The sequence below is a fragment of the Gigantopelta aegis genome, chromosome 9, assembly GCF_016097555.1.
Source record: "Gigantopelta aegis isolate Gae_Host chromosome 9, Gae_host_genome, whole genome shotgun sequence".
In the NCBI taxonomy this organism is placed as follows: domain Eukaryota; kingdom Metazoa; phylum Mollusca; class Gastropoda; order Neomphalida; family Peltospiridae; genus Gigantopelta; species Gigantopelta aegis.
In genome coordinates, this window is record NC_054707.1 from 52907953 (window position 1) to 53052131 (window position 144179).

Genomic DNA, 144179 nt, shown 5'->3' on the forward strand with positions numbered 1-144179 from the left:
ATACTATATGTACAAATCGGAAGTTTCTTTTTTTTGTTCAGTATATATATATATATATATATATATATATATATATATATATATATATATATACACACACACACACACACACACATACATACATATATATATATATATATATATATATATATATATATATATATATATATATATATATATATATGTATATACTGAAACAAAGGCACACACACATTATTTACCCTCTGCACCAAAGTAAATACTAAACGCACGAAGAGAGGGGGGGGGGGGGGATGACCTATATTTTCTTACTGCAGGCCTGCTACAGACACATTTGCAAAAAAAAATAAAAAAATAATTAAAGTTTAAAACAAGAATTTAGGCCTATATTATAATTATTATATGTGTGTAATTTAGCAGTATAAACTATTATTTTAAAATTAAAAAAATAAATAAGATGTAGTAGCTGTGGTATGGCAAACTAAATACAAGTATAAATAATATCCAAGCAACTAAGATTAAATGAAAAATAAAGACCACACAAATTTAATGATAAAGGAATATACTCTTTATTCAAGAACTGGATGCATCGTTTTGTTGGGGGGGGGGGGGGGGGGGTCATGGAAGACGATGGAATTGTGTATTTTATTTACAGTATAATGTGGGATTTTTATTACTGCACATGCTTTAACCATTTTGTTTGCTAAATTAATCTCTGTTGGTGTCAACAAGCAACAAAATTAAGTCAACGTAGTCACATTCTGTGAGGGAAGCCATGGAATTCCATCAGGTTTGTCGTTTTAATGATCCTACCCACAAGCGGCGCCTAGTCTCTTCTTTTGGAAATTTGTAAAACGATATTTTTTTTAACATCATGTTATGGTTTATGCAGCCAACTGCACAACGTGTTAGGCATCGTGACCGTTAACTGTTGTAAATGATCGACCAAAGTTGCCTCATTTCACTATCAAACCATACGTAACTAAGGAGAAGCTTCACCGCGTCACGTGATAAACAATGGCGGCCAGGGGTCGAAGTACCCGTATGTTCGGTTCTGAGAATTATATTCATAACTAGCTTCAATATGTTTGTACAAAAAAACATAAACGTAATATATAAGTTAAGACAATGAGGTTCTTCGGTCGAATTATTGAATCCGCTCGGTAGACCAAGTCTGATTGGACATTTCCCCGTTCTAACCAGTACCCCACGACTGGTATGCCAAAGGCTGTGGTATGTAGTGTCCTGTTTATGGGGGAAGTGCATATAAAAAAAAATCCCCTGCTATTAATGGAAAACTGTGGCAGGTTTCCTCTGACTATGTGTCAAAATGAACCAAATGTTTGACATCCAATAACCGATGATTAATACATCAATGTGCTCTAGTAGTTAAACAAAACAAACTTTTTTTACTATTAATAGCTTGATTATCATACTGTTTGGCTTGAGTAAACACACGGTATCACCGAACTGCGATGCAAGCGGCAACAATAGCCTACCACATGAAGATGTGATGTATACCATGGCCAGGCTTATGCACATACGTGAAATATTTTATGTTGCCAGTCATGGCAAGTTACAGCCAAACAAATACTCAAAATATTGCATTCATTTACACATTCATAACTTGCTGCTTTATGTTTTTGTACTAGAAACGTAAACATAATATATAACTTAAGACAACAATGTGTATAGGATATATTTATTTCCCATCAATCTAAACACAGGTCAGTGAACCATCCTGTATTCACCCTTACAAGAAGCAGTCCATAGCCTAGTCGTTCACTGTTTTAGTAAATGATGCATGGATCCAGGAGGCGTCAGCAGACTGTTCACACATCATACTACATGCGTACGATTTTTGAGGTGGTAACATATTGGATTCCTGCATTCTGATTAATGATGTGTTTTCTTTGTTCAGCGATAGCACGTTCTACTACACCTTGGGCGGACGACGTCACTTTTATTTTTGGAAACGATACACTCATTATTGGTTTAAATTTCCTCTTTAATTTTGACACCTGCTTGCTTATATCCCTTTCTGTTTTCAATTTCGTCTTCTTGGTGTGTTTATGGTTAACTTTACTGGTGTACCTAGATCGATTCAACGGGATACGAATATCAAAAGTGAAACCGCCTGGTGACGAGTTGTGTTTCGTCTTAACCATGGTGATGCTGGTTCTTTCAAGGTCTGTTTCTCTGTGATAACAACTCGATGACGCTATCCTTTTTATTCATAATGATGCTATTGTACTACAACTCTGGTAGTGGTAGTGTGGTGGTGGTGGTGGTGGTGTCTCCACCAGGTGTTTACCATCACCATCACCACCGCCGCCACCACCGCCACCACATAATTTACAAACCTGTAACAAATTTGGATACAACAGAGTGAAAAAAAAAAAGAAGTCCGTAATGTTGAAAAAAAAGAAAGAAATGTTTTATTTAACGACGCACTCAACACATTTTATTTACAGTTATATGGCGTCAGACATATGGTTAAGGACCACACAGATTTTGAGAGGAAACCCGCTGTCGCCACTACCTGGGCTACTCTTATTTGCGTTTCCCACAGGCAGGATAGCACAAACCATGGCCTTTGTTGAACCAGTTATGGATCACTGGTCGGTGCAAGTGGTTTACACCTACCCATTGAGCCTTGCGGAGCACTCACTCAGGGTTTGGAGTCGGTATCTGGATTAAAAATCCCATGCCTCGACTGGGATCCGAACCCAGTACCTACCAGCCTGTAATCATTTTGTTTAACAACTTACAATATACAGTCGCTCATTACAGTATAATGATATACCCGTTTTTATAACGCATGTATTGTACATAAAAGTATGTCTTTTTTGCATAGTCATAAAGTTGGTATTTAGATATGTTCGCTGCAACAAAGGATTTGGTTTGCGCAAGGATGCATATATTTGACCACGTATCTCATAATGATAAACAATATACGGTACCTAATTTATGAGACGTTGTGGTGCTTATAAAAACAATTAATGTCTATTGTCTGGCTTATAAGAACAGAACCAAGCGTTGTGCTTATAAAAGTTAGACTCGAGACTTTAATAAAGTCTTGCCATTTACTTTTCATGCAATTCAAGTCTAGAATCAAATTTGAAAGTGTTCTCTAGGTCACTGACAGCTATAGCTAGAGTCACCTCCAGCCCTCCCCTTATTGATATTAATATGTAGAAGGCTAGAGGAAACTCTATGTAATGTTTTGGCAATTGTCGACAACCAAATGTTCGCAAGCTACTGTCTAAAATACATATTTTTCCTAAATCTGATGCAACAGCTTTAGTTTGATTATTCTCGAGTCCAGTCATGACATTATAAACTTAAATGTTAACGCTACATGAAAAAAACCCAACGCCCCTATACGTCACTACAACGGAGGTTTGTTTTGCATAGGGGCATCTAGACTGGGGAGACCGATGTGGGGTCGAGTCATCCTCCCCGGAAAATATCGAGATTTTTGTTTTAATTTGCTTGGGCTAGGTAATTTACGGTTCCAATTACCGAAACCCTGTCCCTGTACACGCGCCTGTCTTCTCCATGTCGATTCGTTATAGTCGTATTCTTCTCCTTTCTTCAGACTGCCATAAAGGTTTACCCACTCAAACATAAATATCAAATGGGCATTAAAACTAGTTGCTTAGATGTCCTAATCAAAGCTGGCACCCTTCACACGTACAGAGGCATGCGCAAGAATTTCCCAAGGAGCGGAGACATTTTGGCGCATACAGTAAAGGCATGGCCAGACGGATGCAGATACGGTGGAAGCAAAGAGAACATTGGAGAGTCTGGCAGAGTTCGAGTGTGTGAAGTGCCTATACGTTCCTTGGGGGTTCGGGGGCATGCTTTCCCGACCCCCCCCCCCCCCCCCCCCAAAAAAAAAGCACACAAAAAAAACAAGATTTTATAAAGTGCAATGTCCTGGATTCTGCCATTTAAATTCATCTTTATAAACGCCGACAAATGCACCGTTTCACGATGTATATAATCTGTATGCATGTGTACATGCTAAATATATAGGCCTAAATGCACACTAGTTGATCTGTTTGCCAAAACATAATTTTGGGCTGAACCTTGCACTTTGAAACACAAATTGTTTTATTTATTTATTTTTTTTTTATTTTTTATTTTTTTTTTTTTTTTTGGGGGGGGGGTGTTGTATCTTTGGAAGGTGCTGACTGAGGATCCGAGGGGTGCAAACTTGGTATCCTTGAGCATTTTTAAATATTCAAGATGGCTGCCAAAACACATAACATGGCCTTTGATATACCAATCGTTGGGATAAGGGAAATCCAATCAGAAAATGGGTCCACCGAGTTCAACCCTAAGACGCAAGCACTTCAAGTATTGACTTTACTGACGGAGCCATGTCTCTCCCCATTGGCCTAATGGAAAGAACTATAATAATTACTTGACTTTACTGACGGAGCCATGTCTCTCCCCATTGGCCTAATGAAAAGAACTATAGTAATTACTTGACTTTACTGACGGAGCCATGTCTCTCCCCATTGGCCTAATGGAAAGAACTATAGTAATTACTTGACTTTACTGACGGAGCCATGTCTCTCCCCATTGGCCTAATGAAAAGAACTATAGTAATTACTTGACTTTACTGACGGAGCCATGTCTCTCCCCATTGGCCTAATGGAAAGAACTATAATAAGTACTTGACTTTACTGACGGAGCCATGTCTCTCCCCATTGGCCTAATGGAAAGAACTATAGTAATTACTTGACTTTACTGACGGAGCCATGTCTCTCCCCATTGGCCTAATGGAAAGAACTATAGTAATTACTTGACTTTACTGACGGAGCCATGTCTCTCCCCATTGGCCTAATGAAAAGAACTATAGTAATTACTTGACTTTACTGACGGAGCCATGTCTCTCCCCATTGGCCTAATGAAAAGAACTATAGTAATTACTTGACTTTACTGACGGAGCCATGTCTCTCCCCATTGGCCTAATGAAAAGAACTATAGTAATTACTAGACTTTACTGACGGAGCCATGTCTCTCCCCATTGGCCTAATGAAAAGAACTATAGTAATTACTTGACTTTACTGACGGAGCCATGTCTCTCCCCATTGGCCTAATGAAAAGAACTATAATAATTACTTGACTTAAACTACCAGCCAATTAAGGGTGAAAATAAAAAGAACACATTTCAAATTAAAAATTTTATTTACAGTAAAGTTAATAATGTATGTTAAAATGGAATAACAGTTTTCTAACAAATATTTTTGCCTCTGACTAGTGAAATGGATATGTATATATTTAAATATATTTTATAAAATGTGAAAAATAATACTACAATATAAATTCATATCTGAAATAATATTGGTTAAAATATATACTGATTTTTTTTTTATTAGTTGCCTATTTTTTAAAAGTAATCTTAAAAAGATTATGTTCTGATGAGTACAACCCTAAAAATAAATATTTGTATATTTACATAATATATAGTTTTAAATATATTTTACATTTTCACTGTACAAACACCAATCTCAGTTACAATCCTACCTGTAAAAAGCTACAGTCAAATATATAACAGTTCAAAAAGAGAAAGAAAAGGAAACAAAATTTGTTCTCAAAATGAAGAAGCTAAAGAAATGTTGAAAGACACCGGAGCACAATGTTATCAACAGTTATTACCCAAGAATACATAGATGTATAATCCATACACAGATTAAGCATGCAAGGTCTAGACTCCATATACACACTTGTATGAAAATGGAAAAGGCTTCAATCAAGAAAGTTATTTTTAAGGACTATATACTTATTTTGGACTGCATGTACATGTATTAATTAGTATATATATGTACATGTATTTAATTAATTAATATATATACATCTATGGAATTTCAGTTTATGGCAATAATAAACTACACCCTCAAGTTTCATCCCCTCCCACCCATAGGATAAAGGCCCACCCCTATCTCCATTTGTTTTATTGGCAAAAACAAAATAGCTTAATGTGCAATATTTCAAATGTGTAAAATAAAAAATAAAAATTCCACCCCCTACCCACATTCTGAAACAAAAGTAATTAAAAATCTACCATTAATTTTAAGTATCGATGGCCATCAACATGTTGGAATGGATATTATGTTCCTGTAATTAATTATACATGTAATCATGAAGTTCATTGGAATTACTGTTATACATAAAACATTTCTGAACAGCACATATATAATATAATATATAATTATGTCATAAATAATTAGCACTCCGGGTGTCATAAAAGTAAATGTCCACACCAATGTTTGCGTAAATTTCAGCACTATGACATCAAGAAATGATGAAAAATGTACCATTATTATATTCTACATGTATAACTAAATCTTAAATGGTCATTATGTTTTTCAGTCTTAAAGGTCCTATGTCAAAGTTGAAACTACAATATTTCATTATTTTCACATTTATATGTAATAAATAACTACAAAATTAATCGATCCCACACATAATCTTTCCATAATTAACTTAAGAATAATATTTTTTTTTATTAAAGTCTTGTACTGGATGACAAGAGAGGTTTTCCAAATAATTTGTGGCTAAATATTGTATGGTGTGTTGAATGTGTATGCATAAAGCAGTAACGTCACTAGTTAATGCATGTGATCAATATACTCTTAAGATTCCACTAGTAAATGGAAATATTTGCTTGTAATATTTATAGGCATATAGGTGAAGATATAAAGTTTCAAAGCAAAATTTACTAAATATTTTTGGCAGAAACCATCATTATTACAACTTTAACATAGCACCGTTATCCCTCCAAAATGTGAAAATAGTTTAATAGTACTGACTTCTTCCTTCGGTTCATTTGGAGCTATACATATAATTATACTCTTAAAAAAAAGTAGGGGAACCAGAAATATTAATATCAACTATTAGACCACAGACATCCTAGTAAAGAACATTCAGGTCTGTTTATCAACACACCGAAACACATTCCATAGTTTGCACATGCATCATGCAGTTGCCCCGTACACGTGTGTGGGGTGTCATTCTCGATTTTGACAATTTCCAGGAAGGTCCATTAATCACTGTGGAACATTATTTCTGTCAATCTTTTTCATTCTGTTGATCATACAGTTGTCATTGTTTTGTTTTTAGTCATTTTTATTGTTTGAATTTGCAATTTACTGATTAAAAAGCGTCAACTTTCAAATTTCACTTCTGACCCCAATCATCCTTCAAGATCTTTGGTGGTCATAAAACCTACTGTAATACTGAACTATTGGTTGTAATGTTTGCCCAATTAATTCACTATTATCATATAACCATTCCCCACAGCTAATATACCTTACAATTCTGGCAATTGTAAATTCTTATTAGAGTTCCTCTACTTTTTTTTGAAGATTATATAAAGAGCTAGAAAGTAAGAGAAAGAAAGAAATGTTTTATTTAACAACGCACTCAACACATTTTATTGACGGTTATATGGCGTCAGACATATGGTTAAGGACCACACAGATTTTGAGAGGAAACCCGCTTTCGCCAATTCATGGGCTATTCTTAGTAAGAGATATTGTTACTTCTAGTAAATGAGATGCTTGTCTGCATATATATATATACATGTATATATAAGTATGTAAATATATAAGTATGTAAATATTTAAAACTAAGGAAATGATGATGATGATGATGATGGTGATGATCAAGGTAGGCCTATTCATAAAAATACACCACAAGGCTAAAACTATCATTCTGTCATTGGGCACAGACTAAAAATACATCGAATATAATAATTTTGACACCTCTTTTTGGTCATTGTATTCTTAAAATAATAAAATTATATTACATTTTATAAAGAATAGTGAGCAAATTACGGATCTACTAGATCCAATTCAGTACTTTCGTCTCCAAACAATGTTGGTCATCTGAGGTTCATATTTTCCTCCTGCAGTGATGGCATTATTCTAACAACTTCATCTAACATCCACATCTCTGTACAGTCCTGGTCTTTCCAGCAACAATAGTTGTTTGTCTTTGATGCCTGTTCATGACAGACACCTGTTATTCTCTATCACTTGCAGGGTTCAACAAATCCACTAGCCCTTGGTCCCGGCTAGTGAATTGTTGGTCTGGGCTAGTAAAAATTCTCAACCAAATTACTATAATACATAGGACACGAGCCAAGGCTTCTGCGAGGGCTAGTGACTTTCTGAAACATTTGTCAAACACTGCAGTTGTACTAATGCCACAGTCTGGGCACTTTGTAGAATATTTGGTGCTTGCTTCTAGTATTTCTCTAACTATACACTACAAAACCTCTGGTTGAAATTTAGTTTATTACTTAGAATATTCATTTCTGTACTTCTTTAGAGTTCTTCATTGTCCTAATGTTAAAGGAACTTAAAACAAACATCTGAGGCCAAATTTACTAAGTCAGTTTTTTTGTTTAAACGCAGGTGTTTAAGCATTGTAAAACTACACACATGTAAGACATAAACAGGCTTTGTAAATGCAGCCCCTGATGCTGATGTGTCCATTTGGCCTGTAAAAGATTTAGATAATAGTCTTTTTGTAATTAATGATCATGACCACAATTATTTACTTGTTTCTGTATGTTTAAAAATTTTGACCTGGGGAATGGTCGATGAATCTGTATGCGATTATGCATTCAAAAATAAAGTTCAGATGTTAAGAAATTAATATTTACAGTAATAAACCATGTTTTAGCCAGAAATACCTTACAATGCTGTAAGAGGGTGTATACCTTTATAATAAACCATGTTTTAACCCAAAATACCCTACAATGCTGTATACCTTTAAGAATGTTTACAACTATTTACCCCTATTTACACTGACCGTTTGTTTTACCTTTATTATGGAAGGTTGTAGTGTGATAATCTATATTTTTAACCATATGTATCATAATAAATGCTTCTATTTTGTGTTTCCAAAACAGCTGACTAATCGTTTGAACAACTGGTCCCAAATATCAATATATTATTTATGGGCTTATGGCCGTACATACAATAATATAATTAAATATTAACAAGGACAAAAACCCAGATGCATCCAATTCAGCACTTGGTATTTCCTCTTCATCATGGTTGTTAGATGCAGCATTGTCGTTTGAAGCAGTTACCTTTCCAATATCTTCCCCGGGTTGGGTCCCTGGCTTTTCGGAGATCAAACTCCGGGGCAGACATGCTCGAAACCTCTGTGGTATATGAGCATGTTAAAAACTTACGCAACGCAACCTTTCCAATTTATTTTGTAAACACTAAATATATAGATTCATAATCTAGGATGTTAGATGATGAGCTGTAACTCCACAAACCCCACTCCATGAACACTTACACATCTTCAAGACAAAAAGACAGACAGTGAATGTTATGCCATCTTCACTGTAGTCAGACTCTAGGTTTTAACTGGAATTTGGTTTTTTAGTTTACCTTATTAGACCCAATATTACTGTGCCCTGGTTCATTTTTGACTGCCCTGCTAGGCTTGGCATTGCCCTGAGATTTTCACACTGATATGACCACATCTGTGAAAGAGAAATATATGGACATTATACTCTCAATAATTGTCCAAACATATTCAATAATTTTCACTCATTCGTATCTTTTCTTGCAGACATGGTCACATATATGTGATATTTTCAAAAAATTTCATGGTTGTCAAGTTGAGCTTTGTCATACATTCACATTGGAATCATACACATGAAGTTTTCCTGACAGATGTTCCAGCTCTTCGCGAAGAGACCGAATGAGAGGAGTTGGGGCAACCCCTGGCTTCAGGCTCTGCGTAACGACATCAATTTCATCATCCCTGCCCCAGTCCTTGGCCGGTGGCCGGTGAGGTTCCACAACACCACCATTAGATGATGCCAGCTTTTCATGGCCATCATCATCTCTGTGTGTACTCCGTGCAGATAGCGAGTTCAGTGGAATGTCTTCAAACTGCTGCATCCCAGGATAGACTGTCACATCACCATTAGGTAGTCCTGGTGATTTCAGAATGGATGATTTGCCAGAAGATCCTAGGCCACTGTACTGCGTGTGCTTGGAATGTGGTGGTGATTTGACATCTGGGCCGGACTCCAGGTCCGCTGTCCTGATAAAAATAGGCTTAGCAGGTTCGGTAGTGTAGTAGTTGTCACGGAGACTTGTGGGATATGACTCGTTGAATGTGGTAGTGGCTATGGGCTCCTGTGTAGGAGTTGTCTTTAAATCAGTCTGAAACAAAAAAGAAATAAATATACAGCTAAAGTGATGTTAAGCATATAGGGAGTTATATGAGTGAAACAGAAAAGAAATATATATATGAGTAAAAACATACAGCTTAACTGATGTTAAGCAGCCACAAAATTAATTATAGGAGTAAAAATATACAGCTAAAGTGATGTTAAGCAGCTGCTATAGTGAGTTATATGAGTGAAAACCAGAAACAAAATTATATATATTTTGTACTGTTAGGTGATTTAGAACAGTTTGTTAAAACAGGTGGCTGCTTAATACAATGTAAAAAAAAACCCATCGGCCTGTTTTACAAAGCGATCTTAACGCCAAGAATTTTTCACTCTGTCACATGTCACCCTGGAAGTAATTTTATTGTATGATGTAGTGAATATTTATAAGTTCATAAAAACAAGTTGTTGCAATTATGCTGTGAGCGAGTATAGCCTTTATCACAGTTATTGATTACTTGACAAGAGTTGCAGTTTTATTGTCCAGTAGTATTTATTGTGTAAATGAAAGCAAGCTATAGTCAGTCAACCGCGAAGTCTTGACCAAGGGAACAAAGTGAGTACTATAGCTATTAAGACCGCAGGAGTGTTTCATGATTGCCAGTGAGTAAAATGTTTACCTTGGTATTTGAGAAGCAGTTAATAAAAGAGAGAGGTGGAATTATTGAAGGTAGTACTAAACCAAATAACTTCCGGCTGGGTCTAAGTTCGAGGTGCACAGAACTTTTGATAGAGAAGTGAACACCACAAGTCCTGTGACTGGTTATAAATGTGAGTGTGTTGGTTGTAAAAAATAATAGTTTCATCTGAGTGAAAAAAAATTGCAATTTTATTTCATCTAGTACCAATGTGTCAAGTAGCCTTGTGCTTGAAACATGTATCGGGTACCTGTAAAAAAAAAGTACTCGAATTTTGTGCGAAACTAGGGTAGTCATAGACGCTACCCGTTATCTCAGAAACGAGCAGCTTGACCCCATTTTTTTCTGATTCACTTTAAGTGTAAGGGGTGGTAGTATTTATATCGCTGGCGTTTATGTCGGTTGATATGTTGCAGGTAGGAGTTTTAGCCACATATGTTACTATTGTCGTCTATGGGATTTGATTTGGTAGTATACACCCTATAGTACATATTCAGTGCATAATAAAAAATATTATGATTTTGTCATTTTATTTAATTAAACTACACTGGTTGATTAATTAGCCATCACTCGATCATGCAAGTTCACAATGACCTTGACCTTGACAATAATCTCTGCACATGGCTCTGAATGGAGTTTGAATCAAAGTTAGCACTGAAGAAAAGTTGGTTTTGGCCTATAATTCATACTGTAAAGATTTCAATAATTTCTTTTTACATGGTATTTGACTTGCCATATACAACTGCTCTTAAATATGGTTTTATATATAGGCAACCTGAACTAAGATTTTAATAGCAATTTATTAAATAGCAATTTATTAAAAATAGCATGTGCCAATAGTGGGTTAATGTCTTTAGTTTTCATTAACATTGTTAATTTTTTATGTATGAAATTCTGAAAACTCAAATTTGTAAAGAAGTTGATTTTTATTGTAATTTTGACATATTTATAGGGTGCTAAGTTATATTTTAGACAAATTCGTAGTTTTATGCAAAATTTAAAGTAAATTTGAAGAAAAACTTTACCAAAAACATAATTAAATTTGTTGTCACTATTGTGCCTTCTTTTCTTATTTGTACATAACAATAAGGTTGTTAAACATATATTTAGATCTCCAGATCATTTTTTTTTCTTAATAATCACTTAGTTAGCTCTCATGAAAAGCATTTTGAGTTTATACTAGATTCAGAACCATTTTTTTCAGATTTGATTATCTGCCTTGGATTAAGTAATGTTACTAGCTAAATAAAATGCTGGATTACAGATTGTAGGAATACATCTAATGTACATATTGTATTCATCCGGATTAGAAAATAATGCAAGAAAATAGATGTTCGGGTAATTTTATCATTTAAAAATAGTTTTTTTCAGTAATTAATCAAAAATAAATGTGTTAAAGCTGCATGATTATTCCAGATATCACAACTATTAAAACCTCCAACTACAGTAGGCTATAAATAAAACATAGTCAGGAATATTGGTGGCTGCCAATAGTTTTGATGGTTCATTATGAAAATCAGCATGGCCGATGGATTTGAAATTCCCACATCTGGTAACTTGAAGACACCCACACCCAGCATACAGGATTTCCTCCCAACACTAATGTTCAGGACATTAAGTCATTACTTCATACAGGTACAGTCATGTTTGTGTTTCCTTCCTTAGACAGTGTATTTTTTTAATACTGATATTTCTTTGATGTGCCTGTTAAGGTCTTCATAATCTAGGGGTCAATCAAGTGCATGTGTTTTAATGGAATTCTTTAAAGGGGTAGAGGTACTCTGACTATCTTTGTTGTCTCTACATATATACCTGAGTACACACACCCAACTGAAAGTAAATATCTTCAGGAGTTTTATTTTAAAACATTTTGTTTAATATGACATATTGCATTTGTACAAAACTATATGCAATATATATGCTTTTTGAGGTGTACATTATATTAGGTGCACTGTAGAAACAACAGTTTCAGTGAGGTTGTCAGTTTATGTCAGAATACACCAGATCCTGGTTGTCATAAATACACATAGCTGGACACTTTTTGAAAAATGTATGTTATCAGTATAGGTAGTACTAAACCAAATAACTTCCGGCTGGGTCAAAGTTCGAGGTGCACCGAACTTTTGATAGAGAAGTGAACACCACAAGTCTTGCAATTGGTTATAAATGTGAGTGTTGGTTGTAAAAAATAATAGTTTCATCTGGGTAAAAAAAAGTGCAATTTTATTTCATCTAGTACCAATGTGTCAAGTAGCCTTGTGCTTGAAACATGTATGGGGTACCTGTAAAAAAAAGTACTCGAATTTTGTGCGAAACTAGGGTAGTCATAGACGCTACCCGTTATCTCAGAAACGAGCAGCTTGACCCCCATTTTTTTCTGATTCACTTTAAGTGTAAGGGGTGGTAGTATTTATATCCCTGGCGTTTATGTCGGTTGATACGTTGCAGGTAGGAATTTTAGCCACATATGTTACTATTGTCATCTATGGGATTTGATTTGGTAGTATACACCCTGATGGGACATTTTCACATTTAGACCAGAGAGAGCAAGACGTTATTTATTGTGTATAAAGATTAATTTGTCATGTAAAGGTGCGTCCACCTAATGCAGGCAGGAATGGTCTTGTGAATGTCACTGTGATGTCTGATGTTGTATCTTTATTTATCTTATATTGTATCATTGTATCTTTATAGTATTATATGTTATATCCTTATATGCTCTACCACATAGTGTATCTCGTATGTATATTGTATTATGTAGCATGAGAAGTATATTGTTGTAGGGGGTTATTGAAATAATGTTAGGAGTTTGGGAATTAATAAAAAAAATTAAACAAGAGTTATTTATATTGGATTGTAGCACGGGCAGAGGGTGAGTGATGGAGAGCGGCCGTTAGCATCGGGTACCAAGGGGTGGAGAAACAAGGGCAGACACTCTGGCAGAGAGTAACTGGTGTCTTTACAGCCAAGCCTAGGGGACCGATGACTTTATGATGAATTACCCTTACGACTGATGACCCGGCGTGGCGGTGGTGGTGAAGTGGCGGACTGTTCCTGAGCTTGGCCTTGTGGTGTATTGGTTAACGTGGTGGATGGAGCCGGGTGGCGGGCTGTTCCTGGGCAGAATCAGGCGGTTTCTTGCCTGGCTTGGAGATTGTGTGTGTGAGTGTGTGTGGGGTGTGTGGGTATTCGTACTAGAGACACTAGAGGAAGTATTAGAGATACAGATGAAGAACAGCGAAGGACATTATATTTAGTTGGGAAAGGGTGGGGATTTAGTAATATTGAATTTATGTATGTATTATTTATGTTATTAAATTTGGTTAAAGTTTAAACATCTTATTAAATCCTTTACAAAATTACTGACTCGTGACACGCTCAGTAGATGCTATGGGAGAATAGGAAGGTAACCTGTTAACAAAGGTGACTACCTAAGCAAGAGGCCAGTGTACTAATGTGAAAAAGACATTTCCAATTCCATGTATATGTATCTGACTGGACATAATTATAATAATCAATAGAAGTGAGTCTAGTAAGAACCTGTTTTGATGGTAATGATATTAGTGCCACTTCATCAGAAGCCCTGTATGGACTCCATGCTTCCAAGATTGGTTGAGATGAATGACTGGTAGAATAGGTGGGGTTCAGAAATATCGGAGTATGCCTCTTTTCTGGAAAACAAACAAATAATTGTTATCACCACTGACTGACAACAACTGCAGAAAAGCAATAATGTGTACTGCCTATATAACCGTAAATAAAATGTGTTGAGTGCGTCGTTAAATAAAACATTTCTTTCTTTCTTCTTTGCCTATATCATGTGGCACCCTAAAACCCTGTTGAATATGCAAGTATTTAAAAAGTATGAAGACTGTAACTTTGATATCTCACACTCATTACTATATGGATGTTTGCCACCTTCAGTAAACATTTGATATCTCACACTCATTACTATATGGATGTTTGCCACCTTCAGTAAACATTTGAGGCCCATGGGTCAAATATTGTTAAACTAGCAACAAATTCAAAATTGTAATTTTAAAAAATGCAACGCCAAACAGTCAAATAAAAATAAGCATTGCATCCTTTTACTTACAATTTTGAATCTGTTGCTAGTTTAACAAAATTTCACCTATAGGCCTAAATTTTTCACTTTTTCACTGAAGGTGGCAAATAATGGGTGTGAAATCAAAATTACAGTCCACACATTATTTATACAGTTGAATATTCAAAAGGTATATTTTTTTGGGGGGCCACTTGATATATGATGCAAATACAGTGGTCGTAATACTGCCATCAGGGCTCACCCTGGATCCAAAATACATGTAGCCAAAATATTAGCCAAATGGAATTTTTATTAGCCATATTGAAAATGCTTTAGCCAAATTTGTTTTACGCAGTACTGTATAGAGTATTTATATATGATTATGAAAATGTATCTTTTTCAGCTAATTGTGTACAAACTGGAATAAATAGGAATAACAAAACCTCAATGGGGGTAGGGGCAGTTACTATATTACTTCGAGTTTTTCAGCGGGGGTGGGGCTGGGATGGGGTTATGCAATATCTTCAGAGTTTGAAGCCAGTACCCTATACACCCACCCCCACTTCTAAGGCCTATGACATTAAATTAACAAACATACAGAAATATGGGGGTGGGTGGATGTTTATGGATGGTGGTGTTTTTTCTTTCTTCCTTTTTTCCCAAATAAAATTTTGAGAGCTTTTTTTCTTTTCTTTTTTATAGAGCTCATTATTTCTTTAAATAGCAATCTTTATGTTAGTTTGAATAACTTTTTTTTTCTTTTCTGTTTAAGTGACCCATCAATTCCCCACCCCAAACAATTTCATAATTTGTGCCATGTTGTTGCTGTTGATTTCAGCGTCGTGTTAAATGCTTGTTGTGATTTCTGCTTACAAAATACCTAGGCTAAGAATGCCAACTTCACAGTATACTCCCATTTATTTATAAAAAAAAAAAAATTTAAACAAAAAATCCTTTAATAAAATTAAAATTTACGGTCTTTTTAAAATCCAGCTAACTTATTAAATGTCACCTCACAGTCTTACAAATTTATATCTAAAATTATCTAACAAATATGATTATTGTAAACTAATTTTATTCAGTGTACATTTAACTGCAATTTGTATAATTTAAATACTGCATGTTCATTTCCGGCGATCGCAATCTGCATGCGTGCTCTCGACCATGGGTATGAAATTAACAAAGACAAAAGAATAAACAAAAACTGCAGTTAGGTATTCATTGATGCGAATAACTATTTTTTTTCTACAAATTTACATCAAGATTTACTTTTGCGTAATCGTGTTGTTTAATGTCTGCAACGATGTCTCTTGACACGCGGGTGTCAGCTGACTCTGAAGCGTGACGTATATTCGTGCCAAGAGCTGTCCTCAGTTCAGCCAAAGAACGTTCTTCCTAACGTTCGCGAACTATTTGATTGGTGTTCGTTGTGTCCATTTGGTTTAACGTGAAGTGCACAAACCAGTCTAACGAACGTTTTGTTTTCGCTTGGTCTGGCTGAACTCAGCCCTTGAGATGGCCTACATGTCTTTCGGCCCTGAACTGGCATGTGTATTCAAATTGACACGCATTGTCGGTCTGTTTTTATTACTTTGGTTCAAAGATTTTACAAAGTAAAAATAACAAGTTACAGATCTTCCAGACATTGCTGTCATACATGTTGAATGCATGCCGTTAAACATGTTAATACTTCAAACAGTTTATATATTAAAAATGACACTTTAATTTTCTTAGACATGTTATTGTGATTACAAGTTTGTATTCCAGCAGCTAACAATCTATGAGTTCTAATACATGTATTGCATAATAAAGATAAAACGTACCTTCAATGTGTGGTTCAGCAGCAGGAACTGGGCTAGTTGTTCTGAAAATTACAAGCCAAATATTTCTCATTATTCTGTTGCACACAAACAGAATACCTAGCCACCATAAGATGCACCATTAATTTTAAGTATTAAATATATTTATAACAAATGTGTTGAACAATGTATTGAAGCACAAAAAGCCAAATTAGTTATTCATTTAAAGAAATGTAAATTTAGTATACTACATTTTGTATTGGTTCATGAATAACAGACTAAACAGAATTAAACTGTTTCTGCTCTCAATAATGATATACTGCGTCTCTTGCAGTTTACCTAAGGAGCAGTGGGTCGTAGGATCAATCACCCTTGGTGCACTCATTCCCTCCCTCCTTTCCCAACCAATTGTTATGTTTAACACAACCAAAACACATATCCATTAGTTTCCAAAACATTTACTAATTACTTCCAAAAATGGCTACCAACAAACTTTTCAAGCACATGCTCTGATATCACATATACAGAGGTCATACTAAACATTGCTACTGGTACATGCTGAACTGTAAATAACCGTCTAATGTAAAAACTACTAATCTTAGATCACAATATAGTACATCAGAGGCCTAATTCTCTACTCTCTCGCCACATTGTGATCTTGTAGTACAATGCTAAAAGACTTGCAAAGAGAATGCTTTGTTGTCTAACAGAGCCTAAGATAGCTTTGTGAATTGGGCCTCAGGCCTCTTAATAAATGCGAGAGCGAAAGTTTCGTTCACATGTTGCTTGTGTACATGTAAGTATAGTTTGTGTGACCCATTTTTCATTCGGCATTGAATTTATGACATCATTTACATGATCATGATGGGTTACCTGAATTTGTTTTTGGATAACCCATAAATGGTTTATGCAAATTTTCAATTCTCAGAATCCTGTACATCAAATGTTGTGGTATGTGATAACTTGTCAGAGTGCATATTAAAGATCCATTGCTAAGTATTACACAAGACATAATGTGATAATAAAAATAAATTTGTTAATTAACAAACAAGCAAAATTGTTAATTAACAAAAAAAAACACCCAAAAAAGTTTAGTTTTTTTCATTCACACTGGAACGAAAACAATTAACATTGCTTTAATTTTGACTGTGACTAGTGCCAAATATCGGAATCTAGATGAGTAACAAAATCAAGAAAAACAATGATGAACAAAGTGATTATCAGCTACTTTAGTATTTAAATCTCACTGTAGTCCTTCCTCCATCTCAACATCTTTGGATCGTTTCCCCTTCTTCTTGTGAGGTGTCTCCCTTGGACTGGATGCTGGAGTTACCTTGTTTCTGAAAAATGGTATCACTAACAAAGTCAATACTAACATCCAACAGCCCATGAACAAGTAATAATACACTACATTAATTTAGTTTTAATATGTGAGATGGCTGATATATGGCAATCATGTTAGTAAATTAATAATCATATATGTAAATGTAACAGGAATTCAAATGCGAAAAGAATAACCATATAAAGTTTTGCAAAAAATAAAGTTTGTGGTGTAACCACAATTCTGGCTATACAATTTCTTACCAAAGTAATCAACTCATTTGTTTGTTAATATGTTTAATTTATATTACAAGCAAGTAGCCTCATCAGGAAAGAATCTTTTATACATACTTTTCAATACAAGACAGCACATATCACAGCATTTAGTATACCAGGCTTGGTGAACTGGGCAGGAACAGTGAAAACCCAAACACTTGGACTAGCTACTTCTGATAATGTTTCAAATCTGTACCTGGACTCAACTTGTATGTATGCTATGCTAATATTCGAGTCCACTTCGAGTCCTAAGTTTAGTAGTTGAGCTAATCTTACTGTCAGTAATTTCATGTAAGGGCAGAGGTGCATTTCTTCTATACTGTTTTCTAATGTGCACTATGAAAATTAATAAAATATTTTTCTCCTTATCACATGTCTGGAAAAGTACCGTAAATATATCACTAACATATGCTTCATTTAAATGACTGCCTAGTGGATTTTGTGAATAAATGATTGTGCATTTCTTGTGTTTAAATTAATATTGACAAAATCCAGTGATCTCTAATAACCTAAGTTTCAATCAACATACAGTGAATAAACTGATAGAATAAGAATGATTCCTCTGTCCAGACTTACATTAAAGTTTCACATGCCCATTATTATGGTGAAGTACCATGCAGATTATCAGATTAAGAAGAGCACCAAACTATTTACCGGGACTCTTCAAATATCCATAAATGTAATGTGTTCTTAAATTAAGTGCTGCTATTTGTGGATGAACACCTAAACACAACATGCAGGTGGGGGTTTTTAAAAGTATAAACAGCTTGTGAGTGTTCCCTGGTGACTAATACAGTTCTAACAAGAAGGTCATTTCTAAACTACACTGAATAGTAACATCTAGTATTTACTGCATTATCTGCGTAACAATGCTCAAGCAGCCACCTTTGTAAAAAAAGCCAAATTTTTATTCTCTCAAATCATCTAACCAACCTATATTAAGCAATCACCTGTCCTTATATCCACTTTTTTAATACTCTATTTGGTGGCTGTTTAACACTGGTTTGACTGTAATCAACTCTTTTCCAGCCACACTATATCAAACTGCTATACTACAGGAATCATGGGCAGGCCTCTAAAAATGTTTGTTGCCAACTCTCAGACTTGTTTCAACATTTTAAGCATTATTAGCGACCAATAATTTAAGAGTTCGCCTTTAAACCAAGACATTTGTTAATTCATTTCAGTTAACAAGTAAAACTCTTCAAAACATTAAAAGAATTAACATGTGACGGTTTGTGAATAAAGTCTATTTACAAAATTTAATGTGATCAAGACTAAAATTTCTAAATATAACAAAAACATGCAACAGTGTTTTTATACATTAAAATGTAATCAAATATAAGTATTATGTATCACCTCTTTCCATTGGACAAAACAGAGCTAAGACAAAATAGAAGATCGATAAAATTTTCTAATTCATATTAAACCCAAATGTATTTAAAATATGTATCAATAAAACTAAGTGATAAACAATTCCTTCGTAATAAACTTTTATACAATCCTAAATGTGTTAAGTGTAGAAGAATTTACCAAATATAAATAACGTGTATGTGGTAAAAAGAATTTTTGAATAAAAATAATAATTATACAGGCCTACCTGTCTTTAACATAAAGAGAAAGTAAATCAAAGGGTTTTGTGTGTGTGTGTCTGTGTTTGTGTGTCTGTGTGTGTGCATGCATGTGTCTGTCTGTCTGTCTGTCTGTGTGTGTGTGTGTGTGTGTGTGCATGTATGTGTCTGTCTGTGTGTGTGTGTGTGTGTGTGTGTGTGTGTGTGTGTTTGTGTGAAGGGGAAAATACATGTAACTTTGTAATTTTTCTTTGATGTAAATTTTCCATCAATCCCTCTAATCATTCACTCGTCTGTCACATCTCCAATGCATGCCAAAACCCACCAAAAAAAAATTCATACTAACATACTGTAATACAGAGTTCAACAAATCCACTAGCCCGATGCCCGTGGCTAGTGGTTTTTAAGTTCGGGCTAGTGAGAAATGCAAAACCACTAGCCCGCAGGGCTAGTGGTTTCCTCCACCTCCTTATCGCTCGATCGTGTGTTTTTTTCTTTTCTTTTTCTCTCGGCTGAAAGTTCGTTTAATAAATTTGATTGTGATTTTGTCATCGAATAATATCAACAACGCAATCAGTATATAATAATAATCCACTTGAACTAGGTCTGCAAACTGCAGTAACATGATATCTCTACATTGCCACAGTTACAGCATGCATTGTTTACTTTTCCCTTTCAAGTTTCTGGCACAGGAAATAATTCTAATGACATGCATGTTTTGATTGGTTGGACACGTCACGTGGTAGTTAATCTTGCACATATGTTTTAGGCTAAGAACTTTGAAATCACCAATCGCGACGACAGGTTAATCTCAATCAAGTAAACCCCAGTCATGCTTTGAATTTCAGTGTTTGTTTTATTTACCTATTGTTTTCTAATTTAACACTTCGCTGACATCTGCAATCAGGAAAACAATTTACTTTAATGGTAACCGCACATGCAATGACTCTTCTTGGCCTATTACGTGTAGCAGTCTGGATAATGCTCCACAGCTGCCGATACAAGATAATACCTTTTTTGTTCATCAATTAACAACGGATTAGATGTCGCTGTTATATTCTTTTGATATCGGTCTGACACGGGATAATGCCCTGTATTTGAGCAATTGGCATCACCGTTCCTGGCGATGTAAGTAGTAGGGCCCTAAATGTATAACCCACTACTAAATACACTGAACCATCGTGACATACTGTCGTACCCTCACTTAAATTTAATTATTTTGATAGTGTTGTTTAGATACCAACCATGAGTTTGCTCAATTATTTTTCCCCGAAAAAGCAAAAAGAGAACAATGACGATGGATCACACTTGACAAAAAAACAAACGTACAACATGTCAAAAAACTAAAAGTTACAACATGATTTAAGTGTTTGTTTTATTTTACTGTTATACTCGTAAATGTGTATTGTTACAAAAATGATATAAAAATCTAGTTTTAATTGATCAGGAATTTGGGCTAGTGCTTTATCTTGGTGGGCTAGTGTTTTTCACAAACCCACTAGCCCTGTGGCTAGTGACTTTTCAAAATATTTGTCATACTCTGTGTAATAAATAGTGTGTGGCTACAAAATTATATTTTTAAAAATGACACAGAAATATATTTAAATAAAACAATTTTATGTGACCAACAGAGTGTTGGCTCTCCGCCAACATATTGGTAATCCTGTTGCACTTTACTATTAATTACAGGACACTGATGTGATGATGATGATGACTTTAGCCAAGAGTTAGGGGGCGGGACATAGCCCAGTGGTAAAGTGTTTGCTTGATGCGCGGTCAGTCTGGGATCGATCCCCATTAGGCTATTTCTCGTTCCAGCCAGTGCTCCACAACTGGTGTAACAAAGGCTGTGGCATGTACTGTCCTGCCTGTGGGATGGTGCATATAAAAGTGTCGACAGTGGGTTTCCTCTCTCAATATCTGTGTGGTCCTTAACCATATGTCAGACGCCATATAACCGTAAATAAAATGTGTTGACTGCATTGTTAAATCAATCAATCAATCAATAAAATATTTACATGCTCCTATACCACGAAGGTTTCGAGCATGTCTATCCCAGGTTCGGCCACCGGATGCCAGTAGTCCAACCTGGGACAGAACAATTACTGGGGCAATTTTGATATTTAAACAAACAGGGAAAAAGGACTTTACAATAAATAATTTTGTGCATTATTTTCCCAAACAATATTTAATATACAGCAAACAACTAACAATTTGTAACGCAAATTTAGATCGGGCAGTCCTAAATATAAATATATTTTAAAATGTTTTTTAAATATATTAATTAGCCCTCAAAATAGGGGTGGCAGGTGACTAGGAGGTTAGGCTTCAGCCACAGGAGTTTTTTTTTTAATAGGGGGATATGTTTTACTTAGGGGCACCCATCGTATTGGGGACTTCGGTGTGGCCGAAACCGGGGAAGGCTCCGGGGGGGGGGGGGGGGGGGGGGGGGGGGGCGTGGCGCGGGCAGTCCCCCGGACAAACCTAACACCCCTTACGGCCAAAACCGCCTACGCCTACCGCATTGTTAAATGAAACATTTCTTTCTTTCTTTCTGATGTCATGATGATGATGATGACTTTAGCCAAGAGTTATCTCACCTGATGCTGGAGCGGCTGGAGGAGAGGAGAGAGAACGCGTCGTCAAGGAGACGGTGCATCTTCTGACGGGCCTCTTCCAGAGACTCAGTAGACTGAGGTGATTCACCCGTGTCTTCTTCAAACCCGTTGTTCTGAAAAAAGGTTGAAAGTTTGTTTTGTTTAACGACACCACTAGAGCACACTGATTTATTAATCACTGGCTATTGGATGTCAAACATTTGGTGATTTGACATATAGTGTTAGAGAGGAAACCCAAAATACATTTTGGAGTATAGAGAGTAGAGGAAAAGAGTTGATGCCCATGTAATAGGTGAATGAACTATTCCTACTGAAGAAACAAAAAGGGATCTTTAACAAGTATTTTCCCCATAAGCAGGACATCACATACCACAGCCTTTGATATATTAATCATGGAGTTGGATTGTAGACTGAAAACCAGTACAAAAGGCATGTGACTCCAGGCTCTATCTATGAACCTTCCACAAATCTAAGTTGGTTTACTTGAGAAAATGAAGGAAAACTAAATATTCATTACCTCAGCTGTGGGTGTGGTTGAAATAAAGAGTGAGGAAATTGAAATGATGTCAAGTAATACTTACTGATTGTCCTTCTGTAGCCTTATTCCTTCTTCTAGTATTTCTGTTCAAAAAAAAGAAAAAGAAAGTTATTTCAATTAGCCAGAAACCCAAACAAACAGTGTACTGGATCAGATATAAAAATCATGGCATAGATTTCTTTGATAATTCTTATCAAAGTATTGTGCTGAAAAAAGATGTTGTACTGAAAATTATGAACAGTCTGTGTTGTAATTGAAACTAAAAAAAAAGAGTTAGTTTTTGTTTGACGACACCATTAGTGCACATTGATTAATTAATCATCGACTACTGGACATCAAACATATGGTAATTCTGACACTCATAGTCAACAGAGGAAACCCGCTCCATTTTTCTTGATGCAGCAAGGGATCTTTTATATGCACTTTCCCACAGACAAGAAAACACATACCATAGCCTTTGACCAGTTGTGGTGCACTGGTTGGAATGAGAAAAAACCCTAATCAGTTGAACGGATCCACTGAGGTGGTTCAATCCTGCGACGCAACCACCTCAAGCAAGCACTCAACCGACTGAGCTACATCCTGCCCCCAAATACTGAAACTAATGAAACTGCTTAACTAACATTGCTGTGGTAGAAAACATTTACATTCATCTTCTATGAACAATCCTCACTATTGAACAGTTTTTAAGATTATTTTACCTCTTTTTATGAACAAACACTTCTGGTACAGGAGTATTCCCTGTATGATCTGGGGCACCAAGAACATCATCGATCTCTCTCTGGGAATCTTGACTCGCAGTGAACTTCTCTTTAGTGGGGCTGGATTCTAGAACATTAAAAAAACAACCTATCATTGATCTACTAGCAGACATAAAAGGAATAACAGACAGTCCTTAAAGGGAGAGTAAACTCAAACATGAGCCTTATGTGTTGGAAAGATGCATACTTGGGTACTAACACATACTGACACTTTAAGAAATGAAAAATGCGTAATTTTAGTGTTAATAAAAAAATTTGATTATTCCTGCTAAACAGAACTCACTGTGGCGATCTCTCTTCTTCTGTTCTCGCAGTCGCTGCTTATTTTGGATTCTCTCCATCTCAGCCTTCTCGAGTAGCTCCTCCTCCTCCTGGTAACAGACAAAGACATTTTAGAAACCTTTTAGAGACACCTTGCCAAAATGTACCATCTTAACTTAATGCAGAAGATGATATGTTTTATTTAACAATGCACTCAATACATTTTAATTATGGTTATATACCAATGGACATGTGGTTTAGGACAATATATTTTATAGATTGTTTTTAAAGGAAGACTAAACTCCAACAAGAGCCTTATGTGTTGGAAAGGTGCATACCCGGGCCACCAACACATACTGACACTTGAAAAATGCGTAATTTTAGAGTTGATAAAAAAAATCTGATTATTCCTGCTAACTGGGGGCAGCCATTTTGTTTCGTTTTCATGGCATCTGGTACTATAGCTTGGGGAAAAGTGACATCAGCTCTGACAAACTCCTGTATGCACAGTGTAAACAAAAGCAGTAATTTACGACAAGGCACTTCGCTTTAATCAACCAGACTTGTAAAACAACATAAATGACTTCATAGTATAATAAACTATTTAACTAAATATATTTTAATTTGCATCAATAGAATGAAATGGAGTTATATAGTATTTTTCTCTCTTAAAAATTCCAAAGAAAAAATGCATATTATTAGGCTTATATTGGTAGAGTACGTTGGAGCAAAAATGACCACTCAAGATACCAAAGTGATAATTTTCTTTTCTTTGGGACTACCATACATAATTGGGCAGCTTTGTTATTTTAGATGGGAAAGTCTACTTAATCAAGGGGTTTACAGAATTATTTACAGTAATAAAGCAGGATGGCTGATAATGTCCATTAACATTGTAGGGGCAGCAGGTTATCACACAATACTCTGTGATCTTAAAAAAACCTGGCAAGTATTTTTGTATGTGTGTCTAGACAGTGGTAATCACTTACCATGACTGGATACCATGCAATATACACCTGCCAACCAGGAATTATGTGTGCAGGCCACGGAAAGAACACTCTGATTATCATGTCAGTACGTGGGTTAATGTATGGACGGAACATAATACAGTTATTTTGACACTTTGACAGTGGTGGTTTATTTTGTATTTAAAAACAATATATACTTATTGCTGGCTTACTGGGATGGATATTATTACAGAACATTGCGATGCATCTGCAAAAATCAGGTACCTTTTGTTTCTTCAGTTCTAAGACTAATTCTTCACATGACACATTAAGTATTACATAACCACCGGCTCACCAGAGGGTGTTTTCACTGGGATAGTACAAAATGGCTGTGCCCGTAATATATAATAGCCGTCACATTTAACCATTTTATTAATTAACTATAAGATTATAAGATTAAGCAATAATGTGCATCATATATTGTTGAATATGCATACCAGTCCAAAAGCCTTGCTTTAGCATTCCTTTAATGTCCTAAGTAAATAATAATTTAGAATTTAATGAGATGCATAACAAGAAAGAGCATCCCAATATACATGTATACATGCAGGATATTAAAATAACTGGTTACTGTCTTAAGATATTGCTTTTATCCTGCTCAGGTCAAATGGCAATAAGCGAGAAAACCTGCTACCGCTATGCTATGGGCTACAGTGAAACCCCTCAAGACCGAAATTCTCTCAAAACTGGAAATTTCCAAAGTCCCATAATTTATGCATCTTTTAACACCAAAGTTTTCCTCTCTAAACCAAAATCCTCTCAAAACTGAACACAGGATAAATAATTCAGTCCAAAATTCTTTAGTTAGTGCAATTTGTACCTCTGAAAACCGGACAACCAGACCATTGTCAATCACTATGGAGTCACTAAATGTTTCGTTTATTGTCACTTAGCTATCTTCGGCCAGATTACCTGACTGCGAACATAGCTAGTGTAATATACACATTATCGGGTTAGCCATTAAATGTGTACTCACCATTACATATGACTGGGTACAGTTGGCAAATAACAATTAAGCAATTAAAGATCAAGTGACAGTTTTGATATCCATCACAAACATATTTATAGTTTGCTTTAAGGATCGACAAAACAACAATGAATTTAATCCAGTCTTTTTACTGTTTGAATTTGAATTTGTTTCAAAATCGTTATTTAGTTGAAAAGATGTCAGTAGCGTTTCATTGACATATTGAAAAATTTCCCATCTGGAATGTGCAACTTAACTTATTTTTTTCAAGTTTTAAAAATATATAAGCAAACGTTAAAATATCTTAATTAACTCAAAAGTTTGATTATTAAAAGTTGGATTTATCTTCAATACATATATAAAGCTGAATGTGAATAGGACACGACAGAGTACAACAAAAGGTTTTGTATCAATACAAACCCCTGAAAACCGGACACCTCTAATACTGGACAAAATTCTTGGTCCCATGCATGTCTGGTTTAAAGAAGTACCAGTAAGGGATCTTGTATATGCATTAACCCATAGACTGGATAGTACATACCACAGCCTTCATTACCCCAGATGTGGAGCACTGGCAGGAACAACTCTCAATGGGGATCAATCCTAGACAGACTGCGCATAAAGCGAATGCTTTACTACTGGGCTACGTCCCACCCCTTCAGTTAATGCAGAAGACTATTTACAGCTACAGTTTTAATGAAATCAGAAACTGTCACTGCCATTTTGAAACATAATTTTAATAAAGCATTTGTACACAAAAATAGCGGAAAGAAAGCAATACATTAAGAACAAAATCTAAGCTACATGTGTGTTATAAATCCATTTTCCTGAAATTTTGATCATGAAATTGTAGTCTGCCTTAACATTTGATTGACACATTGCACTGTTGAGTGTAAAGCAATATCAGAAATTCTATCACAAATGCTTCTATATTAAAAATGTAACTGACATGGTGCCTCAGCAACTGTGAAACATATTACAAACCATCAGTGACAATTCGCTGAGGTATTAGCCAACAGTTTGTAAACGTCACCTGTACCTTCATTACATTTCCAGACTGGTAACTGCCCAGTGAATACAAAACACGCCAATGGAACAACAATTGATAGCTACATTATGATTTATATTTAAATTTGCTCCCCGATACTTCATTACCAGTACCTGATAAAATATTAAACACATCATTGTATTCAGACATGACAGCTCAAGTAGCCTACTACACTGTCACTAAAACATGTTACATTATTGATCTTGTTCAACTGAGGAACACACGGCTCGTTTTTGTAACAAGAATCGGGGAATCCAGCTTCATTATTATTCCTGTACATGTAAACTATGCAAATCCAATTAAATTCCAAAAACCACAAATCTATTTTAAAATTGACAACAAAAAACAAGCATTTACTTTCACCTAACATACAGTACACTGACCACGAAAAAAATGATTCTCATGCATTGTTGTGAAGAATCTGTATGGTAACCCCCTCATACAAATGTTTTGCATGTGCCCCTGAATTGCTTTTAGTATCAGAAAGATCAGGAAGATGGTCTTACACCTACCCACTAAATTTCATATTAATTTATGATAAAGCCAATACCTGGATAGAAACCTAGCATGTACCAGCACTTAACACAGTGGCAAAAGTTAAAAATAATTTATTTCATTACACTTTCATTTTAACCCAATTTTTATGCAGGACAGAGGACAATGCAAACTCAGTATCTACCAACCACAAGTCCAATTTGTCACGGGGATCCTATAATACCCGTAACTGAATAAAACATGATTATCCAAATATCTCTCCTAACTGTATATCTATTAGATCGCTCTATATCGGGCAGGCTACTACCCGAGTGGCTCGGCTTTAGGTATAATCAGAGATAAGATCTTATATAAATATATATATATATAGCACGTTTAGTTCACTAGAAAACACAACAAAACACAATACACTTTGGAATCTGTATTAACACTACGCTGACAAATGTACTTGCCGCAGTAGTTAATTTGCAACAACAATATAATAACAACCCAGAGCTAATCACTTAATTAGTTAATCACTAGGTGTCTAGTTTACACAATATTCTAATCACTTCACCGTGATACAACACGCACACGTGTGATAATTGAGAAACGCTGCCAAGGGAACTTAATTAATAAAGGAATTACAACTCTATTCCTAACTGGTTAATTTCTAATTAACCCTTAACTACTCATTCAGTAACCTTGTAATACAGAATTAATACTGGTACATATCACAATAAAGACAATAACCTACAGTTTACCTAGGTCCTCTAGGATGACCGGCTAAGCTTTATCTTACCAAATACTCGTATAAAAATATTAGAACAGTGAAGCCTACAATTTACTTCGTCAGATTACCGGAGACACTGTCTAAAGAATATTGGTATAATACAGTATTAAAATAATTAAAGTCACATCAATCACATCAAGGTTATACAACAGAGCAGAAAAATATATTTACCAGTCCAGTCAGACTACGTTCCCCGGGAGCCTTCCAATGTTTCTCCCCGATATATCTTAAATCCTATCTATTCAAAAATCTCAGAGACAGCGAATATCGCCTGGGGGCACAATGCGGTACCTCACCTATCATGTGATATTTCCACAACTCCCAGAGTCGGTATATTTTCTTAGATAGCCAGACTTACTGTCGCCAGTTCGCCAGCAATACCCCGGTCATAAACCACACTACCGGAGTTATTACGTAACTACTGGCCACATGGCCTCCACACCTGGTCTGGGTGTGTATTAGGGAGCAGCTCTACCACCGCCGCGCAGGGGTATTATGTAACCAAGCTGCACACGGCCCTCTAAAACAATTAACATCGCCACAGGCGAAAAAGATAAGAGCATGTTCCGTCACACAATTGCTTACAAGGCCCGTAGGAACAATTTTTGGAGTGGCTGGTGGGTGGAGGGGCACTGTTTCTAGTGGGAGGGGGGTTGCATGAGCCATATTTCTATTTTTATTTATATAGATCAGGACAGAATAACCCAATACATTTTTGTCCTCAAGTTGGAGAAGGCAACCCCCCCTCCGAGTTCATACAGGGCCTGCTTACGCATATATACACAAGTACCTCGTAAGTTGTAGAGAGATCTGCTTGAGACAGAGGTGGGTTATGTCTAGGAGCAGGATGAGGTTTAGAGGTCAAGGCCATCTCCTCATGTGAAATCAGTTGTTGCTCTTGGACAGGTAACTGGACACCTGGAACATAAATCAGAACCTTTTACATCACATCAAACACACTAAACACAGTTGAATCCCAATGACTCGAACCCTGTCAGTGCTCAGTCAAACACTCTCTAAATACAGTTGAATCCCATTGGCTTGAACCCCGTCAGTGCTCAGTCAAACACACTCTAAATACAGTTGAATCCCATTGGCTCGAACCCTGTCAGTGCTCAGTCAAACACTCTCTAAATACAGTTGAATCCCAATGGCTCGAACCCCATCAGTGCTCAGTCAAACACTCTCTAAATACAGCTGAATCCCATTGGCTCGAACCCTGTCAGTGCTACATCAAACACTCTCTAAACACAGTTGAATCCCATTGGCTCAAACCCCATCAGTACTGGAGAAAGTGTTCGACCCATCAGGTAGGTCGACATAACCATTCAGTCAACATCGTGTATGTGTAACTCTGGACTTTGTAGTTGGTTCGAGCGTTGCGGTGTATTCAACCCTTCTGAGTTTGACTCAACGAGATTCTATTGTATGTTTAAAATAACAGTATGATTAAAAACTGCTATTTGTAAGCATTACAAACAAAAACATTGGAAGTGCAAAATGTTTCACATCATATGGACTACCAATAATTTTTTTATCGTAATCCATACACAAATGGTATTACCATCTCAATTTTGTATCTCACAAGTTCAAGGGCCATAACTCTTGTCAACAAGAGTACCGGTGAGGTACATGATACGCCTGTCAGGAGTTTGTTGGAAAACCATAGATATTAATGAATATGTTACGGGTATGATTCAATTCTAATTATGTGAATATAGACACATTATTTGATTTATTTGTATCAGTGACCTAGTTATTGTATGTGATACACCATCATCCCAAGTTGTTCCTACATGTGAGGTTTGATGGTCCTGTATGCATCTGTGTGCAAGATATGGTCTGGACAAGGATTTACTGTTATGTGCAGTAGACCGTGAAAAGTAGGTCACATTAACCTAGTGATAGTAAACAACACACCACCTTCCCACATTGTTCCTACATGTGAGGTTTGATGGTCCTGTATGCAAGATATGGTCCGGACAAGAAAACATTAACAGATGTACGGACAGGTGGACAACGCCATACCATAATACGACCCATCATAGATGGGCATATAAAAATGGGTAAATAAACTTGATCTGTGATTGTACATAATAAGGTTATAGATACACAAAACATTAGCTCAATATTTTGAGACACTGGCGAAGAAAACAGTTTGCAAATTATATGTGGAACAGATCAACAGACAGACAGACAAGACAGAAAGTCAAACAGACAGACAGAGACAGAAGGATGAAACCTATGGTCCCCTACCAGTAGAGGACTAATACTGTAGACTTGACAAATAATTTTACCATTAGCTCTTCTTGGTTTCTTTCTTCTGAGTTTTTTCACAGGAGTTATGCCGTCTGAATTCTGGGCATCCTCAGACACATACATCAGCTGGCCTGTCTCTGATCCAGACTCATTCGGAGGACCAGTATTCCTGAAAAAAAAGCCACTGCATTCATTGCACCATATTTTAATCTAAACTGTATTTTTATCCTAGATAAAAGTCCATGGAAAATGCCACATAAAATAATAAAATATTGTTAAAACTATCTACATGAAAACACATCAGTGTCCGTTTGTCTCTTTTGTGTCCCAGTGGTAAAGTGCTCGCCTGATAAACAATCAGTCTAGGATCAATCCCCATCGGTGGATCCATTGGGCTATTTTTTTTTCCAACCAGTGTACACTTCCACACCAAAGACAGTGGTATGTGCTATCCTGTCTGTAAGATGGTACATATAAAAGATCCCTTCATATTAATGGAAAAATGTAGCGGGTTTCCTCTCTAAGACTATATGTAAAAATTACCAAATGCTTCATCCAATAGCTGATGATTAATAAATCAATATGCTCTAGTAGTGTTGTTAAACAAAACAAACTTTAACTTTTGTGACTATATTTCTCACTCTCTCTTCATATGTTTTTGAATATTTCATGGTCACATTAAATAAATTTTCAAACTTTTGTCTCTTTGATCTCTAATTTGTAAGAATTTGAAGAATAATTTTAATATCTACCAATCCAGTAAGCTATTAATTACTTAAAGGTACAGACCCTAGTTTCAACCCATAAAAATGGACACTAAGTTTAGTTAAATCTACAAACCTGTAGCACATATGGATAGTTACAACAGAATGAAACAAGAGTCTTTGATGATGAAATGGAAAAACACCTTTACAAATAGACTAGAATTCGTTTCTGTTACTCCTCGGACGCATGTGCATTTAAAAAAATATGAAATATGCATTTTGTGATATTAAAAACACCAGGATGACCTAGACCACTCCAGATGTATGAAAATGGATAACCTAAACAATAAAATCTAAGTAATCATAATCAGTGATCATAAACGGCTCTAATAGTGATAAATATGACTTAGTCTTTAAAAACTAATATTTGTAATTTTAAAGTAAATTCAAATATTCTTCAAACTAAATTATGCAAGTACCGTTTATTGTTCGGTGTCTCCATGACAACATCAGGTGTTTTCTTATCCTCATCGTGGTCAGCCATGGACTGTTGGCCATGTTCAGGGTTGACCTCGTATGCCATTTTCTTGGGACTTGTTCTCATAAATCCCGACTCTTTGTTCGACTCTTCGGCACACTCTGGATGTGACGTCGGCTCCCCATAATGTTCCTGTGCAAGTGTACAACATACATAATTTATTTCTGTTGCTTCACAGTAATCAAACAAGTAGGATCAACTGTTAGCTAGAAGAACAAGTCAATTAATCGATGTTTAATGTTTAAACAGACTTCAACACGAACAAGAAACTCAGGATACTGGATTCTTGTGATTTATAAATATACAAGAGAATTATAGACTGCATAGCATGGCAAGAAGTGGTAAAGATGCAGTTACAAAGTTCATAGCAGGCACACAAATAAAAATGAATGAATGAATGAATGAATGAATGAATGAATGAATGAATGAATGAATGAATGAATGAATGGAGACCTCAACCAGAATGAATTAATAAACAAATGAATGAATGGCATCCCAAAGGTAAAACAATGATAAATTGTATCCCCAAAATGTGAGATTTCCCACCCCCTCCCTAAGTACATGTCATATATGTTGATTAATCCATATGTGTGATGTCACAATATTGTCAAAAATCAACACTTGTGAAACAATGCAATTTGAATATTTTATGTATTCAGGTCCGGGATTTGAACCCACTACTGACAAAACTTGTACATTGCAAACAAATACAAAGCATTAGCCCACGAGGCCAAACATCTGCAAAATGTAATAAACATGTAATTTAAGCCTTATAAACCTGATACTAGTGATAGCAATGTATTCTGATGGAATACAACAAAGATAGATGGAAACTAAATCAGAAATCAGAGATTACATGCACATGTTTAACACATGCACCATGCTGAATGCCAGCCATCCACTGCTGAGGATTTCCTGATCAAATCATTCAGGTTAGGTCCAAAAGGATCCTATCATTTGGGTTATCAGTTTTGTAAACATTCTTTGCCATTTTAACTTATATTTTCATACTAACATATAAAATAGAAGTTAATTTAGCAGTCACATAATTCTTTTAATGAATAACAGATTAAGTTGGAAGGAAGAAAGGAAATGTTTTATTTAACGACACACTCAACACATTTTATTTATGGATATATGGCATTGGACCACACAGATAGTGAGAGAGGAAACCTGCTGTCACCACTTCATGGGCTACTCTTTTCGATTAGCAGCAAGGGATCTTTTATATGCCCATCCCACAAACAGGATAGTACATACCACAGCCTTTGTTACACCAATTGTGGAGCACTGGCTTGAATGAGAAATAGCCCAATGGACCCACCGATGGGAATCGATCCCTTCAGGCGAGCGCTGTACCACTGATTATGTTGGAGAATGCACTCAGAAGTGTGAATTTATGAAAACTAATTAACTTGTCCCTCCAGGGCTCATGCATTATTTTTCACAAATCCACAAACTTCCTCAAACTCCTTGCCAAATGTACAACTGTACACTGATCCTCAACACTAAGAGTAAATTGGACACAAAACATTAGTAGATGGGACTGCATTTTTGTATTTTACACAACAAAATGTAACACATACATGAATTAACAAAATTTCAGTTTAAAACGTTTTTAAAAATTAAACTTCATTTTGAACATGTGGTTCAATGGGCCTTAATTTTATAACTTAGATAATGTTGACTAGTACAAAAGCTACAAGAAGAAATCCAAGGCTCCTATTTGAAAGAGTGCCCTGCTTTTGAATTGGGGTGTTGGGTGTCTTCTTCTAGCATCTGTACTAGACTCCGACACCATATAACCATAAATAAAATGTGTTGAGTGCATTGTTAAATAAAACATTTCCTTTCCTTTCCTGTACTAGTCATGCATTGACATGTAAGTTTAATATCATAAGTGAACTAAAACGTGACCAACTAAAGGTAAATGGCATCAGAGTTAGGATACAGTTTATATTTTAGACACAGTACTTACTAATTACATCATGGTGTATGCACATTATACTATCGGGGGTGTTCACGCAACAGACTGGGGCAGCTATAGTAGTTATAGTGATAGTGGCGTGCAGCACACCATCAAGTCCATAACATTATTTAATTAGTGGCGTGCTGCACACCGTCACATTACACAAGGGTTAATTGGAATATATCACTATTGAAACATACAAAGATATTAATTATGTACCCGTACATGTTTTGGCAAATATACACGTGACTGACACGTTTGTGAATGCCATAATATTATAATTTTACATGATTCACCAACTGCAGAGCAGTCGATTCTGAAGGGCAGTTTGGGAGGGAGGGGGAGGGATACAGCTCTCCCAAGCCCTGTAATTGCAAGTTACAACAAATATGGCCAGTTTAAAGAAAGCTGACAGCCAAGCAAGTGCACTTTTTGCATTGCATCACTTCCCAAGAAAATGCCTGGATCTACCCCTCTACAATACACACTAACCCTTCCTTTCGTGTGAACTCCCTAATTGTCTTGTGTATGTGTATCTCAGGTGCTGTTCAAATATTATGTAATGTTATTTTAGTCGAGATTAGATAACCCTCCCTCCCCGCTGTAATGCTCAGTAACGCTAGATCACACACACTCCAAAATATTACATAAAGCTTGGAGACACCCCTTACTATTCACAAAGAAGTCATGCAATGAGTGTAATACAATTTTAATGTACAGTTTACAAATTGGGAAAACACAGATACACATTTCAAATTGATTCATAATTCTTATTGTGTTTAGCTATAACTACCTATGTTAAACATTGTCACCGTGACAGATCGTTTATGAAAAAAGGGGAAAAAAGAAAAGATTTTAGTTATTTAAAAAAAGTGCATTACATAATGCTACATAACACTTGGACCTACATGTACAACCACCCACCCCTTCGGGCATTATGTAATGTTTGAATGGCCCCTCTCATACCTTGAACTAAAAATACCAATATTCCTGAATAAACATATACAATTACATGTACTAGTATGTATTGAAAGAACCATAGATAATTAATAAGTACTGTAAACACCAGCCATTTCTACCAACATCCAGAAATAACAAATCAATAACATTTTTTATGGTGATTAATTACATGCTATCACACCATATGGTTGTTGTGACATGTTTTGCCATGTTTCAGTACTGTTAAAATATCATTAATCTATAAAGAAAGAGCAATCCACACTTTTTGGCCCTGACTTCTAGCAGGGTAAAAATGACATGTCAACTTAATGTCTAAAGTTAAAATTAATTACCAACAACAGACTGCTGATTGCAGTACATGTATTTATTCATGCTGCCTAAAGCATGCAGTGCGGTCTGTTGTGTTACAGGTACATTCCCCACCTCACATACACACACACCCCAAATCAGTGTTATGACAATAAATATACAAAATGCAAGTAATCAACTCTTTACCAAATACAATATTATTGTGCCAATGTGGCACATGTAAAGGGTAACAAAAAGTTAGTTTATTTTGTTTAACGATACCAATAAAGCACACTGATTTATTAATCATCGACTACATTTCAGATATAATTCAGACACATATAGATTTAGAGAAGAAACCTGCTGCTTTCTCATTAGTAGCAAGGGATATTTTATATGCATCATTCCACAGAGAGGATAGTACATACCACAGCCTTTAAAACACCAGTTGTGGTGCACTGGCTGAAACAAGAAACAGCCAAATGGGTCCACTGATAAGGACTGATCCTAGACTATATCAGGTGAGTGCATTACCACTGGGCTATGTCCTGTCTGTATAGGGGACCAAGTAAATGCAGCGTATTAATTTCCATACATGTATTTAACATGTTCTCAATATAACAAAAACCTCTGTTTGTTTTCAATCAACAACTATGCAAAACTCACTATACGTTATATTACAACATGGAATAATCTGTTCACTAAATATAAGTTTGGTGCATGCTAATAAATACACTTAAAATGTTACCCATTTCTTAACTACTAGTATAAAAAGTGTTTACAATACATGAAAAAATATATATCATGATTTACCTTAACTTGACAAGTTGAACACAAAACCATTGTATGTTATATACGACAGCACGTTAGTAATCCACTGTTTACTACAACCAGTTGTGGTTCACGGTAATGAACACAGCTTATTATTCCGCTCCAATTAAATCATGTCCCAACATGTCATAATGGCTTGTATGAAGTGTTAACAACACACAGGAACTGTGTACAGGAGCCGAGATAAGTATTTAATCAATTGGGAGGTAGCGATATAGAAAGTATCGTGACAAGAAAATAAAAAACCCACACTGTCCAGTTAAAATATTTATTATGCAGTTCAAATATGCATTAGCTCACACCTAGTTGTTTGTGTTTCTGTAGCTACTGTTGTTCATAATATGTCAACAGGTTTTTATCTGGGGGCTTTTGTTTGGCATTTTATTCTGATAATTGATTTTATGCACACAGATCCATGGGTTTAATATGCTCTGGATTGCTGGGTAGTGTACAGTGGCAAGTTGATGACTGTTGTCTATGCACACAGATTCATGGGTTTAATATGCTCTGGATTGCTGGGTAGCGTATAGAGCTGAGTTAATGACTGTTGTTACCATGTACATGTATTTCTGTCACAAACATGTACATGCATGTGAATGGGCTTCCATGCAGTGTTGAAGAGCTCACCTGAGATGCAATGGGTATAGGGTTTGTCACCTAAGCAAAACAGTGTGGGGTATAGCTCTGTGGTTGAACGCTTGCCTGGAGTATGGTGGGTTGCAGATCACCCACCCTCTATAGACTCAGTTTTTGACTGTTTTAATCAGTGCCCCATGACTGGTACATCAGATGTGCTCTCTCTTACTGACAGTATGAGAAGGTTTCACGAAATGTGTGCTTTTCATCTGCTCACCACTCGATGGTCACCATGGCTGTAATGCACGAGTGTGGCTTCCAGCTTATAGATCACCCATCATATTCCCCTGATCTAGCACTGTCTGATTTCTATCTACATGTATTTCCTAATCTGAAAACCAGTTAGCTGGCAGGCATTAAACAATCCATCATGATGTCATTTCTGCTGTTGAGGATTTTTTCTTCCATCATCATCATCATCATCAGGATCCAGCCACTGCAGCATCCTTGAAATAAGTGTGGACCATCAAGGGGCTTCCCTTTACAAGTAACAGGTAGGCATGCCCATGGAGAAAGTGTGTTTTAAAATTTGTTTTGTATTTAACGAAACTATTAGAGCACATTGGATATCAAACATTTGGTAATTTTGACATACAGTCTTAGAAAGGAAGCCTGCTACATTCCTCCATTAGTAGGAAGGTATCTTTTATATGCACTCTCTCACTTACAGGACAGCACATACCATAGCCTTTGATATACCAGATGTGGTGCACTGGTTGGGATGAGGAAAACCCAATCAGAAAATAGGTCCACTGAGGTGGTTCGATTCTACAATGTAAGCAGATCAGGTGAATGCTCTACCGAGCTAGGTCCCGCCCCTAATGTTTGTTTAAACACACCTCAGCACATGTTAAAAGTAAAGCTACCATGAACCTAATAGTCAGACCTCGTCACAACGACCATGTTCGTCCCTGGTTCACTTTGTCGTGATATCGAAATTGCTGGTGTATCAAATTGTCATGAGTTATCGAAATTGCCAAAATAACGTAATACTAATTAATATTAACTGATGGCTGAATAGCATTTAAATATTTAATGCATTGTGCATCAAGAACAACAAATGCACGTACATATATTAAATATGTTTTTTAAAAACGTTATTAAATATATTAAACAAGGTGCATTCATCGTCAGTCTAATCAAGACACCTACGATTGGTACCTGTTTCATTTACAAAATATCATGGAAAGAGAAGATTTTATTTTATTGTTCGAAGTTAATCCTTTAATTGGTTTATTTGTAAAAGCAATACATGTCTACAGATTTCGCAGACATCGGTAGCTCGGACAGCATGTGACACAGTCAACTCACTACGAGATCAAAGATTCTAAGTGGCTGTGTGTGTACTGCCAATGTGCTACTGTATTGGATAATCTGTGATTGTGTAATGTCATTTTAAAGAGGTGATTTCAGATGTCAGATGCACGTTTGTTCCTAATTTGCTCTGTCGGTGTCAGAAGGTGTGAATTCTGGAGTAATGAACAGAATAACACTGATGTACATTTGTTCCAGACAATTTGTGGTCGGATGGTGTAAATGTCGTAGTAACAAGGTCTGACTGTATATAGTTATTTGCAACAATTGAGGAAATACTGCTATTTCTCCTTAATAGCAGAGATGGATCTTTTTAATTCACTCTTCTATAGAGAGCTCACACAACAACCCTTGATATACAAGTGGAGGGGAGAGGAACAGTTGGAATAGAGAAAAGTCAATAGGTACACCAAGGGTAATCAATATGACCGACTTACAACACATCAGATGGGTGCTTCAACACAAAGCTACATTACCCCTTTATACAAAGCTGAATGCTAGTTTGTAATGTACACCAAATTCTGTTTAGAGACAGGTTGGGTCATTCTTATGCAATTTCAATTATTTGTATTATCATGGGTGAACCAGTTTCGGTGAGCATAAGCATTCAGTTCTAAAGTATATCAATATTTATAAACAGACAGTTGTTATCCAAATAGCTACCAACTGGCCGCTATAAGTAACTAAGTTTACTGCACGTGTGTCAAAAACTGTAGCATGCATCAGCAGTAAATATTGTTAACTACATAACCTGTTTCGGTCAATGAAATGTTTAGCCGTATAGCTTACAGCAAAAACTTTCTAACACAAAACTTTTCAGAGTTTTATCAAAAATTGTAAATTGTTCAACAAAACATGTACATGTACTTACAATAATTTATAAAAATTATTTTAAATATTTTAAGGCAAATTACAAAATGATGTCCTCGAGAACCAATGTTAACAGACAACATTTTAGGAAAATTAATATAACAATTCTGATGTCTTGCAATCATGTTATAACTTGAACAAATGAATGGTTATAATGGTAAAATTGTTTGGTTAAAAAATTATAAGCTGCATTCTGAGTTTTAATAAATATATACTCACAGAAAAAAGTTCCTGTGCATCATTAAAATTTCAGTGAGACTTACATTTTTAAAATTTAAAAATATTGTGTTTTACACAGATGCTCTATTTATCTGTTAAAAGTACAGTGATTCACCTCCTGCATTTTGAACCTTACGTGCGGTTTACACAATGCTTGCTGCGCTGTTTACGACGATGTAACAGAACAACATATTGATGTAAAGTCGTGGTCGTACTTTGTGATCACCTAATCGGTTGCTTACAGTTCTTCCACTGATTGGCCTTAATTCAGGGATGTATTAGGATGTTAAACTTGTTATTTCCAAATGATTCCATATATGTACCTGCTTGATAGTCACAATTTTTTAACATGATGTTAGGTATTGACTCCCTAAACATGGAAGATCCCTAGTATCCCTAAGCTGTCAAGAACATTTCTGCAGACACTGCATAGTGTTCTGATGAACACTAATGAACACCAAAATTACTAAAAACAACATTTGTGCCATTCTAACATCAATCATACCCATCGTTCAAGGATGTTCATTTTCTTGGAGGCGTGGCACCACACTGACGATGATCAGATACCAACAAAAGTATTTTTCTGAGTGATGAGAATCCATACAATAGTTTTTGAGTCCAGTGATAAGAAAAATGACGTCAAACAGGAGCACATGACCAAGAATGCTAGTAATGCAACTTGTGATCACAAAGTATGAATAGCTCATGCAACTGACAGGACACCGCTGGAATATCGAAGGGAGTGGTTACACGTTTGTTTACTGAAATTTTTATGACCAGATTTTAAGTAAATTATATTCTGTATGCAATTATTTGATGCACAGGAACTTTTGTCCGCGAGTATATAAACAGATATCTAGAAAGATATTTATGTTAAAACATATAAGGACCATATATTTTTGGCAAGTATCTGTAAAGAGAGTTTTGCCAGCAGACGTCGTGACAATCATGTGACTTCAATAAATAGATAGCAGTATAGTTGAAAACAGACAAAAACTGTTTTTAAAATTAGGTTTTCTTTCAAACAACAGTCTTTGATAATCATACAAAAATAGTATTAAGAAATGTGTCATTTTTATGAGTGGGTCAAGTTTAATCTTTCTTGTTTTAACTTTATTTTTACGAATATTTCTGTTAATGTGACTGACATTTGTTACTTTCCCCATGCAAAAGTCAATGAGCATTGATGTCAAAAATCTTCAAATGTATGTACTGTTGCGCACAGACAACACAATCACTGAAACTGGTCCCTCACCAAAACAGGTCACAGACGATAATAACAATGGATGTGCCTTGTCATACTAATCAATATCTATAAAAAAAATCTACTGTAATAAACACTTTCATATGAAAATCTACTGCAACCAAGACTTTTATATGAAAATCTACTGTGACCAACACTTTCATATGAACATCTACTGTGACCAGCACTTTCATATGAAAATCTACTGTGACTAACACTTTCCTATGAAAATCTACTGTGGCCAACACTTTTATATGAAAATCTACTGTGACCCAACACTTTCATATGAAAATCTACTGTGACCAACATTTTCATATGAAAATCTACTGTGACCCAACACTTTCCTATGAAAATCTACTGTGACCCAACACTTTCCTATGAAAATCTACTGGGACCAACACTTTCCTATGAAAATCTACTGGGACCCAACACTTTCCTATGAAAATCTACTGGGACCAACACTTTCCTATGAAAATCTACTGGGGCCCAACACTTTCCTATGAAAATCTACTGCAACCAACACTTTCATATGAAAATCTACTGGGACCAACACTTTCATATGAAAATCTACTGGGACCCAACACTTTCCTATGAAAATCTACTGGGACCAACACTTTCCTATGAAAATCTACTGGGGCCCAACACTTTCATATGAAAATCTACTGCAACCAACACTTTCCTATGAAAATCTACTGGGACCAACACTTTCCTATGAAAATCTACTGGGACCAACACTTTCCTATGAAAATCTACTGGGACCCAACACGTTCCTATGAAAATCTACTGGGACCAACACATTCCTATGAAAATCTACTGGGGCCCAACACTTTCATATGAAAATCTACTGCAACCAACATTTTCATATGAAAATCTACTGCAACCAACACTTTCATATGAAAATCTACTGGGACCAACACTTTCATATGAAAATCTACCGTGACCAACACTTTCCTATGAAAATCTACTAGGACCAACACTTTCCTATGAAAATCTACCAGGACCAACACTTTCCTATGAAAATCTACTGGGACCAACATTTTCATATGAAAATCTACTGGGACCCAACACTTTCCTATGAAAATCTACTGTGACCAACACTTTCCTATGAAAATCTACTGCAACCAACACTTTCCTTTGAAAATCTACTGGGACCAACACTTTCATATGAAAATCTACTGGGACCAACAGTTTCCTGTAAAAATCTACTGGGATCAACACTTTCCTATGAAAATCTACCGGGACCAACACTTTTATATGAAAATCTACTGCAATGAACATTTCCATAATTGTGTGATGAAACATCATATTTAGAAAGTACAAATTGATGTAAAGACTGAGTCACTGTTGAATTTTTGCACATTAGGTATTGTGAAATTAACTACAAAGACTGAATTGACCGTTACTGATCAAATTTACATGTATTTTATGCAAGGCTTGAAACTGACAGGGAGCAGGAGCCAATTGCCACTTTAAATACACAAAATGCTTTAAAAAATCAGGTTCAAGAGCAACTTTTGCTTTCCATTTTATATTATACTGTTTTATAAAACTATAGAAGAAGAAGTTTGTTTTGTTTACAAGCACCACCAAAGCACATTGATTTGTTAATCATCGGCTGTTGGACGCCAAACATTTGCTAATTTTAACATACAGTCTTAGAGTGAAAACCTGCTACATTTTCCCATTAGTAGCAAGGGATATTTTATATGCACCATCCCGTAGACAGGATAGCACATACCACAACCTATGATATCCCACAGGCAGGACAGTACATGCCACAGCCTTTGTTACACCAGTTGTAGAGCACTGGCTGGAACGAGAAATAGCTCAATGGGCCCACCCAGCACACGGAATCGATCCCAGACTAACCGTGCATCAAGCAAGCACTTTACCACTGTGCCACGTCTGACCCCTATAGAACTATAGACTTTATATCAGAAGGAAATGGTTTATTTAATGATGCACTCAACACATTTTATTTACGGTTATATGGCGTCGGACATATGGTTAAGGACCACACAGATATTGAGATTTTTTATATGCACCATCCCACAGACAGAATGGCATATACCACAACCTATGATTAACCAGTCATGGTGCAGTGCCTGAAACGAGAAATAGCTCAATGGGCCCACCTAGCGCACAGGATCGATCCCAGACTAACCGTGCATCAAGCAAGTGCTTTACCACTGTGCTATATCTGACCCCTATAAAACTATAGACTTTATATCAATACTTGTGTTCTAGAGCTGCTACTCAATTTTTAAGGGTTGTTTCAAAGTTAAAATTTGAGAAGCAAAGATTGCTTCCCATTCCACAAAATTAATTTCAAGCCTTGTTAAGATATTTTTAAAACACCTCAACTGGTATAGTTTAAACTATAACAATATGGGAGTCTTGATATCTGGGTATTTTGACACTTGGTCTAGAGAATTAGGCAGTAAACCTGCTGCCACCACACAGGTAATACCTACAAAAACCCCAGCAAGGGGTTATTTATATGCACTTTCCCATAAACAGGACAGTACATACCACTGAAATACTACGGCATGCATTTATATCATTGATGTATATTTTATGGATAAATGGATTTTTGGACTGATGTCCACATGGAAACAATAAAATTGGTCTCGCTCTATGCATGTATACAATCCCAGCATCATGAGAGGTATAAATGAATTTTTGGACTGATGTATATACATGTATGGAATAAAAAAAATCTAAATATTTATTCAAATAAATGAATTGGATAAGTAAACAGTCAGTAAGCATATATAAATGCCTCTCCACGAGATGGTGTTACATACTGTATAAATCTGGATGAATGATAAGCAGAAAACATAACATTACAAAAATATAATTTCAGCCATTAAATACAAACTACAAATACTGGGTGGGTTTAAACACACAGTACACATGTTTGGACCAAGCCAAGAACTAATGCACATATACATGAGCTACATATATAAACTATACATGTTCATGTATTCAGTTCCTGCATCATGAAAGGGTGTAAAAAATATTCTAACCTCTTCTCCATCGCGGACTATTTTCACCAGATGAGGTTCGACAGACTTGCCCCGACCTTTCTGACAGCAACACCGACACAGGATGCAGACAAGGAGCCAGATGAGGAGGAGAAAGGCAATACTTCCCAGGACGGCCCCGATGATCCACAGCTTCTGGTCCACTGGGCCTGTATCAGCAGGCTTCACATACGCTTCAAGAAAAACAGTCTTTGTAACATTATTTAAGAGAATCGGTCTCAATTTAGTTATTTAAGAGAAACAGTCTCTATAAAGTTATTTAAGAGAAACAGTCTCTATAAAGTTATTTAAGATCAGGGCCCATATTTTCAAAGCTATCTTAACTGCAGGTGAGATATCTCGCCCGATGTCATGCCAGTCGACATACTGGACACTGTATACAGTGCATTCCCCAATTCATATTTCCCGCAGTGTTGCACATGACGCTCACTGGAAACATTTTTTCTTAACAGGAAACAGTTTAGTTTGTTTGTTTGTTGTTTTCCAGTGGAAAATAGCTTGGAATTTTGAGTTCAAAACGTTTTTGGTTTTCAGCAAGTATTTTTGCTTGACGACAATGGTGGCAGGTCGCTGATTGTGACAGCTAATTTGATAATAAATTTGATCATTTTACCAACAACGAAAATCACCAAATATTGCAATATGAATCGTAGTTTTTTTGTTTTTTTTAATTCTGGTCAGAAAACCACTGTTATTGGGAATAATGGACATAAATACTGGACAGCTAGCCACAAATGCCCATAAGCAAACAAGACTTTTTAGATTTTTTGCAAAATTTTAATCACCATTAACTGATCTAAAATATCATAAAAATTACAAAAACCCACAAAAATAATATTTATCAATTCATATATGAACTTTATTTTATGTATTTATAAAACATTTAAGGGAATATATGTCAGTAAAAATTATACTCTTGTACTCACTCAACGTGGTTTTTGTTAAAAATTAATCCAGTAGTCTAAAGGTTAAAAATATGATATTGTAAAACTGTTAGGGACTATGACGTGTGTCACAGTAATGTCATAGTCTCCAACAGCTTTACGATACCATAGTGTGAAAATATGGGGCCAGGTCTCCATAAAGTTTCCATAAAGTATCTAAAGAGACAACAATATCTATATTTGGATACTTAACATTTGGTATTTTTTTCTTCATACATGGTCTCAGAGAAAACCCCATACTTTTCCCACTAGCAACAAGGACCTTTTACATGCACCTTCCGACAGACATCATATGACAGCAAATACCACAGCCTCTGATATACCAGTTGTGGAGCACTGGTTAAGAAAACCCCATACTTTTCCCACTAGCAAACAAGGGCCTTTTACATGCACCTTCCGACAGACATCATATGACAGCAAATACCACAGCCTCTGATATACCAGTCGTGGAGCACTGGTTAAGATGGGGGGGGGGGGGGGGAGCCCAATCAGAGGGAATGGGTCCACTGAGGTGGTTGAATCCTACAATGCATTCACCTCAGGAGCCCCTGCATGTGCTGTAACCTCACCGTGGTGCAGGGGTGTAACATTCTCTTTGAGAATGGCCAATACAGCACAAAATTGAAGTTTTGAGTAAAATTCAGTATCCGTAAAATTCTGTGATATTTGTGTTTTTGTACAGTTCTTTACACTGTTTTTACACTGTTTTTGTTTAAGTCTTGAATTTTTATATTGATGTTGATCATCACTTTATTTATTTGCATTACCATAGTTTGACACCCAATAGCCGATGTATTTTTCGTGCTGGGGTGTCGTTAAACATTCATTCATTCATTCACCTCAGGAGAGTGCTTTACTGACAGAGTTAGATCCCCACCACTCAAATGGGTAGACAGTTAAAGTTTGTTTTGTTTAACAACACCACTGGAGCACATTTATTTATTAATCATCAGCTAATGGATGTCAAACATTTCGTAATTTTTTACATGTCTTAGAGAAGAAACCTGCTACATTTTTCCATTAGTAGCATGAGATCTTTTATATGCGCCATCCCACAGACAGGATAGCATATACCATTTCCTTTGATATACCAGTAGTGGAGCACTGTCTGGGATAAGGAAAAAAAAACCTAGTCCACTGAGGTAGTTCGATCTTACAGTGCAAGCACCTCAAGCTCTACCGACTGAGCTGGTTCCCGCCCACTCAAATGGGTAAAAGGGCAGAGAGACATTTATATATGCCTACCACCTGTTTGCTGATCAACTTCAATTATTTGAATAAATATTGTGTATAAAAAAAAAAAAGCAAAAGTGAAAAGAAAGGCAGGACATGAAAAGTGCCGTACGTTCAGCCTTGGTGAGAACCACATAGCCAAGTCCTAGAGCTGCCTCCTGGTCGTCGATGAGCTTCATTCTCTCCACAGCAGTGGCTGCCGGAACTAGACTCCCACTCTTCTCCATCAGGTACGTCAGGTGCACGTTGTTACTGTCAGCTTCTCGGCTCACATTCAGAACCTACAATTAGCACAGTGTCACATTCAGAACCTATAATTAACACACGTCACATTCAGAACCTAACATTAACATACATGTCACATTCAGAACCTACAATCAACACAGTGTCACATTCAGAACCTACAATTAACACAGTGTCACATTCAGAACCTACAATCAACACAGTGTCACATTCAGAACCTACCATTAACACAGTGTCGCATTCAGAACCTACAATCAACACAGTGTCACATTCAGAACCTACCATTAACACAGTGTCACATTCAGAACCTACAATCAACACAGTGTCATATTCAGAACCTACCATTAACACACGTCACATTCAGAACCTACAATTAACACACGTCACATTCAGAACATACAATTAACACACATGTCACATTCAGAACCTACAACTAACAGTGTCACATTCAGAACCTACCATTAACACAGTGCGACATTCAGAACCTACAAGTAACAGTGTCACATTCAGAACCTACGATTAACAGTGTCACATTCAGAACCTACAATTAACACAGTGTCACATTCAGAACCTACAATTAACACACACGTCACAAAACCGAACAAACACTGCTATGTATTAGAAGTCTATTGTTAGTGTCAGACTATGTTAAAACTCTCAAATTAATAAATACTTTTGATGGGAACACTAATTAATACTTTTGGTGGAAACACATTAATAAATACTTATAGCAGAAAGCCACAACAAGGAACCTTTGAGACAAGATATTTAAAACTTTCCAAAATCAGGACTCGAAATAGGAAATAAAATATGGCCTGTTATTTTTTGTTTTAATAGCCGACCGAAGGAAATATGACCTGCTAAAAAAAATATATGACCTGCTAAAAATAGCACAGTGTGGGATGGGAGGAGGATTTGAGATAGAGTGTGAAAAACCTCTGAGAAGTATTTTAGAGCATTATGAAATTAAAATATAACAGAATCCTGAGCTAAATAGAGATGAGATATTCATGCACACATTTTTCTCTTGAATAATGACCTGTCATTTTGGTGAGGCAGGTAGCAGGTGAAATTCTATTGCACAGGTCTGCTATGTCTAAAAAAAAAAGTACCACTTTTTACTTTTCACAGGCCACTCTTTCATGCACTTAAAAGTGTAGTTAAATGTAATTGTGCTTACCTGTAATTTAATATCACCTGATGGCGACACAGCATAGCGCTTTCGTCTTCGCAGCGGGTTGTACGTGCCATTGTTTATTTGTTCCTGTCGGCGGAAAGCCTCCTCATACACCAGTGATAGCTTGTATTCCAGTTCTTGACGAAATGTTTCCAGTGAGGTGTTAACATGCTGTCTCACTTTAATAACTGGATCAAAATAATAAACAATAAGGATCAGATGCCTGATTTATAAAAGGAAAATAAGTCTTATATTATTATTTCATTTACATATACTAAGTTAAGTATTTATGTAAATAATTTCATTTGTTCAATTTGTGTATGAAACAACAAGATAGAAATTATTTGTAATGATCATCATTCACAAAATTACAGCCATGGTCTTAGCTTCCTATTCCCAATATTCAAATATTCCATGAAGCCCACATGTACCCAGTTTTGGAAACATTCAGTTACTTCCTGATGACAATAATATTTTTGTTTTATATGTACCAAGGTCTTTATAAAATAAATAAGAATTGTGCAAAATTTGATGTCTCACCATGTACAATAACTTTGCTTGGTGTATAAAATATATTGCTGCTAAAAAAACTTGTGATGTAAAATTCATGATTAATCTAATTATGTTTTATTTCCTTAAAGAACAAAAATTAATTTAACATTTAATTTTTATTACTTTTAATGAACACACAAAAGTAAAACTATGGTCTAAGTTTCACTAGTCTAGAACTTATAATATGTAAGAACAGCTAAATGTGAAAAACATAATGCAGCTCTAGCCAACATAAAATATCAGTCACGGTCACCTATAGGCTATCTTACTTTCTAACTTCATCAATATAAAGACTAAAAACATATTACCAGAATATAAAATGACACACTACCTGTGATAACCCAGAATTCTGTGAGAGCTGTACTTGTGTTCAGTGTTGGAGTAGTCGACTCAGGAACGGTGGTTGGTGTTGAAGTGACATTCACATCAACCACAGCAGATGGTGTTGTACCTACAATTGTGGAGCTCGACAATATGACAGATGGTGACAATGATGGAGACTGAGAAGCTTCTGTAACTAGTAATGTCACTGTAGTGAGTACTGGAGTCACACTGGACACAAGGGGAGGTAACTCTAGCGATTGGCTTGAAGCCATTTCAGTGGTACTTTGAACAAATGAGGAAGATTCCCAAGACGAACTTGGCAAGACTGTGGATGATCCCAACCACAGATCTGATAACAAGGATGTTGTTGTTGGAACAAGGAGAGACAATTCCATTGACTGAGTAGATACAGTTGGAGTTATACTTTGACTAAATACAGACAATTCCAATGATTCACTTGACATTGGCAATTCTATACTTTCACTTCGAACAAAGGAAGACAACTCCACTGTTTGTGTAGATACAGTTGGAGTTATGTTTTGACTAAATACTGACAACGGACTTGGCAAGACTGTGGATGATCCCAACCACAGATCTGATAACAAGGATGTTGTTGTTGGAACAAGGAGAGACAATTCCATTGACTGAGTAGATACAGTTGGAGTTATACTTTGACTAAATACAGACAATTCCAATGATTCACTTGACATTGGCAATTCTATACTTTCACTTCGAACAAAGGAAGACAACTCCACTGTTTGTGTAGATACAGTTGGAGTTATGTTTTGACTAAATACTGACAACGGACTTGGCAAGACTGTGGATGATCCCAACCACAGATCTGATAACAAGGATGTTGTTGTTGGAACAAGGAGAGACAATTCCATTGACTGAGTAGATACAGTTGGAGTTATACTTTGACTAAATACAGACAATTCCAATGATTCACTTGACATTGGCAATTCTATACTTTCACTTCGAACAAAGGAAGACAACTCCACTGTTTGTGTAGATACAGTTGGAGTTATGTTTTGACTAAATACTGACAATTCTAATGTCTCACTAGAGATTGACAATGCTAAACTTTCACTTGGAACAAGGGGAGACAATTCCATTGACTGTGCAGATACAGTTGGTGTCACACTTGGAGTAAATATAGACAACTCCAATGATTCACTAGACATTGACAATGCTAAACTTCCACTTGAAACAAGGGGAGATAATACCATTGATTCAGTAGATATAATTGAAGTTATGCTTTGACTAAATACAGACAATTCTGGTGTCTCACTAGGCAATGTTAAAGTTTCACTTGGAACAAGGGGAGACAATTCTATTGTTTGAGTAGATACAGTTGGTGTTACATTTTGACTAAATACAGACAACTTCAGTGATTCACTGGACATTGACAATTCTAAACTTTCCGATGGAACAAGGGGAGACAACTCCATTGATTGAGTTGATATAACTGAGGTTATGCTTTGACTAAATACAGACAGCCCCAATGATTCACTATATACTGACAATGCTAAACTTTCAGTTGGAACAAGGGGAGACAATTCCATTGACTGTGTAGATATAGTTGGTGTCACACTTGGACTAAATATAGACAACTCCAATGATTCACTAGACATTGACAATGCTAAACTTCCACTTGAAACAAGGGGAGATAATACCATTGATTCAGTAGATATAATTGAAGTTATGCTTTGACTAAATACAGACAATTCTGGTGTCTCACTAGGCAATGTTAAAGTTTCACTTGGAACAAGGGGAGACAATTCTATTGTTTGAGTAGATACAGTTGGTGTTACATTTTGACTAAATACAGACAACTTCAGTGATTCACTGGACATTGACAATTCTAAACTTTCCGATGGAACAAGGGGAGACAACTCCATTGATTGAGTTGATATAACTGAGGTTATACTTTGACTAAATACAGACAGCCCCAATGATTCACTATATACTGACAATGCTAAACTTTCAGTTGGAACAAGGGGAGACAATTCCATTGACTGTGTAGATATAGTTGGTGTCACACTTGGACTAAATATAGACAACTCCAATGATTCACTAGACATTGACAATGCTAAACTTCCACTTGAAACAAGGGGAGATAATACCATTGATTCAGTAGATATAATTGAAGTTATGCTTTGACTAAATACAGACAATTCTGGTGTCTCACTAGGCAATGTTAAACTTTCACTTGGAACAAGGGGAGACAATTCTATTGTTTGAGTAGATACAGTTGGTGTTACATTTTGACTAAATACAGACAACTTCAGTGATTCACTGGACATTGACAATTCTAAACTTTCCGATGGAATAAGGGGAGACAACTCCATTGATTGAGTTGATATAACTGAGGTTATGCTTTGACTAAATACAGACAGCCCCAATGATTCACTATATACTGACAATGCTAAACTTTCAGTTGGAACAAGGGGAGACAATTCCATTGACTGTGTAGATACAGTTGGTGTCACACTTTGACTAAATACGGACAATTCCATTGTCTCACTAGGAAATATTAAACTTCCACTTGGAACATGGGGAGACAAGTCCATTGATTGACTAGATACAGTTGGAGTTATACTTTGGCTAAATACAGACAACTCCAATGATTCACTTGACAGTGCTAAACTTCCACTTGGAACAAGGGGAGACAAATCCATTGATTGTGCAGGTACAGTTGAAGTTATGCTTTGACTAAACACTTCCAATGTCTCACTAGACAATGCTAGACTTTCACTTGGAAAAAGAGGAGACAATTCTATTGACAGAGTTGTAATAATGCTATGACTAAATTCAGACATTCCCACCGAGTCACTAGACAAAGTTAAACTTCCATTTGGAACAATAAGGGATGATTCGAATGACTGGCTAGATAAAACTGGAATTATACTTTGAGTAATGACAGACATTTCGAATGACTGGCTAGATAAATCTAGAGACACACTCTGAACAAAGGGAGATGACTCTACTGTGCTTCTAGCTATTAGAGTAGTCTGTATAAACAGAGATGAGTTCATCAATTCACTTAATAAACTTTGACTAAATGATGATTCTGACATTGTACTGGATACTACTGGTGTGACACTTTGACTAGAGGGGGACAAGTCCATTGATAATACCGAGCTTAGACTTGTATAAGATGATTCCATGGACTGTGTAGGTAATATAGGAGTTATACTTCCAGTGTAAGAAGAGGAATCCATGCTCTGGCTAGGTGACACCGTTACACTATCAAATAAAACAAGGGAGTCACTTGACTGGCTAGGCAACATGGTTACACTTCCAGTAAACGGAGATGACTCCAGTGAACGACTAGACATTACAAATGTACCTGTCACTGATATGACATCACTAACTGTACTTGTTATACTACCTACTTCTGGAAAAACAGATGATGAGTTATAAGTTAGTAAGCTGGTGACATAGAAGTCAGGAACAAAAGAACTAGCTATGTCTATTTCTGTACTTGATAATTGTGTGAAATCTGAAAGTGTTAATCCCACAGCACTTGAAGTCAAGGCCGAATATGCAGACAGATCGGGTGATTGCCAAACACTACTAGCAGTAGTAGGTGAAAACTCTGCAAGACTATAAGAAGCTGTTAAAAGTGAAGACTTTGAGATTGTTGTTAATGTGCTTTCTAGAAAACTATTCACTGGAACGGATTCTGTTGTAAGACTAACATCAGACATCATAACAGACTTTGTTGCAATAGCAGACAACACAACAGACTGTGTTGTAAAACTATCAGATAATACAATAGATTGTGTTATTAAACTAACACCAGACACTGTTACTGATGAACTTCCAACCATGTCAGTAGTGGACAGATATTCTGATAAAGCGCTTGGTAATTCACTTGTAATTCCATACACTGGTGACTCAGTTACTAAAAACGAAGACAGAATATTAGAGCCACTTATCACTGGTGTTACTGCAGGAGATTCATATAATGAAATATAAGATGTTCCTGTGAAAGATGTATCAATCTCTGAAGCCACTGTTAACAGGAGTGATGTCAAAGATGCAGTAGATATGTCAGAAACATCTGCAAAAGTTGTGGTTCTTGGAAATTCAGAGGATTCTACAATGGTAGCTAACAAAGACTGTGACTCTTCAATTGTTGAGGTGACTTGTGTTGGCACAGCTACTGTAGATAGGATGTGCGATTCCAATGCTTGTGACCTTTCTGTCGTCAGTACAAAGTAAAGTGATGAAACTGACTTGGACACCTGTATTATTGGTGATGATATTGTCCTGTAACTAGGTGTCGGTTCCAAGATGGATGGAAATATAGATACTGTATCTGATACAGATTCATAAGTAGTTGTGATCATAAACTCAGACAAGCTGGAGATGTTTGTAGCTCCCACCATCAAAGACATAGATCCTGTTGAAGTAAAATAACTTTCTGAAACTGTTTCAACTAAAGTGGTAGACAACCTCCATGTTTTTATTTCAGAAGCTACTATCAAGTCTGATGATGTCACTGCTGCAGTTGTGTGTAGTTCTGGTGGCTCTGGTACCATCATGGATGATTCACTGGCAGATCTTGTAAAAGATGAATACATTTCTGAAGCTGTCAAATCAGTAAACAATAAGGTAGATGTTTCTGTCACAGAACTAAACATGTCTGAAGCTACTGAGATCACTGGAGGTGATAAAGCTGCTGTTTCTGTGGTGCCATCAATTACTGATTCTACTACTTCAGTTGAAAATAATAAACCTGCAAGTGAGGATGTCCCCTCCAATGACGTGTACATTTTGGAACCAGTAGGAAAGGTCACAAAAGGTGTCATGTCTATAGAATAGCTAGTACCTGAAGTTTCAGAAATAAAAAATGATGATGATCTTCCAATTAAAGGTAATGGGACCGTCAATGACTCCAATTCTGATTCCAAAGATTGTGTTACCATACTTTGTGTTAATAAAATTCCTGTTGATGATATAGCCGATTGTATAGATGAAGAATACACACCACTGTCTACACTAGCACTAATCTGAAAGGCACTGGATGTCTCAGCTGTAGTTATAGCTGGAGACACATCGCCGACACTGGTGAATGATGGTTCTATATTACTAACCACTGAAGAGCTGTACTGTATTGGCTGCATGGTTGACTGACTAGAATCTATTACACTTGTTCTAAAATCTGAAATTGTTATTAATGTTTTTCGTGGTAACAGTGATGCAGACAAGCTTTCAAATGTAACAGTTTCTGTTGCAAACCCACTATCAGGCACTACCACTGATGAAGTTTTGACAGAATGGATTTCAGTTGGCAAAACACCTCCTGATGAGCTTACAATATCACTTGTAATTCCAAAAAGTGGTGTTTCTGTTACTGAGACTGATGCTGTCCAAGAACTAGACACTGCTGTTGGTAATGCAGACATTGAAGGTTGCATCATTTGAGTGTAGGATGTTAATAAAATTTCAGACTCCAGTGTTTGTGATCTGTCTGACTCAATAGATGAAGATGAGTCAAGGACACTAGTCACAGATGAAACTGTGTCATATAGCTCTGTCACTGCTGTTAACATGGTCTTGTAAGTTGCTGTAGGTTCCAGCAATGATGGCAATATAGATGATCTCACATCTGATATTGTTTCATGACTTATTATGGATTCAGAGTAGCTATCCAAGGGTGTTGATGCTATTAAAGAAGAATATCTATCTGAAGGTGTTGTAGAAAGTATCGCTATTTCTGCAAAAGATGTTTCAATTTCAGACTTTACTATCAGGCTTGAAGATGTTACTGCAGTTACCGTGATATTTAAAGTTAGTTGGATTGATGTCTTTGCACTTCCTGTAATGGTTGTATATATTTCTGATGCAGCTGTATCCATAAATGATGACAAGGTAGGTGTTTCTGTTACAGAGCTAAACACATCTGGTACCACTGGGGTTGCTGTTTCCGTTACATAACTTCTTGAATCAATTTCTGCAGTGGATGGTGATGATAAAGTTTCAAATAATGTTGTTGCTGTAATTATAGGTGAAAGAGAAACATGTCCACTAACTGATCTTAGTGGTTGTGACACTTCCTGGGAGCTCTGCACTCCAGTTCCTCCAGCTGACTGAATACTGGCAAGAGACTCCTTCAATGAACCTGTGAAATCCATGTCACTTGAAGAGCTTTGTTGACTCACATCAGTATTAAATGACTCCAAAGATTTAGTTAGCATAGTTTCCATTAACAATGTTCCTGTTGATACTGGAATTGATTGCACAGTTGATGAATATGTAACACTGTCTATGCTAGTACTAATGTGAAAGGCATTTGAGTTATCAGACATAGTTACAAAAGGTAGCACATCACTAGAACTTGTGACAGATGGTTCAATATCACTAAGAACTGACGAGCTGTTAAAAAATGTTGGCTGCATAGTTGACCGACTCAGATCTATTGCACTCGTCCTTTCAGTAATTGGTGATATCGAACTCTGGGTATTTTCTACATAACCTGAATAGACCACAGTAAAGCTAGATTCCATATCTACACTAGACATTGATAACAGAAAAGACTTTTGTAAATCGATATTCTTGGAATGTAAACTCCTTGTGTTAGTAAGTGACATAGAAGACAATGTAGAAATTGAGCTGGTCTCAGAATAAACATGTGAGATGAAAGGCACAGTGGAGATCACAGAAGTAGGCACAAGGGATGAAAGTTGTTTTGATATGCTATATTCTAAATTACTGCTACTCAACAAGGCATCTATTTGATCACTTGCAGGCTTTGATTTCAAAGAAGTGGATGTAAAACGGTCCTCACTGACAACCAGTATCACATGTTCCGAAGAAGGCATCACCAAAGTGTCTGATTCAGTTGCCTCAGAAACATGTGATGATTGAGAATCATTAATAACAGGCTGTGTTGCATAGGAAGAGTACAACGGATTTTGTATCACAGATAAAGAGTCTGAAAATACACTCTCTTCTACACGTAATGTCGGTTCCTGTCTACTTATAAAAGCCAAACTAGAGGCACTAGGCAACACATTTGTAGATGTCTGCTTCATGTCGGTTGCATCCATCACAGGGACTGTTAGAAAACTAGTTTGTAATAGAGTTTGAGATTCTTTTGTCACAGAATAAGTTCTTTGTGGTGGTGACAATAAATTAGAAGACACAACCTGTTCAGAAGATATTTTTGAATTCATAACTCCTTTATCCACATCAGAAAGACTTGCTGTAAACTGGAAATATATTTTGTCTGACAATACAACACTATCACTACTTGATATCACTACAGTTAAAGAGGGTACTAATGAATATAAAGATTTCTCAGCTTTAGAGCTGTCTGTTTTAGTCACTGCAGACAAATTATCTAATTTTTCTGCAATAAATGTCATAGAGAAAGCATCTGTTGATGACAAAGATTGTGAGTTAATTAAAAGTGGTAAGTCTTTTGTGAGCAAGCTGGATGTGTGAATTAGATGCGGAGTGGAAGACAGAGAAGGCGTTTCCATGTTAACAAGTTGGCTGTCATGCGTTACGGAAGCATCAAGAGAAGACACAGATCCCAGTACAAAAGCAGCATCAAGAAAGCTGGTGAAGAGTTTACTTTCTACGGTGGTCACATCTGCCAAAGAGAAAACATTTCAATTAGATCTACAAACTCACACATAGATACAAGAAATGCAAAATCTATACCTAGTATTGACAAGCATTTATAATTAATAACTAAGCTGTAAATAATACATAAGTGTATGTTTTAAATTAATTTCCATTTCTACACTAATATAAAATAATGGCAAAATGTAAGATTTGATACTGGCGAGCCTGGAAAAATCAATTCATTATAAGACTAGGTTCCAATAAAAATTAATCCTACATAACAAGGAATCAGTGATGTTTAAATATCAATGAAAACATATCTGAGACATTTTTCAAACAAGATCTTTAAGGATTTGTGATCAATGGAATTTAAAAGACATGAAAACCTGAGATATGATATCATATTCTTTACACTTGAACCTCACAATATTCTTGTATTATGAAATGAGGGCTGCAATGAATATTTATATCATTATTATTCTACTAACAACAACTAACAATTCAACATTATAATCTACCTTGGATAAAATATTAGGCTTTATTTGGTGTACAGTGTGTGTGTGCAGGTGGGTGCCTACGTGCATGTGTGTGTGTATGTGTGTGTGTCTGTGCATGTGTGTATGCACGTGGGTGCCTGCATGTGTATGTGCATGTGTGTATGTGTGCATGTGTGTGTGTCTGTGTCTGTGCATGTGCGTGTGTGTGTGTTTGTGTATGTTTGTGTGTGTGTGTGCATGTGTGTGTGTGCATGTGTGTGTGTGTACACGTGTGTGTGTGTGTGTGTGCCTGTGTGTGTGTACACGTGTGTGTGTGTGTGTGTGTGTGGAGACATAAATTTATATTCCTAGTCAACTAGACACATGTTCACATTAAAATTTTATATTTTTGGGAACAACAAATATTGTATACTGGCACAAAATAATATTTCAAATGATAATTTTGGTTGTTCATAAGGATATTATTTTTATTACCTTTTAAATAATGTAACATTTTCAAATTTTATTATATTAAAGTGGGCAATGGGGAGCACAGACAAAATCACAAACAGTTACTATGGGCTTGAAAATAAGCCATGCTTTCCTACATATTTCAGAGAGATCTCAAAAGTTGCAATTTCAAAAATAAATGATCTATGTTTACCATGTGCTACTTATTTCACAAAGATCATATCACAAGTTGCTGGTTTTTCACATAAAGTCTATTCCAGAAAGGAGTAATCCATGTTTACATCACTTGCTACTAATTTCAGGAACACAGGGCTCAAACTTAATGATAGCACCGACGGCATTTGTCATAGCTATGATATGAATAGCCGAACGTCAGGGGCTTACCAATGACATATTTTTGTTGCCGGATAAAATTTATTGCCATTGCTGAAAGGATTATTTCTGGATTTTATATTTGTTGCAAATGTTACCAGTTTAAAATTGTCATAGATGGGCTCAAAGTTGACTTAGGTGAGCATCTTGCCTACAGCAAAAACATTTCAAAATTGTCTTAGTTTTAACAAATTCCTAAGTTTGAAAACCCTGAAAAGATGATATTATAAGTTGCTGGTTTTTCACATAAAGACTATTCCAGAAATTAGGGAACATTTTGTTCAGTATTGCATCATGATTTGCTATGCAAGTAACAGAGATCATTACACTATTTTGAAACATTAAACAGTAGCTGCTAATCAATTTTCAACTAACTAAAAATATCATCAATAAATATTTTGTAAACAAAATGTTCCCTGGAAAGGAATAATCCATGTTTACACCATTTGCTACTTATTTCACAAAGATCATATCACAAGTTGCTGGTTTTTCACATAAAGTCTATTCCAGAAAGGAGTAATCCATGTTTACATCACTTGCTACTAATTTCAGGAACACAGGGCTCAAACTTAATGATAGCACCGACGGCATTTGTCATAGCTATGATATGAATAGCCGAACGTCAGGGGCTTACCAATGGCATTTTTTGTTGTTGGATAAAATTTATTGCAGTGCTGAAAGGATTATTTCTGGATTTTATATTTGTTGCAAAAGTTACCGGTTTAAAATTGTTATAGGCAGGCTCAAAATTGACATAGGTGAGCATCTTGCCTACAGTAAAAACATTTCAAAGTTGTCTTATGTTTTTACAAATTCCCAAGTTTGAAAACCCTGAAAAGATGATATTATAAGTTGCTGGTTTTTCACATAAAGACTATTCCATAAATTAGGGAACATTTTGTTCAGTATTGCGTCATGATTTGCTATGCAAGTAACAGAGATCATTACACTATTTTAAAACATTAAACAGTAGCTGCTAATCAATTTTCAATTGACTAGAAATATCGCAAATAAACATTTTGAAAACAAAACGTTCCCTGGAAAGGAATAGTCCATGCTTACAACATTTGCTATAAATTTCATAAAGATGATGTCACAAGTTGCTTGAAAGGATATTATGGGGTAACAGCTGTCACTGAAATTATTGACCGGTATGTCTTCGCAAAAATGAAATTCAATGGAAATAAAAAGTTAAAATATATAATTTACTTAATGCATTCTCCTCTCACAAAACATTTCTGAAAGAGTCTTATCCTTAAACATGACAATGGATTTACACAAATTAGCATCTCATTGATATCAATAATTACCAACATACACAATGACAATGAACAAAGCAGCTTTTGTTTATCAATCTATATTTTATTTGTCTGATGGCAATAAATGGTAAGATGGCAAGTCTTCCATACATTGCAGAGCTATATAATTGTTACTAAGTATATAGTAAAATCCTACATTACTGTACTGTCATGTTAAACCTAGATGTCAAAGTTTATGTTTTTGATATGTGACTTGACACAGGGAAATTATAATAATTTCAAATAAAATTAAGAAGTTTTTGTTCAACTTCAAAATTAAAAAAATTATGCTTTATTAAGCTTTAAATACATGTATTAAACTGATATTGCATGATACAAATATGCATGTTGAAATTAAAACTTGTAATTTTGTGTGTGTGTGTGTGTGTGTGTGTGTGTGTGTGTGTGTGTGTGTGTGTGTGTGTGTGTGTGTGTATGTGTGTGCATGTAAATTTTTATAATAAAAACAAATTAACATGATATGTGGACTTTTGTTTACTTGGGAAATGGTGCTACAAAGTAGATTCCAGTGAAACTAAAAGAAAGATACAGCTTTGCAAGAAAACTAGTACCTGGTATATGGATTAAAACCGTTCATCCAAAACACAACCTTAATTCTTTTAAATGAAACACTTGCTAGATTCATATACATGTACATTTTGCCAGAGCATGCACTGATATCAGGGCTCCTAGATTATGGTAGCGCCACTCCCATGGCTAGTGATATTCAGTCTTGGGCTAGTAAATAACTACTATTGCCATGCCCCATGGCTAGTGATTGTTTCTTTGGGTCAAATGCTGGAGTTAAGTCTATTTGTAAATATGAATATCCTGACCCCCACCCCAACTCCCCATTGTTAGTGTTTTTAAGCTTTCTCTCTCTTTAGGTGACCTATCTGATTATTACTATCATTTAGTAAAATTGTATTAACTTAAAGTAAAGTAGGGCTAGTAGATTTTTAATAGTGGCAAGTAAAAAAATTTAATCACTTATTTAAAAAAAAATCTTGAAGCCCTGACTGATATGAATATTTGCATACACTTACATAGAAAAGAACAATTGGCTTTATTTCAACAGTCAATTCCTTGACAATACAACCATCACGCACACTTCACTACTCCAAATTGATTGATATGTTTGTCCTTAAAAAACATAGCCAGTTTGAAAAACTAATTGACACCACAATACCGAGTGTGTCTCCCACATCTTATTAACAAATGTCAAATTATTTCACTGACCCAGCCCTTTATTAAGCCCATTATTAGCGGAAATTGCAATGTTACATTTAAAGTTTCCTTGTGACATACTGCAAGACAACCATGCTGGCTTAAGCTGACAGAATAAACAGACGGAGAATGTATCACATTAAAGACAACTCATTGAAGATCGGTTCAGTTATTTGTATTCTTCAAATATTGGAGCTCAACAATTTAAAACATGATGTCTGTGTCTATTTGAATGAAGATTAATGATTGCAGCGTGTCAACAGAATGCTTTAACCGGGACCCAGCATCGATTTTGGTGGGAGGCTTGTATATTTGGATCGTACTTGCAGAGTTTGGCTTCTCCACATTTTGAAAGGCTTTGTCTTCTATTACTTTTAAATTAGAACAGCAATGGTGTGGACTGTTTTAAAAGCATACCAGAACTAATAATAAAACATTTCAATACAATAGAAAACAGAAAGGAATATGTTTGCATCAGTTTTGTAACCATATCATGGCTGTGCCAGGGGATATTTTCAAATCCTAGGTAACCGAAGTCTGTTCATATGACCAAGTTAGGTAACCGATTGTTTGGTAATGTGAATGAAATTTGCATTGAATTTACATTTAAATGCCAGTATTTCCAGTGGATACCACAAGTTTAAGCAAAATAAAATACAAAATACTTTTTTATTGGAAATCATTAAAGAACACACAGCTTGATTGATACAAAGTTTTGGTAAAGTGACTTTCTGAATGCATAATAGTTTACCACACAACTAAATGGCAGTTCACATGAATTTAAAGTTACATAACTGACACATCAACTGAACTGGCCTCGGTGGCGCAGTGGTTAAGCCATCGGACTACAGGCTGGTAGGTACAGGGTTCGCAGTCCGGTACCGGCTCCAACCCAGAGCGAGTTCTTAAGGGCTCAATGGGTAGGTGTAAGGCCACTACACCCTCTTCTCTCTCACTAACCACTAACAAACTAACAACTAACCCACTGTCCTGGACAGGCAGCCCAGATAGCTGAGGTGTGTGCCCAGGACAGCGTGCTTGAACCTTAATTGGATATAAGCACGAAAATAAGTTGAAATCAATCAATCATCAACTGAACGATGGTTCACATGAAATATTATACCCTGCTGTGTCTAAAACATCCCTTAAACTTGTTTTGTACAGATATACAGTTTTAGATCTTATATAATGACTTTGTACAATTTCTTTAATAATATATTTTTCCAAGTTTTAACAACAAACATTTTGTAACATAATATGAGAGACCTTTAAAGACTAGAAGAATGGCATTTTCATAATTAATGATTTCTTTCAGATTTTAAAACCAATCAATACACAGTATGAATTTACATGAATAAATAATATTACATGTCAGAGGATGGAACAGTTTGGCTAAGTGAATATTTCAAAATTTTATACAGATGCATTTCTGGCTGGCTGGCTGGCTGGCTGGCTGGCTGGCTGGCTGGCTGGTTGGGTTGATGGATGGATGGATGGATGGATGGATGGATGGATGGATAGATGGGTGGATAGATGGATGGATGGATGGATGGATGGATGGATGGATGGGTTTTGGGTGGGTGGATGGATGGATGGATGGATGGATGAATGGATGGATGGATGGATGGATAAATAGATGGGTAAAATGATGGATGGATGGGTGGGTGTAATGATAGATGGATAGATAGATAGATGGATGGATGAATAGATAGATAGATGGATGGATGGACAGATGGATAGGTGGGTGAAATGATGGATAGTTCGATAGATTGATGGATGGATGGATAGGTGGGTGAAAGGATTGATGTGTGGTTGAATGGATGGATAAATAGATAAACAAATGGATATATTATTATATAGAGAGATGAATGGACTAATTTTTTATGTTTCTTCTCTTGTTATCCAGAACAAGTGTACACTGTGTTATATACCAAACAGTGAATTTTAAAATGTGCTGAGGTATCACACATTCACTTCCCTGTCCACATAACCCTCTGTCATGCTATCCAAAACAAGCAGCATTATGCAATTATGATACAACATGGCAATATCTTCCAACATACATGTATGTTGTAGATCAGTTGAAAGACCATCTACTGAAATTAACACTACAGACACTGATTTTCATCAAACAATGCACATATTACTTGTACAAGCATAACTGGATCAGACTAATGTTTTTTAGTTAGTTTCGGCGGATACCCAACAAATGTAATAACATGCTTGAGTCAGTTAGATTACATTTATATCTAACAATGTATTCAACTAATTTTCACTCTTCTTCGACATATGTTTTAAAACATCTTTTTAAAATAAATGGTATGTAATGGCCACTCATGAGGTATTCTCGATATACCATATGACAACACAGGAATTCTTTTTTTCACACAGGATCATGAGTCATAATTACTATATATTTGACAGCCGCTGTTCAAACATCATGTTAAACAAACATTTCCTTCCCTGTCTAGTTTACACTGAAACAAACAAAACAGACATTTGTAGGTAATTACAGGTGTCATAAATTTTTCATCCTGAGTGTCGGGAGTGATTTACAAGTGTTGTGACATTACTTATTAACGTCCTGTGTTGTGAAATCAATACCTCTGCCAGTTGGGTGATCATTTGACCACCTGTTGCCTGTTCTCAACTTGAAGATATTGGATTCATATCCAACCTGTACTTTGTTCAACTGGTCTCTGTAAAATGATAAACAAAACACATGTACAGCCATACCTGCTAGAGAGGCCACCTTGCATAATGACCAACTGTCTTGTTTTGGACATATTATGTGCTGACGCAGACCAGATTTTTATTTCAACTTATTTTCATGCTTATATCCAATTAAGGTTCAAGCACACTGCCCTGGGCACACACCTCAGCTATTTGTCCAGGACAGTGGGTTAGTTGTTGGTTAATGGTTAGTGAGAGAGAAGAGGGTGTAGTACCCATTGAGCCCTTAAGAACGCGCTCTAGGTTGGAGCCGGTACCGGGCTGCGAACCTTGTACCTACCAGCCTGTAGTCCGATGGCTTAACCATTGTGCCACTGAGGCCGGTTGCAGACCAGAGCCCAATTACACAAAGATCTGTGACTAGCAGTTCGACCGGTCATACATGTTTGTTTACATGTCTTTCACATCTATTTCACACAAAAAATTACATCATTATGGAAGATGAAGCATTTTGAGGACAAAAGAAAATGAAAAATGTGTACTTCAAACTATATCTGTTGTACTGTTAATAGTAATAGGAACTGTGATTTAGTCCAGGCGCGTGTGCAGGGGGGGGGGGGGGGGGGGGTCGAAACACCCCCCCCCCCCCCCCCGCTCAAGGCAAAAACAAATTTCATATCCCAAATTTTTACATTCCTGTGAAAGCAGCTCGGCTAGCCAGCAGAAAACACCTCAGAATAGCCCTAGAAGGGGTCAATTTTTCAACATTTTCGGGGGGGAGGGCCCCCCAGACCCACCACTGCGGGCTTCGCCAGACACCTCGCCCCCCCCCCCCCCCTGCAAAATTTCCTTCGCACGCCCCTGTAATCATAGATTTATGTTTATGTACAAAACTAGGCTTACAATGTCAACTTTTCAACATAGGAGCCAGATGGCGCCTACTTGTATTTTTTATATAGATAATATGAAATATTTCAGCTGTCAAATGAAAAAAGTAGCTGCATATACAACCAAGTCAGTCTCAATGTAGAGGCCCAAATGTTTTTTTTTTAAAACTGGGCCCAGACCTGTGTCCATGGCAAATATGATTAAAAACAACTTTGACGTACAAATACAGATATATTTACCTCCATAAACATCACCTGGCTATGTTTATAGATTTCTGGGTGGTCTTTATAGACAGGACCAGCTGCACAATGTAGTAACCGAACCAAGCCAAGTCAAACATAGTAGTTTTATTATCATGTAGATAAACCACAATTAAGTTTATATATGAAACTACAAGTACATTGTACAATGTTTATTTGTACTTGATCATTAAAAAGATAATCAGCTTTTGTGTTTTGCGACTGTTTTTCAGACAGCTATCTGTGGAAGTGAACAAAACAAATTTACTGCTAGGCGAAATAAGAAGGTGAAAGCCACATATACCAAATGTCACCCACTCCACTAGTGTGATTATATTATGGATGTGTCTCCACAATGCATGACCTCAATTGAGGATGATTACCAGCAAGGCAAAACATGTTCTGTATACCCTATGCTTGAGTTATACCCAGATATCTCAACTAATAGCAAACATGGAACAGTCCTAGCTGTCAAAAGAGATATACTGCAGCTTCACCAATCATCTATTCACCATCAACTTTATGTTTGTGATATCCTAAACAAATGTCTTTGCTGCTGTGTACCGGCCTCGGTGGCGTCGTGGCAGGCCATCGGTCTACAGGCTGGTAGGTACTGGGTTCGGATCCCAGTCGAGGCATGGGCTTTTTAATCCAGATACCGACTCCAAACCCTGAGTGAGTGCTCCGCAAGGCTCAATGGTTAGGTGTAAACCACTTGCACTGACCAGTGATCCATAACTGGTTCAACAAAGGCCATGGTTTGTGCTATCCTGCCTGTGGGAAGCGCAAATAAAAGATCCCTTGCTGCCTGTCGTGAAAAAGAGTAGCCTATGTGGCGACAGCGGGTTTTCTCTAAAAACAGTGTCAGAATGACCATATGTTTGATGTCCAATAGCCGATGATAAGATTAAAAATCAATGTGCTCTAGTGGTGTCGTTAAATAAAACAAACTTTACTTTTTGCTGCTGTGTCTTGAAAAAAAAAATCTTTCCTTTACCTGTGTAAAAAAGAAAATGAAAGGAAGGTTTGTTTAATGACAAGTCGGCCCATAACATTTTAAACTATGTCCACTATGTGTCGAACATAGTATTTGTGAGATCTGGTCTGGAGAGTGACAACAAACCTGCTTCCACTTTGATTAGCAACAATGGGCTCTTTTATGTGGAAATTAAATATGCTCAACATTGCCACTGACAAGCATTTTCCCACCTAGAGAGCAACACTGTGTAATTGTTGACAAGCAGGAAAACCTTCCAGTGAGCCTACTGAGGAATTGATCCCATGATCTTCTACACCTCAGACAGCTACTCAACCACTAAGAGAAATTCAGTTCCAACAAACACACTGCGACATAGTTTTATTTAGACAAGCATGATCATACTGTAATATCAAATACATTCTGTGGTGGCATGAAGGCTGAATGCTGGTATGTTGCAGATACAAATGTATGAAACCTCAGGACTGCATAATGTAAACCAAGTGTGCACTCATTACAACAATACTGGGCAGGTCTTTTAACACTAAAACAATAACTTGCAGCCACAGCGCTTAAAATGTTTGATCTTTTAACCTTAAAAAAGCTCATGTTTTGTATTGATTTTGCAAGGTAAACATTGGCAAGATTTCAATGCATTTAATGATTTTTGTTCAACTCCATCATCTGTGAGCCAAGTTTGTACTTAGCGGTCAAACATTACCTTCATGTACATGCATATGTGTCACCAACAGCTGCCTTCCTGCACCCATGGTGACTGGGGGGCGGCATCTAACTCAGTTGGTAGAGAAGCCTCACCTGAGGTGCTTTCATTGCAGGACAGAACCCCGTCAGTGGACCCATTCTCCCAACCACTGCCCCATGACTGGTATATAGCAAAGGCCATGGTATGTGCTGTCCTGTCTGTGAGATAGGTACATATAAAAAGATTGCTTACTTCAAACAAAAAAATGTAACAACTTTGTTATAAACACTACAGGTCAGAAAACAGCTGATGATTAATACATGTATATCAATATGCTCTAGGTGTTGTTAACAGTTTTGTTTTGTTTAACAACACCACTAGAGCACATTGATTTTTTTATTAATCATCTGCTATTGGATGTCAAACATAATATTATGGTCATTTTGACACAGTCATAGAGAAGAAACCTTTTCAGCTAGTAGCAAGGGATATTTTATATGCACCATCCCACAGACAGGATAGGACATACCATGGCCTTTGATATACCAGTTGTGGTGCACTGGCTGGAATGAGAAATAGCCCAATGGGCCCACTGATAGGGATCAATCCTAGACCGACCGCGCATCAGGTGGACACTTTACCACTGGGTTACGTCCCACCCCTAAGTTGTTGTCAACAAGACAAACTTTAACCATGGAGATTACCCTCAGTAGACTCACTGAAACACAATGCTCAATGTTTGCTCAATACAGGGCACACTGCAGTAGGAACACATTGTAGCTCAATGGCAGACAACTCACCCGAGGTGTCAATGGTCATAGGATCAATCCTACATCGTGGACTCGTGTTACATACATTGCAAAATAGAAAATTATGGCTACACATATATTTAAATAAGTTAGCGAGTTAAGCAAACAATAAGGACCGATTTATGAAGCAGTTTTAAAGCTGGTGTTTAAGCATTGTAAATGTTTGTAGTTACATGTATATAAGACAAAAACAGGGCATTGTAAATTCAGCTCTATGTTTTTAAAATTGGCATAGCATTGCTTTATTTATAGCATCTAATAATAGCTGATAATGTACTTCAGTATTCTTTAAACAAACATTCCTTTCTTTTCAACAAGTTAAGTATACTGTAATATATATGCAGTGTGCAAAATGTAGGTCAAATTCAAAATATTTTATCAATGTTGTATAGTGACACAAAACTGTCATGGTACTTTCCAATAGCAACCACTGTGTACACTAAGACTGTATGATATGTCTAATCTTTTTTCATTTACTAATCAGTATGTAACTTGTTTATTGCATGTCAATACTTACTGACATTACTAAAGACCAATGACTCCCCATTATATTTATTATCTTTAACCAAGATAGAAAAGACTAAATTATATTGTTTTAATCTCTGTAAGTTGTCTAACATGGCTATTTTGATATGGTATAAATACAGAGGAAATCTTCTTCTAATGAATAGCAACAAGGGATCTTCCACTTGCAGTATCTCACCTACAGGGCAAAACATACATTGTACAACAACCTTTGGTATATCAGCTGTGTGGCACAGGAGGCAATGATCCACCAAGAGGTTTGATCCTATGGCATATTGAATTTGAGGTGAACATTCTAAAAGTGAGGGGCGGGATTTAGCTCAGTCGGTTGAGTGGGCTTGCATCGCAGGATTGAACCACTTTGGTGGATCCATTCAACTGATTGGTTTTTTTTCATTCAAACCAGTCCACCACAACTGGTCAAAAACTTTGGTATCTGCTATCCTGTCTGTGAGATGGTGCATATATCCATTAGCCGATGATTAATTTATCAATGTGCTCTACTGTTGTTAAACAAAATAAACCTTTTTTTCTACCAGTGAGCTATATGCCTCATTCTATTAATAAACACAATAAATGCAATTATACCCCTGAGTACACTGCTGAGAGTGGATATTGTGAATATCACGCCCACACAATACCCAGTTACACACAGCAGTGACTGGGTACAGAAGAATTATGCATCATGGGAAGAAAAAAAGAAAAGAAAAGAAGTTTGTTTTGTTTAGTGACACCATTAGAGCGCCATGGGAAGAAGACAACACGGATGGTGTAGTATTTTACTACTGATCTACATCCCCCCCCACCCACACACACACCCCGAGTTGAACAAAAAGTTAAAGATTGTTTTGTTTAATGATACTACCAGAGCATATTGGTTTATTAATAATTTGATAATTTTGACTTGTTTTAAGTGAAAACTTACTGCATTTTTTCATTAATAAGGGATCTTTTATATGCACTTTCCTACAGACTAATAGAATCTATCACCGATGTGAGGTATAGATAAGGCTATTCCAACCCAAGGGACAACATGTTTTTTATGAGGGCCGAGGTTTACCGAGGCCCTTACAAAAACATTTTGTTCCGAGTGTTGGAATTGCCTTATCTATACCTCACAACAGTGATTGATACTTTTTATTGCCCATTTAATTACAGTAACAAAACATTAATTTTGTAAGCTACGGTCTGTTTATTGTCGAACGATTCGTATACATTTCACCTGCAAACTCATTTAATCATACGTGGAAAAATATAGTCCACCTGATGAAACGACATAAATATGTAATGTTCAACTTACCAATAAATATAAAGTTGAAAATATTAATTTGTTTAAATATTTTTAAAACAATGATACAACGTGAAATGGCAAACAGAATTTTAAAAACCATGAGTTGTGATGTCAATCGTCGTAAAACATGAGTTATGATGTCACGCGTATGTAGAAATCGTCTAGCCCTTGGGTTCGGACAGATTTATCTAGCCCTAAGGTCAGACAGATTTTTCTTGCACCGTGCAAAAGCTGGATAACCCTGTCCAGTGGGCAAGAAAGTACAGTACCTACCATGACTTTTGATATACCAGTCATGGGGCAGTGGTTGGAATGGAGGAAAAACCTAATTAAAAAATGAATTCACCATGCAAATAGTTTAGATCTTTTGAACACAGCACCTCAGGTGAATGCTCTACTGACTTATCTAGTTCCCATCCCCCCTCAAGTTGAACAATGGTTGTACCTGTCCAGTATAAACATCTGCCCACCTGCAGCTAGAGGTGCCAGAATTGACTTTCCATCGAACAGTGGCCAAGAGATATTGGCAGGCACATTGTTGGCATTTTATCTCAAGACCCCCATCTATCCTTCAGCACACATTAAATGTGTACCTTGCTGAACAATGTACTCGGCATAGCAAGTCCTGTAAAAGACATTTCCAAAACTGTAAATATTCCATACCTGAAACACTTTACAACACTGTGATGGACATAGAATGTAATTTAAAATAATGGTGAAATACGGCATAGAATGTAACTTAGAATAATGGTGAAATACTATAAGGATGGATGGATGGATGGATGGATGGATGGATGGATGGATGAGTGGATAGATATTTTAATTGATGGATGGATGAATGGATGGATGGATATTTTAATTGATGGATGGATGGATGGATAGATATTTTAATTGATGGATGGATGGATGGATTCTTGAATGGATGAGTGGATGTATGGATGAAGGATAAATGGACCGATGGACAGATGGATGGAGTGACTGCCAGACAGACTACACCTGATAAATCACTAACATGCACACTTGCATGTATATTAATTATTATAACTGTATATTTGTGCCAAATCATCATCAAGGCTCAAAACTCGACTTAATTATGGTAGACCAAAAACAATATCTGGGCCACTAAATGTTTTTTTCAGTGGCCCAAACTTGTTCTAGGTAGCCCAAACACAACATATTTATATTTCAGGTTTTAAGCGAAATATTTAAGCAAGCATAAGAAATGTGCTTCATTAAAATAAGATTGATTTGAAGAACCACTTCTAGATAGCAAAAATACCAACATACATATTGAAATGAAAAATTTAAAGAAAACACTGACTTGAGCAAATTATTTACTTATTTTGTACAATTTTACAAAATGTCTGAACTTAATAATTCTTTGTTTACTATATCAACACCAAATACATTGCATGGCATGACTAGTCTCCCAGAAGTAGCTCACGTATAATGCAAAAAATAATGTACAACTGGGCTACATACTTGTTGTTCATGTTTTAGTGAAGTGTCGTTCATGTGTTCAGTGTTTAATATACATTTGTAAGTATCCTAACAGAACTTAACTTCATTTGTGCTAAACAGAATGGAAAAAACAAAGTAAACTTCCTTGTCATGCTTGCTTTTTTTCCTTTGCTTCTTGCTGTGCGTTTAAGAAATTTCAACCAAGCAGAGGACATCATGATCGTGATTTTACTCAGAAAATGGGAACAATTAATTTCATTAGTCAATTCAATAGGGACCAAATTAACTGGCCAATTAAAAAAACAACAATTAAAACGAAATTTAAAAAACCCATCCAGAATACAGAACACCATGAAGCAGATGACAAAAACTAAGATGGCATTCGGGAATGTTCGGTTTTGATCGCGCATTTAGTCGAGATGTTCAGAATGGTTATGAACTGGATCATAAGGTCTTTGTTTTATAAAGACTACAACTAACTGCATTCGGTATACAACATCAATGTTTATAATATAAATGAATGTTGACAAATTGCGGTAAACCGATACGTTCAGTTTTGCGCACCATGTCCAAGATTTTAATGTGGAATAAATATATGTCATACAATTAGTAATAGTGGCTTATATATTTCAGAAAGAAGAATGCTCAAATAATAATATCTGGTCGACTAACACCATTATTTTTTTGTATTTAAGTTGTCCAAACGGGGCTTACGTCGCATTTGGCAACCTGGCCACAGGCTGTTTTGAGCCCTGATCATCTGTCTAATAGTCGCAATGAAGAACCTTGTTTAAGGACTCATAAATAGATTGAAATAATGCTTTCTGNACCTTGGTTATGGACTCTTTCTAAATTTCAAAAATATAATTTTAAACTCATTTGGTTTTATGATCTACTGCTTATTTCATCAGTGTAATTGTGAGACAGGATTCGCAATGAAGAACCTTGGTTATGGACTCATAAATAGATTGAAATAATGCTTTCTGCTTTCTAAATTTCAAAAATATAATTTTAAACTCATTTGGTTTTATGATCTACTGCTTATTTCATCAGTGTAATTGTGAGACAGGATTCGCAATGAAGAACCTTGGTTATGGACTCATAAATAGATTGAAATAATGCTTTCTGCTTTCTAAATATCAAAAATATAATTTTTTAAAAATAGCACACCACTAAAAAATAATGGGATAGGATATTTTTAAAGGATGGTCTGGTACACTATTTCTAAACCAAAATATATCTAAATCATATGAAGATTTTTCAGCCTAAATTTTTTTTATAAGAAATAACCCTGCAAACTATTTGACATAGCTGACACTGACAAATCTGCTAAGCTGAATCATAAAACTTGTTTGTTTTGTGTAACGATACCACTAGAGCACACTGATTTATTAATCATCGGCTATTGGATATAAAACATTTGATAATTTTGACATATAGTCTTAGAGAGAATACCCACTACATTTTTCCATTTGTAGCAAAGGATCTTTTATATGTGCTATCTCACAGACAGGATTGCACATACCACAGTCTTTAATATACCAGTAGTGGTGCACTTGCTGGAATAAGAAATAAGCCAATGGGCCCACTGACGGAGATTGATTTCAAACTGGCCGTGCATCACTGAATTTACATAACTGCCATTACATAACTGCCAGCAAAACACATGTATGACATTATATACATGTATGTACATGTACTAACCACACCAAAACAAATTAAAACATCTGTAGCACGATTTGCACACCTGGCTTCAGCAAACACTATTATATTTACATAGCACTCTGAGAAAAAAACATGTAATAGTCAATCAAAAACAGGCAAGAACTCATCACAGAACAATTCTGTTTTCAAACAGTGTGTACATAGGGATCGAACTTAAAAAGGAACTGCCATGGGTGAAACGACCAACCGACTACAATTTTGAGCCTGGCTATGGCAATTTTTTTAAAGTGATATTTTCAGCCAATAAACATGACTAAAAGGTTACCGTTATTTTACTGTGTATAGACATATTTCAAATGTGCAAATGTTAAATACTGGCTGATAATGTACACCAGGTGTATACATTTTGCCAATGTTGAGGAGCTCTCTACCTACAGCAATTTATATTTCAATGACAGCAATTGCTGTCGGTGCAAATCATTAAGTCCGAGCCCTGTGTAGATTCTATATAGCATTCTGCCCCTGCGCGTGCTATAACCTCACCGTGGTGCAGGGGTGTAACATTCTCTTTGAGAATGGCCAATACAGCACAGATTGAAATTTTGAGTAAAAGTCCGTATCTATCTGTGATATTTGTATTTTTGAGTAAAAGTCCGTATCTATCTGTGATATTTGTAATTTTGAGTAAAAGTCCGTATCTATCTGTGATATTTGTAATTTTGAGTAAAAGGCCGTATCTATCTGTGATATTTGTAATTTTGAGTAAAAGTCCGTATCTATCTGTGATATTTGTAATTTTGAGTAAAAGTCCGTATCTATCTGTGATATTTGTATTTTTGTACAGTTCTTTACACTGCAGGGCTAGAAATGAAAACAAAAATCTACATGCACCAGGTGCATGCTGTAAAAAAAGTTACATGCACCAGGTGCATGCTGTAAAAAAAGTTACATGCACCAGGTGCATGCTGTAAAAAAATCTGCATGCACCAGGTGCATGCTGTAAAAAAAGTTACATGCACCAGGTGCATGCTGTAAAAAAGTTACATGCACCAGGTGCATGCTGAAAAAAAAGTTACATGCACCAGGTGCATGCTGTAAAAAACGTTACATGCACCAGGTGCATGCTGTAAAAAAAGTTACATGCACCAGGTGCATGCTGAAAAAAAAGTTACATGCACCAGGTGCATGCTGTAAAAAACGTTACATGCACCAGGTGCATGCTGTAAAAAAAAGTTACATGCACCAGGTGCATGCTGTAAAAATTTTTTACATGCACCATTAAAATTCTGCATGCACCAAAAATAAAGTAAATCCTGTTAACAATGAGGAAAATATTATTTTAATTACCTTGATTACAGTGTTGATTGTCATTTTCTTTTTAATTTAACTGTCACTATCAGTATCACTGTCTGACATCCATGCTGGATCACAGTCACTGTCAGGGGGGGGGGGGGGGGGGGTCTTTTTCCAAGGGGAACTGCGTTTATTACTGATTCTTGATCAAATTTGAAAATTTCACCCAACGTAAACGCCTTACAGAAATCTATAATAGGCCTATTACAAAAACGTACGAATATTTGTGTTTTGTATTAAGCAAGTTATCAAGTTTTTTAACTGGATAAGATCTGTTGGTATAATATAAATTAGCCTACAGAATTCGACGAGAAGTTGCGATTGAAATAATCACTGGTTGACTTTGAGTCAACTACACGAGTAACGCACCTGCACGTTCGCAATCATCTGATCAAGTGCCCATATTTGAGGTCGAAAATGTTCAAGGCAGTTACAGTACTTTGTATTGATCACAGATCTGGCGGAGTTCAATTTGTCAGTGACGACAACAACTGTGTTATGCGCGTCGATACCCCAAAGTCGGTCTCGACCACCTTCCCTAATACCATTCACGGATATAACCGAGATATTGCCGGCAATTTTCGCAAATATATTTTACGGAAATGACCGAAAGAGCGCCATTGTTGTAAGTAGGATTATGGGATACAAAATGAATGCGCCCATAAGATAAAAGTTATCGTTTTCATGTGGCGAACAGATTACGAAATGCATACGCAAAATTTAACAACTTGAGTCTGAATGTGGTAGACAACAGGATACTAGTATACGCAATACACAGTACTTGAAAAATATTAGCATGCACCACGTGCACCCAGTTTTAAAAGTTACATGCACACGCAAAAATCAGCATGCACCGGTGCATGTACTAACACTGCATTTCGAGCCCTGCACTGTTTTTATTTAAATCTTGAATTTTTATATTAATGTTGATTAACACCTTATTTGTTTGCATTACCATAGTTTGACACCCAATAGCCGATGTATTTTTCATGCTGGGGTGTCATTAAACATTCATTTATTCATTCATATAGCATTCTGAGAGAAAACATGTAACAGCCAATCAAGAATAGGCAAGAACCTGACACAGAACCATTCTGTTTTCAACCGCTGTGTTCATGACAACATGCAGTTCCAAGAGAACAGATAACAACTTTCATTCATAATTGATTATTCCTACAGATTACCGCCAATATAATGGTTTGTCGGATGACGGGCATTAAGTCATGTGTGTCAACTCATTTGGTTTTATGATCTACTGCTTGTTTCATCAGTGTAATTGTGCGACACGATCAGCAGTGTATACTGAGAGGCATAAATAATGCAATGGGTATTCACAGAATGTTTTCTTAAAGAAATGTTGTATCGTATATATATAAAGCATAAGGACAATTGACAAATTAGTAACAACTACAATTGAAAGTAAAGTTTAAAGTAAAGTTTGTTTTATTTAACGACGCCACTAGAGCACATTGATTTTTTTTATCTTATCATCGGCTATTGGACGTCAAACATATGGTCATTCTGACACTGTTTTTAGAGGAAACCCGCTGTCACCACATAGGCTACTCTTTTATGACAGACAGCAAGGAATCTTTTATTTGCGCTTCCCACAGGCAGGATAGGACAAACCATTGCCTTTGTTGAACCAGTTGTGGATCACTGGTCGGTGCAAGTGGTTTACACCTACCCATTGAGCCTTGTGAAGCACTCACTCAGGGTTTGGATTTGGTATCTGGATTAAAAATCACATGCCTCGACTGGGATCCGAACCCAGTACCTACCAGCCTGTAAACAGATGGCCTAACCACAACGCCACTAAGGCCGGTATACAATTGAAAGAGGAGTTTGTTCAAAATGAAAAATAATGAAATAAAATGCATTTGAAACACACAAAAAACACAACTCTGTGTTTACTGAATAGGTAACATTTGTTTCAGTATCACGTGACAATTCATTACATAAATTTCAGAGATCACGACACAATTTTAAAACATTAAATAGTAGTTGCTATAATCAATTTTTAATTGAGGAAAATTTTTAAAAACGAAATGTTCCCTGCTGCAACAGCCAACAACATAACATTTTCTCAGCATTTCTTGACATGGCATATTGAAGAAAGACAGAAAAACTAAACAAAATATGGTTACTTTTATAGGAAGACGAGTGCAAAAAAAAAAAAAAAAAGATTTTCATATGAAATGCTATGTACTGTAGTTGCAAGAAATACCAAGTTGTGTTTTGTTACTTCAAACACATTTTATTAAAATTTTCCTCCCCAATTTGAACAATATACTCTTTCAGCTACAATTGGTATGAATATGTAATTTTCCTGCATACTATAACATGGAACAGAATTTAGTTTAGCCCATTTTGAAATATGTAGAGTATTTCCTTGAAAACTAATAAAATGTGGTTAATTTAAAGGGACAGTCCTGAGTTTGCTGCACTTTTTAAGATGTTATCGACTAACAGAGACTTTTTAATGATTGTAATTACATATCAAATATATTTTTCGGCATAAAATATTAGTGGCTGTATATTAAACGTGTTTCTGATCATTCTAATATTTGTACTAGGTTAAATTTCATCTTATTTCCTGAAATATTGTTTTTTCATACGTACAAAATTATTTGAAGACAAAATAATTTGGACTTCTTGCAAATATTAAGACGACCAGAAACACATTGAATATACAGACACTGATATTCTAAACAAGAAAATATATTTAATATGTAAGTTTAGTCGTAGAAATATTTTATTAGTCGGAAACATCTTACAATGCAGCAAACTCGGGAATGTCCCTTTAAGGCAATTTTTGTGAGCCAAACACTAATTGTTTTGTAGCCAGTTTGTATAAAAATTAGTAATTGTCTAATTTGCAATGGACTGGGTGAGCCCTAAAATATATATGATATGACATTTCTATAAAAAAATATTCAGTGAAATACCCATTGCAGGGAACAATATTTCAAAATCTTAGGTAACCAGAAGTCAGTTCATATGAGTTTTACTTAGGTAACCAATTGTTTGGTTATGTAAATATAGTTCTCGTAACCGATGAGTTAGGCCTACCTAATCCTAAAACACTTGAACTATGGTTCTGTGCTACAATGGTGGTTCAAAAATATAAACTGATTTTCACTTTCATTACTGATATATGGTACTTTTAATGTTAGAATGTAATTGTTCACCACATAACCAATTGGCGGTTCTCGTGATTTTAAAGTTGCGTAACCAACACGCAAACAGAACAATAGTTCTCGTAAAAATATTGTACCCTACATTGCGTTATTTATGCCTCTCAGTATAGTATTCACTGCCATGTAGAAAATATTCCTGAATAGGTGTACTAAGCAGATATCAACCATAATGACAATGATTTCAATGGGTGTATAATATCGGGTGTTTGGATCAAATGATCCAGACCAGTGAATAGCCATTATATATATATTCTTTCGTAAAAGCCTGAGGGTAAATGTACATGTAATTTAATATTTTAGCAAACATTAAGGTGCCTCTGTGAACCTGACCCAATGTGACTGTTGGAATTAAACATCCTAGAACTGTTAATTAAGATCAGTTCAAAGTTGCATAATCGTTAAGTCGTTAGAGGGATACTATCTGATTTACTGCTCAACATAACGGTCTCAGGTGCTTCAATGTGTTTGTCATGAGTGTATGTTTGTCATTATTAAAGTTGTGCCATAACAATATAGTCTGAAATATATACATACATACATGTGTGTGTGTGTGTGTGCGCATGTGCATGTGTAATTGTGAGTGTACATACATGCTACATGTATGCAGTTTTTAATATTTAATTTACTTTTCTAAGCCAGTCTCACTTTATAACCAATGTTAGAAATATCATATTGATTTAAAAACCAATTACCCATACCCATATATGTGACTCATGTTATACCAGCCAAGTATCATTATGACATGTTGCTTGTAAAAATGGGATGGGAATGGACAATCCTTAGTTATTATAACATCTGATAGCAACAAGATCTACATCTGGGTGGTGTTGTTAAGATAATAATTAACACTTTATAAACCATTCCTAGTATTGTTATATACAATCATTTATATACTCCAGGTATATGTCGCCCAGTGGTAAAGAGCTCACCTCATGCACGGTCAGTCTAGGATTGATCCCTGTCAGTGACCATTAGGCTATTTCTCGTTCCAGCCAGTGCACCACAACTGGTATATCAAGGACTGTGGTATGTCCTATTCTGTCTGTGGGGTTTTGCACACAAACGATCCTTTGCTACTAATGGAAAAATGTTGCAGGTTTCCTCTCTAAGACTATGTCAGAATTACAAAATATTTGACATCCAATAGCTGATGATTAATAAATCAATGTGCTCTAGTGGTGTTATTAAAAAAAAAAAAAATTAACTTTATATACACCTGTTGTTTTACTGTTGTTTTACCCTGGGGGAAATACTGGTCTGTCTAATGAAGTACTCATTAACAAAATAACAGCATTATTGCTACACTTGTAAAAAAAAAAAAAAAAACCCAATTATTTGAATACTGTAAATATCACAAAACTGACTTCTGTTCATGACAATGTTTTCTTATGAAAACTGACAAATTATATGAATGAATATATACTTTTCAATCATACTCTCTTTTTTTGGTGTCAGTGTACACAGAGGAACAGAAATCTGCAGTTGTCATAACAACCTTAAATATGTTATTTAATAACCTATTTAAAAAGTACAAATATTCATTGCCTGTGATTTTCTTTTGAAGTATTTTTAGCTCAGACACATTAAATATTTAGTCATGATGGCAAAACATCTCCACTTCATCCAAACATATTTTTTGCCTTATTGTCTCCAAATGTGAGCATCACAGAACTCGGACAACATGTCTTTCACGGGAGTAAACAGAGGAATATTGATGATCATAGATTTTGGCACATCTTTCCTTTGATGAAGGAACGTTTACGGTATGTATACAGTGCACAGGATGATCTGGACATGTAGAGCTGTGTAATCCAGCATCAGTGGCATAGCATGGGTTGCCAGTGCCCAGGGCAAGGCAAGTATTGCACCCCCTAACCACCGGACCGTTAGCACTCCCAGAGTCCCTTCGACCAGTCCAGAATTTTGCGCCTGGGGCAACCACCCCAATGGCCCTGCCCACGCTACGCCACTGTCCAGCATGGGACAAAAATCAATCTCACATTAGATAGGTGTATGTCTCACTAAAGTTACAGACCCCATTTTTTGGGACACAACAATGTATTTTTCACTATTAGATCCATTTTTTGATAATTGAAATCAGACAATAATTATATTTTATTGTTTAGATTATCCATTGCCATACATCTGAAATGTGTCTGGTCATCCTGGTGTTTGTAATTAACATGAAATGTATTTTTCATGATTCTAAAAATACATGTACCTCTGAGAAGTAACAGTTATGGAGATGATGTGCTCTAGTCTATTTTTAGAGGATGTTTCCCCATTTCACTGTCACAGACTCTTGTTTCTGTTGTAATTCATACAGATACATGTATGTTACAGGTTTGTAAATTAACCAAACTTAACCGGCCTTGGTGGCATCATGGTTAGGCCATCGGTCTACAGGCTGGTAGGTAATGGGTTCGGATCCCAATCGAGGCATGGGATTTTTAATCCAGATACCAAATCCAAACCCTGAGTGAGTGCTCCGCAAGGCTCAATGGGTAGGTGTAAACTACTTGCACCAACCAGTGATCCATAACTGGTTCAACAAAGGCCATGGTTTGTGCTATCCTGCCTGTGGGAAGCACCAATAAAAGATCACCTTGCTGCTAATCGGAAAGAGTAGCCCATGTAGTGGCGACAGCGGGTTTCCTCTCAAAATCTGTGTGGTCCTTAACCATATGTCTGACGCCATATAACCGTAAATAAAATGTGTTGAGTGCGTCGTTAAATAAAACTTCTTTTTTTCTTTCTTTTTTTTAACCAAACTTAGTGTCCATGTTCACAGGCTGAAACCAGGATCTATGACTCTTGATAGGTGTCCTTGAAAAACAGACCTACGTTTTACAAGTCTCTGTACTAATGGAAAGGAAAGGAATGTTTGTTAATAACATCTTAGCAAATTATGAATTCTGACCACTTGGTATCTACATTTGTAACATATGTTTATTTCAACAATTGGTATAGAGTGTGAAGGAGGAAACCCACTGCTCTTGTACAAAAACAGGGTATCTTTAATGCAAATTAATATATCCATTTTCACATGAACAGCACAACACTTGGTCTTAAATCTTGTACCATGACCACTGCAACATCAAAGCTAGTTTCTAGACATCTAATTACGTTGAGGTTATCAGATCCAAATTGACCAGTTCATAGAAGGACATAATTACAGTCAAAAATCAATTCCACAAAAAATTAATCGAATGGCTTCCTTGTAATTGAAGCATTGACTATCAATGTCAAAACAATTTAATGAACAGTGCATGTCCAACACGATCAGATGTTATAACCATTTCATCTGACAAAATTACAATATTAATTTTTTTTGTTCTTCTAAATATCCACACAAAAAGGCAGTTTGTTTTAACCTAACTCATGATTTTAAGCTGTAAGTACGAATACAGGGTTTTATTTCTAAAATTTGACTAACACACATGGCTTTGATTTTGGGAATTATAGCATTGTTTTACAAAACTTAGGGAATTTTCATTTTCATTTAAAAAAACATCTTAGTAAGCCATGTTAGAATCGAAAAGACTAATACTATATATATACTTGTTTATTCAAATTAATATCTAGTCTTATGTATTGTTTTCAAAATATGCCTTTATATAATAATAAAAAATGAGAATTATTTACATAGATTGTGAATTTTTACCCCAAAATTGGGAATAAAAAATGACATAGCTTTTGAGGAATGGTGGTGAATGATGCCGATTATCGAAATCTAGAAACATAGGTGATAAATCCCTGAAATATTTATTTAATTTTGTCTTTAAAAATGGTAAAAGACTCAAACTAAGTGTTTACTCTGAAGAAACACCACATGTACCATACACTTCTGTAAACACAGAAAGGCACTTGTCCTACATATGTAAATCAAGTTGATGTAATTTATTTGGCCAGTCATAGGATTAGGTAAAATAGCCCATCAAGGAATACCTTTCCACCAAGTCCATCTGGCTAAATCTGTCAAACACGAAATTCTACCCATGATGTAGGGCCTATATATATACTCTTCAAAAAAAGTAGGAGAACCTGAAATATTAATGTTAATATAAACTATTAGACTGAACATACGTTTTGACCACAGACATCCTAGTAATGAATGTTCAGGTCTGTTTATCAACACATCGAAACACATTCCATAGGTTCCACGTGCATCACGCAGTAGCCCTGTACACGTGTGTGGGGTGTCATTCTCGATTTTGACAATTTCCAGGAAGGTCGATTAATCACGGTGGAACATTATTTCTGTCAATCGTTTTCATTCTGTTGATTATATAGTTGTTATTGTTTTGTTTTTAGTCATTTTTATTGTTTGAATTTGCAATTTACTGATAAAAAAACACATGAACTTTTCTAATTTCACTTCTGACACCAATCGTTCTTCAAGATCTTTGGTGGTCATAAAACCTACTGTAATACTGAACTACCGGTTGTAATGTTTGCCCAATTAATTCACTATTATCATATAACCATTCCCCACAGCTAATATACCTTACAATTTTGGCAATTGTAAATTCTTATTAGAGTTTCCCTATTTTTTTTTTTTGAAGAGTATATTTATAATGAAAATTGAAGTTCTTAAACTCTCAGACATACAAATTTGACTGCAAATGAATTAGACAGAGTAACCTGAGCAAGTGTCATGTAATAGCAATCAATATTTGTTTTTCAGGTTGGTCTGAAACTAAGTTTCTTAAGTCTTCTGGATTACAGGTTTAGCAAATAACAAACTGATTACTTGCACTTTTACATGTACAGTTGGTGTGAATTCTTATTCAAGAAGACCGAGTGAAACAAAACGTATTTGTTTTGGACCCCGGTCAATGTGGGGACATGCTTTACACACACACAAAAAAAAAACAGTTGGCTCGCTGCAACTATGAAAAACACCATTCTCACAGTGAGTGTAAAGGCAGGATCATTTACAAAAAGGTAGAAAACCAATTAGAAAAAGAAAATTGAGGCAAGACACAAAAACTAAATAAAGATAAAGAGAAAAAAATAATGAGAAAGGAAAGAAAGAAAAACACAACAAAGATGAAATTAAGAATAGGAAAAAACAAAGAAATGAACAGAAGATAAAACAAAAAAACATTAAGTAAAAAAGAATATGTATGATAATATGTTAAATTATGTGATTTTCAAGAATCGTTTGCTATTCAAACAATTGTTTATGGTTGCATGATGGGAGACCTGTCAATGATTAAGATGCTGGTAATTGATTTGCAGGTTTATAAGTATGTACGTCTGTGGTGGTATATTGACGAGATTATGAAATTGTTGCTCACCCACTCTGAATATTGATATTTCCTTTGTTGGTGAAACAAGAACAGCCATTAACAATGCATGGGCCAGGTTGTTTGAAACAGAGTGAAAGATGTAAAAGTCAACCTCCTGAATTATATATAGCTTTATAAACAGCGGGCAGGGTATCAAGTACATGTACATCAGTATGTCCAGATAGAAAGAACATGCTACTTTAATGACATCTGCATTGTCTAATCATGTTATTATTATTGGAAGGTAAAATCTGGTTTGGCCTACTACAAAATTTTCTAAATTTTCACGAGCGTGCAAACTGTACGCGGGGGGGGGGGGGGGGGGGGGGGGGGGGGGTTAAGGGGCCAGCGTACGCTTTTTTTTCAAAATGAAAAATGTCTATCAACATTTTTCATTTGGGGATGTACACTTTTGGGGGGGGGGGGGGAGGGGGTGATCAAAAGTGTACAGTTTGTATGCTCGTGAAAATGTTGAAAATTATGGACGGCCCTTAGAATGGTAACAAATACCTCATTCATAGTATGAATCATACAGACACTGATATTCTAAAACAGAAAATATTTTAGTATGTAATTTTAGTCATCAAAAAGGCTCCATTAGTCCATATGTTGTACATGTTACAATGGAAAAAAACTCAAGAGTCCCTTTAAGTTTATGTGTAGCATAATGACAATCCTTGGTTTAGAAAATGAAAGACATTAACCTATTGTCGCTAATAGGATACTACTTGTGACTATAGTCATGAGATCATTTTACATGTACCTTCCTACAGACAGAGCAACTATTCACACATTCCCTTACCAGATAATTTTAAAAAATATAAAATTAACACAAACTTAAAAGGAAAAAACAGCCAATATTTTATAAGAGCCTAAATTTATCAATTTCAAATTTTACAAAATGGTACTAAATAAAACATTCATTAAAAACAAAATTCCAGTTTTTTATTTGAACTGTTTGTGTATGTGTTACTTTAAATGTGTTATACAATGTAGCAATTATTTGTACTATAAAGTACCTCTGGATGTCATACATTGTTTGATACATGACCTCTGTTTATGAGTTTCACAAGTACATTTCATTTATCACTAGTTTCTGCAGTGTTATGGTGTTATGGATCATTTATTTTGAACTCTTCATAATAAAAGATTTTATTGTAAAGCTTGATCACGCTTTGAGCATTTTAAGATAATGTTGACCTGATCTTTGCTCATTACTGGTCTATATTCCCGGATTTATAGCAACTTCAAAGTAAAGTGTGCACAATGTATTCATATGTAACACTTTTGTGATTTATACAATGTTGTGTGCATTGCATGCCTTGAACATAAAGTATTTGATATGTATCTGTATTGCACATATGTATAAATGTATAAATGTTTATGTGTGTGTGTGTGTGTCTGTGCATGTGTGTGTGTGTGTGTACATGTGTGCGCGCATGTGTGTGTGTGTGTGTGTGTGTGTATGTATGTATGTATTTATGAGCATGCAGGTTACTAAGTTACAAATTTTAAATTCTGTTTTACAAGAATTTTATTTACAGGTTTTGTACAAAGTCTATCTAGTCTGATATAGGACCTAAAAGATACCTAAAATATTTTCAGACTTTTTTTTCAAAACATAATAAAACCAGTGATGGGATAACAAAATAAAGATTTACAGCTTTGTCACTAAAATATTGACACCTATAGAGTCAGTAAATCACACAAGAATGCAATAACTATTAAATTAATAGCTTTTTCCAGTAAAAGCCTAACATAATTTAGGTACATATGTTTTATTACATCTACCCTGGACGACTGGAAACTGTGTCATAGTACAGTCAAACCTGCTATAGCGAACATTGTATTAAACAGCCACCTGTCTTAAAAGATCACACTGTTATTCTCCTAAATCATGTAATAAGAAAAACTGACCTGTATTAAGCAGCCATCTGTTTAAAGGCCACTTTTTGATTCTCCTATTGATGATGGCTGCTTAACAAAGGTTTATTTCAAATGTTTAATTTTTTATTTGTAAAATACTGACATTTTAATGAGTAAAAATTAAACTGATGGAGAGATTTAAGCCTAAACTATTATAATAATAGTTTTTAAAGTTATTTCAATAAAATAAAATAGCGTTAGAAAGATGTAAACTAAAATTCAAATATACTTTACCTGTTACTGTCTGTGTGCTGCCAGTCACAGACTCACTTGCAACACAGAACAGCAAAATCTGTAATACACATTCAAGCAGCAGACGACTTTTCATTTTTAAAAATCTCCTTCAAAAGTACAAAGCGCTAAGTTAAAGCCATGGGCTACAAGTCCACAAAGATTCGCTCGAGTACTTTAATCCACTTGGCATGTTGACAAGTTATCAGTGAAAAACCGTAACCCACATTATTATATTTATTCCTAACTTATTCTGACAGTTCCCATCATGATCACGTCCGTTCTTAAAAGCAATGAACACTTTTTCAACGTGCTCGTCTCAAAATGTAAATCGTCTTGGCGTACAGACGTCTCCTGCATTTTCGTCTTGTCACCGTCGTCTGATCTCATTAAAAGTCCGTTGCTAGGCACCGTAAGCTAAGGAACCACAAGAAAAGTTTTGAAACTCAACAGCCACATTCTCCAAGCAGACGACGCAATGCTGTCGCCTCATGTTCGTTTCCCGTCGTAAATGATTACCTCCGGTAAAGCGCACCTTTCCCGCGTTTCTTTTGTTTACACGTTTGGTCCATCAAATACGTGTACAATCTGAGACTGCTCGCTACACAACTGGTGCCAACTAAAGAAGACGAGCAATGGTTTTGCACGTCTGCTGGTTACTCCTTACTGATATGTCTATTTAGCATAAATCTTGTATACCCAGTAAGAATAATAACAACACAATCGACTGTACGACATATCAATACCAATCAATACTTGTGTAGTGCTGTGACGCGCAAGATTATTGACGTGTGACAGAGCGGCAAGTACTAAAAACTACCTTGTAGAGTTGACGTAAGATAAACCGGATCTCGTACACATCACGCAGAGGAGTAATAGACGTTGCAATATGACAGCAGCTGAAAGTGGGGGAGGGACAATATATTCATTTGATTTTGTTTCTGTGGGGTAGTGGCGTCGTGGTTAGGCCATCGGTCTACCGGCTGGTAGGTACTGGGTTCGGATCCCAGTCGAGGTATGGGATTTTTAATCCAGATATCGATTCCAAACCCTGAGTGAGTGCTCCGCAAGGCTCAATGGGTAGGTGTAAACCACTTGCACCGACCAGTGATCCATAACTGGTTCAACAAAGGCCATGGTTTGTGCTATCCTGCCTGTGGGAAGCGCAAATAAAAGATCCCTTGCTGCCTGTCGTAAAAAAGAGTAGCCCTTGTGGCGACAGCGGGTTTCCTCTAAAAAAAAACCTGTCAGAATGACCATATGTTTGACATCCAATAGGCGATGATAAGATAAAAAAATCAATGTGCTCTAGTGGCGTCGTTAAATAAAACAAACTTTACTTTTCTGTGGGGTATAAAAATGCATTGTCTTCTAAGTAGGGGATATTATATATACATTTATCTCATTAGTGAATAGAGATTGATATGTTATTGAACAAAATGTCTGAAAAATATCTCGCTTGGTGTGCGGTCGGTCTAAGATCGATCCCCGTCGTTGAGCCCATTTGGCTATTTCTCGTTCCAGCCAGTGCAGCACGACTGGTATGTTAGAGGCCGTGGTATGTGCTATCCTGTCTGTGGGATGGTGCTATAACAGATTTCTTGTTACTAATGGAAAAATGTAGCGGATTTTCTCTCTATGACTGTCAAAAAATGACCATATGTTTGACATCCAATCAATGTGCTCTAGTGGTGTCGTTAAACAAAAACAACAAAAAAGTTTCTGAAAGCTTTTTCAGGTAGTACTATTTAAATGTGGAATTTTTTTTATCTCTTTGACTGTATGGAGAATGGAGACCTATAAAGCCGTAGATTTCGTCGTAATGCATTCTGGCCACACCAGTATGTGTGTGTGTGTGTGTGTGTGTGTGTCTTTGTGGGGGATAACATGACACAACTTCCCATAGGGTACTGGTTATGTCATCTACTTGAAGGTTGGGTGGTGCCGAGTTCGAATCTCAGTGCTGGCTCCAACACCAGCTAGATTGAGGTTTACCATGCTGTTATTGGAGCCAGTCGGTCAAACAACTTTGTACTGAGCCGGTGTAACGTGATATTTTGACTCCCATAGAACACTGACACCCGGTCACTTTTCTACGACAAAAGGATTGAAATGTTTTATTTAACGACGCACTCAACACATTTTATTTACGGTTATATGGCGTTGAACATATGGTTTAGGACCACACAGATATTGAGAGAGGAAACACGCTGTCGCCACTTCATGGGCTACTCTTTTCGATTAGCAGCAAGGGATCTTTTATATGCACTATCCCACAGACAGGGTGGTACATACCACGGCCTTTGTTACACCAGTTGTGGAGCACTGGCTAGAACGAGAAATAGCCCAATCAGCCCACCGACGGGGATCGATCCTAGATCGATCGCGCATCAGGCGAGCGCTGTATCACTGAGCTACGTCCCGCTCCTACGGCAAAAAAAATTCAGTTTTCTACAGTAGAAAAATGACTCCCTGCTGAAAAACCCGTAGTACTACGACTCCCCACACGTTTCAAACTGACCCCCGTGGAATAACGACTCCCTCTTAAAACCACAGAAAACCTCATTCGGATTTCAGTTTGTGTTTAAGGTTTTCAGCTTAGTTTGCGGTCAATTTTCTTTATATAAGCTATCCATGGGACCTTAAAGGTTGCCTCTATGATCAAGTAAACAGTTCAAAATAAATGCATATATAATACACGAAGGCACATGCCTGATCTGATTATTATACCAATATTTTAAAGACCGGAATATTTCCTTTTTATTTTATAGTAAAAATACTGCGGTATTAAGACCAACCCGCTACTACGGATTACGATCAGTAAAGTCAAACCCAATAGTCGTATTCAGTGCATTTTTATTTTTACCCCAAAAATGCAACCACATAATTGACCTGTTATGTAACATAATTGGCAAACAATAAATAATGTGGTAAAATATTGTCTAGTTGTCCACACCATTGTGTTAAAATTGATGTGTTTCCCAGACAATAGACTTATGTTTATGTAGCTGAAAAGACAGGTATTTTGGTACCACCAAACAATTGGTCTACAAATTAGCACGTCATGGTTAATTTGTCGAATCATGGGAACGGGACCCAAAGGTCATGCGTTTTTATTACCCTTTGGCAGTGGACACCCTATCACGTCGGGAGGGTGTTATTTATCCAGACAGTTGTTAATATCTATTTTGTAATAATTTTCAATTCAATTAAAGGGACACACCCTAGTTACGACTAGTTGTTAACCATTACGGCGTTGTTTTTCGCTATTAAACCCATTTTTTTACAAATAAAATTGCACTTTACTTACCGTTTATTATTTAGAATATACATTTCCATTCACCTGAAGTGTTTTTTGGTAATCCTGGTAATGCTGGTGTTTGTAATACCACAAAATAAATTGTTCGCATTTCTTAAAAACGGACGCACGTTTGAGAAAAAAACGTTGAGCAGACAAAGTCTAATCTATTTTAGAGGGGATATTTCCATTTCAATGTCACAGACGTTGGTATACCACATGACCGTTATCATTTTGGTTCGGTTTGTTTTCTTGTGCACGGTTCGTGCAATCAACATCCGATTTGTTGTTGTTCATTTGTGAGATTTTTCTTCACAGTTCGTGAACATTTTCAGTAACAATAAAGTTCTGACAAGTAAGTGTCTCAATACAAAACGTTACAAACCCTTAAAACCAATAATTTTGCTAAGTCTTACGATATCTGGAGAGGGGATACAACCAGGACAGAACAGTTGGAACATGTCCAGGAGAGGTGAAAGAAACGCACCCCATGTCTGTGAAATTTGTCGTGACGTAGGCATTGTTGTGCTTCGAGCGACATCTACCGGTCACATCAAAATACTAACTTTCAAAATTATTTCAAGCAATTGGGACATGGTATTTATCGATATAAAACCTGCTTTTTCACTCCATTTGATAAAAACGTGATCAAAGTGTGTTACAGGTTTGTAGATTAACCAAATTATAATTTATTTTCGCTGGATGGAACTAGGGTGTGCGGCTTTAAGAGGCTCTACACTTGATTATTCTTGCAGTTCACCTATTTATTTTATCATATCAGTTGAGACATTGCTGAGGACATTCGGGAAGGAGGGTGGGACGTAAAATGCACAATCAATATTTACCAACAATCATCATTCTGAATATTCTTAATTCGGTATAAAGACTACCCATAAATTAAGACCAGTTTTAATAAATCACATACCACTGAAGCATGTGTGGGTATTTTTGTGAAAACAATTTAGAGAGTATCGACGTCAACGAAAAACAAATTATGTTTAAGGTAGTGTCCCTCAAACACTGGTGACAAATGAGTAGTGGATCCTAATTTTTCCCTGTGACCAGTTAGTTTCAAGTTCAGGACATTTTTATTAGGGATTCTAAAATATGATGGTGTGTGTGTGTGTGTGTGTGTGTGTGCGCGTGTGTGCGTATGTGTGTTTGTGTGCGTGCCCCTCTCTCTCTCTCTCTCTCTCTCTCTCTCTGTGTCTCTCTGTCTGTCTCTCTCTCTCTCTGTGTGTGTGTGTGTGTGTGTGTGGAGTGGGGTACACGAGGACCCTATTTCCATGGCCTATTACTACATGTATCCAAACATAGGATATAAATGTTAACAAAAGGATTGTTGCCACAAAATGTATTCGATTTTGAAAATACACCACCCAATGATAGGTGGCCTTGCAATGCACATAGCCTACACAAAGAAAACTACACATTGAACACCAACAATACCCAGTCAGCGCATTTTGGTTAAATATTTGAATCGAATCAGTTGCTTGATTTCAGAAGGGGCTAGCTTTACTCCGCATGGAATAGCTATTTTGCGAAAGTGATGTTTACAAATGCTTCATTTTCTCACTACCCACAGTATATAGCATTTTCATGCACCAATACTTTCTGTAGCTTTTTTTTTATTTTATCAATTATATATATATAATTGTTATAAATCAATGTAAAACATTTAGTCAACTCTAATCGTATTAAAACAGTATGATATACGAGTTACATTCTTGCCCCCCCCCCCCCCCCCCCCCACCGTCCACCTCCCTTCCGACGCCAATATTTCTTTATGGATGACCTCCTATCTGTCCGTCGTTGCATATCGTTTGCATACTTAGACCCATCATTTTCTATTAAACGTTATTTATTTTTTAAAAACCCCAAAACAATAACAAAAGAAACAAACCCGAATTATATCGCTCAGAACAATTATGCGTATATAAATGTATGAACATCCATATATTGTATGTGTATCGGGTTTGACTAGTACATATATAGATATTATAATTATTAACGCAAGTGGAACAAGTGATAAACAATATATTTGGCTTTACAAATTGTCCCTCATACCACTGATAACCATTCGGCCATTAAGCCATTCTTGAAAAGAATGCTCAGTTAACCGACGATCCAACAGGCCTCTTTGGGGTATGCCGAAATCATCCATGCCATTCACAAATGCATAACATCAAGCTTTTGGTAACCATATTTTATTTAAATATGGCTACCTTTAAAGGGACAGGTCCTAGTTTCAGCCCATGAAAATTAACATTAAGTTTAGTTAATCTACAAATCTGTAATACATTTTGGGTAAAGTTACAATTGAGTGAAACATGAGTCTGTGACTTTAAAATTGTGAAATACCCTCTAAAAATAGACTAAAACTCGACTCCACTACTGTTACCTCTCAGACGCACGTGCGTTTTTAAAAATATGAGAAATGTATTTTGTGATATTAAAAACACCAGGATGACCAAAAACACTTCGAATGTACGGAAATGGCTAATCTAAACAATAAAGTCTAAGTAAAGTGTGACGTCAGTTATCAAAAACGGCTCTAATAGTCAAAATTATGCCTTAGTGTTTAAAAACTAGGGTATGTCTCTTTAAGACTGAATAAAGTATATGAGTTTGATAGGCACCAAAAAACCTCCCCCCCCCAAAAAAAAACAAAACAAACCCAAACAAACCCCAACAACAACAACCCAACAACAACCCAACAAAACAAAACAACAACCCCAAAACAAACAAACATACAAACAAACCCAACAAAAAACCCTCAAAGAATTGCTCACGTATCTCGGCAATCTTAGATTCAGGTAAAAATTGCTTACATAAGCTTATCTGGAAAAACAAATATATAGCATGGAAATATCGCATGGTTCTTGGGGTTATGAATTACAGTTTCCTGCTTTAAAAAATATATATATTTCTGTACATTTAGTTTATTACGGGTGTTCTAATGTCTAAGAAAGCTGAAGTCAGTATATTAATGTGACCAATTGGCACACGCCACAATTATTATGATGATATTGGATTTCTAGAAATACATTTTAGAAAGTCCGTCATGGTGTGTAGTTTAAGAATACCTTGCTAACATGAACATTTACCCGTCTCAGATAGGATTTCACAATGTTTAGTTTTGGGATACTGAACCAAAATGCCGATAATTATTATACACTCATAAATAAATTTAACATGGCTAGAAGTGAAAAGTTTACTATTTCAAACAAGAAACTAAATTTATAAAACTAATACCTAAAGAAGCGATTATAACTTTTACAAGTATCGATTACAGGAGTGTTTAAACATTTGGTGAAACAGTACTTTAATCATAGAAAATATGGAGTGTCCAAAAAATTAACCTTAAAGGAAACATGTCACGTAAACCATATTTGGCACCAACCATGTACAATTAATTATAAATTGAATCACCTAAAAAAAAAAATTATAAAAAATTAATTACTTAAAATATCTCCATAAAAGAACCCCAGATACGAGCTCTTAGCGGAAATTGCCGATCTTTAATGAGCAGGGCAATCACGAGGTCCGTGACGTCAGAGACGCGTCGCTTGATCTGAAACCTTACACTTAAAAGCATTAGTCCGTACCACTCATAAAGAATCTAAGACTTGCACAGCTTACCAAAACAATGAGTGTTCGTTCGCAAAACGTTTTGCCGTATCAATATGAGCTGTTAGTAAATGAAGAAAGACACACATTTACTTACAACAGTGATACTGAAGAAAAAACGGATAGCGAGTCGGAGGGTGGAGAAACTGATGGTGCCAGACCAGACCGGTCGACCAATTTACAGCCCGGAGACAAAACCAAAACTCGGATGCTAATGCCGAGGTGTATACTGTTCATATTTAGCATAAAGATACACCTCGATATGATGTATTTAAATATATAAAAAATATAAATGTAGGACAAACATTTTTGGGGTTTTTTAAAAAGAAAATGTCGCATTTTTTATGTTCGGGCTGTACATAATGAAATCTGTATGCACAGTGTAAACAAACGCTCTAATTTACGACAAGGCGCTTCACTTTCATTAAACCTGGCTTGTAAAACAACATAAATGACTTGAGAGTATAATCAATCAACTTTTAAACTAAATATATTTCTATTTGCATCAATAGAACGAAATGGGGTTATAGTATTTTTCTCTCATCAAAAAAAAGTAGCATATTATTAGGCCTATTGGTAGGGTGCGTTAGAGTAAAAAACGACCACTCACGATACCCAAGTGATAATTTTCTTTTCTTTGGTACTACGTAATTGGTCAGTTTTTTGTAATTTTAGATGGGAAAGTCTACTTAATCAAGGGTTTTTACAGCATTATTTACAGTAATGAAGCAGGGCGGCTGATAATGTCTATTAACATTGTACTATAGTCGCGACAGGTTACGCCACAATACCCTGTGATCTTAAAAAAAACTGGCACGTATTTTGTACGTATGTCTAGACCGTGGTAATCACTTACCTGGTCGATACCCTGCAATATACACCTGCCAATCAGGAATCACATGTGCAGGCCACGGAAAGAAAGGACCAATTAACTAAAACAACACTCCGATTCTCAAGTCAGCCCGTGGATGAAACATAATAGTTATTTCGACACCGACAGTAGTGGGTTTTTTTGTATTGAACTTCGTGTTGCTTTGGGGCTTCGGGCGATGAGGAACGTTTTTGTGACGTATTCCGCCCGAAGATTAAAAACATTATTTAAAATTATTATTGTTTTCTACACGTTTTTTAAAAACATATTTAAATACATCGTACTGAGATATATCCTCATGCCAAATCCCATGTTTGTATATGCCATATTTAATTACTTATTGACGTTTCCTTCTTCGGACGGTGAATACAGATTTTGTTATGTAGGCCTACAGCCCTAACATGAAAAATCGTTTTTTTTTCCAAAAAAAAAAAAATAAATAAATAACAAATTCTACATTTTTGTTTTAACATATATAAATACATCATGCTGAGGTGTATCTTTGTGCCAAATATGTACAATGTACACCTCGGCATTCGCAACCGAGTACTGTTTTTTTTGTCTCCGGGTAACGTTCGGGCTCCGGGCTGTACTTAGGCTGACACCAAAGTACTATGCGGTGTTGGTGTCCAATCTTTTCTTTTGCGATAAAATACACGCGTCTTTCTTCGGATACAATCCTTTGGAAAACCATAAAAAGACAATGCCGATCGTTTAAACTGTTTATTTTTACACCCAAAGGCCGCGCAGTACGGCACTGTTGGACTGAAAAGATCGTAAGCCCCTTACTCCATATATAAACAGTAACAACAATGGAAGAGTACAGCGGCTCTGACGTCACTTCCCTTTTTTTCCGAACGCTCACGAAGAAATATGCATAAATCGTACTTTGATACTGATTAGCGTAATTTCTTCATTTTAAGTTAACTACACGTATTTTATTGTTATAAAGTTATTTGTATATTATTTTTATATCATTTTTCTTTTAAAATGAGCTATAATATGGTCTCGTGTCATGTTTCCTTTAAGAATAACGCCAAGTTAAGAACTATAGTAATGTCCATGGATATTGTAAGGTGTAAGCAAATGACTCCCAAAGCTGTCACTATTCTAAGGTAAAGGTATGTTCTCTACTGTAAAACAAAGTTAGTATTCTACATAGAAAAGTGACTACCACGTTACTGGGGTGACGTGGTATTTTGACCCCCGATTATAATTCTACGGCAAAGGAATCAGTATTCTACATAGAAAAGTGACTGGTGGTCAGTATTCTACGGGGGTAAAAATACCATGTTACACCGGCAAACTTTCGTCAGTGTTATATTGTTATGGATAATTTATTTAGAAAACTTAATAATACATTATTTTTTTTACTGTAAAGCTAGATCACGCTTTGAGTGTTTTCACGTAATGTTGATATGATGTCTGCTCAAAACTGGTAGTTTTTCGGACATACGAAATTATTGAACGGTACAATCCAGTTCAGGCTACTACAAACTTTAGGGACTACAAACACCTTGTTTATACAAACACTAAAAAATTAGAAAATATTTAGGTATGTAACTTAAAGGTAGGAATCCATGTGTAAAGTAATGCTAGTTGCGTGGTGCGTCAACAACAGTTTAAATATGGAAATCAATTGAAGCGCTTCCATATGTACGCAATGCGTGAAGCGTTAATTCCCGAATTCCTCAGTGATTATTCCATGAAGCATCACGCAGACAATACGGACACAGGATGTCGGGAACCAGGCATGACTTCACTGCCAAAGGTGAAATATGTTATAGAAAAAAATGGGAGTAGACTGCGTATGTATCATGTATTTTAGTATATTTTCGAATAGGCTACTGTAGGCGTCCTTTTTAAACGTTGCACCCCCCTCCTCTAGAAAAATCACCCAACCGTCTCAGATATATTATTTTTTGTTACATGTTATATAATCATAATTGCAAGTATTTTACATTTATCTTATGTGTAATGTTAAAAAAGATAGATAACTTAAGATTCCTTTTGTAATCTTCCTCCCAAAAGAACAGACAAGCTTCACACACATGAATATACACACATACATGGAAACACTCAAAACGCAGTATGTAATACACATCACGCACACGGAAGGAAGGAAATGCTTTAACGACGCACTCAGCACATTTTATTTACGGTTATATGGCGTCAGACATATGGGTAAGGACCACACAGATATTGAGAGAGGAAACCTGCTGTCGCCACTTCATGGGCTACTCTTTTCGATTAGCAGCAAAGGATCTTTTATATACACCATCCCACAGGCAGGATAGTACATACCACGGCCTTTGTTACACCAATTGTGGAGCACTGGATGGAATGAGAAATAACCCAATGGGTCCATCGATGGTAATCGATCCCAGACCGACCGCGCATCAAGCGAACGCTTTACCACTGGGCTACGTCCCGCTCCACACGCGTACGGATTTCTAATTTTAGTCATCAAAAAGGCTCCAATGGACACAAACTCAGGAGAGTCCCTTTAAGACTGTGTGCAGAGTAATGGCAAACTTTACAGGCTCAGTGCAAAGGTGTACAACCGACTTCCCTCTCGCTAACCACCAACAGAACCATTCACATCTGAGAGTATCTTATCATTTATTATTTTAAAACTGCATACAACTACTTACCCGTCTGAAAGCTCTCTATCCTCAACCCAGAAAAACCACACACACACACCCAGCTCAGTGAAATCCAATAAAAATAACAACAAAATAACAGGTAAAATAAAGCTGTTTAATAAATAACTTTAACAAATGTATGCTATAGTCTAGTGGTTATAAAATGTGCTATGGATGGAATGTTTTGAGACAGTGTTGCCTAAAATGCATCACAGTACAAAATCACAATCTATATAAAAAATATTCAGTTCTTCATAAATAAAAATTAAGCAAATGACACATACTCTGTTCAGCAACTACCCTCTTAAAGGGCACCTTGAATCACATCCAATCAATATAGTAAACACTGACCTCCATTAAATAACCATCTGTCTTAAGAAGTCATCTTATATATTGATAAAGAGGCCTTCTAGTTTACCCATCACATCATCTAATATTGTACAAATCTGTATTAAGCAGCTATCTTATGAGGCAACTATTCATGCCTTCATTCATATCTGGAGTGGGGGTGGGACACAATCTCTAGTATGGGAGGCAGTCTCTAATCGGAGTGGGGTTGGGGGGGACAAAGGTCAGACTTTTATATTCATTTTATAGAGTAAGCCCAAAAATTTACATATTCGTCCTCGAGTGAAGGGTTCCACTTTTTTTCTGTTATTGTGCTTAGAATGCTGGAAACCTAAAAACCTGAACTTAAAATTTTTCTTGGAGGAGCACGCCCCTGAACTCACATAACAAGTTCTGGCCCTTCAGGCCCTCAAATTTCCATCCCCCAAACCATTGTACTAACAATGCCCCCACCCACTTTCACTGCTGACCCTGACAATGGCCCCACCCAACTTTCACTGCTGACTCTGACAACAAGTAACGACATGACAAATGTTGGTGTGGTGCCTAGAGCGATAAAGTGACCAGCTCAGTCTGTCATCAATTAGCCAACATTGGGTGTGACAGTGAGTTCCAACTATGACCAGTTGGACTAAATATGAACAGTATATTGATGCTATTTGGGAAAAAAGTAGAAGAATATACTAGACATGACATATGACACTATTTAACCCAGCAAAAATGATTTTTTCGGTATAACACTTGCCAGCACTATAATCTATTATCAGACAGCAATTTACGTTTTCAAAAACATGAATAAATTTGCAAATAAATGGACCAAATTTTGACAACATTGTTTTCACTGGCATGTACATGTATAATTTGCTCCAATATAAATTTCAATATACATATATTATTACACAAACCAAGCATCTGCAAATATTTTAATTATCCATTTTTCTAAATGTTTAAAAATTTTCAGTGTGTTTATTTACAATAAGAATTTTTTTTATTCTACCAGATTCAGTTAAAATTCAGTGAATAACGTTTTAACCAAATAAAAATAATGAAAGCATCATAAAGACAACTGAATACAAAAAACAACCCCCCACCAAAACACAACAAAAAACAGACTGAATAATTACTAATAAATTATTGAAAAACTTTTAGTGAATAAGTTTTTAACAAAGTAAATATAATGAAAGCATAATAAAGGCACTTGAATACAAGAAGACCTTGACAGAATTTGGTATCAGACACATCCAATAGATACATTTTTTTCAATAAAATAAAAATACAGCAAATATGAAAAAAAGGCACTTTACAATAAATATTCTGACACCCAAAGTTGATTACAAACTAACAAACTAACAAACAAACAAACGTGTGGTTTGAATGCGTCACAGATCTTAATATAATTAAATTACAGTATCACAGTTTCAAAAATTAAATGTAGCAAAATAGGCTTGCCTTTTACACATGTACTACATGTAATAACAATGTTTATCATTTCATCTTTCTTCACATCAAACAACAGTGATTATATTGCTATAGTAGCTAAAACATATTACATGTATAAGCAAAACCAACTCAATGCTAATACAAACTATTTTCTTGCATAGAAATATATGTATATATTTTGAGATATTCCCATGCATGCATTTGAAATGGAAAACATATGTTTCCAAATCAATTCAACAAGCTACACACACCATTCTGGAAAACAAAAAATCACCCGTTTTGAATAACAAACATAAAACAAATGAGCGAGAAAATATCCGTTACAAGTAAATGTTTTTATTTAGGACTTGTAGGGTGGCTTAGTAGGTTGATCAACTGTTTTATTCAATAATAACATACTGTAAGTTATTTCACATACAAATAAATTATATTATTATCCACATAGTTCAAGATACTCAGGGAAATATAACCAGTATGACCGACATGTGTCATAATTATTCCACATGCACAACGAATGACGTAATTTTGTGAAGCAACATCATAACTTAATATGACTTCCCCAGTGTAAACGCTTATGAAAATGATGTCGTTTCATCGTCTCTTTTTAGAATCGTTTTGAAATGGTCCTAGCTTGTTATTCACAAAAATAATATTTTGAATAATGTGGATAATAAAGAAATTATTACACTTGCATGTGAATCATACTGATTTTACGAAACTTGTGTCAAGATTCATGTATTACCCTCGCTCTCGTTTGAGTAATACAATAATCCTGACACTCGTTTCGTAAAATCAGTACGACACACAAGCTTGTATAATAATCTCTATTAATGTTAACCCTGGACTTGTAAAGCCAATTCAGCCTAAACTGATGGAAAAACAGAACATTAAATAAAATAAGATAGGTTGGATCTTTGCTACACTTAGATAGTCAGTCAAAGTGTTTGTACTATAGACATGCTAACTCTATAATCAATTAACTACAACATATTAATGCCAGGCTATAGTGGTCACTAACAATTTATTAATTAAAAGGTGTACCACATGAAATCACTGACAGTGTGAAAAAAATAGTTCTACTGTCTTCAATATGTCATTATCGTAAAGAGTTATCAATTAATTAAAAAATAATAATTTAATTATCAGAAAGTGAGACAAAAACAAAAATTCATAATTCATAGTGATCTCTAAAATGTATTTGACAACAGACAAAACAGCACATACCACATCCTTTGGACCACAGATTAAATGAAATATGATGGTAAATGTCATGTGCCATTAATACATTTTTCTATTACAAGGACAAAAAGGAAAAGTAGATTTAAAATCTGAAGATAAACAAATAATTCTTATTAATAATACTAAAATTAATAAAAGCAAGTACATAACTTTTTATAATTAATAAAATAAAATCTACTGGCCTAAATCAAATTACACTAGTATTCAGATCATAGCAAGCATAAACACAAAACTAAAAAAACTAAATACACCCCCCCCCCCAGAAACCCCCAAAACAAACCCTAACAACAACAAAAACTAACACCTCCAACCCCCCCCCCCCAAAAAAACAATAAAACCTCCAAAACAACTCCCCCAAGAATAAACAAACAATTAAAACCACTGAGAAGTGAGAAAGACTGGATTACATCAAAATATTATGAGTTATTTCCCTTTGGAGAAATTTTTTATTTCAGCTTGTTTGTAATGATTTTGAACCAAAGTCAGATTTCGTTTTTGTCCCTAATCACATAGGTCATCAGTGTAATAAAAGAAATCACATGGTTTCTAACACAAAACAATAAAAAATACAGTAAAAATAATAAGTAATAGTAACTAATAAATATCACAGAAATCTAGTTTTACATTTCTTTTGGGAAAAAGTGACTTGTAATAAAACCCATATTGTGATATGTCATGTATGATACACAAAGAGAAGTCACTTCTAGCCATCAAGTGTGTTGCAGCAACAGAAACTAGAGATATTTACCCCTATTTCCTTGCCAGGCTTGTGGAAGGCTGATTAGCAGCTTTTCTCTTTGGTTCAATAGCTTTCCGTGGTGCCACTCGTAAATTAGTGCCAAGGTCTCTTCTCTTTGCTGCTTTCTCAGCTTTCAGCTTGAAAAAATTAATAAAAAAATTATACAACATGCAAATCAGTATCAGAGGTTTACTGGTGTCCATAGCAACCTGAACTTTGGTGCTCTTACATACTAGTCCCCTACTTTCATAAAACAAATAATTAAAACAATAAAGAACATACATGTACAAACAGAGACCTGAATAAGTTATTCCAGATAATGAAACAAAAAATACATCAAACATTTAAAATAGTTTAAGAAGTTTAAAATATGTTTTCTAGTTTTGTTTGGCACCCTTTAACACATTGTTCTCAGCACAACAAGACAGGATTGATATGATATACATAATTAAACAAAGATATTCTGAGTACAATGAAGTCTTCCCCTACCGCTTACGGATGCAAGTTAATTCCTAGATTTAGAATATTCCCCTACCAGTTACAGATGCAAGTTAATTCCTAGATTTAAAATATTCCCCTACCAGTTACAGATGCAAGTTAATTCCTAGATTTAGAATATTCCCCTACAAGTTACAGATGCAAGTTAATTCCTAGATTTAGAATATTCCCCTACCAGTTACAGATGCAAGTTAATTCCTAGATTTAGAATATTCCCCTACCAGTTGCAGATGCAAGTTAATTCCCACAATTTATCTGTTATTCCCTGTGGCCTTAGACATGTGACATGCATGTCCACAAGACACAAGTACCTTCAGTGGCTGGAGAGGAAAGGACTGGAATGTGGAGCCAGAACAGGAGCTTTTAAAAAAGTGACATGGAACTCAAAGTAAATAAAAACAAATGATGGCAGTGGAATGAAAATAAATACAAATTACTACATAACTGAGTAAGCAACCAGTAAACAACACGTGACTAATAAACAAGAACAACAAATGTCCTACTCGTTCTTGATAGCGGCGCTCATAGAAATCCATGTCCGTTTCGCCGGGACGCTTCATGGTGGACACTCTCTCTGTGATGTCTTCAAACACCTCAGCATTTGGTCCAGTGATACCTGCAAAACAAAAAATATACCACAAAAATTATCAATCACGTAGCTAACCTGTCAGATCCAGAGGGTAAATACCCCTGTATGCACTCCCAGTGTAAATATTATTTTTAATCCCCACCATAGCAAAACTACTTTAAACAAGAGTACTGGTGAGGTACATGATATGCCCATTGGGAGTTTGATGGAAAACCATATCTATATTAATGAATATGTTAGGGGTATGATTCAATTCTAATTATGTGAAATATTTGCAATGGGATGGATAAACACTTTGTTTTGGACCAACCACCATCCCAAGTTGTTCCTACATGTGGTTTGATAGTCTTGTATGCATCTGTATGCAAGATACAATCTGGACATGAATTTACTGTTATGTGCAGTAGACAGTGAAAAGTAGGTCACAGTGACCTAGTAATAGTACACAACACACCGCCATTCCAAGTTGTTTTTGCATGTGAGGTTTGATGGTCCTGTATGCAAGATATGGTCCGGACAAGAAAAAGTTAACAGACGGATGCACGGACGGATGGACAATGCCATACCATAATGCGACCCATCATAGATGGACATATAAAAAAAGTTAATAAAAGATAGATATTTGAAATCCTGTATATGTTATATTTGCATCCCAAATAAAATAATTTCCATCTTAAGAATTAACCTTAGGCTACTAATCCCTGTTAATCACGTACATAAAAATTAACATTGGGCCATTATACTGATGCTATCTGGGATTAGATTTGTGGGTTTCTTTTCTAGTCACAACTCAGAATTCACAGTAACATCAAAGATGGTTCATGTCAAATTTTGTTTTGTTTAATGACACCTCTAGATAAGAGCACATTACTTTATTAATCATCAGCTATTGGATATCAACCATTTGGTAATTTTGACATATAGTCTTTTTGTTTTCTTTTTCAGAACAATTTAACACATAGACATAGACAAAGACATTTTTTGTTTTTTGGACATTACAAACATGGATGATGATGTGATGAATGGTGAAACCACTGTATTTCCATTTCGGTATAGAACTACTTGACCGGTCCATGCTCCATGCTTGCTGTCAGTTGAGCTATCTCGGTATCACCCAAGCCCGGGGTACATGGAACCTGCAGTGCATGCCGGATAATCATCCCCCATGTGGCAGTCATACACTAGGAAGACACGCATAATCGCACCCGTGAAGTGGGTGAAATTCAGTGTATGTGGCCTTACACCTACTCATTGAGCACAGTGGTGCACTCACTCTGGGTTGGAACCAGTACTGGCATGAAAAATCCCCCATTGCCTCACGTGGGGTACGAACCCAGTACCTACCAGCCTGAAGTCCAATGGCATAACCACTACACCACCGAAGCTGGTGCACTTAACATACAGTCTCAGAAAGGAAACCCACTACATTTTTCCATTAGTAGCAAGGGATCTTTTATATGCACCATCCCACAGACAGGATAGGACATACCATGGCCTTTGATATACCAGTTGTGGTGCACTAGCTAAACTGAGAAATAGCGCAATCACAGACAGACCGTGCATCAAGTAAGTGCTTTTTCAATGGGCTACGTCCCGCCTAAAATGGTTAATGAGATGCAACAGAATCCTGATAGCTAACACCAATGACTGGCCCCCAGTGTGCTCCAATATGATACAATTTGGCTGTAGTGAGCTACATGGTCTAGTGGATCAGCTGCTGGACAATCAAGCTGATGACAGTGGTTCAAATTCAGTTAAAGTCGACTCACATTTTCATTCATCTTTCTCATCTATCACCCTCTGCCTATCATTCTCATTATCCTAATATAAAAAACTTTCTAATTTCTCCTACGATTTCAATTTGTTTTGACACCCTGTCTGTCAGTTTCCTCCGACTCTACCATCACCTACCGGTCTCTATGTACTTCCCTGCACCCACCTGGCATTCTTGACCTCTGAAGCTAATAAAGCTGGTCTGACCCACAGATAACAATGCTAGAAGTAACTACTCTCTGAAGGGGTCAGACTAAGCCCACAGCTAAAAGCCCATGGGACATGGCAGGTGTGTGTCACGAATAGTCACAAGAGATAAGCACCTGTCACGGTTGGAGAGACAAGGACTGGGTTGTGGAGATGGACAGCAAAAGAAGTTAAAAGATATGAGTTGCCAGATTGGGAAGAAATGAGATGGAAGAGAGAGAGAGAGAGTTTTTTTTTTTATATACCAGTATATAGTTTTTAGTGAACAATATAAAACTGATCGGACCGTACCCTGTTTGGCCATCTTGTGAGCCTTGATGGCCTGCACGTTGGCCCGTAGAAATGGGTTGTCATTGGCCGTGATCTCCTGACTCAGAAACTCTTCATCCGGGGCACCTGCGACGCAAACAGACCGTTTATATATATGTCGTTCATTCAAAATAAATACTATATTCTGTTGATGATTTATATTAATATATACTAGTTATACTGTTGATGATTTATATTAATATATACTATCATTATTCTGTTGATGATTTATATTAATACATACTATAATAATACTGTTGATGATTTATATTAAAATATAATATAACAACACTGTCAATGATTTATATTAATATATACTATAATTACACTGATTTATATTAATATATACTATAATTACACTGATTTATATTAATATATACTATAATTACACTGATTTATATTAATCCATACTATAATAATACTGTTGATGATTTATATTAAAATATAATATAACAACACTGTCGATGATTTATATTAATATATACTATAATTACACTGATTTATTTAAGGATTGTCTGTTATTTCTTTTACGTTCATCGGGGTATGAACAAAAAAAATCATCCACAAACTGTGTAAATTGGTGAAGCTGTTCTCACATAAGTTTGCAGATGATTTTTTTTGTTCATACCTTGATGAACGTAAAAGAAACAACAGACAATACTTGTAATTAAATCTGAATCATTCATGCTAATAATAACACTAAAAGTGCATACTTTATTTTGAATTATTTTTGGTCCATAAACAATAACGTTCAAGAAGACAACTTGCCCATATAAAATGATGTCATCAGATATGACGTTCCCTCCCGTTGCTATGTCTGGACCAATGGGATGATGTTATATTGTAATGAATGTAACAGAAATTTAATTATATTAATATATACAATAATTACACTGTCGATGAGTTATATTAATATACAGGTGACTTCATTCTACTGACCCCCCCCCCCCCCCCAAGTTTTACTTCAAGATGTCTGAAAAGGGAAACAAATCTCATTAAACACCAGTATACAGGAAACACACTACAAGCAATGACATTCTGTTCTAGATGCAATAATTAATCCTGCTTTTACATCATAATTATGAAGTTGCCCCTCCATTTCAACAACAGTCAAATCAGTTTTGATTGTACCAAAACAAAATGAAGAAAAGTGACACTCTTTTCAATGGAACTACATTCACTGCCTACAAGTAGCTGATTACTGACAATAGTTGTGTGATCCATCCATTGGCATAACCAGGAATGTTTTTAAGGGATGCGATTTTGTAAAGAACTAGTATAATTTATGATTAGTCATTTTTTAAATTTCAAAACAAAGAATTGCAAATGTTATAGTTTTTTTTTTTTTTTTTTTTTTACATGGTAGTGATGTACCAGGGGATTATTTTGCTTTTTTTTTTTTACATTTCAGGGCCCCATTCCATGAAGTGATCTTAAGGCTAAGATCATCTTAAGCGCATAGGGTAGTTATACACTTTAGGTGATCTTTGCGCTAAGATCACTTTGTAGAATGGCACCCTGGATGTAATTTTTCATTTTATTTTCAGATACAGTGAAACCCCTCAAAACTGGACCCTCAGTAAACTGGAATTCCCTCAAAACTGGATGTTTTACATGGTCCCGTGATTTGTGTATCTTTTAACACTAACATTTACCCCTGTAAACCAGAAATCCCTCTAAACTGCACCGGACGAAATTATCCGGTCCCATCGTGGTCCTTTAATGCAAATTTCACCTCAGAAAACCTTTGAAATACTTTGAATACCCACCCCCAATAAGGTGATTGTGTACGCAGAGCTAATTACATGTACGCATGCTCCAGTGTCACTGTTGTGGCAGTTGACAAATACTAATTAAGGGATTAATTAACAGCTTTGATGTTTAAATAACTGGAGGAAGCACATGTATTCCCTTTATTCTGAGCTCGATTGTTACAGTTAGATTAACTTACGAATTTGATTGAGTTCCTTTTCATAGCCTACAAGTACGTCTCACGATTACCACAATAAATAGCAAAGCAACTAGGAATTAGAAAATTTGTTTCTAATTTTCATTATTATTCATACTTACCTAGTACTAGCACAAGAACAATGCTATACGACCCTGAGTTATAACCTCCACTGCAGAATTATCTCCCCTTGCCGGATGTATAACCTACACCCGCGCATGGGTAGACCGTATATCCTCGTTATCGATTCAAAGTCCGGAATGACTGAATCAAAAAATACCTCCCTCGGGGCGGGTGGGAGGTAACGGTTGTTGTGCTAGTACTAGATAAGTATGAATAATAATGAAAATTAGAAACAAATTTTCTAATAGTCTTATTCAACTTACCGTACTAGCACAACAACAATGCTATAACAGACGTGATATAACACCGTTAAAGCACGAGAATTTAACATTAAAGGGAGGAGGTAAGAAAACAAGGAGGACTTACCGATTCAACCAGTAGTGTTCGTCTCAAGTAATGATACAGTGAAAAAGCAACCCACATCATACGAGGTATAAAATGTCAAAGTGACTTTTAAATTGAAGAACTACAACCCTAATTAAAAGTAAACCAAGTTAACAAGGTGAGGAAACCCGCACACCAAGTAATGGTAAAAGACACTCGACTGCCCCAGATAGTCAACCATCCACCCCCCACTCTCCAAACAGGAGGTGGAGAACTATCTCCCAGAAAGACTGCCACTAGCGACCGGACAAAATAAGGGTCGCCCCCTACTCGTGGCCCTGCGCACCGAAATGACTTGCTGCCCTGCAATGACTGATTGAATCCGCCGAGTTCCGTCCGGACCAACAGCCATATCACGGAAATAAAAGGTGTGTCGACCTTTCAAAAACTCCGCACTCATGACCTTGAAAATGTCCAAAGAATCATGGAAATTAAAGGAAGCAGAAATCGCCCGAATCTCATGAGGTCGAACGGAGAAATTCCGCAGAACATGATCACCCGCCTTCTCATATGCCAGTTTGATGGTTGCAGCAATCCATCTCGACAAAGCATTCTTCGTAATATCTCCTGGTTGGCGTGTGAAAGAGATAAACAGTCTCTTAGTGTTTTGCCGGAGATTTCTAGTACGCTCCAAATAGAATTTCAAAGCCCGCACCGGACAAAGAAGTCTATCAGAATTATCCGCAGAAAGCGTACGACATAAAACACTGAATGATGGCTGGAGGAAACTCTTCGCCTGGCACCTGGTTCTTAGCCATGAAAACAGAATCAGTACGTAATGTAACTGACCCATCCATATTGTAATCCACCAAATCATGCAAAAAAGCATGAATCTCACTAATACGACGGCAAGCCGCTAGTGAGACCAGAAACAAAGTTTTCCACGTCAAACGACGAAGACTGGCGAATTTCAAAGGCTCATAGGGCTTGCCTTTGAGTGCATGCAGAACCAGAAAAACATTCCATTTAGGCAAAATGGAAGGCTTCTCAACCATGTTTTGCAATGACTTAAGCAAGTCATGCAACACGAGATTCGTTGAGAAATCTTGACGTCCACACTGCCTCAGATTAGTGAAAATGGACGACCGGTGACTTCTCACTGTTTGAACCTTCAGCTGTCTTTCTTGGACAAGAGCCAGAAAGTACTCAGCTAAGTCATTAACAGTAGGCGACAAGGGATCCACATCCCTCTCAGTCGCGCAATGAACCCAAGCGCGCCAGTGACACTGGTAGACCCTCTCCATAGACTGGCGCTTCGAAGAGGAGACGAGCTCAGCAACCTGTTTAGAAAAACCTCGTTTTCGGAGGGAAACCCCGACAACCGCCATGCGTGAAGTCGGAAAACCTCCGGCTTCGGATGCCACTCTGTCCGACGCAGTCTCTGACTGAGCAGATCAGGTATCAACGGCAACCGCACCGGCTCCTGCATTAAAAGTGACAGGAGCGGAGGAAACCAGGCTTGAGCTGCCCAACTCGGGGCTACGAGCATGACACGACAAGGTTGCTGTCTGATCTTTGCCAGAACCTTGCCAAGCAGAACTGGAGGGGGAAAGGTGTAAAAATCCAATCCCGTCCAGTCCATGCTCAACGCATCGTACTCCAGTGCCAGTGGGTCTGGTACCGGCAATACAAACACTGGCAACTGCTGTTCAGGTGAGTGGCAAACATATCGAGTTGAGGACTCCCCCACAACTGAAGAACTCGATAAGCCACCATCCGGTGCAACATCCACTCCGTCTGAACCGGGGAACGATGACTCAAAGCGTCCGCCAAGACGTTCACGGACGAAGGAATGTGTTTGGCCGATAACACCACTCCCCAATCGTTGCACCATTCCAGAATCTCCAAAGCCGCAAGATTTGGTGCCTCCCCACCGATTGAGGTACGCAACAACTGACGTGTTGTCCGACCTCAACAAAATTCGATGATGTCGAATAACAGTCCTGAAATGGAGACAAGCGCGACGCACTGCTTCCATCTCCAACAGGTTGATGTGACGACTCCTTTCTGAAGGAGTCCACACCCCTGACAGATGTTGATCCAAAAGGTGTGCACCGAACCCTTCGAGGGAAGCATCGGTAAACAGGACCAATTCTGGAGAAAGTGGGTGTAAAGGAACGGCCTGGGACATACACTTGTCCACTAGACACGCTTGGATCGGAAGAATGAACCAGGCCACAATGGTATCACCACATCCCAAATGAGACCATCCCACACTCGGGACAAATGCCATTGAAGCGGTCTCTTGAACCGTATGAACCGCACATTCAGCGCTTCGAGATGGCCTATCAACACATGGAGCGTGCGCACCGACGCACTTTGCTCCACCAGAAGACGTTGCGCCAACGTCGTGAAATTGTGAAGTCGCGAATCCGTCGGAAGAACGGATGCCTCCACAAGGTTGAAAACCACCCTGAGATAAGTGAAAACCTGCGTTGGCACTAATTCCGACTTGACCCAATTGGGAATAAACCCCAATCGGAGAATCATGTTGATCACGAACTCCATGCCCACAAGACATGCCGTCTGTAACGCCGCCGGAATTAACCAATCGGCCAGGTAATTGTGCATCCGTACACCCAACAGATGTACATGCCCCACCACTGCCTTTACTACCTGAGTAAAGACGTGAGGGCTTGTGGCCAATCCGAACGGCAGAACTTGAAACTCGTAAGCTCTGCCGTCGTAGAGGAACCGCAAGTACTTCCAAAAATCCTGATGGATTGGAACATGCAGGTAAGTGTCCTTCAAATCAATGGACGCCGCCCATTCCCCCACCTGGAGCAAAGCGCGAACAGACTGAACCGTCTCCATCTTCATAGATGGAATAATGACGTAAGAATTCAGCGGCTTCAGGTTTAGAATTGGTCGCCACTCGCCATTCTTCTTCTGGGCAAAGAACAGATGGGAATAAAATCCCGGAGTGCCCAAATCTACCTCCTGGATGGCTTTCTACCCGCAATCAAAGCATCAATCTCCGCAAGAGATTCATGCGCCTCGTGCGCTAAAGGCCGGTTTCCAAATGAAACACCCTTGTAAGACTGAACAGCCTCCTCTGACGGAATTGCATCCGCGCACACCAGTCGGACCTGTTCCCGTACAAAACCAAGAACAGCCTGGTAATTATAATCGCCGTCTGGCGTACCATCGGCCAAATTGGGAATCTCATCAAGCACCGAACCTGGCGCTGACCCTTCCCCCGAACCACACACTGATTTGGAGGGAAAATCCTCTTCCGAAGAAAAAATGTTTTCAAACGACGCGCCATGCACTGACCGTAATGGAAACGAAACTGCATGGGCAGGATGATGCGGCCGGCCGAATCTGCAAACTGGTCCAACCCCGGTCTCGCTGGAAACCCCGGCAGAGGAGGGACTGGTGGAGGCGATTCCCCTAGCCAGGCCATGAAATTCTCAAAAAGAGAAACATAGTCCCCCCCGAGTCTGCCCCTGAGGGCGACCCGAAACCATCAGACCCTGAACGAAAGGTTTCGCCCACGCAGTAGAGGGATAACGCCTGGAACCTCTACCCCAATCTGACAGGTCCGGATTGACCATCGGTGTAGACACAGGTGCACCCAAGAAAGCTGCAGTTTCCCTGATCCCTGCCAAAGCAGACAACGGGACTGGTGGTGTCGGTTGAATCCTGTGCCGAATTCTGAACCCAACGTACCACGTGTGGATTAGCCAACCCAGCTGACGTAGCCACCTGCGAACAATCTAAAAGTTGATGACACTGTACAGGCGCCCCAACAACAGAAGGGACGCTCACTGGTGTCGCACCCGAAACAATGCCACCCGGCTCTGTGACTGAGATAACATTGTGAGACTTCGCGATTTCGCCAAGTGGCTCGATCACCAAAAGACGCGTTGGCCGAAACGGCACCCTCGGACGCCATGACCAACCCTGTACCAGAAATCTGGTGAGACAAACAGCGCCGCGAAGGACCGATAACCCTGCCCCCATCAGCAAGATGGGAGTTGGAACTGAGAGACACAGTTGTTCCTGCCACAACTGCACTCCCTCCGACTGACGCCCCTGTTACAATCGTAACAGGCACCGCCTCCACCGACGGAGGCAAAAGCAAATCTCCAGGTAGAACAGAGCCCGACCTGGAAGAAACCTTCCCTGCTTTAGCTGAAGCAGGGAGCAACAGCGCCCCCTCCGTGCCAAGCGGCGCTTCGGGTTTACTGGTATCACCGTGAAGATGGCGAACAGACGAGGAGGCACCCTTGCGCCTACCACTTGTCCGCGAGCTCTTTGAACTGGACACCGACTTGCCGATTGACGGCAAATCAGTATGGAGCACGACCCCGGAGGTTGCCACTGTGCTCCGCCCGTCCCGTTCACGTCTAATCATCCTCTTACGCTCGGCATCTTTTGACAGCTTCTTAGCCTTAACCCATGTGGAGGGGGACCAATTTACACAGATATGACACTGGCGTTCAAAACAACAAGAATGACATGCCCGACATAACAAATGCTGATCAAACTGGGGCAGTCGTTTAAGACAACCCCCCTCGGCACACACAACCAACTGGTTGGAGCCCGAGGAAGCCGTGTCAGACGTTAACCCCCTGTGTAAATCACCCAAAAGACCTCGTGTGACAGAGTAAAACAAAATTACAAATTAATAAACAATTTAACAATTTGACAAAATTTTTACTACAGAACTCGAACACGACTGCAATGGAGGACTGCAGAATAAAAAAACGAGGATATACGGTCTACCCATGCGTGGGTGTAGGTTATACATCCGGCAAGGGGAGATAATTCTGCAGTGGAGGTTATAACTCAGGGTCATATAGCATTGTTGTTGTGCTAGTACGGTAAGTTGAATAAGATTATTCATAACTAGGAACTAGGAAAGCAATTAATTTTTCCAATTGTTTGAACCCCTTTTTTGTTGTTGTTTTGTATTTTATCTTTGCAAAGTTTATTTAACAAAATAAAGAGTAACCAAGAGTAAAATTGGTTGGCTTGGTTTGGTGGAAAATTTGTCAACAGTGTTTCATTTTAGTATCTACTTTGGACATGTCTTAACGTCCAACGAAACGCTGCCATGTTAAATTATTGCTTGATGATAAACTTAAAATAATTCAAAAGTGTACCTGGTTTTTTTTGGCAGTTTTATTAGTTACTATATCAGTAGAGAACACCAACCAACAAATGGTTTACCTCAATACTGAAAACTCTGTAAACCGGATACCCCTCAAAACCAGACTTTTCTTGGACCCATGGCTGTCCGGTTTTGAGAGGTTTCACTATACATGCTTACATGTACTGGACACATACCTTGTTAATCTGAGATACCTATTCAGAACATGGGTTAATAGTCAGATGCTAGTAGCTGATGTGAGAAACATCATTGTAATGGTCTTAAAAATTCACCCTGGCTTACTTGAACCCATTACCTACCAGCCCTAAGGCTCAACTACAGAACCACAAGTGATGCATTCCTACCTATTCCACTGGGGTCCAGTCGCATGTATCCCTCTGCGAGGGACGAGAATCCCGTCAGTCCCCCCATGGCAGCGTAGGGGGTAGCCTGACCCACTGGGTGACCTCTGGCCTCTCTCTCGTCCGCCGTCTCCACGATCATCTGGTGCTGGTGGACGGGAGATCCACACCCGCACGTGAACGGACTCTTGAAGCCGACACACTTCGTACACCCACCTGCAATATCGGAATTGATTTTTATATACAGTGACCTCTGTCTAAACCGGATTCGCTTGGGACTGATGAAATATGCCGGTTTAGACAGAGTGCCGGTGCAGACAGAGTTTGTCCAGAGTTACGGGGTTCGTGCGATATAGTGATCAGAAAATACCAACATAAATAATGTGAGAAACTGGGATTACGATATTGCCAGAAAACTTATTTTTATATAAATTATTGAACTATAATTCAAGTCCGTTTTTTTTAGTGCCAAAATGCATGGAAGTCTATATTTATTTACATTGAACAGTGCAATTCTATGCATCGGGTCAATAACACAAGGCCGTTTTTATCATATAACATTTATATACATAATCATTAGTGTTTATATTATCAATAGTCACAGATAACTTACCGTGACAAGTGTTATTAAGTTGTTAAATTGGCATTTTTATACAGCCACAAATGTAAAAGATCGAAGCCACGCTTTTGTACGAGCCTCATTCTGGATTTTTTTTGTTTTACTCCCGGGTATCTGTGAACATTATTTTTGACATCTGCTACACTGAGTAGTTTAGGTAAATATTAGTATTTCAGATTTTACTAATGCAACTTATATCTTATATAGGCCTAATGTATTTATTTGGTTCCTATTATAGCATAGTACATGTAGTTATGGTGTAAAGGCATGTAGGCTCGAAATGACGTTATCCACCAGTAGATGATGTTACTGGTTTTCTAACTCTCATTGCATAATTTACAAATTTTGCAATGCAGGATTGTACCTTGCACTGCTGGATTTTACCCTGCTCTGTGGAATGCATAGGCCTACCATGCTCCATGGAATACATAGTGCTGGATATTAACCAGTATTGCTGGATTTTGGTGGGGGTATAAGTTTTGTTCAATTAATCTTGAAGTTATTAACGTTTTTGGTCCACAATTTAGACTGTATATATTATAACATTGGGGACTTAGTATATTAGTAATAATTATTAAAGTGCGACTTACCTGTCCCAGGTGAATAAGACTCATTCGTTTAAGGTAATTTAAGAATTGTGGTATATTTCATAGCCTGAAAGTAACCTAGTCATATTTATTTAATTATGCATGTGAATTTGATCACTAAATGAATCAGTGAACATACAGTTCAACTACATATTATGTATTTTGAGGTTATTATTAAATAAATATTGTTGACTTTTGATCTTGTTGGTGAATGCCATTTACAAGGAGACCCTCTAATCCAGGATCATCACAATAAAACGTCATATTAACCAAACGTTTAGACTATGTATAAGACATCTGTGAAAGCAAGACTAAGTAATGCATATTTTAGTGATTGGTATTGTGTGCCAAGGACAGCGTGCTTGAACCTTAATTGGATAAAAGCAAGAAAATAACTTTGAAGTAAAATGAATGAATGAAATCACCCTGTCGAGTGTTACCTTTCTTGCAGACAAACGGTGCTGCCTCCTTGTGGTCATCAGAAGGGTGTTTGCACGTACACCGGATGGGCTGACCTCCGTTCATGGGCACGTAGAGGTACGTGCTGCACCGGCAGCCCTTGGCACGGCACGGCAACCGGATCGGGCGCTCCTCGGGGATCACGTGAAAATCGGTCTTGTGCTGCTTGTATCTGGCCAGAAACAAATGCGTAATGTGTAGGTGGATCCAGTCAGTGATCAGGAATGAGAATCCACAGGTCAAAGGAAGGAAATGTTTTATTTAACGACGCACTCAACACATTTTTTATTTACAGTTATAAGGTGTCGGACATATGGTTAAGGACCACATATATATTGAGAGAGGAAACCTGCTGTCGCCACTTCATGGGCTAATCTTTTTTTCGATTAGCAGCAAGGGATCTTTTATATGCACCATCCCATAGATAGCACATACCACGGCCTTTGATGTACTGGCTGGAGCGAGAAATAGCCCAATGGACCCACTAACGGGGATCGATCCCAAACTGACCGTGCATCTAACAAGCACTTTACCACTGGGCTACGTTCTGCCCCTCAGGTCAAAGGTTAACTTTGTAATACAATTGTGTTAACTGTGAGTTATATGGTTTAAATCTATTTGACTGTGTATTTTGTTTTCTCCAATAATGAGTAAAAAGTGTTATTCCTACTTTTGCATTCATGCTGCCATCATGCCATGGGCTACTCTTTTCAAGTAGCAGCAAGAGATATTTTATACATGCAAGCCCCTTCCCACAGACAGGATAGTGCATACCACAGCACCAGCCGAGCACTTTACCACTGGGTTACATGTAGGTCCCACCCAAGTAGGATGGAGAAGTGGGCACCCAGTGGAATAACCACTACACCACAGCAGCTGACTACATGAGTAAACAGTGCGAGGCTCGAAACTCGCCAAAAAATATGGTGGCCCAAAACTAAATATCTGGGCCACTAACATTTCATTTTCAGTGGCCCAGACTTGCTTTAGGTAGCTTAAACACAAAATATTCATACATGTGTATTTCATGTGTTAAGCGAAAGTTTTAAGTAAGCATATGAAATGTGTAATACAATTAATAATAGTGGCTCATGAGTTATAGAAAAAAGATTAACACCATTATTTTTTAATATTTAAGTCGCCCAAACGGGACTTTGATCGCATTTGGTGACCTGGCCACAGACCGTTTCGAGCCCTGCTACATACCTGTGTTTGCAGAAGCACAGTGTTTCTGGACCGATCTGCTTGCAGTCTATACCACTGGGACCAGACCAGCTGGTGAAGAGACGGTTTTTTATACGCTGAAAACAAACAAATACGTATCTTTTATAATTAGCAGTTATAAATACATGTATCAATATGTATTAGTAGTTTGTTCACACACACACTAGCATGTTTACTTAGATGTATGTATTGTAATTCTGTATTGTTTGTACCTGAGGGCCTCAGGGAAGATTAGCTTTTGCTAACTGTGTTAGTCTCACTAAATAAAGAATTTATTATTATATTATTATAATATATTATAACAGGAGTAAATATACACCCATACACAAATATAGCTATTAGTTTTTGCTATCAATATACATTATTATGGAAATATTCAGCATTGGTGGTGCTATTAACGTTGAATATTTGCAGTACTATCAATATTCAACATCTACAATATATGTACTATTACTGTACATGTACAATACTACCAATGTAAAACATCTGCAGTATCATGAATGTACAACATACACAATGCTATCAATGTAAATATCTATATAAAAATAACATAAAAAATAAAAATAAAATAATTACCATACTCAAATAAAATGAAATTATTTTGAATGTATTTGGTCAGAAATTTGTGCAGGTGGTTAATGTTGGTTGACTAGTGGAAATCAAAAACCCATTAACCCTGTCGCTGGTTGGTTTCTTAGAAAAAATTGTTAAACAAAATTCAAGTTTATTTTGTTTAACGACACCACTAGAGCACATTGATTTATTAATCACTGGCTATTGGATGTCAAACGTCGGGTAATTCTGACATATAATCATAGAGAGGAAACCTGCTACATTTTTCCATTAATAGCAAGGGATCTTTTATATACATCACCCCACAGACAGGATAACACATACCATCACCACTGATATACCAGTCGCGTAGTTTGTTAAAATAAACATTGGCATATATAGAGGATATTCCCCGAGTGTCTTGTGATATCATAATTTATCAGCACGAGTTGATAAAAGTATGAAATCCGAGGCTTGCCAAGGATTTTATACTTTTATCAAAGAGTGCTGATAAATTATGATATCACAAGACACAAGGAGGTATTCTTTTTATCATCCATTATCATTCTTTTCACAAGACATGAGGGGGGTATTCTTTTTATCATCCATTATCATTCTTTTCATTTGCAACAGTGGTAAACTCGTTAACTAGCAGAACGGCATAAAACATTGTCTTGTGATTAAAATTTGACCAATCAAGATTATAAGAAGCGATATCTCCTGCGGAAAATATTGCAGGCGATATCGCAAATTATAGTGCCAGCGATATCTCCTACAAAAGCCTCTAATGGATGATGAAAACGCTTATAAGCCAAGGTTTATTTTAGTGAACTAACCAGTCGTGGTGCACTGGCTGGAACAAAAAATAACCTAAAGGGCCCACCATTGGGGATTGATTCTAGACTGACCCCGTATCAGGCGAGCACTCCATGAGCTAGGTCCTTCCCTATGCACCAACATACCATTGGTAAGACTTTCTTCTTGTAGTCTTCGTATTCCTCTGGAGTAAACATGACACCTCCATCGTCTTCACCTACAATCCTGAAAACAGACAACTTCCTTAGCACTAACGACTGCCAGTAGTAGGGGTGCATAGTAGGTGGTTACAAGTGCCTCTTAACAATGCCAGAAGTAACTACTGAATACTCCCTGAAGTGGTCAGACTAAGCCCACAGCTAAAAGTTGATTGGGGAATAGCAGGTGTGTGGCACAGATAGCCACAAGAGACAAGCACCTGTCACAGTTGGAGAGACAAGGACTGAGATGTGGAGGTGGACAGATCGCCAATCAACTTTTAGCTGTGGGCTTAGTCTGACCACTTCAGGGAATATTCAGTAGTTACTTCTGTTGAACCACAGTGGTTCGGAACTTACATCATTTTCGTTAAGTTCCACTTTCTTTCTGAATAATGCTAGTATACTGAATACCTGTTTCCAGAACATATTTGTAATTTTTTTCTCATACAGTTTATGGTAATCATCTCCTATATTAGTAAATAAAATATTTTTGTTTGAGAGGTGACATCTAAGGATATGATACCATAACGAATCATGTCCATTTATTGCTCTTCTAATCCATGTTAATTTTAAGGAATTCATAAAATATTCTAAGTTTACCATTTTTAAACCACCATTTTCTATATCCTGCATTAGCGAATTCCGAGAAATTCTATCTATGGAACTCTTCCAAATATATGAATAAAAGATCTTGTTGATTGTTTTTATTATGCCATTATCTGGATTGAGATACTGAGAATAAGGTAAATAAGTTTAGATAGAGCCAAGGATTTGATGACAGTAATTCTACCCAGCATAGTAAGATGACGTTTAGACCAGGTATTCAGTAACTTTGAAATTTCTTCAATTTTGTCAGTATAATTTAATTGTACAATTTGATTTAACTGGACACTAAATTTAATTCCCAAGAAGGTAAAATTCTTTTGTGACCAATTTAAGTTTTTATCTTTAGCACCTTAGTTGCAAATCAAAAGTGGTGAAATTATTTCCCCAAATACAGGTTAATAATTAGTAACCGTTTATCAGCCATAAACACCATTTATATGTATATGTTATTAAGCCTATGTGAAATATTTTAAAGAACCGATTTATGTCACTAACATAAAGTTAAACCACCGTAAGTAAAAGAATTGATTTATTAAAGTAATAATGATTGACCGGGATTTTTATACCAAGGGACATAACTTTTGAAATTCTCACCACTAATTTTAAGATTGTTTCTTTCATAGCGCACACAGAATCTCAAACTTGCATACATATTGCTATAATTATTATAAACAAGACTGATTGATACCAAAAATAAAATAAATAAATTGCAAAAAAGATTTAATGAGCATAAGTAATTTTCAGTCTAGATTTTGCGTCATATTTGACTAAATACAGTTATGGGCCAAATGTTTTCAATGTGACAGTTGTAAACTAAAAGTATAAATGCAATACATAAACATGACAATCTGGTACACTTACAATGTAAAAATTAAAGACAAGTATGTACTTAAGATATACATTAAATAAAGGTATTCAGGGCCGTAGCTAGCGAGGGGACCAGTTGTCCCCCCCAGAAAAAAATCCAGAGGGTATTATAGAAACTTAAAGAAAATTCTCTTCTGAACTGTTTGAAGAGTTTTAGACTATTAAATACTCAGTTGCCACCCCCCCACCCAAACAAAAAATCCTAGCTACAGCGCTGGTATTGCAATTTTTTCACATATGAATATTTGGGTCATTATTAGATAAAGTCCCATTTTTATGTCGCCAGCCTTTAGGAGCAAATTTTTACAATAATACTCACAACATTCTCATGATTTGTAACTAAATAGTGACTTACAATATTAATTCATTATTCTACACAAGATATTGTTTTTCAAGTTCCCTGATTATGAACTTTTTTATGCTAATGCTATCACGTGTCAGCAAAATCAGCATGTGGCCAGTATAGGGGGAAGCGATATATTATCAGGGCTATCATCAATATGGGTGAATAATTAACAAATAAATAAGTTTTTTGATATAATTAAAAGTTGGGTTTTTCATATTGCAGCATGTAAACATCAATTTCATTTATTAAAATATTTCGGAGACAAATGTTACTCTGTCACCAAGTTTCGTGTCAGTACCGTAACGCGACATTAACAGAAGCAACATTAATATAACATATGTTGATTTCAATAAAGTTATTGTCTGATGATTTGAAAGTTGTCATAACCAGTATTTCACGAGCACCGCAGGAAAAATCGTTTGTGTGATTACAAAGTTTTGGTCAATTTGCTACTAAAGGTGGAATTAGTATGTTTATTTAACATCAGTACCGTAACACAGATTCGCAATGGATTTTGTGAGTTTGGTGTTTAAATGACTATATAACTATGTAAAAAAGAATGGCGTATTGAGTATGGCACCATGAAACATTGCATACAGCTTTGCATTTTAAGTAAATAGTGTCATTTCTGTAAAATGTAGTCAGTACCGTAACGTCAGTGCCGTAACATTTGTTTTTTTCGTTACAGTACTGACACAGTGTTACGGTACTGACACATTATTACACAACAACTGACATAATGGGTACCATAAAGTGCAAAATAGATATTAATATTTGTAATTTTATATACTACATTAGACCGAAATAACTCAAAACTACCAAATGATGTATTTGTACCATTTTACATATTAAATTGAACTTTTCAAAATCTTAAATACAATATGTTTTTGAAATGGCAGGAATCTTTCTATAGTAAGTTTATAGCTACTTAACTATACCAGATTTTCTAGTGCGGACACTGTCCTAGAGGAAGATGTTGGAAATTGTATCTGCCCCCACCCCCACCTACACCGAATTTCACAATGATTCTAAAATGCAGTGTAATGAATAAATATGATGGAGGTTCGTTTTAGTAGTTAAAATGTAATATCTTCGTCGACTGTTGTTTTCCTTATTGTTTGTTTGTTTTTGCGCTTGAGTGTATTTTTTTGTGGATTTTGTTTAGGTACTTTATTTATTTTTATTTTTTTTATTAAGGAAGATTGCTTTTGTCAGCATATAATGTACATGTATGTTTGTTTAACTTACAATATGACAAAAGGCATTTTTGATGTTGCAATAAAGAGAAAGTGAGGCAGGTAAATACAACAGTTTTACAAAGGTACATGGACTTCGTTATGTGTGACATACTGTACTAAATATAGAGATGGTGAAAAAAGAGTGAAGTATGTAGACCTCTAAATATCTACCGAAGTCTACCTTTGTTTGCCTTCACTTATGGCACCTTATACGGCGAATTCTGCTGATTCACCAAACTGATGGTATTCTGTCGACACAAACGTACTTTGTATATGGTCCTCAATATTGCCTACATCTCATACAACTTGAAACCAGAACACGCATTTGAGGTTGTGCTTATCGGTCAGAATTTTGAAGAGGTGTTCCCATCAACGTCTTAAAATGTTTCAGAACCATTTTGGGAATGTTTTAACGACAAAGTTTTGGTCGTTTCTAGACAGTGCTGTTATGATGTTGTGAAAGTGTTTTAACCAAAAAACGTCTGGACAATTTTCTCACCATTTCAGCTAAAACGGATAGGCTGGAACAGTTTAGGTATAAATGTGAACGCTTTATTGTGTTTTAATTCAGGCGTTTGCATCTTGGAATCAAATATGATGTAATACACAACGTATTGAGTGTGGACGTTAAAACACTTTCAAAATGATATAAAAAGGCTTGTGGGAACAGCTACTGGATATTGATTAAAACAGTTGTCATGAAACAGTTTGGTGACGTTTTAGAAGTGGTTTTAGTGGGAGCTCATCTGAACATATTATGATACATTCAGGCAGATTGTTGATGCTGACGAGGTGTCAGTTCTGGATAATGGAATGCATGAAATTGGTGATAATCGATTTTCTTTTTCTGTTTTTTTCTTTCTCATTATTATTATAGCTATTATTTTTGTGGCCAACACGCAATAACTACATTAATTTAAGTGCATTACCTCTTTGGCATCGACTGGGTAATGAAATAGGGTAAGGTATTCAAACTGACTTTTACATTGTGGAGTTAGACCTATGCACTCTCCTTTTTATTTGGTATCTATGAATCATAAAAGTAAAGTAGAAGTTAATTTACACTAACTTAGTTAACTTTGAAGGAGGGATGGAATGTTTCATTTAATGACACACGTAACACAATTTAAATACGGTTATATGGCATCGGATATTAGGCTAAAGACCACACAGATAATGAGAGAGGAAACCTGCTGTCACCATGCGAAGGGTTACCTTTTCCGATTAGCAGCAAGGGATCTTTTATGTATGAATGAAAGCATGAATGGATGTTTAACAACACCCCAGCACACAGAACATACAGACTAGCTAGGCATCTTTTATAAGCATGACCCCACAGACCTGATGTTGTGGAGCACTGACTGGAACGAGAAATAGCCTAATGGACACACCGACGGGAATCGATCCCAGGCCAACTGCGCATGAGGTATAGCGCTTTACCACTGGGCTACGTCCCACCCATAGTTAACCCATGTATATGTGAGTTAAATATTTTGGCGGATTGCCATATATGAGACATGCACTGTACAGGTAGGCATGTTTACAACGGATAGGGGATGGGGTAAGAGCGTCAAAAATACATTTTAAACGAATGGAACTGCCTAATAAATTTGTTTGTTTACTTATTTTGCTGTTGTTTGGTTCAAGAATTAATTTGCATAGTATTACAATTTCATTTTTCAAATTATTTCTTTTTTCCTTTAAGAAAGACAACATTCCAGTAGTCATGTTTGTCAGTACTGTAACGGAGGTTAGTACCGTAACGTGTAAGTCATTACCATAACAGGGAATAAAATCATTCATGTGTGCTCCAAATGTTATTTTATTTCATAAAATATTGATGCAACATCTCGTTTCAAACGAAATACTTTAATCAACGGTGAAAATGTTCTACTGCATCGAAATTACCTAAAGATGTTTCTTTTAAAAGTATTCATTTTTTGCACATTGTTTAAACAAAGTGCCACCTTAAATTCATTATTTATTATTTAAAGCCATTAGAAAAACAAACAAGACACTCAACTCGTAGAAAACCTTTCAAATTTAGTTAGGGATAACACGTTTTGATGTCGTATGTTTTGTTATTAATTTGTGATTAATTTACAATCATGTTACGGAACTGACAAAATGAGCGAGGTGACCTAGTTTTGATACAGCAATTTATTACCTTTTTCGGAAGAAAAGTGTGCTGCTAATGCTGACATATGATCCCCTCGTGTTTATTCTATCAAGTCATCTAATAATTTAAAAAAAAATAGTGACTTGTTATTTTTGAAAGTACAAACCTGAATTTGGGACTTTATCTGATAATAACCCATTTATAGTTTATAATTACCAAATTAATTTTCACTGACAGCCCATAACGACTCCATACTAACATCTCTTGATCTAGTTGATTTGTTAACATCATAACAAAACAGTCTAAAATGTGAATTGATACGTTAGTTATCAGAGTTTATCGTCAGTTCAGTATATTGGCATTAAAAAAAAAATGCTAACACTTTGGCAGGAACAACATATGTACTGTGGTCAGAAGGAATGATGGTTAATTAGTTTTAGAGCTAATATCCACTATTAAAGCATAATAAAATTGCACTTTTCAATGTTTTCTGTATGTCATATTAAAAATATTCTACACTAAATAATTGTTTACTTACCCTGGGTTTCTGCCCGATAGTACTGTGGGGTAAAATTACATGTACATATTTTGTTTAATTTTTAGATACATTATATTAAGAGAATTGCTGTTTAAAATTTTTAAAAGTGCATGAAATAAAATGTCCAATAAAAAACCCATTTCAAACCCATAACCACCCAATATACGCCTTTGAATATATTTAGTTTTTATTATGTACCCTCAAATTATTTTCTGGCAGAAAGCCTGCTACCTTTGGCAGAGGTTGAAACAATTGATCGTCTAATTTTCGACTGTTACCATACAATAATATAATTAATCACTTTTGGCATCTAGCAATTTAAAGCAAAATTTACAATAGTTACCACTTGGAATAAACATCATTTGTTTTGTTTTACCTGTAATATATTTTCACCAAGACTTCCTTCTTCCTCCATGGAAGGAAAGGAAATGTCTTATTTAATGACACACTCAACACATTTTATTTACGGTTATATGGCATCAGACATATGGTTAAGGACCACACAGATATTGAGGGAGGAAACCCGCTGTCGCCACTTCATGGGCTACTCTTTTCAATTAGCAGCAAGGGATATTTTTATATGCACCATCCCACAGACAGGGTAGTACATACCACGGCCTTTGATATGCCAGTCATGGTGCACTGGCTGGAACAAGAAATAGCCCAATGGGTCCACTGATGGGGATCGATCCTAGACCGACCACGCATCGAGCGAGCACTATCACCGGGCTACGTCCCACTCCTTCTTCCTCCATGAATGATTAAAGAAAAATAACACTGGATATATTGTAATTATTTATGTTTTATTCCAATATGTAATAACAAATGTGTTTTATGTCAGTATGTGGAGCAAACTACCTGAAACATGATTTCATGATCATGTTTGAAATCATGATTACAAAATCCTAAAGATAAAAGGAACTGGCTCCTAACCTCAGCCTCTACATATTATCTACAGTTGTACAGGAACAATATTTGAAGTGTGTGTTTGTGGGGTGGGGGTGGAGGTGTAGAGTCTCTAGTGAGGGATACAAACTAGATTTTCATCTTTATATCATCTTTATTTATGTTGAGTAGTGAAAATTTAAAACATACATTTTCGTCAAATGTGGGATAGAGAACAAGCCCCTAGGCCCACCTCTAACCCCACCCCACCCCAGTTCCTACAAGCCTGATGTATTTTATATTAATAAATACAAAGACTACATAATGATATTGTCTATAGGACATATTAGTTGTAAAATGATTGTCAGTATGTGGCAACATTATAATATTTTCCAACATTTCTGTGTTTCTGTGCCAGGCTGTGGACAGTTTTCGGCAGACGGGTAATACATTTGCTTAATAATTAAAAAATACACGGTTTAACCAAATACATTAAAACTTGGAGAATAACAAAAACAATTGTGCTCATTTTAGTTTTTTGTTAAAGTATTATATCTTGCTTTGGTGAGGAGGGGACACTGTTTTGCAAATTTGCAAAATTGGCCTCTGGAATATCCACTGACGTGTCATCTATGCTGAACAACATTTATGATGAAATATTATAAACAAAATTGTGTTTTTCTTCTAATTAGGTCAATTTACATTAAAAAAAAGTCATAAAAAATGATGTTAAAAAAAAATGCTTGTACCATCGACGTCCCAAACTGAGTTCACCTAACGACAAAAACACGAATACGATATTTACGGAAATACTATTCTACATTTTTCAGCTACAATACGTGAAACAAAATAAATTTAAATCAAGTTACATAAAAAATCAACAATGTGGATGTAAAACAAATCCATTCTAATAAATAAAAGTGAAACACCCTCCGGTAAACAGGAAAGGGTGCGACGTTTCTAAACTGCGTTCAGGTGCATGCGTTTGCAAAAAGTATCATACTGCGCATGTGCGGTTCGTCATTTTCCATTTTTGAGGCAACTACATGAAAAAAATATATATTTCTTAATTATGCACAGTTGCCGAACACTTAATTTATTTTAAAAATTTAAAGGAAAAATTCAATTTGTCAAGCGTTCTGGTCCGGTCTGCATTTTATCAACACACATCGCTCACACTTGATGTCAGTACTGATAGGCATTACATTCATACCTGCGAATAGTTTGTAAAATATAATTTGTTTAATGAATTGATTATAAATTAACACAATTATATACTCAAAATTATTATGAATGGATTATCAATACTATTCACTACAATAGAGGCACACAAATGTAGCATACCTTTTGCAGATGGAATATAATAATTGAAAACAAATTCTAACAACAGGTCTTAAAAATCGTAAAAATTTAATTCTCTGGCCTTGTTGATCTGGCACGTGTGAGGTCATGTGACACGCACCAAATGTTAATTAATCTTTCTCCATTTTAAGTCAATTTCTACGAGTCATGTGGACCCGATATCGGTAATTTTAAGGAATAAACAAAAACGACTGAGTAAAATTAATGGTTTTAGGGCTTTGTAAAGTTTTGTATTTTTATACTTACTTTTCTGAACTTTATTGTTTATAAAAATGTTCCTGAACTGTGAAGAAAAACCTCATGAACGAACGACATGCCGGTGACAACAAATCAGATGTTCGCGAACCGTGCACGAGTAAATAAAGTGAACGGAATTTGAAGCTTAACGCAGTTAGGGACGTTGACGATATGCTACCTGAGGATGGGACAAAATATAATGTATAAATTTATATATCTAACGACAAAACTAAAACATTGCTGTGTGGGATTTATTACTTTTAAATTTATTATTATTATTATTACTATCATTTTCTACTTCTTCATCAATCCAAGAATAAATCTCAAAATATTAGTCGCGAACGCAAAGTAGTTTGTCTATGACAACCATTTTCGGCACTTGACTTGAACGGACCAGCTACTAGCTAGTCGGTTTCAAATTACAAACGAACTTACCTTTTGTATTCTAGATAAGCATCAACGGACGCTGCCTTAGAACGATCAACCTTTATGGTGTACTGGTCGGCCATTTTTTACTATTTAATCGACCAGAAAAGCTACGCTGATATTTGCAAAATAATAAAATTGTTTACATTGGAATCGGGGTAACGGAATGTGTATTTCTGGAACACAAGAGTCATTCAAGGGCCGCAATTTAAAAGCTGTTAAATAGTTTCACAAACACACATACCTAATAAGACTGAGTGATCAGACTTGTTTTACATCCACTACATTTGTCTTTTTTTCTTCTTGCTTTCATTCGTTCTTTCATTCTTTCTATCACTCTGTAACATCTTTTCATTCTTGTTTCTTTTCTTTCTTTCTTCTTTTATTTTAACAGTTTCCCATCCTTCTGATCGGTTCTCTTGATGGAATGCCCATTATAACCTGATTGCAGGGACGAGCTTTATAAAGCAGTCTCCTCAATTGTAGTGCATTTCAATATTTCTGCTGCTGATAAATTCATTTTTGTTTACTAACTGCAGAAGGCTTAATAGCTAATCATGAGGCAAAATATTGCTACAATAGTATACAGGTTAGAAAAAAATATTATCTGTGGGTTTAATCATCCCCAGTACTTTAGAGGTCTGATGGGTAATCATTCAAAGGTGACGATGTGGCATGAGTATTATTTATTTGTTATTATTATTTTTTAAATTTAACAACGTACACAACACATTATATTTACGGTTATATGACGTCGGACATATGGTTAAGGACCACACAGATATTGGGAGAGGAAACCCGCTGTCGCCATTTCATGGGCTACTCTTTTCGATTAGGTCTCACTACACAGATGTCATCTGCCATTGAAACCCATGTTAAACTGCCCAACTTCAAGCGAAGAATTCCCATAGAACGGGTTCTTGTTGGCACTAACAACATACACCATTGTGAACATACATTATATATGCATTTATATTCACTCCAAAATTGTGAACATTTCCGTCTCAGTTTTTTGCTATATGACCGCATCTAGCTGTAGTACCGGTCCGAACAGGTGGTTCATTCACCGATTCACTCCGGCTGTCACTTGCGCTATATACCCATGTACCAAAAGGTCGATGCACAATATTACAAAATAACATGGGCAAAATACAGCCAGAAGGCTTACCATAAAACATACATATTGTTTTAATTCTTCACCATTTCCTAGGAGTGAATATGTGAACCATAACATGTGCCACGATTAGGAACTATAGTGGACCGTCATCAATCAACTCTCACCCGGAAGTGATCTGTGTAGTGAGACCTTAGCAGCAAAGGATCATTTATATGCACCATCCCACAGACAGCATAACACATACCACGGCTTTGATATACCAGTCGTGGTGCCTGGCTGAAGCGAGAAATTGGCATGAGGAGTGTCACACACAAAAAATCATTATAATTGTGGATAAATATATATAATATTTATATATACATGTACTTGGATTGACTGCACTGTACCTATTAACACATACTTTAATGTGCATTCTTTACATAACTATATAGTATAATAAGAATAATTATTATTAAGTAGTAGTAGTAATAGTAGTAGGACTAATAGTAGTAGTAGTAGTAGTAGTAGTAGTAGTAGTAGCATAATATGTTAAATGTTGTTGTCTTCCATTTTGTAGTTTGTTATAAAATTTGGTCAAACAATGTTTTCTATTACATTTTTTGACAAATACATTATTGTTATTGTTATTATTGTGATCTGTATATCGCCGACTGTCTTCTTTGTACTTACCCGGTGCCTAAATGCGCTCAGGTCCAGTCGACTACCGTACATATCGTGCTAAATATTTCATACAAAAAATAATTTCCCTCAACACAACCTCAGTGGACGCGGCCATCTTTGTTACTTAACACGACGGCCGTGTATATATTATCGTCTAATTTGGGCTGGCTATCTACACGGCGGTCGTTTAGGTTGTGTTTTTTTTGTGTGTGGGCTTTTTGTTGTCTGTCTGTTTGTTTGTTTGTTGTTGTTGTTTGCTGTTGTTTGTTTTGTTTGTTGTTGTGTTTTTTTTGGTGGGGGATGTAAGGTCACGATGGGTTAATTCACTTTCATATATTATTCAAGTCATTCTACGAGTTGGTGTTAAACAATTTGCAATAAAATAAAATTATAAATAATTTAATTATAATTATATAGTTTAGGTTTCTAAATAACATACTAAAAATATTGAAACTGCTAATTCAGGTCTGTAGCTGGAGAGGCATTGGGGCGGGGGGCGTCCCCCGAATAAACGATTGACCCATATAATCTGCTGGACCTTTGTTATTGTGTGTGCCTTAAAATTGACCCCCCCCCCCCCCCCCCAAGTGACAGCATCAGCTGGTATATAACTATATCAATTCACAAACACTATTAAAATGTAATTAATAAAAATGGCAACTATCATACATATGACTCGTCGCATTATGGTCCTCACATTACACACTTTACTGGCCCCTTTTTGAAAAAAAGATTTAACGGGTTTCCTCTGATGACTACATGTCAGAATTATCATATGTTTGACATCCAATAACAGATGATTAATTAATCAATGTTCTCTCGTGGTGTCGTTAAACAAAACAAAGTTTAACTTTAATTTTGGTGGGGGAGTCACCAAGACTGGGCAATGCTGATCCAATTAAATTACACCTGACCTGGTAATAATAATTTAATAACTTGCCTAACTGGAAAGCTTCTTTCTTTTCAAGTCAAACTATATAGCACCAATGTGGTCATATAGACGTGACCATGAATGAATTACTAATTAATCGAAATTGTGTATACTTTTCTGTACTTTTGGTATGTTGAAAAGTAACATCATAGAATTGTTGTAGCTTGTTGAAGGTCGAGTCTATTGTGGCGTAGAATGGCTGTACTATATCGGCCACCATTCAACGACGATTCTAAGACCTTCAGTGTATTGGAGTGACATCAATTGCACACAAAGAAGTATGGTTACCAATGGCGCGTATCATAAACCGAGTAAGCCAATGTTTTTATACACATTGTATCTGACAACCAGCGAAAGCTGGGAAGATCTTATGGTCTGGGTAGATGTGTCTTAATACAATATAGGTAAGTGATCTAAAACAGATATACTTTAATTATTCCTATCTATCTATCTATCTATCTATCTATCTATCTATCTATCTATCTATCTATCAATCAATCTATCTGTGTAGTTATTCAAAGCAGATATCAAGGGAAACCAGGAATAAGATCTGATTATTTATTTATGGCCCATTGGGCTATTTCTCGTTTGTTATTTATTTATTTTGTATTTGTTTATTATTTATTTATTTTGAATTTATTTATTTTGTATTTATTTATTTATTATTTTTTTTATTATTATTTTTTTTATTCTTTCTTTCTTTCTTTATTTTGTATTTATTTATAATTTATTATTATTTATATATTTGTAAGATCTGGTTATTTTATTATTTATTTATTTATTACTTTTTCATTTAAAAATATATTTTATTATTATTTTATTATTATTATTTTATTTTTGTTACGTTACTTTATGTTATATTAAATTTTCTTATGTTGTTACATTATACTAAATTACGTTACGTTACGTTATGTTACGTTACGTTACGTTGTTTCTCTGTTAGACCACGATGACGGAGTTTGTGCCTTACAAACATGGCATGGACCTCGGCTACACGTTTGACCTCAAGACCTTCAGCACTGGCCTCAAGATTTTCCCAAACGAGGCCACCAGTAACACGGAGACCGTGCACGTGAGCAACAAAAAGGTCAAATACTGCGTGGTGGCCAGCTCACGTGACATCAACAACTTGCTGGAGACATCCTGTGGGTTCTCTCTCAAACTGAAGGCCAAGGTCGTAGAGGCTGGTGGAGTCTTCTCCTACATCGTCGAGGACCGGTCGATGGAAGATACTGTTGATATGCTGGCAGCGGCACATATAGAAACCGTAAGAAAACACAATATGTAAACCTACTGGTTGTTTTTGTTCTAGAAGTAGTTTAAAATAAATATGTTTTCCTAACAAGAATTTCGCATAATTAAATGTCTCGTCTTCCATCAACCTTTTCGGTGCATTGTGATGATCATCCATAGATGCAACTATGAACCAAGTTTCACTGACCTAGAACTTGTAAAAAAGTTTAAAACACATTCGTTACAATATTTTACTACGTTTCGGCGGCATACCGACGCCTTCAACGGGGTACGATGGCTGTACTACCAAGTTATGTTATATCCATTGTTCCTAGTATCCCTACTTAGTAGCCTTACAATACTTCTAGTTTGCATGGGCGTCGAAGAAACACATATTCACAATATTTAGATACATGCAGCAACATAATTATTCCAAGTAGCCTGCAGTAAACACCTTTGCTTATTTAGAATTAGCAACAGACCAACAATAGAGTATTCGTTATTTTATGTCAGATTTTCTAAAACAATGTTGTATGTGTGTTTAACACATATGTGTGACACACACACACACACACACACGCGCGCGCGAAAATATGTAATCGATTGTAATCGATTACGATTACTGATTACGATTACCCCTTGTCTGATATATGTATATATATATATATATATATATATATATATATATATATATATATATATATATATATATATATATATATATATGTGTATGTATGTATGTATGTATGTATGTATGTATGTATGTGTGTATGTATATATATGTATGTATGTATGTATGTATGTATGTATATATATGTATGTATTAACACGAAACTAACGTTTAACTGTAATGTCGAAGTTGACGATGTCGACGCCGCCACCACCGTCAGAAAAGTACTACACGTATAGTTATCTCGCTTTTTACTTATATATATATATACTCAAAAGAATTTAAGGGTCAGACGATATTTTCGACATTATTTTCTGAATGTAAATTATATTAGCTATATACATTATGCGTGACATTATGTCACGCATGGTATTGTTCCATTTTGACGAAAGTGGGTCTAAGCAACCCATAAATCAATTAAAATCCACTGTCATTGACACTGTCGACTAGTTCTAATGGCGAAAACATGCTTACATTTGCACGTAAATTAGGGCGAAAGCGAAAGGTCTGCTAAGTGCCCATAACTTGCTTTTTCACAAAGCGCTTCATTTGCACGCTTTGCACGTGTATTCCATGTTCCCAATGCTGAATTTCCGTATAATTGGAGCTTGCGTTCGTGTACGGTGCACACTCCAAATTCGACAATGGTACGACTTCAACTGACTATCGAAGATCGAGGAAGGGCTATTGCTTGGCTTCAGGATGGCAATACGCAAAGAAATGTTGCTCTGAGACTTGGTGTCAGTCAGAGTGTCGTTGGCCGACTGTGGCAACGGTACCAAGCAACGAATTCTGTTCGAAATCGTCCACGTTCGGGAAGACCCCGAAGCACTACAAATAGAGAGACCGCTACATCACCAATTTGGCTCTATGTCAACGCACACCCACTGCACGCCGATTACGTGACAATCTGCGGACTGCGACTGGAACTCGAGTGTCTGATCAAACCATACGCAATCGTCTGAGAGCCAATAATCTACGCTGCCGTCGCCAGGCTGTTCGACCACCACTCCTACCACGTCACAGAACGGCCAGACGTCACTGGTGCACGCTTCATCTGCGGTGGCAACGTGTTCAGTGGGGTCGAGTGATGTTCACTGATGAGTCCAGGTTTAGTCTCCAGTTCAACGACGGTCGGGTTCGTGTCTACAGACTTTCTGGGGAGCGCTTCGCTGACGTTAACGTTAGACAACGTCACCGGTTCGGTGGTGGCAGCGTCATGGTGTGGGGCGGCATCTCTATCCACCACAGGACCCCTCTCTATGTGGTGAATGGCAATCTGAATGGAATCCGCTATCTGAATGAGATTATCTGGCCGTTGGTTCTCCCAGGCCTTCGGCAGATTGGCGGCGGGGCAGTTCTGCAGGATGACAATGCCAGACCCCACCGCGCCAGGGTGGTAACGGACTTTCTCAGACAACAAGGTATCGCCAGGATGGATTGGCCAGCATATTCGCCTGACTTGGCCCCAACAGAGCACGCCTGGGACGAATTAGGCAGGAGAGTTCGGGATAACCATGCCCCTCCGGCCAACCTTCATGATCTGGGTCAACTTCTTATGGCAGAGTGGCAGGCATTTCCCCAAGAGTTCTTCAGACGTCTGATCAACAGCATGAGGCAACGATGTGTCGAGTGTATTCGCGCCAGGGGTGGATTCACACACTATTAAACGAATGTTCTAATGTGTAAAATCCATGTTTGACAACCTTCAACTTTGACAGCATGTCATGTGACTTTCTTGTATACAGTGACGTTTATTTGTGTGTTTTTGTAAATATGGAACAATAAATAAAAAATTTGGTGTAGTTTACATCATCAATCTAATACACTCTGAAACGTATTTGGTTATAAATTTTTGACCCTTAAATTCTTTTGAGTAGTATATATATAAAGACGAAACAAACATGATACAAGCAGTTACGTCGTTTGATTATGGTTTCGTCCATGTTCGCAAGCCAAGGTACAGGCCATTCCACGCAGTATGCTATACGAAATGGTACATTTGCTTGCGAAGATGGGTTTCTTCAAGATGAAGCGAAGCAATATGTTACGACTGCTTTCATTTAAGCGCTGCATCGATCACCGCACTCGGTGCATCTGTCGATAGTTTTCTCGTCCCCAAAAGTGTTGCACTACTAGACTATTGGATTCTCTATTGTGGGCTATCCTGTGGAGAAATGTACGTTGCTGCTATTGAACATGAGCAGCCCATGTGGAGGCAGCGGGTTTCCTCTCAATATTGAGATCACACGATGCAATATCAATATTTATATAATACAGTAAAACACCAAATATGCATACTTTAAAATGTGCCATATTGTTAAACATGTCTTTGTTTTTCTTTTCTTTTTTACGAATCGTTATTACATATTGGACCGTTGGAACGATCCTTAAGACACCACTGTCAGAAACTGGTGGTGGTGTGTGTGTGTGTGGGGGGGGGGGGGGGGAGGGAGGGCGTGGGCCAGACTGATTGACGAGTTGTTCAGCAGTCGTGTAGCTTAGACATGATTTAAAGATGGTTATACAAAAGTTATTGAACTTGATCCTCAATTTACGAGACAGCCGCAGTAATCAATGGTTCAGGCGTGTTTGTGTCCAATCAAATTGTCTGTAATAAAACTCTTGACACCACGGTGCAAATTTAATCTTCTCCCGCTGTGGATTGATCCTTTCTTTGCAATCGATTCAGAGTTTCCAATTACAAGGTAGTATCATTTTACCGACTCTGGTGGTTGTTATGCAAGAATTGGTGCAATCTTACACTGTAATAGCAAAAATAATTAAATCAATAATTGGTTGTGGATGACAATTCCTGAGGTAACATGACATGACATGACATAACATGCTAAGACTATTAGCATATCTCTGTATACTACGGGGCGGGACGTAGCCCAGTGATAAAACGCTCGCTTAATGCACGGTCGGTATGGGATCGATCCCCGATGGTGACCCATTGGGCTATTTCTCGTTCCAGCCAGTGTGCCACGACTGCTATATCAAAGGCTGTGGCATGTGCTATCCTGTCTGTGGAATGGTACATATAAAAGATCCCTTGTTGCTAATGGAAAAGAAATGTAGCGGGTTTCCTCTCTAAGACTGTATGTCAAAAAGACCAAATGTTTGATGATTAATAAATCAATGTGCTCTAGTGGTGTCGTTAAAGAAAGCAAACTTCTTCTCTGTATAGTTCTGACGAGATACGACTTTATATAAATAACTGCTAGAATCTTTGTAGTGAAAAAATGAGTGGATACGTGTTGACTTGTGGCCTTTAAATTAGTACAGAAATAGTGCGTGTGGGGGGAGGGGGAGGGGAGCCATGGTATGTGTTATCTTATTTGTTGGAAAGTTTATATATTCCATCAAGGTCCCTTGAAGCAGTTCAATATGTCACAAATGAACTGATACACATGGTGCTCCTATGACAGCGGGTTTCTGAAGTCAGTATTTAAAAGAATGATCGAAATGATACGTCTAAAACCTGAAGGCTCAGGCGCGGGTCCATGATGGTTTACAGGGGGTCCACATGCAACTACTTAAATGGAAGTTGTGTATTAACTGTGAATGCACTTTAAAATGATTGGAAAAACAGGTTTTTTTGTTGTTGTTATGAACAAGGGGAGTCCAGACCCCCTTGATCCCCCTGGGTCCGCACTTGACCTCGCTGACGTGATTTACAGACAATCCTTGCATTTTGTATTTACAGTTTGAAGAAAAACTTGCTAGCGGTCGTCCCATCAAACACTGGCACAGAAACTGCATGGGTCAGTATTTCATCAGAAGCATCGTCTACGGCGGCAGCATGGTTGTGCGAATTCGCTTCAGGGAGGACGCTGCCAAAATCAAACACAAGAAGACGTTCGGCGTCAACTTTTCAATCCCCATCGGGTCACTCTTCAACGCCAGCGCCAAGTCCGAGGTAACAACCTTGGAGAAAAAGCTACGGGAAAGAGGGACCATTGACATTGCCATGGAGACGACGGCGCTTGACGTACCCACGCCCACCTGCATGGCCGAGTTGTTCATGGCGCTGGACAACTTCCAGAGGGAGGTTCTGCACTGTAATGAAGGGAGGGGCGTTCCCATCAAATGCGAGCTCGTGCCCCTGTACGTGCTGAAGTCGTCCTTTCCCCGGGTCCTCAAGGACAATTCCCTGGAGGTGCAGCTCAACCAGGTGGAGGATCAGTATGATGACGTGTGTATGGCCGAGCGACAGCTCAACAGGTAGTAGTTCTATTACAGTGATCGCAACCTAAATAGTCCTTTTCGTTACAGATGTAATATCTTCATCCTAGCCTATAACATCATTTACTGTTGCAAACCACAACCTCAACTACGCTTTTGGTAAACCTCCCCCCCCCCCCCCAACAAACTATTAACTAATAAAGTCAGCTATTTTGATTAATATAATTTCAAGTTCCGTCGCCATTTGTAACTAGGTTACTGAACCGTTGGACCCGAGACGCGTTCAGTACTTCTAAAGTTGAAGACTGCAGATCACATACATTGAACAGTGTCGTTACACCGGTAGATGTCTCTGTTGATCCGATTGTACCTTCTTGGGTTTTCTAAGCTAGTCTTGGGAGTGGCAGTCCTCCTACAAGTGGTGCAGGAGGGATGAAGCATTGTTACGGATCTCCTAGGGGAGTGGCGGTCCTCCCAAGGACGAGCACCTGATAGTGGATCATGGAAGCAATAACGATTTGGCCTAAAACAACCTTTTGATTCTGTCTTGTGCAGTAATACGATTTTAAATACGGAATACTGTTTAATCATTCAGATAAGATGATTTATAGTTTGTAGTTTATATTTATGACTACTTCAGCCGACGGGAGGGAGGGGGGGGGGGGGGGGGAGCTGTGCCTAACCAATCTGAAGTATACACATTTGTTCTCTCCCCACCCCATTATATATAATTATATACACAAAAATAATCTTTATATAACTATTGACAAATGCCTTCCAAATCTATCCCGTCAATATGTTGCGTCACCCACTTCAACTGTCGTTCATACGGGCCAGTAGCTATATAGATAATTTATTTGATTTTGATTTTCATTTGAACAAAATTAATTCACGCAACTTTATTTGACATCCACTCATTCAGGTTTGTGAAGCAACACGCCCAGGAATTGTCAGAGAGTCAGAAAGCCGAGGTAGTAGAGCTGGATCAGCGAATAAACAGAGTGCTGATGATGTTCAACAAACACATTGCCTCCCTTGATTTGACGACAGACGGCGCTGGGATTGTTCAGATGAAGCCAGCTCTAGATTCGTACGAAGAAGAAAAGAAGCTCGGAGGTTTTGTGCTAGAGGTGAAGGCACTGGTGAAAAAAACTGGCATCGTTGTAAGTCATTAAATGTATACTAATAAAAAGTAAGTAAGGAAGAAAATAAGTAGTTATTATATCGTTAAGAATAAATTAATGAATCAATGAAGCAACGAACCAGCCAACAAACCAATCAACATATGTACGATCACAAGAATGAATGAATGAACAAACTAATGAATGCATAAATAAAAAATATATAATACCCCCCCCCCCCCCCCCCCACCCACACACACACCAAAAAAACAACAACAAGTAATGAATGTATTTCTTCCCCAAACTGGCATTTGTTTTAGACACTATAATCCATTATTTTGTATCGTTTATTATTTACGTGGAGTTTTCCATATGTACGGATATATTAGTATATAGTTTAAATAAAATATGAAGAGCACCTTTTTTCATTTATTTCCAGTTACAGAGCCAGAGCGAAGGCCACGTTGAAGACTTGCCAGCCGGCCCTCCTGTGAACCTCATTCTGATCGGCAAAACAGGACACGGGAAGAGCGCCACAGCAAACACCATCATGGAGAGAGACATGTTCCAGTCCAAGCCTTCCTCGTCCTCGGTGACCGACAAATGCGAGCTGGGAGAGGAGGTGATAGGCGGCCGAAAGATAAAGATCGTGGACACGCCAGGAGCTGCGGACACACGGACGCCGATGAAAGTGTTTAAGGACATCACGCGAGCGATAGCGCTGGTTCCCGAGGGATTCCACGCGTTTCTTGTCGTCCTGCGATACAACACGAAGATGACTCAGGAGGAACGTCTGCCCATCTACACCCTGAAGAAGATGTTCGGAGACAGGATACTCAGGGAGAGGGTGATCTTCATCTTTACGTACGGCGACGACTACGATTCGTCGGAGAGGTTTGAGATCTACATCGAGAAGCAGAGGCTGATCAGAAGCTACCTGAGCGAGTGCGAGTACCGGTACCTTCTGTGGAACAACCGAGAGACCAATCATGTGCGCAGCAGACGACAGGTCGTAAAGCTAATCCAGCTGGTGGACAAGGTTATGGAAAACAAACAAATCCGTCACCCATACATAGATAGGTACTTCCTTCTCGCTCGCCGGATGCTGACTGAGGACAGGCGATATGGGCTGGAGGTGGAAGGGAAGACACCAGTGGACAGAGTAGCCAATGTTATCGCCCAGGCTATGAGGAAGGACAACAGATCCTGTTTCCCGGCTCAGAGTAAAGTCCTGACTGCCGACAGAGGCCCAGTCCCAGTGAGTGAGGTTAGAATCGGCGACACACTCATGTGCTGCTTGATCGACGGACATGTTTCTTTTGAGAAAGTCTTCTTGATAGGCCACGCAGATCCCAACTCGAAGACCTTTTTCGTGTGCATCAAGACAAAACACGCTCAAATCCAGCTTTCTCCAGAACACCACATCCACATCACCGGCAGATCCACAGATTTTACAACTACTGTTCCTGCAAGAGATGTCAACACTGGCCACCTGATTCTCGTCCTGGACAAACAGAAAGGTCTGTTAGTGCCGCAGGAAGTGACGTCGGTGACATGGACCTGCGCTAAAGGACTTTACGCGCCTTTTACGATGTGTGGGAATGTCGTGGTGGACAATGTCCTGGCTTCGTGTTACGTGGACGGGGTACCCCCGAGTTTGGCACACAGGTTGCTATGGCCGGTGAGGCAGCTGTACAGAATCTCACCAGGGTTTCTGATGCACGCTTCCCACACAGATTCAGATGGAATGCCGTGGTGGATTAAACGATTCTGTGATCATTTCCCACTACTGCAACCGCTACTTTGAAAAATAATAATTATACACATATCAGGGCTGTACTAGCGAGTTGAACGTAGGGAGTTGCCTGCCAGGACAGACGACAAAAAAGTGTCCCTTTTATTTTAAAAGGCCCGAATTTTTTTCCAGCTGAAACAAAAAGCTTGTACACTGATTATTTTTACTGCCGCTCCCCCCCCCCCCCCCATTCTTTTAATATAGGTACGGCCATTGAACAAGATGTTACACAGCGAGCGTCCCGGTATATGCACGTGCAACGCAAGCAGGGTGAATGTGTTTCAATTGTAATATGGTAATTAATTTACATTTTCATTTGGTAACTGACATCGTGTGATCTTCCGATGTTTGTTTTTTATCTCGTCGAGCATTGCATGCTTCAGTCGTGTTTCCTAATTGATCGACTACAAGTTTCACAACAGAGTGGAATCGAATATAATGAATTACTTTCACCATACGCAGTGTCTGCGCTTAACTTTTTTTTTGAGTTGCCATCCGGGCAAGTGGTGACAGCACTTTCACTTGCCCGGATCTATTTTCACTTGCTCGAATAATATTTTCTAAAAAAACCCCAACAATATTACAACAGATTATAAGATTGTTAGGTTTGCGAAATCGCTTAGCGTTTCATATTAAATTAGATAATAGGATTATATAATTCCCGATTATATAATTTTCAACAAACAAAGATGCTTGCGTTCACCAAACGTTGAGCACTGGTATAACCGACACAACCCCTTCCTCCCCCATCCCGTCTCAATAAAATAATAATAATTTAAAAAAACCTAAAATATAATGTTCAGTGGATACGATCTATGACGTGTACACATAACCAGGGCTGAATCTTGTCGACATGAATTTGTGCCCAATTTTACATGCCACTTAACTTACCTTACACCTATTCTTATATTGGGCATATGTTTATATGTAAAAGCAGACCTACACTTTTTCATGGTGCAAAGTAGGCTACATAGCTGTACTTTTATTTATTTATTAATTATTGATTTAAAAAGAAAGAAAAAAATCGGTCGCCAGGCAGGCAACCTTACTGTGGGTTTTCAGTCGCCCGTCGTCGTTTTCAGTCGCCAGGGGCGACCGTTAAGTTCGAACCCTGTATACGTCCATACGTCTTAGCGTACTAATGAATACATTTACCCTTTATTCGGTTTACATACAATTTTACTCCTGAATCAGAAGCTAGATGTGTGTTTATTTAATACACAATTAACACGTGTCCAGGGACAGCATGCTTGAACTAAAAATAAATGATATTTGAAAAACATTAAAGTTGCAGACCTTACTTTGAGCACGTGGAAATGTTCATTACGTTTGCTTTATCTTCGATGCAGGCTTTACGTTGGCATTTTTATTTTGTTGTTTTTATTTATTTGTTTATAAATTTATTGTTATACATTCACTGACAGTGCGTCGGTTTTGATAAAGATGTATTTGACAATATACGTTTTATGGAATACACTTTTTTGCATAATAAAGTTTTTAAACTCAAAAAAAATATTTTGTTCTGATTTACCACAACTGTATAAACATGCATGCTATTGGATGTAAAATATTTCATAATTCTAAGACTGTTTTCAGAGGAAACCCGCCACATTTTTTGTTTTCATTAGCAGCAAATTGTCTTGAACATGAAATTCCCACAAGACATGACAACACATAATACGGACTTTAATATACCAGTCAATATGGCAGGGACGAAGAAGAACCTAATGGATCCGCCAAGGTGTTTCGATCCTACAACTCAAGCAACTTGGGCGAGTACAGAGGAATATTGGGGTTTCTTCAGCTAAGCATCCTGGACGTTTTAGATTTCATTTTGTTGCACTTATGGTTTACTGTATTATACAACTGTGCCGAGTTCAGCCAGACCGAGCAGAAAAAGGTCCGCTAGACTGATTTATGCGCTTCACTATTTATAAACCAAATGGTCACGTCGGAAACCAATCAAATAGTTCCGGAACGTTTGCGAAAGGTTCACCGACTGAACTTGGGACATGTGTGCATGTATAGGTGTATAAAGACTGGACCGATCTCAGGGATAGAAAATATTCATTACACACTGATTTGTTTGCACCGAGTCACGCTGAACTCTTTCCCCTTAACTTGGAATCCGAGGTCACAGGAAGGACAGTATTTGGCGTCGGTCATATGGTTAAGGACCACACAAGAAATTAACGTAAGCACAAGACTATCAGTCCTTGCAAATAAAACACTTTGTAATAGATTTTATTTTATTTCGTGCTTATATCCAATTAAGGTTCAAGCACGCTATCCTGGGCACACACCTCAGCTTTCTGGGCTGTCTGTCCAGGACAGTGGGTTAGTGGTAATCTGTTAGTGGTTAATGAGAGAGAAGAGGGTGTAGTGGTCTTACACCTATCCACCGAGTCGTTAAAATTCGCTCTGGGTGGGAGCCGGTACAGGGCTGCGAACCCAGTACCTACTAGGCTTATGTCCGATGACTTAACCACGACACCACCGAGGCCGGTTACTAGATTTTAAATTGTTTCTCAACACCAGGTCGTTACGACTTTCAGTAAAATGATGTCGTGTGCCACATAGCTGCCTCAGTAGTAAGTACTAGATATTTCGCTTTTCACTGCTCATGCGAAAATATCTGTATTCACGTGTACTACTGTGCAAGCTTCTTGACGACTACATATGTAATATGAGTACTGCTGCAAGATGTACGCGCTATTCTGAGACTGAGGTTGAGGAACATATTTTTGGCGGGCTTCCAATTAGTCGGCGCAGCAGTCGCCATTGCTAAACAGACGTTCCGTTCTGGAGAGCAACAAAACCTGTCTGTGATAAAGTACAGGACCAAAACTCAAAAAGGTGCTTAAGATTAATCTGTGAATTCATAATTAATATTAAGGATTATTATATGTGTTTGTTTTCTTTAAAAGGAGTAACTTCTGTGTGTTTCTGTGGAAATTTGCTTGCAAATACGTAACTATATACTTTTTCAAAATTCAGTGATTTGGGTTTACAATTACGATTCCTATAATTTTGTTGACTTCTACAAGAAAAAAGAAGAAGAATTTAAATCAAGTTCGTATTTCATTGACCAATCACCATGGGTCAGGATGTAAGCAAGACAGCAGAGAATAAACAAAAGTATGTCAGTATCCCCGGAATGATCCGCCATTGGTCATGCGGGCATTTCATTCATCCAAGAGGAGGCTCGAAGAACCCTGACAACGACACCAAACTGGTAATCCATGACGCAATCCATAGTAACATGACGTTCCGCTTCGTCCAGTTCGAGGGTCCCTGGGGATACATAGAGCACGTCACCAGCGGCAAGGTCGTGCATCCTCGCGGCGGCAGCAGTGACCCAAAGAGTGGCACGGTTTTGGTTTTACACGAGGCCCGCCACGCCGGGGCGTTGTTTACCTTCCATTACGACTATCACCTTATACAGCACAAAGGCGGTAAATACATCCATCCTAAAGGCGGCAGCGTCAGCCCGCCCAACGACACTGAGCTCGTGCTACACGAGGACGTCCACGACGGCATGCGATGGGTGGTGGTCACCGTCAACAACGTCGAGACGCCACTCTACGTGCAGTGACGTTCTCTCGCTGATAATTTCTTAAATATCAGTGTTTTCATTTTGCTTTTTTTTTCTGTAGAATACACAATACTTGTCCCATAACATTGCTGATGTACTATGTAGAACCTGTTATAGAGTGTTTCTTTCAGAGAGTACCTAAGCCCTATTGCATTGTCATAGAAGACATTTTGACTAAGACTGTTAATGCAAAATGCTAATCTTGTATGTGCAATTAAAACAATATGTCTACATGGAATTGTTTAACGTGCAAAGATAGCCGTAAATTCCATTTGTCCGTAATCCCTAGCAATAACTTTCTATGCAAATTTATTGCGTAGATTCCATTTATGCATCTCCGTTTGCGTGTGCATATCTATGCATTATTGATTATTACGCATACGAGTTAGGGACAAATGGAATTTTCGCCATACAAAGTTGATGTTGATCCTAAGCCTAGCCCTAACAAAACAGGACCGGCCTCGGTGGGGCAGTGGTTAAGCCATCGGACTACATGCTGGTAGGTAGCCCGGTACCGGCTCCAACCCAGAGCGAGTTCTTAAGGGCTCAGTGGGTAGGTGTAAGGCCACTACACCACCTTCTCCCACTAACCACTAACCAACTAACAACCCACTGTCGTGGACAGACAGCCCAGATAGCTGAGGTGTGTGCCCATGACAGCGTGCTTGAACCTTAATTGGATATAAGCACGAAAATAAGTTGAAAAGAAAAGCTAAAATAGTATTATTCTAGTAACTATGACTACCCACGTTGTGCTATTGTTCATTAAATTAGTGTTAAATTAAGGCTTTTAGGCATCCGTGCATTTTCGGTAGTATATAATTGGCAATATAGCATAATGACATTGGCTGCTTTTGTCTGTTTGATCAAGTAATGCTAAAGATAGTAACTCATTCAATCTTTAATGTGAGCAGCCAGGTTTTTAATCCTCAGATAAAAACACCGTCTGGGGAGCTCGTGTCGCATTAGCTCTGTGTCGTCTGATTCTGTCAAAGAAAATGGACTGTATTTTTTTGCTTCATGTTGTGCTAATCAATAATATGAACATTCAGAAAATGTGCATATGCTCATCATTTGGAAATACATCGTTCAACCTAAGACTTACGTCATACATATCCAAGATACTGTATTGATTGTGTAACTTGTAAAGCATTGCGCCATCCATGTAGTTGTTGATTCATCTCAGTCATTGGTGCTAAATATATTGACGGAGTTGAAGTCGAAACAGAATTCTCAATATGGCTATGGTGGACATACAAAAGAACATCCTCGTTCACAACTAGTACAGACGAATAGTTTTCAACACAATACGCCGACATAGAGCCATTTGTAAAAACAAAAGTCATGGATATTTCTACGTGATTATTTATTTCAGAGAGTACTTTGATCCAAATGAACTGCCACAGCAGAAATTAAGACTAATAATGTTCATGTAAGACGCTAATCTTGCGTGTGCAATTAACACAATATGTATACGTGTAAATGTGTTTAAGTAGCATGACAAATATATACACAGTTGATGTTGAATCTAGTGTGGCTACCACATGTTACGACCTACCTCATTGTACTACTGTTGACTATGACTGGTCACGTAGTATTATTGGGCCTTTATGCACTTTCAGATATATATATATTATATTTGGCAAAGTAGCTTAATGACAACAACTGTTTTAAGTTTAAAATACCGTATTTCCTGTAATAAACGATCGTGTGTGTTCCTTCCAAACGGGTCATAGACCCGGAGTTTATTAGAGACTGGCGCTTATTTGAGGTATATTTGAGAGAGAGAGAGAGAGAGAGAGAGAGAGAGAGAGAGAGAGAGAGAGAGAGAGAGAGAGAGAGAGAGAGAGAGAGATTTTATATATTTCAAAACTTTTAAATTCAAACAAACAAAATTCAAACAGTAAACACAAAACTGAATAAATTAACTTAAAATGAAAGTCACAGTTGAGTTGTCATTCATAGACCAACACTTTTCACGTAAGAGTTTGTTTTGTTTATTGGCACCTAGAGTACATTGATTTATTAATCATCGGCTAATGGATGTCAAACATATCGTCATTTTTACATTAGTAGCAGGGATCTTTTATATGCATCATCCCACAGACAGGATAGCACATACCACGGCCTTTGATATATCAGTTGGGGATCACTGGCTGGAACCAGAAATAGCCCAACAAGCCCACCGATGTGAATCGATCGTAGACCGACCGCGCATCAGGCGTGCGCTTTTACCACTGGGATACGTCCCGCCTCTCTGTTCACGTAACGTCAAGGTCAACGCTGGATTCCATGTCTTCGTTATTATTTTCCCCATCAGACCTACGTTCAGCCAGCCGTTTTTTGCTAAACGTTTGCAAATAATTTCGACTGCTTCCCGAAATGGTCATTCGATTTAATGATGAGCGAGATTTCGCGACAAGCGGCTGGCTGACCCTAAGTCAGTTACAAGCTATCTTTATTCTTTCAAAAGACTTACAAACAAGGCGTTTATTTGAGACCCGGCGCATATTACAGAAAATACGGTGGTAACTCGCTTAATGTTTAATGAGCAGCCATGTTTTTAATATTTAAATACAAGCACCGTCTGGTTAGCTTACATTAAATTAGCTTTGTGACGTCAGATTCGGTCAGTGAACATGGTCTGTATTATTTTGATGCATGTTACAAACATTCCGAAAATGTGCATATGCTCATCATTTTGAAATACATGCTATTAAATGGTCATACATACCCGAGATACTGTATTCCGTTTGAAATACATCGTTCAACCAATGACGTATGACATACATACCCAAGACACTGTATTCCGTTTGACATACATCGTTCAACCGATGACGTATGTCATACACACCCAAGACACTGTATTAATTTTGTAATTTGTAAAGCAGTGTGACATCTGTGTTTGTGTTGATTCACTTCGATCACTGGTGTTACATAACGAATATCTCTCTATGTTTTTGGTGGAAATGCGGGACACAGGTGGTAGAGAAGAATGGACTTAAAGGGACATTCCTGAGTTTGCTGCAGTTTTTAAGATGTTATTAACTAACAGAGACTTTTTGACGACTGTAATTACATATCAAGTATATTTTTCTGCATAAAATATTAGTGGCTGTATATTAAACGTGTTTCTAATCGTTCTAATATTTGTACTAGGTTAAATTTAATTTTATTTCCTAAAAACTATTTTTTTCGTACGTATGAAATTATTTGAAGACAAACTCCAGTTGGGCTTCTTACAAATATTAAAACAACCAGAAACACATTGAATATACAGACACTGATATTCTAAACAAGAAAATATATTTAATATGTAAGTTTAATCGTAGAAATATATTATTAGTCGGAAACATCTTACAATGCAGGAAACTCAGGAATGTCCCTTTAACACAATTAGCTCGTTCACTGTATTTCATACTACTTGACTACTTGTTGCTTCTGTAATATAAAACATTATCACAGGAGTATAGTCTTGTTATGTCTGGCTATTTCGAGGTTAGTATCATAGAGTGATTGCTGATCTTACTGAAATTAAATGCAACCACCACCCCGCCAGTATTCGTTGACACATCTGACTTGAGCTAAATCTGTATCCAAAGCAGGTGAACATTTGTTGCGAAAAGTCATCCCAAATACCTCAAAAGAATTTACACCAATGGTATTGTGATTAGTCAAATAAAAGGTCATCTATACGAGGAATAAAACTGTCTTTGTTCAGAGTTACTAATTGGAAAGATAAGCAAAGTGATGGTAAGTTTATGTTTTACGTCAGATTGGCCATTTGCAACCGCAAGTACCCCAAAACAATAACTCTGAGGTTTACCGGGGTTAATGTTAAAGAAATGTATTGAACGAGTCTGGGGTTAATGTTAAAGAAATGTATTGAACGAGTTTGGACAGTTTTCCCAGACAAATGAGATCTAAAAATATCACTGAACAGGCACTGGCTTTAACAATCATACAGCAACTATTTTGCTCATATATTCTAGAAATAACATACATAATCATTATATTTGATGTACTATACGGATGCAGTTAAAGTTACTATGCGGGCCCGTAGGAACGATATCTGAAATGAGGACAGGAGCAAAAGGTCTAATGGTGGGGGAGGAAGTAAAAGTAAGATTTTAATCTGTATGAATATAGAGTAGGACCAATAAAACCCCTTACTTTTTTGTCTTGAAATGGAGGAGGGACTGTGTCATCTGGCCTTTCCCACCCCCACCCCCATTTTACTACGGACCTGCTATAGATAAGTATCTTCCCAATAGAGGACGATTATTTTTCACCTGTTGTACTCCTTTAAAAGGATCATGGCTCAAAGTTTATTGCTAGAAATATTAACTGTTGCATATCCGATATGACTTTGTGATGGAGTGATTGGAGAATGCGAAAACATTATCACATAACATAACATAACATAACATAACATAACATAACATAACAGAAAGCGCCTTTATATAATCTTTTGTATGCACTATCACAGAGAAAGGATAGCACATACCACAGCATTTGATATACCAGTCGTGCTGCACTGGCCGGAACGAGAACCCCCCCCCCCCCCCCCCCCCAATTTGCCCACCGACGGGGATCCTAAACCGACCGCGCATCAGGCGAGCGCTTTACCACTCGGCAACGTCCTGCCCAGCAACAGTAACACGTCTGCTGCTGCCACTTGCACGCGGTTTGTTTTCCCGCAATGTCGCCGCATTAAAATGTATGAGGAAACCGGCTGCGCGTATTTTTGTAAGTTTCCCGTTTCACCTGGAAATACTTATCTTTTTTTTTTCTTTTTTTCTCAGACTGAGGCTGAGGAATGCTGGTTTCTTGGCCAACTTCCCGTTGGTACAGCGCTGCACTCACACGACTGGTATGCAGACGTTCTTGTTTTAATACAAGCAAAGCCAGTTTGTTGGGCGTGTTTGTGATAAACCTCGGGACCAAACGTTTAGACAAAATACTTGTAAAAGTGCTAAGTTAAATATTTCTGAGTAAAGATACAAAACAGAGAGGGATATATGTGTTTGGTTTCTTTAAAAAAAAAAAGGAATAATTTTGTGTGTTGGTGTGGAAATTTGTTTCAAATTCAAGAAACTTATTTACTGTTCGGAAATTCAAGAATTTGGATTTCAAAGTAATTACGACTATTATAAAGTTGTTTTCTTCTTACAATTTGTATTTTAAAGTCAGGAGAACGTACTTCTTTAACCAAGAACTATGGGCCAAGATGCAAGTAAAACATCAGGAGACCATAAGTATGTTAGTATTCCTGGAATGATCCGCCACTGGTCAGGCGGAAAGTTCATTCATCCAATGGGAGGCTCGGAAAATCCGGACAACGACACCAAATTGGTAATTCACGAGGCGACCCACCCCAACATGAGGTTCCGCTTCGTCCAGTTCGAGGGTCCCTGGGGCTACATAGAGCACGTCGCCAGCGGCAAGGTCGTGCATCCTCAAGGCGGCAGCAGTGACCCAGGCAACGGCACGGCTTTGGTTTTACACGAGGCCCGCCACGCCGGGGCGCTGTTTGCCTTCGACTACGAAAACCACCTCATACAACACCGCAGCAGCAAATACTTCCACCCCGAGGGCGGCAACGTCAGCCCCCCCAACGACACTGAGCTCGTGCTACACGAGGATGTCCACGACGGCATGCGATGGGTTGTGGTCACCGTCGACAACGTCGAGACGCCACTCTACATGTGATGACATTCTGTCGCTAAAATATTTATTTTGTATCTGATCTCCGTTTACCCTTTCATCTTTCAGTGTTGTTTGTAGAACATAACGTGCATACATGTGCAATAACATCCGTTGTATGTAGAGCATCTCAGTGCGATTGTTATTTCTATGTCAAGCTGCAGTGACGGGAATATTTCATACTGCTCTCGTTACTAACTGAATGTTGCTGCCGGATTATAAATAGTGATCATAACGGTATAGTCTTGTTATTTCTGGTTAGTTGTCTAGCATATATAACTAGCTTAGATATGAGATATCAAGGTGTATTCGTCTGTCTGTCTGTCTGTCTCTCTCTCTGTCTGTCTGTCTGTCTGTCTGTCGGTCTCTCTCTCTCTGTCTGTCTGTCTGCCTGTCTGTCTGTCTCTCTCTCTCTCTCTCTCTCTCTCTCTCTCTCTCTCTCTCTCTCTCTCTCTCTCTCTCTCTCTCTCTCTCTCTCTCTATATATATATATATATATATATATATATATATACACACACATACATATACATATACACACATATATGTGCGTGTGCGTCTGTGTGTCTGTCTGCTATCTGTTTGTCTCCCTGTCTATCTACTTTCACACACAAACACGTATTGAAGTACTATAGTCCTGTTCAGTTGTTTAGATCGTAAGTTTTTTTTTGCAAATGTTGCTTAATTCCTATTCAATCTTTGTTTTCTTTACATTTGCATGAAAACAATTATTGATCATCTAAAATGCACGAAGTTGACTTATTTCCATTTTACAAAAATCACTATGTTTCAAATACAGGTTCGTTCTTTAGAATTGAATATTTTTTCCTCTTACGTTATTGGAGTATCGTAAAAATGGTAGAAGCTTAACATTATTTTTACTTTCTGGGCTTTGGAAAACTCCCTGGCAGTACACTGACACATCGGTGATTGTTAACCGCCAATGACAAATTATGGTTCGTGTGAGTCAATGACACGTATGATATGGTGTTACGGTAGAAACCGACTATTGCCACATACGCTACACGGTTTTATCATCAACAAGAAACTGCCATATATGCCTTTTTTCATAAACAAGGAAGTACACACTATAGCCTTTGATATACAGATAACGGCATGAGCGAATCCAGAATTTTTCTAGGGAGAGGGTGCAACTCGTTATTCGAAAGTGCACTAACACACATTATTAAAAATATGTATGACATATCCGTCCGTTAAACGCTCAATTTGCGGGGCGTACGATGTCCGGAGGAGGTGGGCGCACCTCTAGCACCCTTAATTGGATCCACACCTGAATTATGACGGTAATGCGCTTAAATCCTTCGAGGAGACTCGAGTACTTTAGGCAGCAGTATATCAAATATAACAGCTTTCAAACTGCAAAGTGTCCATAACGCCCCGGAATTGGTCACTGGCGAAGTCAGAGGCTAAATCCGGGATGGGCGTGCCTGAACCTCTGTGGATATGGGCACGTTAATAGAGTTTCCCATCCCATCCCATCCATAACTTGCCCCACTTGCCATTCGTTATGTTTGTGACTTTGTCATGAAGTGTTCTTTCATTCGCCTACTCAATTCCTAGTACGATAATTGTGTTTGAAACATTCGCGGGTGAATTGGTGAATGTCAAAAAGGTTTCAGAAAGTCTATTATATAGGTTCCACTGCGCCAAATCAATTCCTATTGCCGATAATGTTAACGCTTACTAATGAAACTGATATAAGCAGCTCATCAAGACATCCAGGCACCAGGCAGTACACCAATAAAAACTGTGTATTTATCTGCACGAAAATGGGCGTGGATTGTGTGTGTGTGTGTGTGTGTGTGTGTGTGTGTGTGTGTGTGTGTGTGTGTGTGTGTGTGACATGTCATTTAAGATATTTGGTGGATGTCTCTATTAGCAACTTTCATTTTTGTTGAAAAGCACAGCTCTATTGTTGGGAATACTCTGCACTAGTGTTAACTTGTAGTGCATACTGCATAACAACAATACACAAAATAAAAGTGTATTTATTTGTTGGATAAAATATTTGAACAAATAATCATTGTCACATATTACTATCAGTCGAGCCACAACTATATTTACTTCGTAAATATTTGCACCTTGAACTTTAACACGGAACTTTCTGCTTTGGTACAATACAACCTTAAATGTATATGTCTCACCTAAACTGCCCGTGTACGTCTGTCTTGAATCGCTGGCACAATGTCAATTGCCTTGCTAAAAGGCACTAGAAACTCGATAGCTC

General features: G+C 37.1%; 6 protein-coding genes across 8 annotated transcripts in view; 4 read left to right on the forward strand and 2 right to left on the reverse strand.

Annotated features, from left to right (window-relative positions):
• Nucleotides 1–7238: 7238 nt before the first annotated feature.
• LOC121381047 (mucin-17-like) lies at nucleotides 7239–83063 on the reverse strand. Of its 2 annotated transcripts, XM_041510129.1 has the most exons (16): nucleotides 82337–83063; nucleotides 47679–47798; nucleotides 46799–46983; nucleotides 45488–45656; nucleotides 43181–43371; nucleotides 31763–31953; nucleotides 30618–30748; nucleotides 29111–29238; nucleotides 24054–24141; nucleotides 23711–23837; nucleotides 23053–23092; nucleotides 22454–22584; nucleotides 17934–18026; nucleotides 16711–16751; nucleotides 14383–14513; nucleotides 7239–10193 (listed from the first exon to the last, which is right to left on the reverse strand). In XM_041510129.1, the coding sequence occupies exons 1-16, from the start codon at nucleotides 82428–82430 to the stop codon at nucleotides 9651–9653; spliced, it is 2403 nt and encodes an 800-aa protein (XP_041366063.1). In that variant the 5' UTR covers nucleotides 82431–83063; the 3' UTR covers nucleotides 7239–9650. The 2 variants fall into 2 exon arrangements, with proteins under 2 accessions (XP_041366063.1, XP_041366062.1); XM_041510128.1 differs by lacking the exon at nucleotides 82337–83063 and having other exon boundaries at nucleotides 47679–54852.
• Nucleotides 83064–92878: 9815 nt separating this feature from the next.
• On the reverse strand, nucleotides 92879–121067 carry LOC121381292 (protein FAM221A-like). The gene is made up of 8 exons (XM_041510539.1): nucleotides 120925–121067; nucleotides 112238–112316; nucleotides 110706–110800; nucleotides 109481–109671; nucleotides 107838–108050; nucleotides 99902–100006; nucleotides 97545–97657; nucleotides 92879–96680 (listed from the first exon to the last, which is right to left on the reverse strand). Exons 1-8 carry the CDS (start codon nucleotides 120996–120998, stop codon nucleotides 96555–96557), a joined length of 996 nt encoding a protein of 331 aa, XP_041366473.1. The 5' UTR covers nucleotides 120999–121067; the 3' UTR covers nucleotides 92879–96554.
• A 10437-nt stretch (nucleotides 121068–131504) lies between these two features.
• On the forward strand, nucleotides 131505–132777 carry LOC121380432. Its single transcript, XM_041509246.1, has one exon. The coding sequence runs from the start codon at nucleotides 131521–131523 to the stop codon at nucleotides 132640–132642; it is 1122 nt and encodes a 373-aa protein (XP_041365180.1). The 5' UTR covers nucleotides 131505–131520; the 3' UTR covers nucleotides 132643–132777.
• A 2588-nt stretch (nucleotides 132778–135365) lies between these two features.
• LOC121380599 (lectin-like) lies at nucleotides 135366–141168 on the forward strand. 2 transcript variants are annotated; one of them, XM_041509488.1, is made up of 2 exons: nucleotides 135366–136085; nucleotides 141031–141168. In XM_041509488.1, the coding sequence occupies exons 1-2, from the start codon at nucleotides 135728–135730 to the stop codon at nucleotides 141033–141035; spliced, it is 363 nt and encodes a 120-aa protein (XP_041365422.1). In that variant the 5' UTR covers nucleotides 135366–135727; the 3' UTR covers nucleotides 141036–141168. The 2 variants fall into 2 exon arrangements, with proteins under 2 accessions (XP_041365422.1, XP_041365421.1); XM_041509487.1 differs by lacking the exon at nucleotides 141031–141168 and having other exon boundaries at nucleotides 135369–136458.
• LOC121380600 (lectin-like) lies at nucleotides 141160–142166 on the forward strand. Its single transcript, XM_041509489.1, has one exon. The coding sequence runs from the start codon at nucleotides 141446–141448 to the stop codon at nucleotides 141935–141937; it is 492 nt and encodes a 163-aa protein (XP_041365423.1). The 5' UTR covers nucleotides 141160–141445; the 3' UTR covers nucleotides 141938–142166.
• Nucleotides 142038–144179, forward strand: part of LOC121380598 (GTPase IMAP family member 8-like) — a 16749-nt gene continuing 14607 nt past the window's right edge. The window contains exon 1 of the mRNA XM_041509486.1: nucleotides 142038–142168. The gene's annotated coding sequence lies outside the window, so the exon portion shown is untranslated. The remainder of the gene's footprint in view (nucleotides 142169–144179) is intronic.

What these genes read in the sequence shown, in the direction of transcription:
- LOC121381047 (XM_041510128.1), bottom strand. Translation starts at nt 54,732, where the DNA reads ATGGATGCAACCGACATGAAGCAGACATCTACAAATGTGTTGCCTAGT. An exon ending in CAGGTGATATTAAATTACAG is followed by an intron (nt 45,657 to 46,798) that starts GTAAGCACAATT and finishes TGCTAATTGTAG; the next exon opens with GTTCTGAATGTGAGCCGAGA. An exon ending in AGGCTACAGAAGGACAATCA is followed by an intron (nt 22,585 to 23,052) that starts GTAAGTATTACT and finishes ACCTTTTTTCAG; the next exon opens with AACAACGGGTTTGAAGAAGA.
- LOC121381292 (XM_041510539.1), bottom strand. Translation starts at nt 120,998, where the DNA reads ATGGCCGACCAGTACACCATAAAGGTTGATCGTTCTAAGGCAGCGTCC. An exon ending in AGAAGAAAGTCTTACCAATG is followed by an intron (nt 110,801 to 112,237) that starts GTATGTTGGTGC and finishes GTTTGTTTTCAG; the next exon opens with CGTATAAAAAACCGTCTCTT. An exon ending in ACTGGACCCCAGTGGAATAG is followed by an intron (nt 100,007 to 107,837) that starts GTAGGAATGCAT and finishes TTTGCGTCGCAG; the next exon opens with GTGCCCCGGATGAAGAGTTT.
- LOC121380432 (XM_041509246.1), top strand. Translation starts at nt 131,521, where the DNA reads ATGAAAGTGTTTAAGGACATCACGCGAGCGATAGCGCTGGTTCCCGAG.
- LOC121380599 (XM_041509487.1), top strand. Translation starts at nt 135,728, where the DNA reads ATGGGTCAGGATGTAAGCAAGACAGCAGAGAATAAACAAAAGTATGTC.
- LOC121380600 (XM_041509489.1), top strand. Translation starts at nt 141,446, where the DNA reads ATGGGCCAAGATGCAAGTAAAACATCAGGAGACCATAAGTATGTTAGT.